Raw genomic sequence first — 144,179 nt, 5'->3', positions numbered from 1 at the left:
CTTCACTGTTTCTGGAACACACACATGTGAAGCCAGGATGTTTGTCCAATTTGCATGGACTTTAAACTTCAGCAGGATCTTTTTTCAGCTTGGAAATGCCTTTTTGGCTAACAATTGCTTTGTGACAACAAATCAATGTGTTTCTGTGTAACAGAATTAACTGAATTTACCCAGATAAAGATTTGTTCTTTGATTATTGTCAATAACTAATCTCTTTGTGGCTGAAATTAAGAACTCTGTCTCATTAGCACATGGTTTACTGAGCATAAATTATCGATAGAGATAATTTAATGCCTCCAAAGGGAGTTAAGACAGTTTAACCAAGAGGGGAGTGTTAAACAAAGAATAATAGTGCTGGAAAAATCTCAAATTGTGTGGACTAGTGTCATTTAGAGGAAAATTGCTGGATGCTTTACTCAAACTTTTTATCCCATACTTTTTAGTCTAGAAAGGACACTTGAAATCTGATGAGGAAAGATTGTTTCTTCTTGGGGCATTGTTGCTATAGAGCCATAGACATATAGGTATAAGCAATTTCAAAAAAGCATGGTCCCAAGAGCAGATTTTCATCTCTGGTGGAACAGGAGAGGAGCAGTGATTTCTGCAGAGCCCTGAGATTTTGGCCAGAGGAGTAGGAGAGGAGGGTTAGTGGTGAAAGACCATTTGAAATGAGTGTTTAGGGGGAATGGACTGGAGAAGAGTGAGGTGATTAGACACACTGGGTCTGTGAGAGTGTTCCAGGAACAGGGAACAGCAGCAGTAATGTGAGTGAGGAAATGAGATGAAAGGAAGTAGGGATGAATAGGGAAAGTGGAGTCTTTTCCCCCAAAACGCAGGCAACGCTGAGCTGCATGCAACTGGCAAATAAAAATCAGCCAGATGTTTGTGTTGCTTTGTGATTTCAGGATGGAGGCAAAGGTTCACTCCCTTCTGACATTATCCTAACCAGTGCATCCAGCCTCAACACGGATTCTCAGCCCCTGATTGTGCAGGATGGCTGCTGCACCCACTGTCCCAGTCATAACCCTGAAGCCACTTTTCTTCTCTATTTGGGGAATTTAAGAAAAATCTAGGGGTCAGTTCTTTAGCTAGTGAAACTCAGCAAAGCTCCATCGAAATCCTTGAACCTACACCAGCCAAGACAAAGCTGGCACTTTGTTTAAAGCATCAGTTTTATTCTGAATGACTCTGCCCAGTGCCTCTCCTTTAGAGTCAAAGCTGTTAGCCCACTCTCTCAGGCAGGTGAGCCTGTTAGTGCATCCACGTTTTGATTTTCATTTCATCGGTGCAGGATTTAAGTCAGACTTGGAATCCCCCAAAGATACCCAGGAGTAACCCTAATTTCCTAGCTCATCTATTCAGGCCACATAACAAGTTGCCATGGAGATCTGCTGAGCGCAGGCACGATTCACTGGTGATGGAGTCTCACAGCCAGCGGCATCTGTTAATCTTATTTTTATCAATTTTTAAAGAGGGGATGAGGGTGAAATTTTTTTCTCTCTCCACCCCACATCTCTTGCAAGAGCTCAGCATTTGTACTTTATTGAGATATCAGGCTTCAGTGGCTTTGAAAATGAACCTTAACAAACATGAAGCACTAGCTTGGGGAACATGTGCTATGAAGGATGGAATTTAGTAGCAGGGAGCTGCTAATATGTTGCTATGTTTGACATATTGTTCTGGCTTTAATGAGTGAAAGATTGACAGTATCAGATACAGGTAAAAGGAAAATGTACCTTAGCCTTCTTGTCAGGTGGTCACACTCAAGTCAGGGCCTGAAGTCAGGACAGACAGAGAAAATCGGGCTTTGATTTATGAAACTTAGACATATGCCATCTTCAAATGGATCTTTTAATTGTATTTTTGCTTTTCTTATCCTTGCGCATGTGCATGTGTTGAGCCTCTCTTCAGTTATAGGCTGGCATTTCAGCAACATGTTTATGAAGTAGAAAATATGTGCTTAACTTTAGGCACTATATGTATAAGTGTTTTAAGGAATAGGGACACACAAATGCTTTGCTGAATTTAGGCCATAGATCTGAATAGACATACCTATTACCTGCCCAGCCACATGGGATCCAATTACCTCTTACACCAGCTACTTAGTAATTGTGGCTCAGGCATCTGGTTCAAGGCCTGTAGAAGGGAGCAGAAAATCAGCACCATGGACAGAGAGTGAGAGTGAAAAGGAGCCTCAGAAAAGGGAATTTGAAAATAGAAGAGAAATAAACCCGGGGTTGGAATTTCCTACCCTCTGTCCTCCACTCCCTGCACACACTGGGTAGGTGTATCTCCCTATCATGCTTAGCCATTTCATCAAGCAACCCAACTCTAACAGAACTCAAACAATCGCTCTTGTGGCTGGGGTCATGCCACTGATTCAGCCACGGACCACAAACCCCACCACACCCCCACAGCTAGCACCAGATGGTTCCATTTTGTGTTAGCAGATTGGTTGATCCTGCACCTCGATGTGGGGGGGCACCCAGTGATCCTTAGGCCACTCAGATCCCATGGCTGCCATGTTCGTGAACCCAATTACTAATGACAATGTGCAGTAGTAGTTATCGTCATTATTTACCTGCTGACACACTCCCTGGCTCAAGGATTCACAGTTGTACCTCTTCTCTGCTTGCCGCTGTTTTGCTTCAGGGAGAGTGCAACTCTGTACTGCCCCAGTGGGAACACTCTGCCCAAATGGCCCACTGGACACATTATTTACTAGCCTTCAGGAAGCGCTGCCGAGTCATTCTCTAGGGTTGTTATTGCAGGTGAGCTGTTACAAAAAGATGGTTCTGACATTTTGTTCCCAGCATTGAGGGGTCTGCAGCCATTCCAGTTCCTCATGGAAGACTATTCCACAGCCAAGGGCCAGCCATCCAGCAAACCCTCTCCCGTGGATCATGCAGGGAGAAGTAGATTCTCCATTTAATGGGACAAATGCCTATCTCACCAGAACATGAGACTTATTTCATTAATATGTGGAAGTGCCTTTAAATGGCAGCTTTCATCCAAGGAGTTCAAAGCAGAGAATTATTATTGGCCTGATACAGAGGCAATTTTTACATAAAGCAAATATGTAACTATTTCTGTTTCAGTAACCTTTCAACCAAACACCATAGAAATCTAAGCAAGTGGCAACTTTTTCTTGTATTTCAAATAAAAAATGCCTCTTTCCTAGAAGTAAATCATCACTAACTCCACAGAGGCTGTTATAAACTACCATAAAAATGATACAGAGCAGCACACAGAGTCAAGGCTAAGCTGGTATTAAGGAAAAATAAAGCAAAACTAGGGCCCTTATGACTCATAACCTGCACTTTCAACAGCCTGCTCAGAAGGAATAGCCACAAGAGACCTGGCTAGCAATCAGGCTCCACTGCAGCGGGTGTGGTATTATTACTCAAGTATTTTTACATCACGGAGCTGCCTGGACCCAAGGTGAGTTTTTTCAACTTTTTGATTCACTGAAAATATTTTTTTTCAATTGTTTTCAGTTGAACTCAAAACTGGAGGGTGGGGTTGAGTGTTTTGGAAGTGTCCGTGAACCAGAAAATGTGTTATCCATCCAGCTCTGCTCCTCAGGAATAGACTTTTAGACAATCCAAATCCTGGATTTTCAAGGCAATCAAAAAAATTGAAGCCAAGATCTGAAATCATTTGTCTCTGACACCCTGAGCCAGTTTTTGCATTAGTCTCATCTTGCATCATGGCTAGGAAGTAAAGCAAGTAGTGGTAGGGACTGGACAGGTGGGAATTGGATAGGCACTTTTTGAAGCTGAGTACCAGCATGGGAGGGGGAGCTGGTCTCTACTAGGGTATCTTCCTAACATAATAATGCTCTTTCCCATGAACCTGTGCTACCATTGTGGTAGCTCCAGGAAAAGTCTAAGTTTCATGGGTACCACTTTGATTTCCTCCCAGGACTTTTCATTCACACACAAACAGGAACCAAAAGAGTCCAGGTTTCCCCTTTGAATCTGTCTGAGGATGCTGCCCACACCAGGGACAGAGCATACTCATAAGAACCAGTGTGGACCTTTGTCCCCCTCTAGGGTCTGCACCATGTAAAGCAAAATTATGAATCTACTGCTGTCTCCAGTTACAGCTCCTGGTGTGAAAATGTGCCCCATAAAATCAGTGGGCCCTTTGCCAGTGACTTAAATGGGGCCAGAATTTAAGCACTGATGTTTTAATGAAGCAGTAGAGCCTTGTACGATTAGATCCAGAGGCTCAACCATTGTAGAGGACAAAACTAGAGATGACGTTACATGAACACAAAAGAATATTTAAATCATTAAGAAATCCATTAATTTCATTAATCATAAATTAATTCATAAATCATTAACAAATTCTGAACCATAGTGAGCTCCTATTTAGCCCGTGTACAACAATGAATAAAGTAACAATGGCATATATCCACTATGACTAAAATATTTTTCTCGGGACTGTGTGTAAATTGTGTAGTAAAATGTGCCTGAAACTGAAAGGTGGATCTATTTTGTAGTGTATAATGTAGAGAGATATATAGTAATTTACCTGAATTTTATCAAATGGCAAGTTGAAGGGATATGGATATTTTTTTTACATAAGGAGTAATCTGCAAAAAAGATGCTCTATACAGATGCTTTCTGAGTTTGTTCTGATTTAATCCTCTTTACTTATTGCACCACTGTACATGTGTATTATTTTCTATTTTTCTTCCTGCCATTCTATCTCAGTGCACCTGCCACTTCTGATCTTATCAGAACTTTTAAGCGAGGACAAATGAAGTACATTTGTGTCATTTCCCACTTTGATGTGAAAGCAGGAGAAAGAAAGAAAGAAAATAGCTGCTGAAGAACAAAATACCCAAATGATCTGTTTTAAAAGTAACTTTAAAGATCTTTTCAGTGCCTCCTGCAAAACATTCCGTTTAGAGATAATATGCAAGAACAGTTTGCTAGAAAATCATGACCCTGGTTTGTGGAGGAGCGCAGTCCTGGTTTGTGGAGGAGCGCAGTCCTGGTTTGTGGAGGAGCGCAGTCCTTTTTTTATAGGAATAATTTAGTCACCAAAAATGCAGCTTTGGGTCAAATTCAGTGAATAGTTTCAGCTGAAAAAAAATGTCAACAAAAATTCCAGTCAATTCAAAACATTTTGCCTTTTTGTTTTTAAAAGTTTCCTTTAGAAATTTAGCTCGATTATTTTTAAATGACCAAACAAACAAAGGGTAAAACAAATTCCCAAATGATACAAAACATTTAGTTCAACCCAAAACAATGTTTTGTTTGGTTTTTATTTCAGCAAGAAAAACCAAAAAACTGTCATTTTGGGTCAACCTGGAAGTACATTTTTTGCAGATTTTGCCACAAAAAGAACCAAATAAAATCAAATATTTGCCTAGCTTGATCTCAAAGGCCACACAAGAGCGCTGTTTGCTGATCGCACCCTAACCCGCACGTCAAACCCTCCATCCCACCCCAAGTGGAGTTTAGAGAGGTGGCCGAGAAATGGGGGTTTCAGAAGCTGAAGCATAGCAGTTCTAAAGAGGCAAAGATCCTGGCCCTATTCTCCTTTCAGTTGCACTGGTGTAAATCAGGAATAAGTCCACCAAAGTCAGTGGGGCTACACTGATAGCAGAGTGTTGTGAGCGGCGGTTATTGCCGCCCATGTGAAGGTCCCTGCTATGGGAATACAGGGGAAAGGAGCCCTCCTTCGTTAGTTCCTGGTATTCAGCTAACGAAGGTGTGCTTTGTCAGGTGTCTGATGGCGTGGTTCCCCTTGTTGTCCCTGGGGGCTTCCAATGGGAGACGCCTGCGTGATACCGAGCTACTCGGGGTTCTCTCTCCTCCACAGGTGCTAGAACGAGGGTGTGGGGTGGTTTGAAGTGGTTTCCATCAGACCCAGGGTGTACAGTGTGGTTCAGTGGCTCTCAGAACTCCCAGGATACACGTGGGTGGTTGGTATAACAGGAGGGGGAAGGCTTAGCCTTCCCAAACAGCCAGGCGGGGCCCCACCTCCTCCAGCTGCATCTGCCAGGCCGCTGGGCGCTGCAGCAGCTCTTCCAGCCCTTCTCGTTCAGCCTCTCACAAAGCGGGTGGGGCCAGGACTCAGGGCGGCGGAGGCCACCCGGCGCTGGGGCCACCTGGCCAGAACTCAGGGCGGCCAGTGCTCCAGGACGGCTGGGCTCACAGCCACCCAGCGCTGGGGTCACGTGTGACCCAGCTGGCGATCCGGGGCCAAGTGCATCCCAGGCCACCCAACGCTGGGGCTGCCCCCATCCAGCTGGGACTCGGGGCAGCCGGGGCCACGCAACACTGGGGCCGCTCACCACCCAGCCGGAACTCGGGGCGGCTGGGGCCACACCCGCCCAGGGCCTGGGGTGCCTGGAGCTGGGGGGCTGGTGGCTCGGGCCGGGTAGAAGTGGCTCCTCCTCCCCACCAGCTGTGATAGGGGGCTCAGCTTGGGCGGGGAGGGGCAGGGCCAGGGGCTAGCCTCTCCTAAGAGGAGGTTCACTGGCCACCCATGACTATGCACATCATTCCAACCCGCCCTGCTCTCCTCTGGACGCTCAAAGTCTGATGTTACAGAGGAAATTGAGCAGCTGCAGCTCCGGGTGCTGAACCTCAGGAGCAGTGGGTGCCCACCAGCCTTAGCGAGGGGTGCCCGTTTCTCCAATGCCATGACACAGGTGGGGGCCAGCCTGGAACTGGAGCACAGCAAGGAACGAGGGCTCAGAGAATGCCATGTCAGTTTGTGAGGCTCTTTACAGTCCTGCTCCAGTACGCCCAAGAGCCTCTAAGAAACCTACAGACTAGTGTGAAAGCGCAGGCATCCCACTACAAAAGGACCCATTCCCGAGACAGGCCCAGGCAGGGCCAAAAGCCTCGATGATGTTCTGTGGTAATTCCTCTCACACACAAGTCAAATCAGGCAGCAACTGGAGTTCTTGCTCCACCTTCGTCTTTTCCTGTCACAACAGAGAGGCAAATCCACTGAGACACTTAGCATCCACCACTAAATTTCCCTTTCACTGAACTCAAGGTGTGGCATCATCTATCTATCAATCGATCGATCGTTCTTCATAAGCATCTCTCTCCCTGATATCTGAACCTTGTGTCTGCTTTAACTCTTGGGTATGGCATCACAATGTCAGAGGTTTCTACACTGGAGATGACTGGTGGTCCAGTTGCAGGATCTCTCTGTAAAGAACTGAACTTCAGTAGTAATTTTTCTGCCTTCAAGATCATTTTGAAAATTGCAAAGTTCCTTTCATCCCTGGTCACCGTAGTTCCAATCCCCATGGCCCCCTGTCCAGATACAAGGATGGTCCTCTCAGCCACAGAAGGAGTTCTGTTCTAAGCAATGCCTGATGTTCTGTAATCAATCTGATCTAATTATCCAATTATCCCACACATGCAGCTCCGAGCCCTGATATATTTGTCTGCCCAGTACAGATAGATCGTTAGGCCATAAAGTCTAAAACTTTTCTTCTTGTTATTGCTGAACTAATCAGCCGCATAGGTAAATTTACAATTTCACATGCAGCCCGACACTTTGGTTATAAATGTTTCATTTTGCTGCTGTTTTGGTCACTCTGATTGATATCAATCCTCATTCAAATCAAAGTTCTTCTCAAACATGCTCCAGTGAAGTGGAATTTTCTGCTAAATAAGGTGTTATTAACCTAGCTCTCCAGTTCCAGGCAAGGAATGAGCTTTACCACTGAAACTATTCTTCACTGATGAACTCTGCTTAAATAGCGATTAGCAGACATTCCAGTAGCAAGAAAAATGCAAAGCCTGTGACCTTTCAAGCTCCCAGCTGCAGACACACATTTAATACATAAATGCATTTTCTATTTCTTGTTCCAGGCGTTCACCAAACAGTGATTTTTATAGCTCTTCTCTTCAACATGTAGCTTCTAATCATTTCCATTTCTGTTTCCTTTGGTTTTACTCCCTCGTCTCCATGAAGCTGTCGCAGATCATTTTTTAAAAGCGGTGTAGCCAGCCCCAACAATCCTACTCTTTAACTTACAGTGTTAGTTGACATTATCATATCATGGAAAATGACTATGTTGTGCAAGTCTGGAGATTTCAATGGTTTGTTACACACCAGCCAGGATTGCACAAACTGTTCAAAACAGGCCCACACTCTTTATTGTGCCAAACCTGTTCTAATGGGTTTGCAAGCCCAGAATTTCGGAGAGAGATGATTTTGAATGAACCTGGGTTTCCACAGGTTGAATCTTCTTGGAAATCCATATGCAGTGCTTGAATATGAGGAGTTTATGCGAGCTCATTTAGGCACACACGGGGTGGGTGCAAATGGAAGTAGCAATAGTGGCCCTAATATGTAGTACCACCTGACTTGCCTCACATGACCTTACCTATTGGACACTGCTTCAGGGGAAAAACAACAATGTCAACATCATTCATTCCAGGGCACTTTGGTAAGCAAAAATGAACACCATCAAAACTAGATGAAAATTGTATTCTTTTTTTTTGGTCAAAAAACTAAAACTTTAATCAAAACCAATATTTCACCATGAAAAATGTTTTTAAATGAGCACAGTTTTTCACTGAGAAAATTTTGACTAGTTCTACAATATTGACAAACAAAGAAAAATACAACCACAGTGCTGCATTGTGCCCACATCAAAGCCGTGATTAGAGCAATAGAAAAGAGGAAGTGTACCACAAGCCAGCTCACCTGGCCGGGTGCACACAGCATCTGCTATAGCCATGTATTCCTCACCTGCCCCCTTGTTCAGCTGTGAAAGCTGAATGCAGAGACGCAAACCTGATGTCAGAAAATCTAACGTCATTTTCCACACATGCAAAAATATACTTTACAGACCATATTGCAAAGGCAAACTGTGCTTTTGTGCTGTGATCACTAAAGTGATATAATGAAAACAGAACATATGCTGTCTTCAAAGGCTTATGGCGAGAGTGGTGGGGGACTGCTAAACCTGTGTTTAGTCAGACAGCACAGTCTTTACATACTGCTGTAAATTTCCTTTGAGAACATCTTTATGTCCGTTTTGCCTTTCCTCTCTCAGACTGCACCAGCTTCAAATGCAAACCCTATGTACCTTCAGCATGTACAGCAAAATCATAGAATTTCTCATGCGGGAGGGTGCGTGGAGTCAAGCAGAAGGCGAGACTTGGAAGAAATGCATAGGACCAGGGTCTAATCCCAGCTCTGCATTTAGATGTATTAATGCTTAAATACCGCAGCAGTGATGAAAGCCACAGAAATGCCTCTGTGAACAATTAAAAGCTTAGACATTATTTATTTATATCCTAAAGTTTCTGGAATGATAACAGTAGCACTTGCCGTTACTCAGGACTTGTTACTGCGATAGTATGTTATCTGCAGCTGGGCAGAAAACAAAATGTTCCATGAAATGGTATTTCTGAGATTTCAAATTTTGTTTTCATCCTGATTCAGAAAAAAAATCTGAAAAGTGTGAAATTTTTTGTGAAGGAAAATAAAAAAAAAAAATCAGATAAATCAAAACATTTCATTTATACAAAATCAAAATGTTTCATTTCCATTTTGACTTTTAAAAATGTTTTGTATTCTATTATAAGACAACTTCAAAATGAAGTCATTTTGAAAAAAATCAAAATATTCCATTCCAAAAAATGTTGAAATAGGATGTTTCAACATTTGTCTCAACATTTTTCCCCGCTGAAATGAAATTTCAGCAATATTGACATGGTTTCATGAAGCATTTTGATGGAACTGCATTTTTCCACAAAAAACTTCTAAGTTTTTCTGAGCAGTTCTACTTTTGTCCATGTAAACACAGACTAATTGAAGCAGTTTTCTGTAACTGTAAGGTTACAAGGTAAGAACATGACAGAAACAAGCCCGGGTAATATGATATGCTCTAGGTGCAGATCACAGGCCACCGAACTTTACAGCTGATCTGAGCTTGTGCTCCTAACTCAGGCAAACTTGCCAATGAGATCAGTGGGAAACTTGTCTGATTGAGCAAAGACAGATCTGCCCATGAATCTCAGGCTGATAAAGTTCCATTTAATTCTATCATGGTCTAGTGGTTAGAGCACCAGACAGTGAGTCAGGCCTGTGTTATTCCTGGGTCTGCCACTGACCTGTATGACTTTGAATGAGTCCCTTCGCCGCCTCCCTCCCCCTTGCCTCCCACTCCTCATCTGTAAAATGGGGATAATGATACTTAGTAGTGAACCATTTTCAGATCAGCGGATAAGCAGTACAATGGCCCTACTTCCCCAGGGGTTGAGCCTAACTTTAAAATTAGGCTTTTGAATAAGTATCACAAGTTACTGGGCTCGTTAGAGGGATAACTGGATGAAATTCAAAGGCCTGTGTTGTTCAAGTCAGACTAAATGATCTAAAAATATGGCCTTAAAATCAATGACTCTGTGAATCTATCTTGCTGAATAGAGGCCTATATAAGAGCTAAGATTATTAATTTTTAAATTTATAAAACTTTAGAATGGCCAAACTGAACTGCAAGTTTCAGCAGAAAATAGGAGTCTTTAATGTAGATGTGCTGCTCCCCATTCTCCATTGTCACAAACATGGACATGATAATTAGATATATATTTTAAAGGACAAAATTATTTTATTTGTTTCCCTGCCAGTTTTCATGAGGCCATCAGTCATTCCTCATGTAGATAACATTTTTTATGTACATTGACAGGATAAATTATATGGTTCTCATTCCAGCAAATCAACATAACTGTGACATTATCTCTTGCAAAATGATGCCTGCGCACATCATAAATTCCAGTCAGGTTTATTACATCTGTCTTTTCTTCACATATTTATTTTATCGAAAGTTGAGGGTTTTTTTTCCCTAATAAGGAATTGGGGGGGGGGGGTGATTTTCTATAAAGCAAAACCACTGAAATGAATGCCTTGGTTGTTCACAGATTTTTCATCAGAGGGAGTTACTCAGTCTGACCATCAAATACAGTGATAAATGCTAGATGAATGCTCACTGAGGGATATTATGACACTGGTGATGAATGGAAGCCACTGAGGTACTTTGTAAGACTTGTAAGAGAAAAGAGGCAATTTAACGTGAGCTTTTAGAGCTGTTTGGGATATGGGTTTTTTCCTGTGAAAAATTTTGATGAAAATGAAACCTTTTCATTTTCATCATTTTCCTGCATTGGTTTCAGGTTTTCATCAAAAAATGAAAATTGAAAAAAATGTCAGTGTTCAGCAACTGAAAATTTAAATTTTCAAAATTTTTTGTTTGTTTTTGCAAGTGACAAATATTTTGGTTTTTGAGTTTGACAAATAATCTAAAATATTTAGTCAAAAACAGACCATTCCATGGAAATTTCAAATTTTGATTAAAAAGCCATTTTCTGGGTTTTTTTTAAAAAAAAAATTCAAATGTTGACCTGCTCTAGTAGTTTTAACTCTTAGCAAACTAGAGTAACCACCTCTATTGATGTCTATAGCAGGGTTTGAACTTGCAACCTTCCATGCTAAACACATGAGATTCAATCACTCAGGCTAAAAGACTCATTCTGTAACTACTGTCAATAGGAGGCTCATGAACCTTGTCTTTAATCCAGCTACTATGAAGGCCCAAAGACCCAAACCTCACATTGGGAGGCAGTGTTGCCTAGTGGATAGCAGAGTATGCTGTCATACCAGGGTTCTAGCCCTAATTCTTCTACTATCCTGCTGCATGATCTTTGGCACTTCTTCTCTCAGTGCATCAGTTTTTGAATCTGTAAAATGGGGGTAATGATACTGACCTCCTTTGTAAAGTGCTTTGAGAACTGTGAAAGAAAAACTTTACATAAAAGCTGGGTTTTATATTCTATTTCTTTTTATTGTGTCCGCTCTTGGGGTTAAGAGGAAAGTGAGTAGAGAGAGATGTCAGATAACCAGTCTCAGCCATTTTATTGATCAAAAATAAAATCAGCATTGTAGAAAAGGGTTAATAAATTATCAATCTGAAAACAGTCTTGCAGCTGTTACATCTTCACTCCATTCCAAATTCTGAGCTTAATTTTGCTCATATTTATATTCCCCTTTACACAACGGATAGACAATTCCATAGATTCCACAGCCCCTTTTGTATCTAGGTTTGCACATAACAGTCCAGGCATTAGTAGACTCTGGAGACATCTGCAATATCTGAACTCACCATTCATATTTGGGCAATCTCAGTCACACACATCTTGCTTTTGACAGACTTTGTATAGACAAGGAGCAAAAGTTACAACAAATCAGCTGCTAGTAAATTTCCACAACGAAGCTTAGCATGAGTTCAAAATATTCTGGATGATTGTAAGTAGCTTAATGCACTGACCACTGGGAGCCACCAGGCTCGATGGTTAGTTCCACTCGCTGTTCTTCTTTTGAGGCTGGGATTGCAGGATTCCCTGTTTCACCACTTTTCCTCCTTTTCTTCTGACTCCAATTATAGTGACCGTCCCTTTAGCCAAGGACAGCCAGACAAGCTCCTCACCACCACGCCAAAGGTTGGCCAGAGGGAGTCATTCACAACTCACAGGACAGTACTTCCTTTCAGCCCAGGATTGCCTACAGCACAAGAGTTGGATTCAGGATTCCAGCTCTGATCCTCCAAACTGCTTTGAGTCCAGGGGCTCATCTGGCTCTACGCCACCTTCCCTTCACCTCTAAAAACTGCCTCGTGCTGCTCCATGGAGATGGGCAGTTGCTGCATGTCACCCCTGAGGCAGTGAATGCGAATCGAGCGTGTAGTTTGTATCAGTTTATTAAGATTTTAAAACACTTTGGGAGCCTCTGGGAAGTGAGGCAATAAATCAAAGCAAGGTACGTCATTACATTTCACAGGTCAACTGCTGGCCAACTCAGTGCATCAGTAGCAGCAGGAGAAAGTATGTGACATTGATAAAGCAGCTGATTTCTCACATTCTGCCTTGTCCTGTGAGGTGCTGAGCACTTGCATGTCCTCTTGATGTCAGTGGCAGATGCAGGTGCTCAGCACATCTCAGGAGCAATTAGCAGCAAAAAGGCACAGAATTATTAATTATTATTATTTTATTTATTGCTTCCCACAATGTGCCAGGCATTTTCTCAGACATTTTGTCTGCAAATCTTCAAAGAAAACCTTTACAGTTGAGAACCTATCAATCTTTGCACCCTGCCTGAGCCCCTTGTTCCATTGGAAAAATATAAATCCCAGAGACGATTAGCTGAAACCAACAAAAGAAACTCATGTAAAATGAAGACATGAAACCTCGGAGGCTTGTCAATGTCACTGCAAGTTAAGAGCCTGCCACTGGGTGAAAGGCCTGAAAATGAGATTTAGAAATGAACTGGGAGCATCTCTGGCATTCAGCAAAGCTGAGTCCAATCTCAGTTCTCAGACAGCAGGAGCCATTTTTAGAAGCCGAGTGACAGTATCGCAGTAGCTCTTGGCCAGGATTCTCCACAGAGAAGGATGAATTTCTTCAGACAGAACCCAGGTTGCCACAATAGATTTGTAAATTAACTAGGGGTGGAATATTTTCATCACACAGTATGAATAGATGCTACCCACAATATCCCTACATTTCTCATCATAACCAGGGGAGCCATTATATCTTATTATGACATCTGTTGTAATGAAAGGAAACAAAGAACATGGCATGTGGCACTAACATACAGGGATCACTGTACTAATTAGCAGCCACATGCCATGGTTGGGGTGCATGGGATGCTAAAGCATTTTTACAGCACTGGCGTATAATATGGCTGACATTATTCAATAGACATTTTCATCAAAGATTCTCCGGTTTGAGGTTGGACAAGTGGGGAGAGTGAATTGTTTTTAAAATGTATTATTTCAGGAGAAAGAAGCAGAAAAAATAGCATTCAGAGCTGGATTTCCTTGTACAATGACAGAGTTGAAAGAAGACCTGCGAAAGTGACCTGAGAGACTTTTAAAGAGTCTGTTTTTCATACGTTCTAAAGGCCAGAAGGAAAAATTATGATGGTCAAGTCTGACCTCCTGCATAGCAAAGGCCATAGAACTTCCCCCAAAAGTTTCCTGTGCTAATTTCACCCACTGAAATTCAGGCCCCTTTAAAATTTCTCAAGTCGGTCATGCAAATACTGAAGCAGTCAGTTTCACCTGTCACTTTTGAAAATCTTGACCTATATAGAAGTGCGGTGTGGGTAACCATATGAATTAAAGATCCCTTCCAGGAAGAAAATTCACCAAGAATCTTGCTGTTCAGAATAGTTTGGAGAGCAAAATGGACAAGTAAGAAGTGTCTATTTTGCCTTCCCTCCCACCCTACTAACATGCCAAGAGTTCTGCAGCCCCTCTAGTTCCCATACTTTTAAAGTAACATTTCAATAAAGAAAGTCCGTGATTAATTCTAATATGATTTTTTCATACCACCCCATACACTGTAGTCTACTAAGAATGAAACCAATACAGTATATAAGATAAATGGAGCTGAGCAGAAAATTTGCAATGTATAGTTCATTCAGCAATTTACAGTTTTCCTCTATGCAAATTCTCCATGGTTTTTTACTCCTTTGTCCGATCTCATTAAACTGATGAATATTTTATGTGAACGCATTTCAGACAATGGGATGCCCACAGCTCTTTCTTTTACTGGATATTTGCAGTCCCAAATTTGGATTCTGGGATTGGCAACCTAAGTCAAATGGTTTTGTTTCTTTTTCCTGATTGGCTGTCCCGACTTTTATAAATGACTCCCCCTTCTTCCAGTCAAATGAATTTCATTTTGCAATTAATTAAACTTTGGTTTTGGGCCCCCAAATTTGCTTCCGGAGAACTTGGGTCACAAAAGAATTTCTCCCACCTGAATGTGCACAAAAGTTAATAGTAAGGCCGGTTGCTGAGATTCATTTAATCACAAAACAAACTTCACTTCTAATGTGGTAGCACCAAAATGTTCACTGATCATTTTTTTTTCTAAGGGTCAGTGATTTCTCATCCCTTCTGACTGAAATTATGGGGCTGTCAGGCTCCTGGCAGGGAATTCTCTTTCATTAAATGAGAAAGGGGTATTTTAAAGATACCAAAATTATAGCAGGTCAGGAAATTTTAAACAGAGCAAGGCAGGTAGAACCATGCTAGATCAATAGTGCTGCAAACTACAAACCATCTTCCGTCTGACAGTGCAGCTTCATGCTGATCTTTTCATTCCTGTCTGGACGTGACACTCCAGCAATATACAGAGCTGGATTAGCCCTGCTGATGCCTGAATACAAAAGTTAGTATCTAAAAGTTGTTTTATTTTTTTTGTTCTTCTGTGATTATATCCTACAGGTTCCAGTTTGTTACAATCTCCCCTCTGTTATGTTATTGGATTCTATTATCTGGCATACAGTAGGAATCTGGGAACCAGGCAGACTCAGATATACTGGAGCTAACCACCTGGAATGAGCTGGTGACACAGCTTTTCTGGGCCAGCTGCTGGGTGGGTATAGATCCGCTTAGTTCCTCTGAAGTCAACAGACTCACTTCAGTTTGCAGCAGCTGAGGATCTGGCTTTATCCTCCAGATTTGTTAGTATATTACAGCCCTCCCTCCAAACTGTGTTCCTGCAGTCCCAGTCAAACAGCCCCAGTGCCACTCAAATGATGCCTTGAAAGAGCTGTAATATGTAATCTTGTTTTGAAAGACTAACGTTCTCAAAGATTTCCCAGATATGGTGCAGTCAAAGACCCAGGGCCATATTATCCATTCGGCACAATAGGCACAGTGCCTCGGGCCTACGAAACTTTCAGGGCCTATGAAAAAAAAAGGTATATATAATTTTTTATTTGTATTTAAAAAACTATTTATTAATAGCTTAAAATCAAATTAGTTATTTCGGTCAGGGGGCCTACGAAGGCAAGTGTGCCCAGGGCCCACGAAGGTCTTAAAACGGCCCTGCAAAGACCAAACTGATTTTCAGAAATGTGAATATACAACTTGGGCTGAATTGTGCCCTTGAGCTAATCGATGATGGTAACCAAGAGGAGCTTTTAGTTTCTTATTGTGGACGTGCCCCTGGCATCGGGGAGCAGCGTCCGGGTCAGGCTCCCTCTCTGGGTCCTCCTCAGAGGGGGACCACCCCTCCCGGCTACCTCTCACCGGGAGCAGTCTTGTGCCTTTCTCAGGGCAATCAGCCTAGCGCCGGGCTCCTAAGCCAGGCGGGCAAAGCAAGCAGTCTACAGCCCGGCCCTCAGGCAGGGCTGGCGAGGCAAGCAAGCCGCTCTCGGGAATGGCACGGCGGGGAAGGCTTCCTCACGGAGGATAGGGAAGGGGGGAGGAGGACGCAGGCCCGCCCGTTTTCACTGCGTCCCAGCCCAGGCAGTGGCAACGGTGTTTGCCACTGGGTCGGCGGGGCTCCGGCCGCAACACACCGCCCGGGTTGCCCCTGACTCAGCCACTAATGTGGCGATCCCTGGGCTTCTTCCTCCCCAAAACCCCCGGTACCTGCCTCCTCTGGGTCGCTGAGGTGTGGTAGACCTGCTAGGCCCTCCTCGTCCACGGGCGGCAGCTCAGGTAGCTCCATGGGCTCATCCTCGGAGGGTAGCTCCTCCAGGTCCTGTGGTCCCCAGGCCTCAGGCAGGGCCGGTAGGTCCTCGGGGTCCCAGGCTCGGCACTGCTCTGGCAGGTTCGCTTCCGGCTCCGGGTGTCTCCGGGGGGTTCTCCTCAGGCTCGTAGTCCTCAGGGAGCCCCAACGGGCCTTCTTCCAGCTCCCAGGCCGTGGGGGTCTCTGGTGGTCCCTCCAACTCCCAGGCCGTAGGGTACCTGGGGGAGGCCTCGGTTGATCCCCAGGCTGGGTTTAAGGCCGGCCACTCCCTCTCTGCACAGCTCCCCGGCCTGGCCTTTGCTAGGAGCTCCAGAGGAGACACATCCTTCCCCTTCAGCCATCTCCCTCCAACTGAGCTCACCAGCCTGGCTTTTAAAGGCCTAGCTCCGCCCCCCTGCTTCCGGTCAGGTGGGGCCACTGGGGCCTTTAAAGGCCTAGACCCGCCCCCTTACTTCCAGTCAGGGGTTTCCCTGGGGCAGGCCTCTGTCAGCCAGGGTGGGTCTGGCTCCCTCTCTGGGTCTTCCTCAGAGGGGGACCACCCCTCCCGGCTACACTTATTAAGTTCCTACTGGAATCTCTTTGCTGCATTAACATCACGGACTGGCTAGAGAAATGCAGTGTAACTGATACCTAGATACCACTATGAGGGAAGTTCTAGGAATGCCTTCATACATATATTCCAAAGAGATTGCTAAAAGCATTTTGCTTTTTGCTAAGATCATCAAATGTCTAGTACATTTACTGAAAAAAGGCTAACGCAGATTTTTTTAAAAGGAGCAACAAATTTGGTTTACTTAGAAGATGCAATGGACCAGATACTCTTCTCCTTTTAGTCCGATGTAACTCCACTGGGCCAGATCCTCAGCTGATGTCATGGATGTAGCTCCACTGAAGTCCACAGTGATTTATGCCAGCGAGGGATCTGACCTGTACATTTTAGCTAAATTTCTCCTGCTTAGCATGAGGAGAATTAGGCCCATTGTTTAGTTTACCTGTACCAGTTCCCTGTATTAGGAATGAGGCAACATGACACAGCATATATATCTTTCAAAGCTGCATAGTTTTGACACCAGTAACCTTTAGCTCTCAAATTGAAGGCTGCACAGCAGATGATTCCACCAGTAGGGCTGGAGACGTGTTCATTTCAGATGCATTTTTTAAGGTACAAAAATATGTCATTGCACCTCTCATTATCCACTTCATCAGTCTCAAACTGTCGGCTAATTACACTCACCCACTCTTCCTCCTCCTCTAAGTTAAATAACAAACAGCTGCTGTCACCCTTTAGGGTACCTGTTCTGCTCAGCTATATAACTTATGGAAATGAACTCAATTAAAGAGGCTTTTAGAGCACAACTTCTGATTACTCCAAACCATAACTTTTATTTTTCAGCAGTTTGGTCTTACCACTGAGTCTGAGAGCACTTAGAGTAGTCTGAGTGTTTAGTGGCTTCCCCACCCGTAGGTCTAGCTCGGAATATCCGGGTGGCCTTGGAAAAAGGGATTGCATTTCTAAGGTGTAGTGCCCAGAAGCTGTTCTGTTTTGCAGTGGCATTGGTAGCCAAGCAGGATTTGGGAGCTTGTGGCACTGCTGGGTTTGTGAGGGAGCTAACCACTCCTGTAGTCACACACGGGGTGAGATTCACCCTCCTGCAGAGAACCAGGAAAAGGGCTGTGCATGGGACTCACTTAAACCCTATTTTGAGGACCAAAGTGATATTTAAACCTTGTTCTGGCCTTTTGCACAGGAATGAATTTCAGCAGTATGAACATAGGGCCATGTTACTTTCAGGCCCAAGTGTGAATCAAAACTCAATAAAGACCTAAATACAAAACCGAAAAGAGGATTTGCACCCTGATACATTTTCTGCCTGGCCTAAATAATGCAATCTGGTGGCTACACTGGCCCAGTTCAGGAAACAGTCAGATTCAGAATGCCCATCCAGACATTACAGCCTAGGGAACCTTTGACCAATGGTGATTTCAGATGCCTAAAGTCCAGTTTGCACATCTGAACACAGCATTAATGGGGCCTGCCTTGGAAAATTGAGACCTGAGTGTGTACACATTTAGAAATCTCTGTGTGTGGGTGTAAACATGCAGAGACCTAGGCAAATATTTATAACATCCACAGTTATATAAGAAGGATTTGTACAAATGCAGGAGTAATAAAATACACATACTCCAGGGCCTAGGAAAACCACTATCTGATAGGTAAAAAATAACATGACCAAGGCACTAGATCAAGAGACCTGGGTTCTAATCCCAGGTCTGCCTCTGAGCTCCTGTGTGACCTAGGGCAACTCCCTTCTATTCTCAGTACCTCTTTTACCTCCCACTCTCGTCTGTCTTGTCCACTTAAACTGTCAACTCTTTGAGGCAGCGACAGCGTCTGCCTACATGCATGTGCAGCACCTAGCACAATGGGCTCCTAATCTTGGAGAAACATGCTCCTCCATAATTATCTACTCCAGAGCTTCTTTCACCTTCCTATGTCATATCTGTAAGTCACCAGTGTCAGAAACAAAAGAGTGGATTAAATAGCTCGCTGGTCTGTGTATGTCACTTCCAACATATAACACACACACTCTACAAGTATAGACACAGATCCTTCATGCTACCCTTGACTGGGAAAGCCACTCTACACAAAAGGGCTTTTTTTAGGAAGGGAAGGATATCTTCTCTGAGTCTACAGTGGAGAATTTCTAGGAAGGCAGATGGTAATCACCCAAGTTAGAATTTGTCCATGACTACTGCTGAAAAGGGTCCTAGAGTCCCTAATGACCATAACGTATCAGGAAGACCTCACTTTTATGCTTCATCTGCACAGAGTTTAAATCCAGCCTGTGCTCCAGCAAAAGACCTCAGTGAAAGGAATGGGCCCTCAGGAGTGTGTCATGAAGGTGGTTGCTTTAAGTACAGAAATAAATCGTTACATATTACATCACTTCCCACACTTTGTCTGCATTGTTATCAGCAGTATGTGGTGCTATATTAATACCACGTATCCCATGACTTGCTGCTTCATTATTTTGCTAGTTTTACATGAATGACAATACAAATACATATATATAAGTAGCCAGTCATTCCATCTCTCAGTACTAACAGTGAAGAATTTATTCAGCATTACTGCAACGTGGCAGAAGAGAGCATTTTCCAGAGCCCTACGAGTGGCCAGTGTTAGCTTTATACCGAATGGGCAAGATCTCCAGCTAGTGCAAATTAGCCTAGCTCTAATGAAGTCTAGGTCTCATCCTCAGCTGGTGTAAACCAGCATAGCTTCGCAGCTGTCAATGTCACTATGGCAATTTGCAGCAGCTGAGACTGTGGCCAGGATTCTGCTCTCCCTTACTCCAGTGTAAAGCAGGAGTAACTCCATTGGAGCCACTTGTTATATCCATGTAAATGAGATGGAAAGCAGGCCCCCTGTTTCTAGTTTGGCACTGCAGTATATGTTTGGAGTCTGATCATCTTAGATTTTCATGTAATATTCTCAGATCCCAACCCTTTCGAATTTCTGACACATCCTTCTCTAAGTGCATCCTCCTTTTTGCCTCTTTTCCAGGGGCAATGTTGCAATTGCTGTAAAAGAGCATGATCCAATTCCCACTGAACTCACTGGGGAGGTTTCAATAGGAACTGGATCGCAGCCACAGCATTTAGTAGGCAGCCCAGGCAATTTAGAACAGTTGGTTTGCTGAAATATTAACACAGCTATAAGATGGACAAGGAAAGTGCTGCCTTATTCCAGATCTCCACCCGCACAATTCTCTGAGCAGACTAGAGACAACAGCTCACAACCAGACGTGAACTTTCCAGCATGATTCTCTCTAGTAATAAGTTTTTTAAAGTTTTGCTGTACATTTTCAATCCTCAAAAATGATTCCATCTGAATTATGGATGAAGGGCCAAATCAGACAGTTCTTATTTTATCTACCTAACCTCAGCCATCCCTAGCCCTTTAACTCTTGGAGGATGCAGAGTGTACAGACAGGCTTTATAAAAGCACAAAGTTATGGCATGATTCAGGACTGATTTACTTGGTCTAGCTAGGGGCTATTAACTAGCAAAATGCCCAGCACTCCAGGATCTCAGCAGCTCACAGACAATGAATTAAGCTTCACAACCCCTTGGTAAGACAGGAAAGTGCTGTTGTCCCCACTTCAGAGATGTGGGGCTGAGGCACTGACAGACTGAGTGATCTGCCCAAGGTCACACAGAGGAAGGAGGAGAATCCAGGTCTCCTGAATCCCATTCAATGGCTTAACCACAAGATTCTCTTTCCTTCCTAAGAAAACATGAGTAGCCATAATCTGTTTTCACTTAACCAAGGGAAAAATTTGCTTTTAGGAATTGTCAGGCCCTAGTCAGAGCATGGATAGATGTTTGTGACCTAGAGGCTGTCAATGGGGAGAGAATGGCTCTCTGCTATTTACAGGTAAAATCTTGTATTTTCTTCCTAATGAAAGTTCAGCTCTTGATTCAGTCCCTAATTCTGTCCCCCATTATCAAGTACTCCTCGCTGCACAAGGGCGCAATCACAGATTTCAAAGGGCTCCAATGAAGTTGATCGAAGATGGATGGGGAATGTTTTTTTCCCCTGACAATAGCCCTTGTTAAGGCTTTTGTGCATGGCTCTTCAGCTTCTGCGAAAAGCGTGTGTAATCTCCATTCTGACATGCAAAGGAAATAGAAAATCCATACAGGCCTTTTGAAACCTATAGATTTCAAAAGCTTACATATTGCTTTATTCACGAGGGGGGTGCTGAGCAAAATGATAGGCACCTATTGAAAGCCAGTCATGCTGCTTCCCCCTTTCACCTGGGGTAGGCAACGAAGAGTGCATTTAATCGGCATTTGCAATGAAGTTGCTCTGTGAATGTGAACATTCGTACTGTGTGGTGGTGTACTGGAGGTATTATTTAGGTGGGATTTCCTTTGCCGGGAAAACCAGTTTGCGCAGGAGGTCAGACTAGATGATCTAATGGCCCCTTTTGGCCTTAAAATCTATTGCTCTTTTTGGATCCTGCAGCTCATTTAGGGCCTGATCCAAACGTTTTTGGAGTTCGTGGAAACGCTCCCTTTGATTTCAGTGGCCTGATTTGATTTCAATCAGGCCCAAAGTTGAGTTCCAGGAGGTGAAAGTACTGCAGATAAAGCTCTTATCCAGGCCTGGGTCAGAAGCTCAATTCCTTCACACCTTCTTCATGGCACTGCATCGCTTTTGAAGATTATCATTTTGGTTATTTACTTTACTTGTCATTTAAAGTTCTCTTCAGGGAAAACCCTACAAATAGAAATTGCTAATAGAGTTAAAGGTGTGGAATGAAGTATACTCCCTGGAGTTGTAGAGGGCATGTGCTTTAGAAATCTGAGATACATCTGACTGATTGACAAGATTGACAATACATTCATCCCATGTATTAATGAAACTCTATTTTCAGGGCTTTCTGAAGATTTAAGTGATGCATAGTCTCTATATTGACCCTCTGCACAAGGGTCTGCCCCCAAAGTGAATATAAGGTGGGTTCCAGCTTAGATCAGGTTAGTTACTGGAGCATTTAGAGCAAGTGATAACATTGACACCGAAAGCTCAGCCATGGAATTACAGACAGCACAATACGATCAAGCTTCTTTCTCTTTCTCGGCTGAGAGTTAATCTTTTTACAAGTAATTAAAATTTGGTTGGCTAAGCCTCTATGTCTGAATAGGAAACCACAGAGGAGGGAGTGAGGGCGGGATGATTGTGATGGTAGCTGTAATGTATGAATCCTGTTTTGAGTTTGATTTGCAATATGTACAGGGGGTGGAGTGGAAAAATGAATGGCTGGAGGTGATGGTCTGAGACCTGCCTCATCCCTTCATGGGAAGTTGCAGTCCCTAGCCAAAGAAGTTACCAACAATGCAACTGGTAGCTTCTTTAGAGGCTCCTGATTTAAGGCAATGTTTTGTGCTCAATGGCAAGCCACCATTGGCTTCAGCAGGAAGCTGTACCGGGACCGGGCACTGGGCTTCAATCCAACAAAGCATTTCAGTGTGTCCTTAACTTTCACCACATGGGCAGTCCCATTGGAGTCAATTGGACTTAAAGTTAAGCACACTTCCGCTGAATCGAGGCACTGGTACCGAGCCTGCAAACTTCCTTGTATCCTGAGCAATGCAAGACTTCCTTCAAGGTTACTTTCTCTCACTTTCTCTCCCATTCAGGTTTGTATTTTGTGGCTTGTATTCATTTATTTGAAGAAATTCATCAGGACTTTTCCTTATTTAAAATTCAGGGCACAATATACAATATTTAGCTTAATCAGATACTACCCCCCAAAATTTTCCCTTTGCCTGAGTGACACACCCGCAGAATGCTAACATTTCAGGGCTTTCTCTGCTCATCAACTATTGTGCTGCTGAATGCAAACAGCAGGCTATGGGCAGAAAGCTCACCCTCTGTACCAAAATCAACCAGGTACTGGAGGGTTGGACTGTGAGAGGGTTTGATTTCTATCAACGCCATCCACAGTCACATGTGTTTTTGGAGACATTTTTAAAAGATGAATTGGTTGTTTTCAGAAAGCTGAAAAATGGTGCAGTTCCATCTCACTGATTAGTAGCCGTAGTAATTGTGTTGTATAAAAATTCAGGTCATCATTTAAAATACATTATTTTTAGCAAAACAAAAGCTAGAGTGAAAGAAAAGCTGTTCAGAAATTCTAGTTGTTACAACAAAAGAGAATTATTTAATAACAATATTACACAATAAAATCAAAAGATTATTTTTATTTTTAAGACCTCTTATTCTTTACGTAATTAATGTCAGAGATTTTCCTTTCTTCTCTGTTTATATTTAGCTCAGCCCTTTGCAACAGATGTAAAATCATTTGAGCTAAATTTAAAATCCCCCTAATTTCCTTATTACTTTACTATCATTTCTAGCTAACTTCACAGGCTTTAACACCAAGACAGTTGACTAGTCTACAGGACAAATTAGAAACAGCGCTTCCTTTGTCTGTCTTAATAAGTAGTTGCCATTACTCTTGAGGTACTCTCAGGTCTGTGATCTTCTAAGTGCCTGTTTTCAGCAGAGAAGATATAATTGTGGTTGTTAATGTTTAAAGATTAATCACATAGCAGCCCCTGTGCAAATCGGCAGCTTCCTTTTCCCCCTTGTTTGTAATTTAATGTTTTAAAATAGTTACGGCATGTAAAACTCTCCCTCACCGCGGGAATCAGGCCACTGACTCAGACGGCAGTGTCTTGGTTCTGTTTGGCTTTGGAGAGCCAGGTGTGTTGTGGGGTGAAGAATCCACCTGTATTTCTTACCTGCCCCGTGGGACATTTCAGACAGCCGCGTTAAACTTCCTGAGGGTGAAACTAACTCCTGCACTGAGTGGCAGCATGAGGCCGAGGCGCCATTTAAGTCCCACTTAAACCTGCTGATGGCCCCTTTACACAGAGGAGGAGCCCCTCCTGTCAGAACAATTATTGCTGCAAGAATTCCCACCCTCCCCTTCCCCTTGCTGCTCAGCTAGTGGGAAGAGATGTCCCGTCCGTGTCTGCACAAAGCTACAACACAACAAAACTGTCTGTCGTAGACAGCAATATGTTTATTGGAGGGGTATCATCAAATGGCTCATGACAGAGCAGAGTCCTGCTATACCCTTTGTCATGGTCCATTGGCAGGCTGCCCCACTGGGACCCTATTCCAGTCCCTTGTGTGTGCCCCTTTCAAATGGCGGCTCTGTACCTCCACTTCTCTTTGGGATGGGATCTTCCAATCCAGCCACTCTTCAGCTGGGTCTCTGGGTTCTGCCCCCTGATTGCCAGACATGTTATTTAACAGGCAAGCGTGTTTGGCACCTGCAAGTTTGCCCCAGGAGCCTGTGACCGTGTATTTTGCAGGGAGGCAGAAACAGCTGCTTCCAAACACAGCATGATGCTTTAGTTATTTTTTGCTCAAAAAGTGCACGGCACTCAGAGAAGTGGATTAAGAACAACGAAAGACACCTACACACGTGTTCCCTTACTAAACTTAAACCTCTCTAGCTGTACCTCAGCTGGGTCTGGCCTGTTCCCCATCTCTGGGAGGGAAGAACCAGCCTACGTGGCTCGTGGCATGCTACCTCTGTCTCTGAGCGTATCCTCCTGCCTGTCCGCTTTTAAACTGATAGATCCTGGCCTCCTCTCTCAGCACACCCAAACACCCTCGATCCTTTTCGCCCAGGGCACCTTTTTAATCCATTGGGGATTTTTGATCCTTAGGAAGAGTAAAACATCCCAGCCTACATGGAATCAGCTGGGTAAATTATCCCCCTAGTTGATGACTCGGCCATTGAGATCTTTGAAGCTGGGTATGTGACGCTGTCTCACCTGTGTCATTGTTTTACTTTTCCTGCTTGGCTCCATGACAACCCCTTTTACATCTTCCTTTGAGTTAGCTCCATGCATTCCGTCAGGGTGCAATAGACACCTGAACAGGGAAACTGAGTCACCCATAGCATTCATAAAATAATGCTACATTTCCCTCAGTTTATCCAACCTTCCCTGTGAGTGAATTCAGGAACATGCCTGCCCGGCCATCATGAGGAAGAGCACACAAGATTCACATGGTGCAAGCCATGCACCTCTCCTCTAGAGGAGGTTAGAACATGCTTTGATTTGTTTGTAAAGAGACTGCTTCGTATGGGCTGGTGGAGGAATAGCAGTGCAGGTGCAGTGCTAAATGCAGCAGTATTTAAGCAGCTCTGATTGAGACCCTCCCTCCCACCCCCACACTCCCTCGCCTAATGAAACAGCCCCATCAAATTGAATAGAGAACAGTAAATTTTCTACTGTTTTTTTATATATTTATATCCATCCTAAAGACCTGAATAGTGAATTCTATCCCTCCTTTAGAAATCTAAAGAGAGGTTCTCACCCTATCAAATTCTATAGGTTTTGGGCATAATTGCTATTGCATTTCTATAGAGCCCTATCAATTTAATCTCTATCAAAGCCCCTAGGACTTTTCTATACATAGCACAGACAAGAAGGTGGCATTTTTGTTCTCCAGATCTCAGGTTTGAGTGGATTCGTTGGCAGTCTTCTTCTTCAAAACACCCTCTTGTTCTCTCTGTATGAACTGAGTTCAATGAAGCCTATGTAACATGGAAAATGCATGTAAGAATGTTTATTTCCAGACGGATCTTTGTGCAATGGGCTATGAAGATAGCAGAGAGCAGTATATTCACAGATAGCAGTGTATATTCACACGCCAATCCCCATAGGCTGGTAGCTGTCAGGGGCTTATTTTTTATGTTGTGATTTCCAAAGCATCTAAGCACACAATCCCCTCGCCTTCCCCCAACGGTCTCTGCTCTGATCCCTGGCACATTTCCTAAATGACACAATCCTCAGCACTTTGGGATCCAGGCTTCTAAGGACTTCATGAGGTAAAGAAACCCCCAATATTACAAAATGTCAACATGGTGTGTATTAATAGAAAGTTTTCAGGTGTAAGATTCAAGACTTCCTTTTTTACAGTAATTTTTTTAAAAAATAATACTCCTTTGCATTTGCCTGCCTTCAAATCACTCATGGATACACACAGATGCCGCTGGTTGATTGATTCTAGCAATTTTGCTATTATAGTTTAACTAGGACATTTGCAATCATTTATTTTTTGCATGTTTAAAGTGTGAAAAAGGCATTTCAGGTTTTTAAAATAATTTCAAGTGTTCTTTTGTGATCAGCTGCTGAGAAATATTTGAAATCACAATAATGCGGGAGCTAAGAGTGCATTTGCTTTCTTACACCTCTGGTAAGAGACAATCAAGACACTCTCCTTACCTCTTTGTCTCCTTTCATTGCATAGTGTAGCATCACCTCACCCATTGTACTTACCGCCAGGCTTATGGATGAATGCAAAATGTAGAGAAAGTTACCAGAAATTCTTCGCTACACTGGAGAGTCAATTAGGAGGAGCAGAATTGAGCTCTGCACGCCGATGTCCTTTTCTGCGGTTGCCCTCTGTCTCTTTCTCCCTCCAGGAACTGCGGTGTGACTCGGCCCTCTGGCCAGGTCACTGTATCATTTCCCCTTCCAGGGATGTGTCCCTGATCACCAGCAGCCTCAGGCAGTCCTGCCATGCATTGCCACTCCCTCGGTGACTGGTAGGGGAACCCGGGCCTGCCTTCTTTTCTGGGTTCTGGCTCAGGGCCCCTCAGAGACAGCCGAGGTGTGGTTCCCTCCTGTCCCTTGATCCCTGTCCTTGAGTCTCTTCCTTATCTCCTGGCCCACCAGCCTCTCAACTCCCCCCTCCCAGGGAGTAACCATGGGCTCCTTGACTCTATAGCCCCTGACACACCTCCTTCCTCCCAGCTTCCCATTTCCTGACTTCACAGAAGTCCTGCCTGTTCCCACACAGGTGAGCTTCTGCTAATTAGGGCTTTCCTCCCACTTTTAATTCTCCTAGGTTCTTGGGCCAACACCCCTTCACGCAGCTGCTACCTCCATAGTTAGCATCTTTCACTTTTCGATGGTGGCCTCGAGTCATACCGCTTATGTCACATCATGTCACCTTGGGCCTTGATTTCAGTGACCTACAGTGGCCCGAGGGTCAGGAAGGGCAGCCAGTCCCTGTACGCTCAGCAGGTTACTACGGGAGTTTTTGGCCACTGGCGCATTTGGGAAGCGAAGGTGCAATTGTAAGGACCTTCCTACCACAATGAGCTGTCAGCAGGAACCAGTCCTGGGACCTTCCGTGCCGGGAACAGAGCATAAGCCCGTCCCCCTTGAGTGAAACAAACAGCTTCACCAGCTGTTAGACGTCGCAGATGTTTATCCTTTCCGTGGACACTTAGTCAGCTGCAGTGGGAGAGGATACAAGCCACCAGGGCAAGACACCTCACGCTCAGCTGGCATCTTACACGAGCTGTGTGCTGTGGGCTTCATCTAAAGTCCACTGAAGTGGATGAAAAGATTCCCATTGACTTACATGGGCTTTGCATCCAGCTTCAGAATGGTGATCACAGGTGTAGCCGTCACTAAAGCCTCATCCACACCACAACAGCCTCTAAGCCAGAGAGTCTGCTTACAGTGTTACTGCCCAGGTGTGTTTGCCACTTGCAACGTAGATGGGGCCTTACCTGTGTCCCATAACGAACACAGCCTTGGAGGAGCCCTCAGTTATTAGCTGTATGACAGCGAATAGCATGTGGGGGGAACCAAATTACACCAGAGCTCTCCCCTGAATAGATCAGGCTTCCTTTAGAAAGGTTACAACACAGTTGGACTCCATCTGCACAGGCCTGACAAGACCACGCTGTAACACAGCTGGGGCAAACAAAGACCAAGGGATTTGGGGTGCTGTAGAAATGGTAACAGGAATTCCCCCACCCACATACACACGTATACATACATTTGTTACTGCAGCATACTTGGGATATGATGAGAAACAAGAAGATTCTGAGTCCATAGACGTCCCAATTGCTTTTGCTCATATATGTATTGCTATGTGTGTTGCTATGTATAATCAATAACATAGCAAAAAGGTTGATAGGTCACTGCAAAGATATATACACAGAACGGGAAGATGAACTCACTTGTTTCACACAGGGAGAAAGGCTTCAAGCTGCAGAAGGGGTGCACAGAAGATGAGCACAGTGCTTTGTGAAACTCAGTCTCTGCTCGTGAAAATAGTAACATTTTTGTCCTGAACTGAATTGAAGAAAATCTATTTCCTCTGGCAAAAAAAGGAGTTTGTTTTTTCCTCCGTCTGGAGTGAGGTGGCAGTTTTCCCACGTTTGCACGAAGTGGAAGTGCTCCCCTTTTGCCTTTCTCCCCCTCCCCCAAGTGTAAATAGTTTTTACTCCAGCAGGAAGCAGCCAGGGACTGGAGCTGGCACCACTGAAAATTCTGCTGCTTGCAGAATGGGGGAAGGAGCAACGTGCCACTTTGCTGGCAGAACCACTTAAAGTTCAGCTAGAATGTCTTCGCTCCAGCCCCCATCGGTGGCAGGTCTGGAATATTCCTAGGGGAAGGTGAGGGTCCCTAGTGTGCTTCCCAGAATGCAGTGTCCCAAGCAGTATGATGAAGAGTGGGCGTCATGACACATTTATTCAATGGAAACCACTACATACAGCACAATGCGCTAAAAATAGGTAACATTTCTCCATCTGCTCTGCTTGTGTTCTAGCACTGAAAGCAAACGAGGCATAAAACCAGGTCTGTCTGCTGCTGCGGGTGAGCGAGGAGGCAGGAGGAAGAGTAGAGATGCAAGGGACAGCACAGGATAGGGAAGGGCAAAACATACACCAAAGGAGGTTAACCTCTTCTGAGCAGGGTCCATGCCTTCTGGGTTTGTGCCCAGCACATTGTGAGAGCTACAGGAAAGTGGGCATGGAAGTGCCAGTAGGCAGAGAGGCAGCAGGCCAGATTTTCCAAAACACTTGGCACCCAGTGGCTCCATCATGGAAAATCTCCCTCCTGTCACTGCGAACAATGGGGGTGCTGAGCCTTCGAAGAAATCCGGCCCAGCTGTGATAATGCACATGGCGATTGAATGGCTACATAGTTTGGGAGTTTGGGGCCTGTGTTCCGCATCACCGAGGGAGGCCACACACGTACATTGTGAGATTGCTTGGCTGAATTCCCCTTTCCTCTGAGAAGAGCAGTAGTGGCTGGGAGAAGGAGAAGGAGAGAGTCTGCAGGTGAGGAAAGGGGGTCATTGAGATGGGCATTGGGGATTGGGCTTCAAATGAAGTGCAGACCAATGAAGCTGTGAGTAAGAGGGCAATGGGGATTAAGGACAACCCCGCTCTGACAGCTGATGGAGGGACGGACCCCCACTCTATCAACAACATCCTCATGCAAAGAAAGCCACCTCTCAGGGGCAACAGGTCCCTTCCTCCCTGGGAGAAGAAACAACCAGGAGCAGCTGAGTCTGAGGCCTGTGTAGAACAGGTATCAGTGTGTGTGGAGAGCAGGGGATGGTCTTGGAAAGAACCTGAAAGTAACCACGAAAGAGCCTGAGAAAAAGGGGGGAGTCAAATTTGTCTGAAGGACAGTTCAGGACACACAGACCTGCATAAAACATCCCATCTAATCGATAATGCCAGCAGCCTGAACTCAAGGTCTTGTGAACTTCAGCAAGGAGCTATTGAGTTGATGGGACAGCTCACGTGGGAGGTTCCTTGCTTTGATTGCTGTTTGCAGTCAGATTTGAACATCTAGCTGCAGGGATGGTGAGGGCAGTTAGTTTTACAAACACCCGGAGTTGGGGGGAGGAGGGTTATAGATGTGATTATTTTCATGAATAATAGGCAGAGGAATCTTGATTTCCATGGGAGAAACTCTATAATTTTCCAATCTCACCCCAAGCCCACCAAATAAATCTAAATTCTGCATAAAACTTAATTTCAACTTCATAGCTCAAACTTATGTGTTTACTTCAGGGAGTAAACGCTATTTGTGGTTTCCAGTACAATGCAGCTCATAATTTTTTCACACCTCTCAGAGCAGGTGACAGCTTGCTTGCAAAGTCTAATTCATTCTCACTCGGTGCACAGAGCTGCGTTTTTAATGTATGCACAAATAACACATCAAGATAAGGTTATAGACAGAAGAATCCCTCCCTAAGCCCAGAATATGCATTTTCCGGAACCAGCCATCCAGAAAGGAAAGCCGTACAAAAGCAGACACCTCAAACCGGTTCAACGCTGAAAGACAAAAAGGGGAAGGCCTCAGTCTATAATTTCCTCTTGGACAGAGCCACTTTGTACGTAATTGCAGGAAGCATTGTTATGCTAATTGTCATTATGCACTGAGTTAATTCAGCAGCACTGAAAGTCTAAATTTAGCTTCCCGTTTCAGAGCGGCTGATCCCTGCTCTGAGCCGCCAGAATGAACGGGATAAAAGGGTATTTTTGCACGAAGCTGGTGGCGGCTTTGCCCCGCTCCTTTGCTGCTGTGCAGTGAGAGAGCAGCCCTGGGAAGCAGGACATCGCACTTTGTGCCGCAGTGAAAATGTAAACTCCAACAGAGTCCATTTTTTTTTTAATTGTGGCAATTCTGTCAATCTTAGGGCTTCCTAAAGGACCTATTGCCATCGGATCTCTTCTGTTCAGGTTCTTACATCATGCCATCACCCTGGTCACTAGGCACAATGTTCGTCATATTCTGTGTGTGTCTAGAGACTCCAGAGACCCTATTTGAGGAGTGGGGGGGGGCATTGGGCCATGTGCTACAGAGACACATGGCAAGAGACAGCCCCTGCCTCAAACCGCTCACAGGACAATGTGAGTATTTTCTCAGCGCTGCATTCCAGCGAAGGTGCAGCTAGCTGAGCAGGCTTCGGCAGCTCTCCAGCTGTGGTGTGAAAGCTGAGGTTGAAGGAAATGTGGAGTTTTCCCTCCCAAATCAAAGACCGTCCCCAGTCCCTACTATTCCACCGAATAAGAGATGAAGCGGGAGAATCAAATTCAGGTGTTGCATGCCACTGCAGAATAATCAGCCTCCTGCATGACGCCCAGCTGCAGCCAAGAGCGGCTCTCGGTCCCCTCCTCTGTTCCTGTTGGCAGCAAGGAGCAAGAGGCTGGGATTTAAGACCATGGAAACGCCTTGAGCACTAATATCCTGTGATGTGCTGTACCTGCATTTAGTTAAGTTTTAGGTGTCTATTAAGAGTATTGATTGCTAATAATAAAGCTGCGGCTGTTAATGCCAATGGATGATTCACTGTCAGTGGGAGCAGAAAGTTCGGGGGCAAAGTATCATTTCTGACATTCAGTAATTACTTTTTTGAAGTGAAATCTGCGTCTCGGGGACTGATTTGCCTGGAGGATGGATTAGAACGCCGGAGTGCACTTTTCGCCTGTCACGTGAGGCACAGGAAAGGGGATTTGCATCAAGGCCGCGTTGTCAGCCTCTTGCACCGCTCAGGCACAAGCTGCTTGTTTCCAAATGGAAGCTGAACTTTGGAGTCAAATTGTCTGAAGCTGGGGAATGTTTAAAGACAAAATACATAGAGAGACGTGGAACTGTGGAGGAAGGTCGGAGTGGGGCACACTGGGTGGGGGCCGCTACATGACATAGGCCATCTTTCTTCTCTAGCTAGAGACCCATCCAGTAATAAATCAGGCTGGAGCCTCCTCTGTCTTCCTCTGACCACACCTCACCATCTTTTGTCAGCTCCTCTGAGGCCAGGCCTGTGCTAGAAAGCCTAGCTATGCCGGTAGAGTGAAGCGGTGCAGATCCCACACGATGGACACTGTTACACTGGTATAAAATCTCTTTATACAGGCCTGGCCACTCCCATACAGGAAGGAGTCGCTACGCCAGTATAACTGCACCCATGCTAGGGCTTGGACGGGTAAAAATTCACAGCCATAACTGACCTAGTTACACCGGGGTGACTGTCAAATATACACAAAGCCCTTGGTCATCTTCCTGCTCACGGCTGGTCGCAGACTCATGCAGTGCACGTGGTCACTTGTCCCCTCCTTCTCTTGTTAGAGGGCTTGACTCAGCTAAGCGCTTGAGCATGTGTTTAAACTCCATTGGCTTTACTGGGACTCCTCACACAGCAAGTACTGCTCCGCCAAGTAAAGGCGACAGAAGCAGACCCCAGTTGAGTTTGCTGGAAAGTTTCGCCTCCCCACCCCCACAATGTAACTGTGATTCTGGCACAGAGCTCTGGGTCACATCCCAGAGCACCCGGCTGGCCAGAGTGGTGCAAAATATTCTCTCCACCAGCCACGCCAGTGCACAATTCTCTGGTCCAGCTCTTTAGCTGGTGCAGTCTCCACTGAGTTCTCCCTCCAAGAAGCCAGCCTTCTATTGCTCGGCTTTGCAAAGTAGCCTGTGATCTTTTTAATCCAGGTTCACATTTCTTACCTACACAGAAGGTGGCAGCTGCAAGCAGACAGTCGTTACTTTGCAACAGGTTCACCGGCAGCAAATTTATGACAATTCCCAGATTGACCCTCATCTTCCTAGTTTCACTCACCTCCTGATGGGGGTGGCATTGGGAACTGGTGCTGGGATACGGCGTCCTTTCACAAAGTGGGTCTAAGCCAGACAGGCCTGGACACGCTTTAAGTTTGTTCTCGTACCATCTGTGGGCATCACACAGCTACACTGACCCACAGCAGGAGCAGATTTGGCCCGTAATCTCTTTTTAGGCTCCTAAATAAAAGTGTTTGTTTGTTGGAGGAGCTGGGAACTTCCCACTCCTGGGGGGTCACCAGGAGGGGAAGGGGGCACAGCACCTCGGAAAACCAGGCACACAGATTTCAAGCCAGCGACTTGTGTAGACAGTTTTGAAGTGCTGGGCATAGCTGCTGTGGAGGGGTAGTGTGGGCTGTGGAGTAGGGCAGCGATTGGCTGAGGAAATCTGGGTTTAAATCCCAGCTCTCCCACTGACCTGACGTATGACCTTGAGCAAATCACTTCCCCTCTCTCTACCTCTGTTTTTTCCATCTTGTCTCTTTAGAGGGTGAGCTTTTTGGGACTGGGACTGTCCTTTTCCATGTGTTTGTTCACTGTCTAGCACAGAAGGATACTGATCTCAGCGGGAGTCACTGGGTGCTATTGTCATACAAGTAATAATAAGAAGAAATTATTATTTCTCTGATTCCACATTTCCCTGTCTCCTTACTAGGTAATCCTCACAGTTAACAAAATAGATGTTTCTGGTCAGGTTTTAACTTGCCGATTATTTTCATGCAATAGAAAGTGTATTAAAACACAGTGTACTTTTTAAAATGAGATTTTTTTTCTTTTTTTTTATGATAAGCTATTCAGCAGCAAATGCATTTCAGTCACACTGAGAAGATGAAAGAGTCTGAGCCACTGTATTACTTTAAGTAATCAGGCTGGAGGCTAAAGGTAGCTTTCTTTTTAGCTGACAAATAGAAGGAATAAATAACCCGGACACTAAAAGTTGCATTAGGCAAATAAACATTTCCACAAGAATTATATGTGACATTCAAGAGAAAGCAAATAAACCCTGACTTATGGAAAGCCATCAAACCTCTTGGAGAATTAAATAACTGAACATCATTATGTAGCATTTGAGGGAAGCTATTAAACACTGTCCTTCCTTTCAGGCACTATTTTAAAGAAAGTATGTTTGTAATAGAGTCTCTAGCATTTTAATCTGATTTCCGATACAGAGCAGAATGAACTATTTTATTTCAAATTCCTTTTAATTATGAGCGAGCGGGCGGGAGAGTCACAAATTCCTTCACTCTCCTTGCAATTCTGTATGCATCTTGGAGTTCTTCCTGTGAGCAACTGCTCACGAGAGTTAGAGAGTGACACAGGGCTCTGCAAGTTTCATCCGCACAGCTTTGCTAACATGCTTCAGTCTTGATGTGTAACACTTCCTGCTATTCTAGTCCACCTGCCCAGACATCTCCGCTAATTCACTCAGTTCTGGCCAGCACCACTCCTGATGTCCAATGCTGGAGCTTCTCCTGCAGAGAGACTTCCACTCCCATTGAATAGTGCTTTAGCCTTTACCTAAAGTTTTGTTTGCAGCATGGTCAAAACTTCAAGGGGAGATGGAGATGGAACCACTAAGCTCATTTTGACTAACAGAAGCAAGATTTAACGCCTGCCCTAGGCGAAAGAAATGGTTCCCTAACCTCACTGTCTAATCGTTACCAAATTTACGTAAAATGTGCTTCACATGCGAAGTTCTGGACCCATGGTTTTATTAACTACACATCAGATTCATAATTCCTCCCATGAAAGATAAGAAAGCACTTCTCTTGTAACTCTGATGGCGTCTTGAAGGAATTAGGTACCAAAGAGATTTTATTCAAGAACTTGACACACAAACACATGAGATAACACTAATAACCAAGATACAACGATGCTTCTGAGAAGAAATAGCTGTGTTCAGAGCTCATCCTTCACTGTTGGTTCAGCTGAGTACAAAGTCAAAGTGTGATGCACAGAGTAAAACAATACCTGTTGGAAAGTAAAAGACAGTTTTGGACACTGGCTTGCATGGTGCTAAAAAATAGAGCTGAGCAGAGTTTTTGGTAGAATAGTAAATTCTCCAAAATTGCAGTTTTGGAACAACCAAAACGATTTGTGAATCTGGGTTGACTTCAGTGAATTTTTTTTGGCCAAATAAAGAATGAGGGGAAATTTTGAAAATGTCAGAACAGTTTCATTTCATTTTGAAAATGTCATTTCCAATCAACATTTCATTTTGAAAATATCATTCCGGAAATGACGTTCACGTTTTTTATCCAAGCCAACAACACTTTGAGGTTCTTTTTGTTTTGGTGAAGAAAAAAAAATCATTTTTGGTTCAAAACAAACAGAATTTTTTTTTCAGATTTTTTTCAGTTCAGCTACAATTATTCATTCAGCTCTGCTAAAACCCCGACAATCAATACAGCATGTCACATAAAGAACATCCAGAGGTGAAGTTAAGCAGCCAACATGGGCCTTGCAGGAATTAGACACTTTCTCAAGTATGCACCATCTTTTTTTTAGTGACTTTTGTGACAGTGAAAGTTGCTAGATCGAGACACTATGCGGGTGTATCACACACAGACACCAGCAGCAGCATCTCTCCCCATGTATTGCCCTGACATCAGGCCTCAAACATGTTTTGGGGGGAATGTCCTTTGGGGCTGAGTAGAGAGTTCAATCTCCATGTTCAGTTAACACTTGTCCTCTTCGCTGACACTCTGCAGGGAGGCGATGTTGATAGTTACTGTGGTGCTGCTGCCATCTGCCTGATGGAAACCTGTCAGCATCTGGCCAGTTCACTTACGTAGCTGAGGACCTTGCCTAACCTTAGATACCGATGTTCCAAAATGCTGGCTCCCGATTTTAGAATTTACAAAACGTTTCTCAAACCTCCTGGTTCATTCATAGCATAAGCTCGTCACCTGCAGGGCCCAGGAAGAATGGGTTTTTTCTCTGCTAGTCAGGTGAGCTGTGGCATTTTTGAGCTTCATTTGAAGCTTCTGAAGTCAGGCAACTGCTCTAGGTGGTCCATGGAACGGTACCAATATGTCAGCGCTTACAGAAGGGAAGACGTCCCACAAGAAGAGCTGTTTTGCTAGCTCTGTTCCAGAGCTATGTGTTTATTTGGTGTCTGTGGACAGAAAGACTAGATCAGCGTCCTTGGAAATGATTCATTTTTTGAGAACTAGTCCCACATCTAAAATCAGGAGGCTGCTTAAACAACTGAAGAAAACAGCGGAAGGCTCAGGCTATCGATCCAGGGCCAAAGTCAGCCCCTGGGCCTACTCATCCCCCTGCCCTTGAGGTCAGCAGAATGGTGTGTGCCCTTCTGAAGAAAGGATCCTGCTCCTAGTTAAGAGTATTAGGGCTGTGATGGGGTGAAGACAAACAGTCTGACCCGCACAAGGGAAAATGCAAGTAAGGTAATTGTGAGAAAGTCAATTAGGCACCAGGATAAAGTGACTGAAGGGGACATTTTCAAAGCATTAACGTCAATGGTAGTTAAGCAGCTAAAGCCCTATGAAAGGCTTAGAAAATGTAAGGGAGCAGTTTGACCTCTATTAGACAGGTTCAGAAGAACCAGCTCCCAGGCAGGTTCCTGACGTGTTTGCTCATTGGAGGGTTGGAGTGAACAAGGGAACTGTGTAGCCTGGTCGGGGATCCTACACAGCGCAATATCTGAGACAGGTGAATGAGGGAGTGTGGGGAGAGGATTTTAGTGCTTCGCTCCCCTATATCTGGGGACCGATAATGGTGCCACCGTATAGCTCTCTCCTTAAGAATCCCTGAGGACTGGCTGACTCATTTTGGATCAAACTTTCCCTGGTTTATTAATGCTGTCAGCATCCAGTTTGCAGTAAGGGGTGAAAAAGAAGAGAAATATAACACGAGGAAAACTGCAAAGCCCAGAAATAAAAAACCAGATGCAGGCTCTCTGCAAACCAGAGGGGGAAGGCTACCTTTGTGTATTAGGTATAACAGCCACCAGCATCAAAACCTGCACACCTGAAAAGGAGAGCAGCAGAGGTAGATTAAAGCAAAATTAACATGGAAATCAGACCCTATATAGGCTGCTGTGTGAAGGAGCCAAGCAGCGGATCGTTTAATTTTCAACAGTGTGTCAGCTGAGAGCATTAGATGAGGGTGTGGGTCTGTGCTCTGTCATAGAATTGTAGAAGTGTAGGACGGGAAGGGACCTCGAGAGGTCATCTAGTCCAGTCCCTGCACTCAAGGCCGGACTGTTATCTAGACCATCCCTGACAGGTGTTTGTCTGACCTGATCATCCTTGCATTTTTATGGTCTATTGTTTAACTTGGGGGCACTGACTTTGTAGCTTTTCTTTTTCCTGTGGCATTACTTTTTGAAAAACTATTCATTTCTTAATTCCAACTGTAAACATTTCATCAAGTTACTTTAATATGATGGCAGCATCCAGCTAAGTAAGCATCCCCAGGAGTGTTATTGCAACTGAGTGCCCTGTTAATATTTAGCTTTAACAGCAAACATTATGGCTTTCAATTTAGCAGATGATATTTCTGGTTAGTTATGTATCATATGTGCCTTACCTTACTCTCGGGGTGGCTTCTCTCAGCAGCAGCAATAGCATTTTGCCGGAGCTATATTAAAAAAAAAAAAAGAAAAAAAAAAGAAAAAATTCTCTGAGAGCACTTTCTATTTACTGATCCAGTGAAGCAGCATTGGGATCAAAAACATGTTCCAAAAAGTAACTGATGTAATCAGCTACACAGTGCTCGGTGTTCCTGATAAAAGATTTCTCCAGCAAGCCTTGGAAATATGTCTCAGCATGACATTAGGAATTCAGCAGAACTTTGCTCAGTAGCAGGAAGGCCAGGTCTGTGTGATGCACAACACCTTATCGCTGTTTCAGTGTGAGGTTCCAACAGCAGCTGAGGTAGACTGATTTAGCTCTAGAACCAGCCCTACCTTTCTATGATTCTGTAATGACGGTGAATTCACAAACAGAAGAGGAGTCGGGGGCAGCTCTGCCTCATACCTCTCTGGAATGGAAACGGGGCAGAAATAACACCATTGGTAACTGCCCTGGAAGTCATTAGAGTATAAAAGCTTAATCCAAGCAATCAGTTGTTTACCTAACCCAAGTTTTGCTAACACATGAAAAAGATAGTCCCAGGTTATGTGGTTAAAGGCCTTTTTGGCATCTAAAAAGGACAGCTATGGTTTCTTTAGAATCGCTTGAAGCAGCAATAATATCAATCAGTTGACACAAATTATCTGAGCCATGTCTATGATGAAGGAAGCCTATCTGATTTGTGTGTATAATTTGTGAAAGAACTTTGTCCAATCACATAGCAAGAGCTTTGTCTAAAATCTCAATGTCACAGTTGATTAAAGAAACTGGCCGGTAGTTACTGCACAGTCCAAGGTCTTTCCCAGGCTTAGGAATAACTGAAATTACAGCTTCTCTTAGAGCAGGCGGAAGAGTTTGTTCATTCTTGGCCTCACTGAACATATTCAATAATCTAGGTTTTAAAGTTTCAGAGAACTTTTTGTGAAATTCAGTTGGGAACCCCATCGGCACTAGCAGTCTTTCCAACCGTCATTTCTGTTATAGCCTGAGTCCGTCCTATGACATCTGAAAGTTCCTTCTGAGAGCCAGAGATTTGGGGTAGAGACAGACCTCTAGAAAAGTTATCTAGGGCATCTTTTCTGATTCCTTCTTTAGCTAAATATAGTTTTGAATAAAACAGCTGAAATTGTTTATTGACAGCTGTGTTGAATATAATCTATTGCTACTATCATGAATAACAGTAGTCTTATTTCTGTTAGCCTTTTGCTTAAGTCTGCATGCCAACAACTTGCCAGCTCTCTCGCCAGTTCCCCAGTAGTTTTGCTTAAAACAGAATGAAACAAACAGCCTTTTGGGACAGAAGTTTCTTGATTTCATATCTTAAAGTGATGAGGGTTCTGAGTTTCTTTGGGGCAGGGACAGAAGCATAGTCTACCATCCAAGGCCTTCATTTCCTTTGCAAGGGTATCAATTCTATATTCTCTCCATTTCTTTTTAAAGGAAGTGGAACAGATGATATGGTCTCTGAAGAAGGCTTTAAAGGCTTCCTAAATTGTGGCAGTTAATGAAGCGGTGGGAGTATTTGTTAAAAAAAAAGTTCCAATTCCTGCTGGATAGCATTAACAAACGATGTCTCAAATAGCAGAGAGGTATTTATCTCCATATTTGACTGGGGGGTGCACACTCTGGGGGCTAATAGACATCTCTATAGGAGCATGGTCAATTAGAACAATAAAACTGATGCCACAATCAGGGACAGCACAGAAGGGTTTCTTGTTAATATTCACTATTATAACACTGGATGCTCTTGTTATCCATTCGCCTGCCTGATCCCTTTTCGAATCCTGCGTGTCCTCAATGAAATCCTTTGGCAATGAGTTCCACAGGCTAGTTGTACTCTTGGCACTACTGTGAAATGAGCTCACACTGGCCACGGTTCTCCCTTTTTGTTTCCTTTCTGATATTTGATGTGTGTTAAAAAGACAAACAGGAAGGATAAGGGGTAACAAGGACTGTACTTTCCTAGTTCCCAAAGCTGTCACTGAGGAGGGACTCAGCTCTGTGATTGGTAACATACAACCTGCAGGGGCAAAATGAAAACAAAACACTGCGCTCGAGTACGTATATACCTAGGGATGGGTCATTATTGCCTGGATAACTTTATGCTGCTTCCCAGGCCATCCCACAGCTGCCTCTGGACTCAATACCAAGACTTGTGCCAGGCTGGATTGTCCTATTTATACATAGCAACCCAAATCATCATTTACTGAGTTGCACCCGGGATGGATCCTTCCATCTGGGATGCTGTGGTAAGATCAGCAGCCCCTCTCCCCTGCTCTCTGCCTTCGTTCCAGCTGAATCCTGGGTAGTAAGAGGATCTTGTAAGTTGTCATTATTAAACCTCCCAACAGGATTTTCATCTTGGAACCTGAGCTCTGCAGAGTCCAAAGCAGTAGCCAGTGTGGCTTGGCCTGCTGCCTGCTATCAGCCAGGCTGTTCCCTCCAGTTTTCCTTTCCTTTCCAAACTCTTTGCCTTTCTTTTCCCTCTTTTTCCATCAGCACCAGGGGGACACAAACTTTGTCCAATCAAAGGCCCTCATTGTCCAACCGCCAGGAGGCTGAGGGCCACACCTAGTTGTATAATTAATGGTTAGGGCAGTTATTTATTTATTAGCATTGCGTGGTGAGTGTTTCTGGTGCTTTGCAGATATGTTCCTACCGGTGCAATAGAGCTAAATGCAGTCATCCTCCTTTTAACCGGGCAGAGCTGGCCTGCGAATAAAGAGGCCACACAAAACAGCATTTTCCATTAGCATCAACTGATGCTGCAGGCAGGCAGAGCGATAGGAAAGAGATTTGTATTGAGCATGCCAAGAGGTGTGCATTTGTCTGGTCACACCATGCCCCCCACTTCCCGGCCTGAGCCCCCCTGGTGTCACACCATACTAGGTCCCAACTGGAATCTAACCCTCTTTCTCTGGTTCTCCTCATCACACCACAAGCACGTGTTCAGATGAAGACGGTGGAGTTCTTGCTGAGGCCTGTAGCCAGTGTGGACTGCCCCACTGTATAGACAGAGAAGGCAGCCATGGGCCAGGCTGCTGGGTTCCACAGGACATGTATAGTCACTGCAGCCAACAGGGGGAACTGCCCAAGGGAAAACTGTCTCCCAAAGGAGTTCCCATAGAGAGAGAAAACAGGCTACTTACACCTCTCTGATTTGGGGGACACGTTGTATCCTTGGCTTAGCATGGCATGAAAGGAAAGTTAAGAAAGCAAATTGCCTGAGAAAGTAGTACAGAGAGAATGACTCACGCTGCAATTATCACAGCGCCCTCTGCTCACTGCCGCACAAAACCCAGCTCCCATCCCTGCAGGGTCTGCCGGTAAATAACCATTACCTCAGGAGGCAAGGCTGATACTACTTGTATTTCAGAAGCACACTCTTCTTTGAAATGCTACGTAAATGCTAGGGAAAGGAGAAGAGCTGCAGAACAGAATGGGGTGGCTAATGATATGAAATTGCTCTGTGGATAATCTGGATACACAGAGTATTCCAGCACTGCTAAAAGTCACTACAACATTTTCTGACTCTCTGTACATTATGATGCCAGTTTCACTCTCCCAGGGCTTGATAATGTAGTTGAGTTGGTACTTCAACTAGCTGTTTATTTTCCCATGTGCAGGGTAAAAATGTGCTGCACTCCGAAGCCCTGCTCTAGAGAGTATTTAAATTAATCAATTAGGATAAATTTGTTTTGTGATGTAAAATGCCCTTGCTCTATGCAAGTCTTTTGAACTATTAGTTCTCTTGAGAAGACTAATTACCAGAGTACAGTGCTAATGCTTTTTTAATGGAATCTGTTATTTAAGCTTGAGGAATTCCAGGTACTGAGTGCATTGGAGTTAGATATTCATTATGTAGGTTCCAAATCAAACAAGAGAGGATGAAACTAACCAGTAAAGGGCTCCTTAGACGGCAAGAGAAGCTGTGATTCCTGCGCTGATCTCATGTAAGGCACAAACTAAGATTCACTTTAATTGTCTCCACTGCCTCTGATTCCCGAAATCGTCTTTTAACCTGGAGTTCAAGGGGTTGTTTACTAAGTGCATGCATTTGCATCTCAAATAACTTTTCCTTGGCCTAATGAAACAGAGCCAGGACTTTGATTGCTAGAGTTTGGGGTGGCTCCTCGTTGTTATTGTATTGCAGGTGGATCACTGGAAAGAATCACCCAGCTGCTATACACCCATGTGCTGCAAATTGAGATTCCACCGTTCCCTTGTTTAATCCTGCAGTTCACAGAATATACCATGCCACTTCTCTAACCAGGCCTGAATTCTCCAATGCAAACCCAAAACCTGCAATGGATTCTTATGCCCCAGCTGCTATACTGGAAATGCTAAAAGAAAAACCCAACACAGATAATGGAATGAATGTTCTATAACTACTACATGTTTGTTGTCCTAATTGACATAAAACACAAGGCTTTCACAAATGGTGAAGCCGTAATGGGGTTAGGTTCGCTGAGATGTTAGTTTCTCCCACACGCTGACAGAAGTTTCCTTTGGTAGGGTTTTGGGAAGGAAATAGGTTTGTCTATAATAGCAGTAGCTCCACATATCCCTGCAGAAAGTTCATTTCCTTTTGCAAGTCATTGATTTTGCCCCTGTACTGAGACATCTACCAGTCAGGATTCTTTTCCTGACTTCTCACCCCATTTCCTGGGGTCTTTCCTATAGTTTTGTCGATTTACTTCTCAGTTGACTACTTTATGCATTATTAATCATGTTTATTATGGCAGTGACTAGGGCCCAACCAAGCCTGGGGCTCCATTGGGCTAGGCACTGTACGAACACAGAGAAGCAAAGAGTCCCTGCCCCAAAGAACTTACAAACTAAAGATCTAAACAGACAAGACATACAAAGGGTAGGAGAATTCATACATTCCTTTCCCTTAGCCTCTTGGTAATTAGTGTGTGACCAAACGTATCAGAACCAAACCCATTAGCCCTGAAGCAGTATGAAAATAGGAAGTTGTAGTCGTCTTGTTATTCCACTGAAGTATCACAGTCCTGACTGACCTGGAGAGGATCTCTGGGACAGAACAATTCCAGTCATTCACCATATAAAGTATGATTCTAGATCTTCCCAGTCACTCTAGATCACTCTAGAAAGGGATCATTTTGGCAGGGAGACAGTGTCATTTGGAACAAAGTATAAGGGAAAGAGTAGCAGTTGCCCTGGGACTCAGGTACAAGGAGAATCTTTATTTGAGCTGGGCCAACCCCTAAAGCAGGTTTGGAGTCTAGCCAAGAGACTGAAAAGGAGAGATTGACTTGAAACAAACCCAAAGGCCAGTTCACCCGGCCCTGTAAATCATGGATCTAACTTCTAGTGCGGCTTTGCCTGCAGAAGCCAAATCTAGTTCCAGTCTTACTCTTTTTCCACTATAGAAACAAAACATTTTCTAAACTGAAGCATGTTCATTAGCACAATATGGAAATGACCCAGTATTTTGGTTTTCCATTTGCCTAATTAGTTTTTTGCAGATTAGCAAGTGGAACAGCTGAAGAATCAATTGGATGTATTAATCAGGCCTATTTTGGAAGCCTTAAATAGAGAATGTGTTTGGTCTCCTTTTCCATTAAGGAAATAATGGTTGATAAATGGACACTTGTAACATAAATTACCCCCTTTAACAAGATGAGAAAAGAAAATAGTGATGTATAAATAAGGAAAGCTTATTGGTGAGGCATTGGGCACAAACCTCTCAAACCAATGAGCAATCTAATTCCAAAGCCAGGAAAAATACCAGCAAGCAGCACATTGAAATACGGCCAGCTGGATATTTTCAAGCATAACCCAGGAGAAATGGTTGTTTTAACTATGGGATCTTCTATCAAGCAGCATTTGTGACTCTCACCATAACCGAGTTCTAAAGGGAATAAATAGATATCTCTAGAACAAATACTGGTAATGCTAGTAATACAATACTAATTATACAAATATTAATCATTGGCAATGCCTCGTAGTCAAGGCTGGTCTCTTTCACAAGTTTTGTTTTAGGTAGGTCCTTTGGTGACTGAGAAGTCCTGTCCATGAGCCGCAGACTCATTGGCAGATGTTGTAGGTGGTGTTGAAAGGCAGGGTTGGGCCACGATTGCTGCATGACAGTTGTCTGTCCTTTCTTTTCTTGCATTTTTCTGAGACCAAGGCGAGGAGATTTTCCTCAAAAGTGGTCGCTCCTTCTCTTACAAGTCTTCACCAGTGAGCCCTGTCTCCTAGTGTGTGATGCCAATGCCACATCTCTTGATGTTTGTCTTGAGCGTGTCTTTAAAGCATTTATTTTGGCCTCCCCATTTCCTTTCTCCTTTGGTGAGTTGGTAGTACAAGAGTTGTTTTGGTAGGCGTGTATCAGGCATGCGCACACAGTGCCTACTCCACCTCGGCTGGTGCTGGATAATAAGGGCCTCAACACTAAAGATGTTGGCCTCCGTGACGACACTGACATTAGTGCGACGATCCTTCCACTTTATGTTGAGGATCTTCCAGAGAAGGTGCTGGTGCTGGTGCTGTACCATTAATACTAGTGCATTGAATGAAAAAACCACTAGTAATCTCAGACACTCATCTCAGATCCTTTGTGGAAACAAATAAGAGTTTTCACAGATAGAAAACAAATTCCACTATGGAAATGGCAAATCTTGAATACTTCTGTGTAGCTGAGGTTCTTATATCACACCTAACAACATGGTATCTGAGTGCTTTCCTGCCTTTGGCTTTCTTGGCAAAATTCTGCTATCAGCCTAATTCTACACTTTGTACCAGGTAAAAAAGTTATGACTGCATGATTTTCACACACACACACACACACACGATCTTGTATTTTTACAGCAGAAACAGAGATCTTTCCCTTGGCAGAAATGTAACTCCTGCAGAAGGAGTGAAAATCACGTAATAATAAATCGTAGTGTTGTATCCTGCCCTAAGATCTCCAGTCAGGGATCTGGGCCACATTGTGCTAGGTGCTGTACAGACAAGTAACCAAGAAGATTGTCCCTGCCTGAGAGAGTTAGTGTGTAAGTGTCAGCCAAGACGCAGCAGGAGGACAAAAGAGGCACACGGGGATGGGGGTTGGAAGGCTGAGATAATAATGTAACGAATAGAGTTTAGCAGAAAAGCAGAAGTCTTAGCATGCCATGTGCCTAACCTAGTTTCTAAAGTCAATCAAGGCGTCTGCACAGGGGTGAATTTCCCCCAGTGAGCATTCACTTCTAGATCTGTTCTCACCCCCTGGGCTAAATCTGGTGACTGAGCATACGCGGCTTGTATTTTTAAACACACAATTCTTAGAAAAACAAGTTTTCTTGCGGACTGTGATCCTGTTTGGTAGTGCAACCCTTCTGCTAGGTGGAGCAGCAGCAGCACGGACCAGGTTCAGTATCTAGGGGTTCCTTTTAACGATACAACACAGAACCATCTGAAACCCACCCCCTGTAATCTGGGAAAATTACACACCACCCCTGAGCACCTGTAAGAGGCAATACTTCCCCTCTCGCAAGCACTGAGTCTGTGCATAGAAACCGCCCCATCATTCACTCTGCCACAGCCATTGGCCACTGCACCACGGCGGATGCGTCGTCATTCGCTTTGCCGCTCCCCCACTCCGCTGCCATTGGCCACTGCACCGCGGCTGCTGCGTCGTCATTCGCTCTGCCGTGCCATTGGCCACTGCACCGCGGCTGCTGCGTCGTCATTCGCTCTGCCGCTCCCCCACTCCGCTGCCATTGGCCACTGCACCGCGGCTGCTGTGTCGTCATTCGCTCTGCTGCTCCCTCACTCCGCTGCCATTGGCCGCTGCACCATCACTGTCGTTGTAGCCACTGGCCTCTCTGCTGCAACCTCTGGGGTGTCTTGAGGTCCCACCGCTTAACACAGCTCTCAGTGAGCTCAGCAGTTAGTGGGGGACCCACTGCTAGTGCCGGCTGGTCAGTCTCTTTCGCTGGACACGCTGTCCCGCAGCAGGTCAAAGGCTTAGCACGTAGACCTAGTTATCAATGATTTCTGCTCTAGTGATCCACAGCCAATCAAAAAACTCTCAGTGGAGTCTAAGCAGCTCTGTCTTTACACAGTGGGAAGGAGCAGAGTCAGATGGTGTCTAGGTCTCCTAGGCAGAACCCACGCCCCAGGTACAAACCCCTGTCCCTTTCTCCTTCCTCTTTCACTGGGATCTGGCACCCCTTCTCCCTGTTAGTGAGTGAAACTCAGTTGAGGGTGACTCCCCTCAACTAGGGCATGCCAAGCACAGCCCTGCCGCTATCCTCCCCCCCACACACACACACACACAACAAGGACAACCACCTTTTGTCACCCCTACACCCACCACCAGAGTGACATGCAATCCAGCCCCAGACAAACGTGATAATTTGGGCAAAGCAGCTCCATCATGTCTGACATGTAGGCAGAGTGGGCATGTCTATGCCAGCCAGGTGGGTTCCTGAAGTCTTTTCCCCCAGCTCACCACCGGATGCCAGGGGAGAGCTCATTCAGACCCCGCTCACATCAGGTGCCAGTCAGGAGAATGCTCAGGATACTGTATTCTGCCTGCTGACCGCGAAGGGGTCAGCTTTAAAAGACAGACGCGACGCTAACTGAAGTCAGAGTTGTGGCTGGCACTCCCAAATCTATGTGTAGGAATAACACATTGAAATAGATGAGCAGATACTGAATACGACCAGATGCATCTGTAAACATCTTGAGAGAGCTCTCAGGCCCAAGTTCCCACACGAGCTCAGGAGGTTCTAGACCTCCTGTAACTGAAATGCTGTTATGAATAAAACTGACCCTGAATGGTGAAACCGACTAGTACCCAGACCTCCGGCAGATGTAGGTCTAAGACGGATGGATAGGTGCAGTTGATCTAATATTCTTATTTGCAAAGGTTCAATAAACAAATATGAGGTTGTTGCAAATTATTTCTACCCTCCCTTCTTGCAATGAAGTTAACGGTTGAATGAGTCCAAATACATCAATTGTATAAATTCATGGGGCATTTTCATGTTTCAATCTCGTCATGTATTTCTAGTTGGCCAAACATGTTCAAATTACCATTAACTGCAACCCTATCACTTGGTTCGCTGAGCAGAAAGGCAATATCTGGGCTTTAACTGTTGAAGAACTGTGGGAGCAAGAGACAGTGGGAGCACGAGAGTGTGTGCAGGAGGAGGATAAGGAGAAAGACAGAGAAGTGACTAATGAGAGAGAGAGAGGGAGCGGGCACACCTCAGCTCTTCTCGCTGACATGTAATGAATGACTGATTATTCATAGATCAGCCCAGGTGAATGACTCCCCCTTTCACTTGGCTTGTTCCAAGGTCCTGCCTTTGATCCCCGTCTGAAATGTCATCTGGGCAGGATGACGTGTTCTCATGGTTTCTGGCCCCCACCTGACCACCCACGGCAACGTTTCACTTCCAGCCTGGGATTTCATTGAAATCCATATTCCTTTCCAGCATGACATGGGAGCTCTGCCATTGGATCCTGTCCTGACTGAGTACAGTTCAAAGGGCCAAATGGATCCCCTAGACCTATGCACAGGGGAGCCTCCATGCAAAAATCTCCCTCCAGTCACCCCGTTGGAGGGGAGAGTGTCACCTCGGCAGTGCTTTCCTCCTGCAACCCTGGACTCTCTGGGGGGACACCCCAGACTCAGAAACCCCCCTGCACAAGGGAGACAGGAGGGAGGCAGGCTGGGGGCCTCTGAACATGCCCCATCTCCCCACTGATCCTCACACAGAGAATCCACAGAAAGGCTAACCCAGTCCTGGTCTTCAGACCCCATTCTGCATTGTGCAGCATCCCCTGCGACAGCCTGGGCAGGCCAAACCCAGGCGCTGCAGGGGGACAGGTGCAAATGCAAAGGCAGAGTCTCCAGCCTCCCTCCAGAATCGTCAGGTTCTGGCACAGAGCCCTCTCTTTGCCTCAGTTTCCCCACATGTAAATGGGGCTAACAATAATAATCACATGCCAGGCTGAGTTTAGTTTACATTTGTAAGGACTTTGCCTTTCTTTAGTGTCTCCACCATGAAATTCATATTTATGAATCAATTAATTTAAAATTATTATTATTATTGTCACCTTTGCCCGCCTGCTGTCACCAACGTGGAGGCTGAGGCTGGAACCTTTGTGTAAAATATAAATCTTCACCCAGGCCTCTCTGTGGGCCCTCGACACCTGCCAACAGGGCCCAGCACTTCTTATGTACAGAGCTCACATTCTGGCAGAGAGTTAAACCCTGGTGGAAGGGCATCCTTGCATTAGCACAGGGTGGGCATTGTGTTTCCCGGATCGGGTGTCATACCCAGCTGAGCTGCTGATGTTCACATTCTGGGCTGTTAATATCTGGCCGGGGGGAGAAGGAGCTTATTTAATGTTTTGTTTAACATGCCCCTGGCTCGCTGGCATTGGTAATGCTGTTTCTTGGTTACAGAGAGCAGCTTCTCCACTGCACTCAGCCAATGGCTTTCCTTCCCTTTATTGGCCTCACAAGTGACTCTGCAGCTCAGCTGCTTGTTCTCGCATGGACGGGAGTGGATTGCATTGCTAAGCACCGAGTGTGAGCTAAGGCAGGCACTTTGGGTTTATAACACTCTGGCTGCTCTCAGGCTTTTTGGCTCTGTCTCTTGAGTACTCGCAATCCCTTTGCCTGCACCCCCAGGAGGCCTGGAGCTCAGAAAGCTGGAGTGGGAACAGAAACTCATATCTATTTTAAGCCCATATAAGCATGTTTCACACTTTGATCCTGAAAATAAACTACCTTCCTTCAACTCAGGTTTTGAGCACTTTTGGGTAGAGATGGTCTTTAATGGTAGGCGTGTATAGTGTCCAGCACAGTCTGCCTTGAGCCGATACGTAATGCAAATATATAATCTGTGGCACAGACAAGCTGTGATTATCCAACAGACTCTGAGGAGTAACTTTTTCCCACCCTCTCCCACCAGAAAATGCCTTGCAATTGTATCAAGCTACCCACAGAATTTCCCAAGCTTTTATGATAATTCCTAGCTGTTCCGGCTCTGTTGAAGTGCTCTGTTTGGACACAGAGACGGGTTAGAAATCAGTCTTTCTAGGAAAGATTAACATACTCAGGAAATATGCCCAGAAAAGCCAATTAAGAGAACAATGTGGAAACACAAGCAAAGATCCATTCAATACAAAAACAACATAATAGACATTGAGAATGAAACTCCCTTAAAATGGTTTTGGGTTTGGATTTAGATAACAAATAGTTGAACAGTCTCCAATTTATAGCTGGCTAACCCCAGGCAGTACAGGCTTTCGGAAGATTCAATAACATGTCCAACCAAAAATAATATGGGGACGAGTCTCAGTGTACTTGTTTTTCTGTTACTGTTACTGTGCTGACTGCTGGCTGACTCTTTGAAGGGACTATAACTGGTTTTATGAAGTGTATCCTTTTCTATCTGAAAAACCTTCTGAGGGGTGCCATCAATGCTCAGGCATTCTGTGAATTATTTAATATGCCAATTAGATTTTTAGAGCTGCAATATCTCACACCAGTGGAGTTTCAAACCAGCCTCTCTTGTGGATAAACATTTGGTATCTCATGTGAAATATCTGCCTATGATTTCTGGAAAGTTGCTTCTTTTGTATACAAATGTGGAAACTTATTTAACACCAACCCACTGACACTCTTCCAACTTTGTATTTTACATTAAACTTACGACTGTTTTAGTAACTCCAAACGTTTTATTTACACTTACACTTGTACCCACACACCAGCAGCAAAAATAAGGATAATACCCTTTGTAGCTATCAATGATCATGAGTAACCCTGACCCCCATGGCAAGCACCCAGTGCCCTGGACTGCTTGAATTAGAGAATGCGTCATGTGCAAAAGGACAGTTCATTATCTCCTCTAACCCTGTGGTAGCAGCAAAACTAAATCCAGCTGCAAAAACACTGATTTCTACTTTTTGAAATTTTCAAGTGTGAAAATCAGTGTTTTCATAGATTCCAATACCAAAAGGGACATTGTGACCATCTAGTCTGACATTCTGTGTAACACAGACCAGAGAACTGCCCTCGAATAGTATATCGTTTAGAAAAAACATCCAATCTTAATTTAACAATTGTCAGTGATGGAGAATCTACCATGACCCTTGATACATTGTTCCATTGCTAATTACTCTCACTATCCAAAATGTGCGCCTGATTTCCAATCTGAATTTATCTAGCTTCAACTTCCAGCCAATGAATCGAGTTATACCTTTGTCTGCCAGACTGAAGAGCCCATTATTAAATATTTGTTCCCCATGTAGATATTCACAGACTGTAATCAAGTCACCTTCAACCTTCTCTTCGTTAAGTTAAACAGACTGAGCTCTTTCAGTCTATCACTATAAGGCAGGTTTTCTAACCCTTTAATCAAGTGCCGCAGGACATGGCAAAGTACAAAGTTCCCAACAGTATGAGCAGCCTTTCACAACAAAACTCTATCTTCTTGCTCATCCCCCATACTCCCCAGAGAAAAAAGGAAAAGAAGGAGGAGAAAAGCTGGGAAATTAACATTTGAAATGTTCCCAAAAAAGTCAAGAAAATTTTTGAAGAAATGAGAAATTGTTCCCATTCAAACCCTGCAAAACAAAAACCATTTCAAAATTGTCTGGGAAATTGGGAGGGGGGCATTTTACATCCTGCTCTGCCCAGGAGTTTCGTAGCTGTGCAGTGAGATCTCACCACTTCTGCTGCACAATTAGGATTCTGTAGTGGATGCACTATAAAGAGAGCAAATTGTGGGAAAACTCTTCACTGCAGTAACTGGGTTTTTTAATCATCATATTATCGGGAGCCAGGGAGAAGAAGGAATATCAAAAACCAGAGCAAGAGAGACACATACACACATAAATCCTGCAACTGAAGAACAAAGTGATAGGAAGGACAGAGCGAGAACGCAAAGTTACTAAGTCTAAAGAGAGCAGCTACTGAGCTGAGCTGAGCTGAACTATCTCGAAGGGTTGTGGCTGATCCCACTGCATAAAGAAAAAGGATCTGGAAAACATATAACTTGCTGGTAAATAAGAGCTGCATCGAAACCAGATAAAAGCCCCCGAACTATTGCACGCATTAATTAAGACCCTCAGAAAGATGAAGTTATAAATAATAAATAACAGAATCATCCCAAAGTGCTTAACACTCTTCAGAATGATCTCCCAACTTTTAACACCCCATCAGCTGGCTATTGCTGAAATATTCCTCTGGTAGAGATGATAAGAAAACACATTTCTGAGGGTGCATTCTGCTGAGACGTCAGCTGGTAACACACAGGCACAGGTTAAATGGTAGTCTGGCACAGATCAGAGGAAATCATTGTGGCCCTTTGTTATTCAGTGGCTGGGGAAGCCCTGACTGGAACATTTAATATCCTTGAGCACCCTGCTTCTCAGAATTTCTTTCTGCTTGTGTTCATTATGTAATTGCGTGTGAGTTCTGTGGCTTTCTGTCTGTCTGCCTGAGTATCTAAACACATACCACTCCATCCAGTGAGGCCCTGCAGAGGCATTTTGAGGAGGGACAATCCTTTCTCTCCTTTCTCCACTGATCTCTCTATTTACATGTTATAACAAAGTGAACAGGAAGCACATTCGTTTCATTAGCCTGGACATCTTTGCCAAAGGGAAAAAAGACCTTTGTTGCCACAGCCATCTGGCAGGAGAGCTAGGGTCCAGGACCCGCAGGTCCGGAGAGAAAGAAGGAGCTCTGTATAATGCTATTTTGGAATTGCCCGGTCTGTTAATACAAGCCCCTGTAGGGAGGGAAATCTTTTGCCAATTTGCAGGTTGTTTGGAGCTGGCTGAGAGAAGGGATCATGGGAAATCTGCATTCCAGGGCACCTGGCACCTCTCAAAAGCTGATGGACCCATCAGAAAACAAGAAGGTGTAAATAGGCTCTTGCTGTTTTATCCCAATATTGACCCTGATGGGCTGTGCCAGAAGCCACAAGGACAACACACAGTTCCTGAGAGCGAGAGAGACAAATCTGGTTCCTGGGGGCACCCCAGTCATCAGTGGCCTCCTTTCCTGTTCACACGGCCTTTTTGAGCCATGTCTGCAGAGGGAGTAGTACGGTCAGGCAAGAAGGAGCCGGCCTGTATGAATGGGGGTGGGAGGGAAGGTACACAAGTGGGTTACTACATTGCTTGTTGTGTTCCCCCTTGGTCATCCCTGATCACACACTGCCCTGCCCACATGGCCCTCAGGTGCCTCAGAGCAGCCCGAAAACCCAGGCCACAGACATAAAAGGCAGCCTTGACTGCCATTTACTGTCCATGGATTCATGCTCACATCAAGGTATTTGTCTGGTGTCTGGTGAGAAGTAGAAATGAGCATATGAACTCTGAACCTAAAGGGAATAAAAGCTAAGAGATTGCATGAGGCAGCCGGCTAGCATTTTACTCTTCTGACACATGCTTCAGGGTGCTAAGAAAATGAGAAATGATTCATCAAGAAACATTTCCACTTGTATAATATCCGCTCATCTCTTTGCCAATAACTGACTAGGAAGCATCATTAGAGTTACTGTGGAAAGTAGTTTTAATATGGGCTTTTCTCTCCTTTAAAGGCAATTGTGTGCTCTCTCCTGAAGGATGCTGCCTTCTACTTCAAGGACTTTTATCAGCTACTTCATGTATTCATAATTCCCTAGGAAGAAGCTATAAATGTAGAGACAATGCAAATGTTTCCTAAAGGTACCAGGAACTTTTTTCACAGAAATTGATTGAATGTTAAAATTAATTAATTTGGAATAATTAATAACAATGTTTTCCCCCCATATATTTCCCTCTAATCCTCCTTCCATTCATCACTTTGTTCTCATGAATGTTGCTTTGCTCTAGCACAATGCAGCACACATACCAGGCTGAGCTACGGAGCTACAAATCTGTAGGTGCCCCGCAAGTAGAGCTGTCAAGAGTTAAACTTTAGTTCTGGGGGACACTCCAACATTCATTCAGAATGAAAAGTCAAAATTAGCCCCCAAAATTTGTTTTGGAAATATCAAAATAACCTTATTTTAGCACTTTGTATGGACTGTATCATTTCAGCTTCTATATTGCATTAGAGTACATAAGTTTATTTTTTTCAATGTGTATATTACATTATATAAAGTTTAAATGAAGCACTTTGACCTTATGGAAATGAAGTGCTAGGATCATTGTTCATCAGCAATGTAGATAAAATGTATGTGTTCCCAAGGAACATTTCAAATCTGTCAAATCAGCATTTTCCAACAGAAAACTGTTTAGTTGGAAAATTTTCAACCAGCTCTACTTCCAACCCAACCGGAGTTGTTTGCTGATCACTCGTGGAGGGATTGTGTTTGTTTCCTGCAGCTCTTGTCAATGGCACTCACCTTCCAAAGCAGCGGGGGGGAGGCTGGTTGATTTTGTTTAAATGAGTGTCTAGTCACTGTTATGAGCTGACATCTTCATTTAATGTTGTTTGCAATATTTGTGTAGTGGGGAATGATAATGTAGTAGAGCAATGATCATTCTTGAAGCCATCACTTATTCGAAATATTACTCCTGCTTAATCAATGCAGTCAAGTGATTTATTGACCTGCATAACCAATCTTGTCCAGCATGTTACTGTAATTAAAACAGCTACCTTTCCAGAGTCCATCTGCATACAATAAATTGGAAAAAACTATGGCAGAGTAGCATTCATGCATATGTTTTGCATGCACAAAAATCAAGTCATTCTGCTCCCAGAGGAGAGGAAGGATGGTCTTGTGGCAAAGGCACTGGACTGGGACACAGGGGACCTACATTCATTTCTTAGGCTCCCAGAGTAATCGACTTGCCCAAGGTCACTCTAGTTGTGCCCCAGTTCATTGGGATCATAATCCTTCCAGCTCAGTCCCTTTGCTTGTCTGGTCTAGTTAGAGTAAGGTCTTTGCTCTAAAAATGGTCTCTTGCTTTGTGTCTGTACAGCGTCTCACACAACGTGGTCCCAATCTCAGTCTGGGCTCTAGGCTCTACCATGATACTAGCAATATCACTGAGAATCAAAGGCTTTTCCCCGCTGCCCCGAAAAGCTCATTTAGGTCTTAGCTTGACTTTTGAGAGGAGAGTTGGGGAGATTTCATTTATCCAAACTGGTTTTCCCAACTCCCACAGAAATGCAGATGAAGGGGGCAGTGTTCAGTACTGCTGACCCCACACACTGGAAAACCATAAAGCAAGCCCCAACATTAGTGAGACTGGCTTAAAAATCACTAGATTTAAAAAAAAAAAAACCCAAAATACTCACTGTTGGGATCTTTTTCTTTGCCCGCTAGTTTCTGAGCATTTGGGGTTGTGATTTTTTAAATGAAAGATGAGATTTTCACATAATCCAGGAGCCAGGGATTTAAGAAAAATACCAGATATCATGAGACTTGTGAGAACATCCTGGGTGGTGGCAACTCTGCCATGTGGAGCTGAGCAGTGAAGGCTTGCAGCACCTGGCGATTTTGATTCCCTGCCTCCAGAACTCACTCCTCCTCAGTTTTCTCATTTTCACTTTGACATGCCCAGCTGCTGTGGGAGTTGCTGAAGTTCCACAAATACAGAAGAATCAGGCTCCCTGACTCAAATACAGCCACAAGAACTCCAGTGAGCGAGCGCCATCCGCGCTTGGGACAGCGGGGTGGGAAGACTGCAAATCGGCATGAGGAACGTTGAGCATTTTTTTAAAAGGTTCTAAGGGACACCATGGAGCAGAGGGAACTGTGGGCTCTTGATCCCAAGCTCCCACAAATCCCTCAGAAGAGCGCTGGCCTCTCGCAATGCACATCCAAACTGTCCCAGAAGACCGTGAACTGCGGGGCCGGAGGGGACACATTGGGATGCCTACCCAAAGTGCAATGCATCTCTGCCATTCACCGAGAGGATGCATGGCACTAGCAAAGGCAGCCAGATACGCACATGCGCTGGTAGCATTACAATGCCAGCAGCTGTCTGCTGATAGACATGCGCCCAGTAAATCTTTCTAGTGCAGACATGGCCCTGAGTGTAAAGCGCTCAGGAAGGACCGGACAGCTTCTTGCTTCTAGTGACTATTTGATTGTCTGCTGCTCCTCGTCCGGGCAGGGTGGGGCAGAGAGGAAACCCCTCTGTGAGGGTCAGGTTACTGAAGAGCAGTAGAACTCTTCAATGTTCACAGGCAAGAGGCAGCTACAATCTGCAGAGAACTGGGAGTGTCGGATGACCGGCATAGGATAAGGTTCGCACTCAGACCAGAGCCTGGGCTTTGGCTGAAAGTCTACACTGCTACTTTATAGCCCCACAGCCTGATCCCGCAGGCCAAAGTCAGCTGACATGGGCCAGCCGCAAGTGTTTTATTGCCGTGTAGACGTACCCACAGTGGGCTCTGGTTTAGTGCAGAGAAACAGCAGTTGGTGGCTTCAGCCCCTCTTCTGGAGACTGTGATTTTCTGCCCTGAACAAGAGGACGATGCAATAAAACAAAAGCTTTGAACTATTATTAGTCAATCCGACTTTCCAAGCGAGGCTGTAAAAGATCTGAAATAAAAGTTAATACTGTGTCCCCTTCTTCTCCTTCCCCATCAGCGAACATTATGGCAGTGCTTCCCACCGCCTGGCTGAGCTGCTACTGCTCACTGCTCCTTTACAGCCCAGCTGGAGCCAAGATGTTACTGTCCTTGCTCTTCTGGGTACCGTAGGGCCAGGCTTTCCGAGTTCCGGCATTCCAGTGTTGTCAGGAATCTGAATGGAGAATGGTTTGCAGAAGTGCTGAGCACTCCCAGCTCCCACTGAAGTCAATCAAAGTTTCGGGTGCTCAGCTTAGCTGGACATCAGGCCCTTAGATGTTTGAAAGCAGACAGCCCTTCACATACAGCCATATCCCTCCTCAGAGCTCACCCACTTCTTGTTTTCATGGGGCGAGCGCTCTGAGGTCAGAGAGGGAGCCAGAAATCCATTTCTAAAAAAAAACCCACACTTGGCTGTACTTTTCTGCAATCTTTGTGCAGATGCAGTGAAGGGTCCTTGCAACAATTCCAAGTACAGCAAGCGCTGACTGAAGAGCAGAGTGTAGCAATCAACAAGGGCAGGGACTCCAGCCTGAAGAGGATCACTGGTAAAACAGAATATCTCTTTCTGTTTCTTTTGTCCCTTCTGCACTGCAGAAGCACTTCTCCCCTGTCCCAAGTGAGCCAGGAACTTTTCCGTCCCATCCTAGCTTCTCCTCCTGGATTGTATCTTCCAGACCTCTGCCAGAGGGCTGCAGAGTGCTGCTGGGAGGTGGGAAAGCACTTAAGGATTCCCAAGGGGATGTATCCAGGCGACCCAAAAGCATTAAACAATCATGAGTCAGGCCCCCTGCAGAATTATGAGATTATTTACAACTCATGAGATTTTTAAAAATATAAATTCTGGGTTCTTTGATTTACCTTCTGGGTTTTGAGCTGTTAGGGTTTGCTTTCAAGTTGTTCTCCACAACAACCAGGAGCATTAGAAACCTTCTTTAGAAAAATGAAAGCTGAGATTCTGATCTATACACATGGCCTCAGGAGCGAGGACTTCTGGGAAATCACCAAGTATCATGAGATTTCAGATAAAATCACAAGAGTTGAGATCAAAGCATGGACCAGTGTCCCATTGGTAATTTCACTTTAGTTATTAGAACGGTTTGCAGAATGGGCTGTTTCCCAAGGACAATTTTGATGAAAAAAAATGTGTTCAATCAGCCAAATTTTCAGAATTTAAAATGTTCATCCACTGAAAACTAAAAATTTGTAAACCACCAAAAAACAAAATGAAATTAAAAAATTTTTTCAGAAAGCCAAAAGCACCAAAACAGAAAAAGTTTGGCACTTTTGGGTTTCTGACCTTTACTTTTGTTTAAAAAAAAAAAAAAAAGACATTTTCCACATTTTTGGGGTCAAAAACCCAATTTTCCATCAAAAATAAGTTTGGACAGAAAATATTGACCAGCCCTATTTGTTATATCTATTCTGAAGATTTAAATACTTAATCCATATTCCTGGCTTTGGGACATTCCCACCAGCTATGGAGAAAAGTCCCCACATGGTCACCTGTCAGATAACAGAGGTGAGCCCTTTATGTGGGCTGCCAGCTGCCCTCAGTCCTGACTTTAGCAACCAAACCTCAGAATAAGAAGACTAGTAAGAGAAGCCCATTTATGGACAGGCAGAAATGTCACCAGCTGCTCTGCAGTCTGTTTCCACTCCTTGTTCCCTTCTTCTGTGGGTGAGGGATTTCCCCCTAATCCAGGCACTGGGATGGATTTTGGTGCAGTGAAGATATATTGAGCCCAGCGCCTGCTCAGCACCTTCAGGGATTTGAACATAACACCACAAACTACACGCTCATATGCACTCCTAGGTCCCCTGCTCACAAATCCGGATCCTTCCCCTTTCAACACACTGCAAACAGAGTCAGATCTTCCACTCGTGTAGCACCATTGACTTAAATAGAGGGATGGTGATCTATGCCAATGAAGGCTCTGACTCATTGTCTCCCTTGGCAGCAGCACACTATATGCATAATAAGAAAGGATAGTAATAGGCATCCTTCGATCTCAAGAAACCATGGGGTATGCACACCGAGGTGTTACAAAATTTGCTAAGAAAGGATATTATATCATTATTGTGCTTGTTACCAGGTTCTGTTTTTTGGTTTTTATTAATATTATATTGGTTTCTCCTGATGCTATTTGACTAGCAGTTGCTGAATTCAAATGCAGTGGAAAAATAAATATTTGGGTATTTTTTGGTCTGAATCATTGTTAGTTTAGCAAAGCTAATGCAAAGCAGCTGTATAAAACCCACATGAATAGCTTAGCATAAAATTAGATAGAAAATAACCAATATCAACAAGTCAATGTAATATAAAGCCATGAGCTTCAATATTCCACGAAGTGTTCAGCTTTGATCTTGATGACATTCCAGGTGAAACCCCTTTCCCAGTGTATGGTTGCACTAGTAGGACGCCACTGTTTCTATCTAGATAGCACCTTTCCTCTGCTTAAAGCTGACATCAAAAGTCACCTTCTGTGGCCTTACCACAGTAGAAAGCCTCCCCCAGTTGACATCTGTCTGTCTCTCTGTCTGTCTGTCTGAGGATGGTCGGCCGTTGCCTGTGAGCATGCTATCTGAGTATCTGCATGTTCATCAGATCGGCAAGGTAAGATTCTCAGCCAGACAGACCTGTCAGCTGGAGATCCCTTTCCAAATCCAAGCAGCCAATTCCACAGACAGTATTGAAGAATCCGGAGACTCTTCTCCCATCCCATCCGCCATCGGAATTCTCTCTGCTCCTTTCCCCAGTCCCATTCCTCTCTGCTTTGGAAAACTGCTCCCGCGAAGGGATGTATATTTTAAATGAACAAACGAGTGGGAAAAGCTCCCCAGCTGCTTGGCCTGCGTCTGAGCAGCTAGAGGAGCCGGAGCTGAGAGGGCATGGGGGGCAGAGGTGGGCAGAGGCTGCACTGCACAAGCCGGTTGGGCAGAGCAGGGCAGAGCTGGAGGCGGGTGGAGTGCAGCTGAGTGGCATGGGGGTCACAGCGGAGCTGCTCCAGGGCAGGGACAATCAGAGATTGGAGGACACTCCACTCTTGCCTTGTCTGCACACCACTGGGTTGTGGTGCTATTCAAATGTTGGGAAAGGGCATGACCCTCTCCAGCACCACTGCCATTCCGCCCTGGGTTTGTCCATTGGGAGCGGTTTGTGGCAATATGCTGTATAATAAGGTCCTCTCATCCCCCCTACACCAGACCCCATACACTCTGCACACTGGGCTACTTGTAATCCAGACGGCTACTCTAATGAGCGGAAGGCCCCATCTGGGGTCAGCGCAGGAGTCAGAATCAACAGTGCACAATGTCCAGTGTGGGCAGTGACATCTGTGCTGTGACTCAGGGCTGGGCAGTGTGAGAGCTCCCAGTGCTGGGAGAGCATGCAGAGTTCTCTGTTGTGGGAGCGCATGCACCTCACCCTGAGGTTCTGCAGTGCGTCCGGGACGGTGTGAGTCTCACTCTAGTGCAGCCAGAGCTACCGTCACCTAGTGCTGCACTGAACAGAGCAGCAGAATCTGTGGCTCCACAGGGTTATTCTCAGCCAGCCAACTCCTGCCCTGCACCGAGTTCACTGACTCCCCAGGAGTCATCGCTGAGGTGTAGCGAGCCAGCTGTTCGCTGCTACCAGAGCCCAGCCAGGACCTACCTTCCCCACTCCAGCTTTGCTGAGCTGCATTAGTCCCAAACGGTGGCTGCTAGTGCAAAGAGGCACCTTCCAAAATACCCGACCACGTCACAGAGGCAGGCAGCACTTAGACCTGAGCTGGAATTGGTTTTCTGAAGGACCAGATGAAAGCAGAGTAAGACAGAGGGAAGGAAGAAATATCTCAACCCCTAGCAAAGGGACTTGGTTGCATCCGATGAGCTGAGTGCCCTTCACAGGGAGGGACCTTCAGCTGATAAAACTACTATTGTGTCGTTAGCACAAAAGGCCCCTTAGCAGTGGTGAGGGTTGCCAGCGATCCGGCTTCATTGGTTGTCTGCCTGTTTGCCAGTAAATTAAAAGGTCAGCCCTGTGCATGGGGTTTGTTTTGTCAGAACCTCCCCAGAATTACAGGGAGGTTCGGGTTTCTCTTGCTAATATCAGCTCACTGTGTGCAGATATCAACACCCTCTGGGTAGCCTCGCTTTCTCTACATTTCTGTTTCTTCTTTTTATTACAGTTGATCATTTTGCCTCTGTTTCTCACTTTGGTGCTGGAGGTTTTCCCCAGGTGCTTTCTCAATCCAATATTTTCTTTAGCAGCTTGCTCCAGCGCTGGCAGATGCTAGGGTTTTCTTTTTCCTTTAGGTTCAATTTTAGTTGTCCCCCTTCAAGAGAAAGAGGTGGGAGAAAAAGTCCTGGGGTATCTGTGATTTGATTGGCAAGGCTGGAATCTCTGTCTGGCACTCATGCTCATTAGTGACTTTCATCTCCCAGAGCATGAGTTAGCACAGACTGTTCTAAAGGCCTATGGGTCAGGTTTCTAAAGGTATTTGGATGTCTTACTCACTCTGGTTTCAGTGGAATGTAGGTGATTAAATATCTTTAAAAACCTGGCCCTAAGCCCCTTAGCTAACCGTGGTAGCAAATTCACATCACTTAAAGATGTTGATAAACTGAAGAGGGTTTTCAGAGAAGAGCCATAAGAATGACTAAAAGGATTGGAAAACCTCAGCAATAGACCAAGGAGCTCAATCTGTTTAGATGAGCAAAGAGAAGATTAAGGGGTGACTTGATTGGTCTGTAAGTATCTACATGGAGAACAAATATTTGATGAGGGTTCTTCTATCTAGCAAAGAAAGGTCTAACAGCATCCAATGTCTGGGAATTGAAGCTAGACACATTCAGACTGGAAATAAGGCATGCATTTTTCACAGTCAGGGTGATTACCCACTGGAACAATTGACCAAGGATCACGGTGGATTCTCCCCACTGGCAATTTTAAAATCAAGACTGGAAGTTTGTCTAGGTGATCTGCTCTCGCAGTTATGGAGGGGAAGTTCTCTGGCCTGTGTTCTACAGGAAATCAGACTAGATGATCACAGTGCTTCCCTCTGAGCTTGGATCTACGAACAAAGACTCGTGTGAACTCCAGAAGTCTGCAGAACATTAGTTTAATTGCACAGCCGTGCACCTGTGAAAGCCTTAGTTCATACCCTGTCTGAAGTATGCCTACCTGTGGGCGTCAGGGTCTCTCAGCTCCATCCCAGACAGGGTTTCATGGCTGTAAGCGAGGGCAGTATTCGGTGCTGCATGTTTACTACCCCTATTAGTGACACCACGGAGTTGTGTGTGCACAAACATTCCTCTAGAATCCAAACTGTGACCTTGCTCAGGATACCCCACGGCCCACAGCCCAGCAGCCACCCTCTCTCCAAGTGCCCAGCAGTTGCCTGTGAAGAGCAGCTGGCACCATCACTTAGGCCCAGAATGGCAGCAGGCCTGGGACTCAAAGACAAATCCAGGCCTGATGTCAGTGGAGATGTACTTGGCTTGCAGCAGGTCTGAATTCGGCCCTTATCACAAAGGATGAAATTCTCTAGCATGCAGATAGTCAGCACAAGATCCAAGAACCCACTTACTTCATAGTGTCAATCTCACCTTAAAGGTTAGCCCAACACAACCACAACCTGGACAACAGGATCCTTTGGTTCTTGCTTAGAAACATGTGACAGGGTTGCTATTGTAGCAGTGGTCTCTTGCATTGGTGCTATTCACACAGGTCTGGTCAATGGCATTAGTAACGTCATTCCTTCAAATGTCCTTCGCAAGGAATTTATAATGAGGACTGGGGGACTCAGTTCAGATAAATAAGGCTCTGTCTGAGTGAATCTTCACCTCAAAAGCCAAACCAATGAACCCAAACTCCTTTTTGCTGAGGTTTGAAAACATTGCTGTCAACTTTAAAAAAAAAATTGGTTTCAATTTCTCTGCCACCACCACCACCGCCTTCCTGGTCTTGGCAGGAAGTGAACTATTGGAGAGGAGAGGAAAGGATGCATTTGTGGTTGTAGTGCACTGGACGGAGAGTTAGGAGATCTCTGTTTAATTCCCAGCTCTGCCCCAGACTGGCTGTGTGACCTTGGACAAGCAGCTTAATCGTTCTGTGCCTCACTTCCCAATCTGGAAAATAGGGATAATACGCCTCCCTTTCTAAGTGGATTGTAAATTCTTTCATGCAGGGAGTGCCTCTCAGGCTATGCCTACACCACAGCCCATGTCGGCGAATGTTTCACCCCCCCGAGTGACAGAAGTTACCGACATAAGCTCTCGTGTGCACAGCGCTGTGTTGAAGGGAGAGCTTCTCCTGCCGACATAGCTTCTGCCACTCGCAGAGGTGGGTTTTCTATGCCAACAGGAGAGCTCTCTCCTATCAGCATAGAGTGTCTTCACTCTGTATTGGTACAGCTGGGCCACTGCAGCATTGTACGTATAGACACACCCTTGCTGTGTGTTTTTACAGCACGCAGTGCAACCTGGCCTATTATCAACTGGGGCCTCAAAGCACAGCTCTGATATGAATAATAAATACCGAAACACTGCAAGCAAGGCTGTCGTCATGGTGTTTCCATCAAGTGGGAGCAAACGATACTGGAAAACGTCCTGGAGCCTGTCCTCATCAGCTTTCACACACCCAGTCTGTAGCTGAGCCCAGCAGAGAAGTTCTGAAGAAGCATAAGAACTTTGAATCTGGTGTCTGTCAGCACAATGGGCTGTAAACAGACTTGCTCTGTGGCATTGGTGGCTCTTTACTGTGACTCAGTTTGGCAGGCCGCATTCCCCGGTGATTTGATGACAACCATACACCTGTGTAGAGGTGTCATTTGTAGTGACATCCTGCTCGAGAGCCAAGATAAAAGGAATCTCTCAGAGTGAACGTGAGTGACTTATTTAGGGAAGTTGACACAATTTGACTAGGCTGTTTTCTGTTCACTCAGCTTGTAGCTGTCTCTTGTCCCAGTCAATGTGATCTGTGCCTGGAGAAGCCCCACAGAATTTCCCTCACAAGAATAATCCTGCTCTACGCTCCTCAGTGTCCGTCCCAGCGTCATTCAGCTTCCTTAATACCTCATGCACTAACCAGGTCTTCCTTGTTCCTGGTCCTTACAGGACTGGGAACAGATGGGACAGATGGGAAATTACAACCCAGATTCAACCAAGATTCAACACTCGATTGACCTGTGGCAAGTCTGTAGAAACTCTATCAAGGTCTGTGGAGTCACCCCAGATTTACTCCAGCGTAACAGAGCAGGATCTGTCCGATAGGCATTGAGGGTTGAACATGTGACTATTAGAGACAAGGTGGGTGAGGTAATGTCTTTTATTGGACTGACTGCTGTTGGCGAGAGAGACTTGCAAGTTTACACACAACTCTCCTTCAGGTCTGGGCAACCTACTCACAGAGTCACAGCTAGATACAAGATGAAACCGATTGTTCAGCATAAATAGTTAACATATATTTTGAGGGACCATTCAAGGAGAAGCGGCTCATTGACACCTCCTCCAGTCATAGTGGGGTAGGAGGAGGAAAACGGGATGCGGAAGAGTTAGTGAGTTACTGCTTGTTGTAATAAACCATAAATCCAGTGTTTTTCATCAGTCCATTATTTTTAGTGTCTGGCGAACATGAATTTGAGCTTCCAGGCTTGTCCTGTGAAGGTTTCCTTTGAGGATGGGGACTGAGAGGTCAGATATAGAGTGATCACTTTGTGAAAAATGTTCACCCACAGGTATTATGGTATTTTTATCTCTTATCATTGTTCTATGAGAGTTCATTTGAGAGCATAGTGAGTGTCTGGTTTCACCTACATAATTGTTATTGGGGCATTTAGCGCACGTTGGTTGTGATAGGCACGTGTAAGACCCATGGATCTTGAAAGATTTCTTGGTGTGTTTGGAGTAGTCATTGGATCTGTGAAGGTAGGTGTGGTGATCCGTGGGTTTCTTGTATTTAAGTATCTGTGGGGTTCCATTGTTGAAGCTGATTGTGGTGACCAGGAAGTTGATGTTAGTGCAGGAGCATTCTAGAACAAAAGATGATATTCTCACATAATCAAATGAAACCAGTAGCTGGGGCATTAAAAAAGCAAACAAAACACCACCTCTTCCCCCCCAGATATTGGGAGTATTTCAATAAAATTGCAAAAGTTGGCTAAACTGCTAGATCGATCTGACCACTCTATCTTACTTCATGTCTGCAAAATTGAACAGAAAATCCTTGTTTCACAGGAAGACCACCAAGGTTATGGGGATATCTGTGTAATAAATTGCAGGTTTTTATTCTACGTTACCAAATACAGTTAACTTTTTAAAAAAGCTTGTTTTGTAAACTAACAATTTTTATATCCTGTTAGAATTTATTTAAACTTTTCATGCAAACACAGTGACTGGGACTGATTGATCCAAGTTTGAAAAATAATAAGATATAGGTAGCACTTTTATAAAATACTGGTATTTGGTAGTTTTCCCTTCAAGTTGTAAACAGATTGCATAGAACGATCAGTCTGAACAGCAATCCCTGAACACTTAAAAGCAACTTTTAAAGTATTTAACAACTGCATAATATTCTCCAAATCCTATTAAAGGATTGTGACATTTCAGAAGCTTTCAAACATGTCTTCCAGGGAAGATTATTCAGCAGTATTTAGTAAATTGAAAGTGAAGGTGAGATTCAGATATGGAGATTTAGACTGTTGTTCTGTAGACCTAGTCTGAATATGGAGAAGCAGTTTTCCTTAGGCACTAACAGCTGCTTGAATATTTACCTGTCTTATCTAGTTAAAGCAGACTGGTGATCAGATAAGATTACAGTATTAGGAGTAGTACACAATTGTGTTTCTATAGTTTTGTTGTCATCGTTGAGATTTGCTTCTTTTCTTCAGAAAATTAGTTTTAAAGGTTTGATGTCAAAGGAAAAATTCTACTTTACAGTTTAATGGTTTCCTTGCTTTTCAATGGGCTATTTTTGCAGTTTGTAATTAATATTTATTTTTCCTGTGACCAGTATTCTAATAACAGAGTTCAGTCATGACATTGACTGCCCCTATGTTTTAAAAGAAGTGTTTTTGCTTATAAAGTATGACCTACCCAAACATTTCCCTTCTGAAACAGCTGTTAGTGGATCTGGATATCCTTGGAAAAGGAAGTTGCTTTGACATACAATTTTATCCTACACTTTTAATAATTTATCTCTGCTTAATCAGAACATAACACAAGAACATAAGAACGGCCACACTGGGTCAGACCAATGGTCCATCTATCCCTGTGTCCTGTCTTCCCACAGTGGCCAGTGCCAGGTGCTTCAGAGGGAATGAATAGAACAGGTGTTCATCAAGTGATCCATCCCGTCGGCCAGTCCCAGCCTCTGGCAAACAGCCATCCCTGCACATCCTGGCTAACAGCCATTGATGGACCTATCCTCCATCCTCCTCTAGTTCTTTTTTGAACCCAGTTAGTCTCGGCCTTCAGAACAAGGAGTTCCACAGGTTGACTGTGCATTGTGTGAACAAATACTTCCTTTTGTTTGTTTTAAACCTGTTGCCTATTAATTTTATTTTTAGGTTTTTAGGTTATGAGGAGTAAATAACACTTTCATATTTACTTTCTCCACACCAGTCAAGATTTTATGGACCTCTATCATGTGTCTCGTGTTCCCCCCCCCCCCCCACCTTAGTCATCTCTTTACGAAGCTGAAAAGTTCCAGTCTTATTAATATCTCTTCATATGGAATCTTTTTCATACCCCTATGTTCACACGTTTCAACTCGGCACAGAATTAGACCTATCCTAACACATCATGTATTTATATAAAGGAAAACCTAACAGCTTATCAAGCAACATTCTTGAATATCCTATTGGTGTGTAAAGACTAGAATGAAGGAGCTAATACTTAATTTTTTAAATGTATGATTCTGTCTGTGTGCAGTTTTAACACACAGAGTAGCACCTTGCATTTCTGTAGCATCTTCCATCCTGAGGACTATCAAAGCACTTCAAAATTTTGCTCCAGATTGTGTTCTTGGAGCTGCACTTGTGGACTCTTGTGTTGAGCTCTGTTGTCTCCATGAGTGCTCCATGCAGGTGCAGGCATTTGTCTGCATCGATCCATTCCAGTTGGCCAATTGGGACAATAGGCTGGTTCACAGACTAGGCGTAGGGCACTACATTAGCCACTGAATGTAGTCACCTCTCTGAAGAGGACAACTATTCAATGGCACATGAGAACACTATGAAACAGATTAAGTTGGGAAACTGAAAGAAGCTGAATCTGTCATTTAGTTGGGACACTTTGATTAGCACCTTGGTACATAATGGTGTGATTAAAATCCTTTAACTTGGCACTTATGAAATAAATTGTGGAACTGCTATGGTATTGGCAAAATAGCATATTCTTGCCGATGGCTGTAGTGTTTGTTCTTGTCTTGTTTGCCTAGACCATGACAAGATGTTTGAGATGAGTGAGAAGATCTTCCTGCTGTGTGTAGGGGAGGCTGGAGACACTGTGCAGTTTGCAGAGTACATCCAAAAAAACGTTCAGTTCTCAAAATGAGAAATGGTGAATACAAAACCAGAACTCAAAACAGCTCCTTACTGGGTTTGTTTAAAAATGTAACGAGAACAAGATGTCATATTTTATAATTGTATGAATATGAGCAAATATGCCTGCATATTGTTGGAGGCTCAGTATCCTTGGTACTGAGAGTTTAAAGGACAGTCAGCTTGAAATGCAGTGTATGTTTTTTTAAATGAAATATATTTGTGGGTATTATATTGCCATGCCAGTTTTTGTGAGTTTACACTCACAATTTCCTGTTAACTTTTTTAAAAAGATCTTTGCCGTTGCTGTGTGAAGAACTGGCACAGACAGGAGAAACAAAACCAGATACAATTCAAGGGAAGGAGTAAAACTTAGTATGCAAAGAGCGCTGTGAAACGTAGTTTTGGTAATTTTAGGAGTTACTTCTAAAAAAAGTAGTTCAAAAATATTCAGACTTAAGGAGTGATTCTTTTTAAAGTTGATGTCCCTTTAAAGATAAATGTTAGATTATTTCAAGTTTGCATTTCAGGGAGGTGCTCATGTGACATTGATGGCTAGATTTAAAAAGAATCATTTGACTTGTCAATTACTGAACACATTTCCTTTGGAAATAAGAGAGAATAAATATTGAACCCCACAGTGTCCTTTGTTTAAAGAGCAACCATTCTGGTGTTTAACCATACGCTAATCATGCGGGCCAGCTGAATAGAGCATCCATTGGATGAATTTTAGACTGAAATCCACAGATTATGACTGTGTTGATATAAACCCTCATCCTGGATCAGGACTGCTGGCTTCTGATGAGAATAAAATAAAAGAGGGTTAGAGACAATTTGTTTAATGTATTCTGTACCCCGACCGATTCAGAAGCATTCCAGAATATATGAGGCACAGACCAGTGGAAAATATCTGATTCAGGTCATAAAAAAACAAATGAAGTCTCTGCTAAACTGGAAATTATTTTCTTTACAGGGGAAAAAAGGTTATGTGACTGTCTCTCTACCACTCCAGAGTAGTTACGTTACCATCAGTCCAATACTTAGGACACTCAGTGTACTGAACAATTTGGTATAATTAGTGTTTAATCTTTCATTATATGGTGTAATAGGAACGAAAATCTACATGCCAGATTTAATTTTTTGCAAAATATTGTGCTGCGGTTAGAGAAGACAATTCACTCAGAGCTTCTCAGCTGCAGGAAGATATGATCATTTAGGCACCGTTCCTGCAATGAGCTCTTTGTGGATGCATCACTGCTCCTTTATGGAATCTCACTAGACAGTCTTGGACATGTGAGGCCTGGGCAGCCCAGCCAGCCCTATTCCCCACTGCGATTGTGAGTCAGCACTACAGCCTACTGTTAAGTATTTTCTTTGCCTTCAGATACCTAAGTCTTATTTTTAATCTGCTTTTTGCTAGCTGCTCCTGCTGCTGCCCTTTGCAGTGTATTTCACAGATGACTTAGCTCTGTGTAAAGCAAATCTGCCTAATTTCTTGCAGCCTTTGACCTTTTCTTAGCAGGAGGTCATGCCTCTGTGTTCTGAAACGTATCAATGGCCCTAGCCTCCTCCTTTCCTCCAGGATTTATATTCTGCAACCAGGACCCGCCCTAATCTTCTCTTTTCAAGCCCGGTTTTGTTTGCTAAGAAGAACTAAGCTCCTTGAGTCTCCTTGTTCCATCTCCATTACGGGCAGAGTTCTTCACCGATTTACACCCTGTGTGATCCCAGTGGCATTCAGGGGATTGCAGCGTTTGCACAGCAATGTGTTCCTGAGCAGCCTGTTTCCTCCACTGACGGCACAGGACACTGAGCCTCATAGAAAGCCTGAAACCCAAAACCAGGAGTTCTACTTGTGCCAAATACATCTTGTTCCTTGTACATCGAGCTGTGGCCTATTCATTCCCGAGAACGGACGCACTGCGATTGGTTCCTTTTATGGTCATGAATCGTTCATGAACTCACCACGATTGTTATGGTTGTATTTGGCATTTGTAGTGGTTGGAGGGATTTTTTTACAGTCATGCTTAGGCCTCTGGGTTTTCATCTCCTGCCCAGAGTGAGTGTTTGAGTGTTTGCTATTCAGCATTCAGACTGTGAGTAGTCACCTAAGTCATGCAGTGTGGTTTCTGTTCTCTGGTTGGGTGACCTACCCTTCAGAAACAGGAGTGGTGTTTCAAGAAAGCATTTGGGTGTCGCAACTCCCAGGGAGAGAATGGCGAGTGTTATGGAAAAACACACAGGCGATTAATAGGCCTAGATTATTGTGAATCCTCTCCTGTCCCCCTTGTGCAGGAGAAAGAGCACTCTGGTTATGTACCTGGACCACGGGAGCCATGTGCCTGACAAAAGGGGAGGGAGAACAAAATAAGCCTGTTTCCTAGGCACACAGCAGAAAGTCACTGTCTGTCTTCCTCTGCCGTTCTCAGCCCATGCCCCCAAATAGACCGTCACTATGTGCTGGGGAGGTGAGCACCTTCCATTGCAGCTATGATCACTTACATGCTAATATGCTTATTTGCTCATCCAGAGCAATAGTGGCACCAATAAAAGCTCCACCATGACCGCTCATGTGAGCAAACCCCCACCACCCTAATGTGTGCAAAAAGCAGCCCCAACTGGGTGCACAGGTTGCTAGATTGAATTTCAAGTCAGATTTAGCTGATGCATTTGAACACGTTTCACTGTTCACCCTGCTGTAGCAGCAAAGCCCTTTGGGACACTGAGCTGGAAAGTCAAAGCATGAAATGGCTTCAGTTTTATTGCAATGAGGAAGGCTGGATCCTCAGGAATCCTGGAGAACGGTTTGGAGAAGCTTCCAAAAGTCCAAATGCTAGCAGGAATCTTATCGGAACCCTTGGGGCTCCTCAAATCCTCTCGGAATCTCACCTAAAGGCGCTTCCCACTTCTAGGTGGGGCAGACAGACACACCAAGAGCCCAGCCTGTCGGGTAGTTTTTTGACATTTCCTCTTCTAGTCCTGGCTGGAGTTTGTCAAATTTCTGGAAAAATGAAACTGTATCGAGGATCATTTTTCTCAGGTCTTAGGAAAGGTCTGGGCAAGGCCTGGGTCTGTTCCTTTCATCTCTGTGCCAGCTCCCCCACCCCTAATTTAAATTGTAATGAGAAACAACAACTCCAACCTGCTCCCCATTGCGCTTAATTACTGCTGAGCAAACGTGGGGGGGCAGTGGGGGGAGCACAGGCCCACAGGTGTGCCACCAGTGACCTTTATTTAGTCCAGCTGTAGATTATTTCACCCTCTTCCTTTGGTCCCCTTACTTCTGTATAAATTGGAGCCAGCTATGAGCAATGTGCACTGCCTTCCCTTGAAGGTGGGTTGAAGACTGTGGAGTAAAATGCTCTTCTTAGAACAACTGTCTCTACTCTTCTAGTTAATGAAACCTCTCCGGTTTTAAATGGCTTGCTTTTAAAAAAGAAAACAAAACTTTTGCAGACTTCCCAACACAGCTGAGGCTATGTAGTTGCCTCTCTGTTTGTGTACACTCAGGGTCGCATCATACCTCTCTCCTGTGACGTGCCTTGTCATTCCAAGGATAGGTTGGCTGGGGAGATTGCAGAAGTATTGGGTTTTGGGGTGGTATTCCCTGACTCTGGCAGGCCTTTTTCCCTCCCAGTGTGGGTGTGAAGCTCTTACGAAGAGCTGTGAGAGTTACACCTGTGCACATCCGTTGCCTGTAGAAGGCTCCCCTGACACCGGTGAGCACAAGGGCGCCCCTCAGGCTCTCCCATGAACAGGAATCAGAAGATCATCAGAGCTGAGCGCTGTATTCCACAGGTAGCCTCCGGAGCGCCTTAGAGCCAGGCCTTGCAATTTCTGCTGCTTCAGTCTCCATTGAATTGCTAACAGCTCACTCAGCTAGAGCCATGCTGCCTTCTCTGATTGCTAATTTAGATTTTCCTGACATCCCACACAGTGGAAACAGGGGAAATAAAATTACAGAGTTATTCACTCTTTTTGTACAACTGATGTGCTGATTACCTGTCAATCAAGGAATCGCATTAACATCTGACAGTGTGTGCATAACAATTACCCCCATCAAATTAAGGAAACCTTTCACACTCCCAGAGAGTGAGAGAGAGAGAAAGGAAATTCAATCAGCATAATTAGTTCAATCAGAAAAAGAACTTCTTTTCATCAGGAAGGGAAAAAAACACAGCAGAGGGGAAGGGGGAGGGAGAGTCTATCTAGTTGCCTAAATGTCACATCATACAGAAATATCACAGCGGCGCCTGGCCATGCAGTGCCAGCTGCTTGCAGAGCAGTCACCAGAAATGACAATTAATCCAGCCAATGCATTTTTTCCCTCCCGCTCCTGGAAATCATTCTCTAGGTGTTCTGGGGAACTTTCCCTAGAAGCAGTGCCGCCTCAGCTTCCGTTTCACGTTGGCTCAAATTACTTCTTTCTACAAAGTCCCTGGTACCTTGGTGTGCAGAGACTGCTCTCCACCCTCTGTCCTAGGCCCCCTGTAATTCTTCTTCCATTGGGGAAAAAAGGAACAGCAATAAAACAAATAAAGGCGCCTTTCTGAGGTCAGAAATTTATGATGCTCATGGTAACCACATAGGGTAGAATTAATCCCTGGTCAGAGGGGCCAATAGAATCACAGAAAAGTAGAACTGGCAGGGACCTCAGTAGGTCTTTTAGTCCAGTGCCCTGCAGTCAAAGTATTATTGACGATCACAATGGTCCCTTCTGGCCTTAGAGTCTGCAAGTCTGAATCTATAACCACCAGACCCCTTTCCACAGCACTCCTTCCTAGGCCGCCATTTCCTACTTTGTACCTGTGCAACTGATTGTTCCTTCCCAAGAGGAGCACTTTGCATTTGTCCTTATTGAATTTCATCCTGTTCACTTCAGACCATTTCTCCAATTTGTCCAGATCATTTTGAATGTTAATCCTGTCCTCCAAAACACTTGCGACCCCTCCCAGCTTGGTATCATCCACGAACTTTATAAGAGCACTAGCTGTGCCACCATCGAAATCATCAATGGAGAGATTGAACAAAACCAGACCCAGGACCGATCCCACTCGATATGCCCTTCCAGCTTGACTGTGAACCACTGATAACTACATCCTGGGACCAGTTTTCCAGCCAGTTATGGGCTGAAGTGGGACGTAAGTGATACATCAGCCTTGTAGAGGGAAGGAAGAAGGATCTGAGTAATGCACGGGCCTTACTGTGGCTTTCTGCGTGGCAGGAAATTTCCCCTTCATTCTGTGGGGTGTGTTGGGAGGGGCGTGTTCCGGCTAATAATAGGAAAGGTAACAAAAGGAAAGAAAACAAGCTCATCAAGTGGGAAATTCTCAGCCCAACAGCCGCAGTCAGACAAGGAGGGGCACGGTGAGAAGTTAGAAATAAATTGTGAACAGCTGTCAGGCAGAAAAATAATAAGTGTAGGGCAGACCCACTAGGATAAGTGGGTGAAGCAAAAAGGCACTGGGCTTACTCCAGACCCAGCTGCCATCCTGGAAGGGAAGGCGAGCGAAGGAGGAACAAGCCTGCCTGGGCTGGTTGGAGTCAATAGAGAGACAGCTGTGATGTATGTTCTCCTCCCACAGGTACGCTCGCTCGCTGTAAGGCAGGCCTGTGCTCTGCTCTAGTTGCACAGCAACCTCACATTAGGATGCGTAAGTCAAAAGTCTTTATTCTGATGCTTTTAATCAGGTAGTTGGAACTCCGGAATAGTGGTGAATATTGCAGGGGAGGGAGATTTAGAAGGCAGTTTGCTTCCCTTTCTGTACCGGCACCTTAGGCTGCAGGACAGTCTCTGCAGGGCAGAGGGTGTAAACACAACGTTGAAATTCCCCCTATGCTGGTGAAATCAGCAGCCTGAATCTTCCTCTCAACTCTCTCCCCAAACCCTAATGACAGGGGTGCACTGTTGTCTGTGAACAGCCGTAAGGAAGTCTGAGCCTCTGTCTACCCTTGCCACCAGTCGACGGGAGATACGCAAGCTGCAACATCATGTAGCGTGTGTAGCTCCCGTCCTAACTCCTACTTACCACAGTGTCTTCAGTTCACTGAGCCGACGGGAAACGCACTCCCGGCGATGCAGAGTTACTCCACCTGGTGGAGGTGGATTAATAGCATCAATTGCCGGGTCCCCACTTCCGCTCAGTCGATCCGGATACACCGATCTGACAACAGCGAATTTGCTGCCATACATCTAGATATAGCCTCAGACTGTTGACTGTCCGCAGAGCGAGAGCGGGTCTGTTCTTGTTCGGTTCTGCGTAGGAACTTAGAATACTTTGAGCAAGGGGCGAGATCTGGGTCCCTCCCTCACTCATCTGACAGGCAGCATGGACACCTGCTGTAAAGGACAAGTCCTGTGAGGTAGCCATGGTTCTGTCGGTGGGATTACACACTGTCACCTGGACCAAAGGACCAAAGGAGTGACACTGTGGCTAAAAAACAAAGTAAAAGAAGCAGTTAGAGGCAAAAAGGCATCCTTTAAAAAGTGGAAGTTAAATCCTATTGAGGAAAATAGAAAGGAGTGTAAACTCTGGCAAGGGAAGTGTGTGTATGTATATATATATATATATATATATATAATTAGGAAGGCCAAAAAAGAATTTCAAGAAGTTAGCCAGACTCAAAAAGTAACAGCAAAAAAAATGTTAAGCATATCAGAAGCAGAAAGCTTATTGAACAACCAGTAGGACCACTGGATGATCAAAATGCTAAAGGAGCAATCAAGGAAGACAAGGCTATTGTGGAGAAATTAAATTAATTCTTTGCATTGGTCTTCACAGCTGAGGATATGAGGGAGATCCCCAAACCTGAGCCATTCTTTTTAGGTGATAAATCTGAGGAACTGTCCTAGACTGAGGTGTCATTAGAAGAGGTTTTGGATCAAACTGATAAATTAAACAGTAATAAGTCACCAGGACCAGATGGTCTCCACCCAAGAGTTCTGAAGGAACTCAAATGTGATCTTGCAAAACTACTAACTGTGGCATGTAACCTATCAGCTTCTGTACCAGATGACTGGAGAATAGCTAATGTGATGCCAATTTTTAAAAAGTCTCCAGAGGCGATCCCGACAATTACAGCCAATAAGCCTAACTTCAGTACCAGGCAAATCGGTTGAAACTAGAGTAATTTGTGGATAATTCTCTGAAAACATCCACTCAATGTGCAGCGGCAGTCAAAAAAGCTAACAGAATGTTGGGAATCATTAGGAAAGAGATAGATACGATAGAAAATATTGTATTGCCTCTTTATAAATCCACGGTATGCCCACCTTTTGAATACTGCATGCGGATCTGGAAACCCCAACTCAAAAAAGATATATTGGAATTGGAAAAGGTACAGAAAAGGGCAACAAAAATGATTAAGGATACGGAAAAGCTTCCGTATGAGGAAAGTTTAATAAAACTGGGACTTTTCAGCTTGGAAAAGAGACAACTAAGGGGGGATATGATAGAGGTCTATAAAATCATGACTGGTAAGTAAATAAGGAAGTGTTATTTACTCCTTCTCATAACACAAGATCTAGGGGTGACCAAATGAAATTAATAGGCAGCAAATTTAAAATGAACAGAAGGAAATATTTCTTCACACAATGCACAGTCAAGCTGGGAAGTCCTCGCCAGAGGATGCTGTGAAGGCCAAGACTATAACCGGGTTCAAAAAAGGAACTAGATCAGTTCATGGTATGTAGGTCCAACAATGGCTATTAGCCAGGCTGTGCAGTTTGCCAGAGGCTGGGAATGGCCGATGGGATGGATCAATTGATGAACACCTGCTCTATTCATTCCCTCTGAAGCACCTGGCATTGGCCACTGTGGGAAGACAGGATGCTGGGCTAGATGGACCATTGGTCTGATCCAGTGTGGCAGTTCTTATGTATTCCTCACAGTAGCCTTTAGCAGCAAGTAAAAGGAGCAGCAGTTTGGCACGCTGCACGATGTGCAAATTGTGCAATACCTTGGCCATGCCCATCTTGCTTCATGGGACCCAGGCCAGGAGGGGTGGAAATCTCTTCCCTCTCAGATCCCAGGAGGGGCAGAGACTGATTCTCCTTTCCAACAACTTGCCTCCTGCAGATCACAAGGCCTCTGAGCAAACATGTTCCTGTCCCACAATTGTGTGCTATATCCTGGCAGCAAGTCTGATGCTGGGTGATAGACTGTCCCTGCCCTTTGAGATTGCAGTCTGAGAAATGGACCCAGCCAAGGCAGGATACACTGGGAAGCCCAGTGGAGGAAAAACTTGGTGTTTGAGTTTTTACATGTTATCTACACACATTGTGATGAAGATAAGTCCTTAGCAGAGGTTTGACTGAGCATGGAGCTGAGAGAAATGGGGACTGGAGAGCTATCCCAGGCAATGCTGTTAGCAGGTGTCATTCTTGCTGGTAACAAGTTTGTGGTTTTGATTGATTTATTGAGGCAGGAAGCTTGTTATCCTACCTGATGTATAAGGGAAGTCAGAGGGCCTCTCTGGGAAACAGAGGATCTAGGGTGTAGGCTGAGCATTTCTGAGGGAGGAACCCTAGCAGCTGCCCAGCCTGGGAAGTAAGCCTGAGTTCTGTGTTTGTATTATTGTGAATAAAACCAACCCCCAGGACAGGGGTGAACAGGGAGTCTGCAGAGCAAGTGTCCAGTGTTTGGAAGTGGACTGGAAATAGCACATGCTCGCAAGGGCCTGGGAGAAGTCATGAAGAAAGGGATGAGAGGAGAGGGGACCACATGATCTGTCACATCGCAGCCCTCCAGTTTGTCTAGAACCCATAAATTGTCCTTGAGTAACTTTGCAATATAACAGATAGAATGAAGTTACCAGGAGACACGTGCCACAAGTGTAAAACTACTAGCATATTCCTACCAAAGAAACGTTCTCTGAGCTGAGTGGCAGTCCCATGGTCCTTCCGAGCTAGCTACAGTCCCTGAGGTGGTGTTGTTACACCCTGCCTGCTCAGATGGACCACGCTAACTGCACAGCAGGCGCAGTTTGCAGCAGGGTGCTCACCAATATGTTGCAGAGGAGAAAAGAGAGAAAAAAGGCTTTCAAAATACCCCAAAGGGAAGTTTCTTTATTTACTCATAAAAGTAAAGATCAAAACACATTTTTGCCATTAGCACATTTTTAAATAGCTTCTAATGAGTGAGTCAGAGAGGAGATGCCAGAGGGAGGGAGCTGAACATGTCATTTAGTGCATAGAAGGATGAAAAAACTCTTTGTCTCACTTACAAATTAAAGTATAAAGATTAAAGATTAGTACAGGGCCGCAGCTAACAATGGAGTAGATAAAAACCTGGAGCAGCGGTAGGATGTGCTCTTATCTGTTTTCCTCAGGGCCTGAAACAATAAAGATTTTGCTTTTCAAGTCTCTTAATTAAGATGCACGGAACAGAATTGCATTCAATGCATTTCCAGTGGATTTCACGTTACACTGTAGCAGGAGCAGCGTGCGTGCTCTGAAGAACAGATCAACGTACGTTGGGCATAATGGTTTGGAAGGCAGGCCAACGAGGATAGTATTTCACCCACAATAGAGGACCGAGCTCTGCCTGTGACGATAAGGTTACTGTCTCCCCACTAGTCGCCTGCTGGCTTATTCATGAGATGGGCTTGGTGGGCCCATTCCAGTTCCTATTAGGCCAGGATCCACTTTGCAAAAGCACCACCACACTTAACCCTGTGCAGATCCCACGCTCACAGTCTCCAGACCCAGGCAACAGTTGGAGTGTGCATGAAAGATGACCTGCTCTCTCCCCGCTGCAGGGTTTCTCTCCAGGGCCCAGCAGAAAGGGAAAGCTTAGCCCTGATTCCACCTCTGCTACCCTTGTTCTGGGGACCTAACTCCATTTTACTGGCCCTACGGTTGTTTAAGACGGGGAGGGGGGGGAGATAAAATCAACCCCCATCTCAAAATGGGATTACACTTTTTAAAAAGAAAAAGACTTCACATAAATAGACAAAAAAAATCCAACCCCTGCTCCGCTCTCTGAAAATTATTAATCACTTCCTGAATACCTCTCTCTCTCTGCTCCATCGCCACCACCAAAAATAACCACCGGGTGCTGTTTGGGGGGATTTTCTGAAAAAGGTATAAAAGGGCAACATCTTCATAAATGGCTCCCTAAACTGGCCCCAGAAACTCTGTTAATTCAGTAACATGAACTTTTGGATGCTCAGATGGTTCATGCTTGCACGCTAACAAATTGCATCTGTAACTTCGTGTGTGCGTGTAAGTGCCTGATTTTGAAAACTTGGCACTCAGAGATAAAGAAACACTCCCAAGAAGATTGATATCAACAAAGTCAAAGAGAAAACGATCCAGCCTGTGCAGTCCTCCAGAAGCTGTCACCGGAGGGTAAATATCATCAAACCTTAATCACTCCCTCCAGACTTCATCTTATTATTGTGCAGGCTTGTAAGTGAACAAGATAATGTTTTTGTCAGTAATTTTAAAACACTTAGAGCTCTATAAATATAATAGATAGCTGCCCTGACGCTGGCTCAATTTCTTCTGTAGGGAAAAAAAAGGAAAGAAAAAGTCTCACCTCATTGTTGAAAGTGTCAGCATCCCAGAGCGCAGGATGAACGTAGACATGAGTGGAAGTGACTAGGGGTGCTAAACTCTCACAGAAGAGGGAGGATTGAGTTGGACTAACTTTTAGAGAGAGCCAGTTAAAAGGCTAATCTGCCTAAGAACAGCTGGTGTCGCTTCTGATTAGGACAAGCAGTTCTTTTCTAGTGCGTTCTGCTCTGGTTTTTGCTTCACAGCCTGGACTGTTGTAAATCTTTCTCCAGTTTCTCCCCCTCACCCCGTCCTTTCTTTTAAGTGGAATGGAGAGCTGCTGCAAGAGCTGGACTGGCGGCCCCGGGGGCAGGAGTGCTCGCCTTCTCCTCAGAGCGCAAGGGTAGGGCCGTATTGTTGTACATGGCCTGTTGCTTCAACTAATGTGCCTCAGCACGGCCGTTTGGTGGCAACTCGGCTAGCACCTGTCATTCGCGTAACACCCCTAGGTAGCCAGACCTGCCTGGGAATCTGAGTTATGCATGGGGTGGCTTGCACAGGACAAATACCTCGCTGGGGGTTTTTTTATTGCAGAGGTGGGGGGAGGACACAGGTTGTATGCATGTAGATTTCATCTCTGTCTTTTTCTTTGTACATTGCCATATTGAAAAGGCCATAAAATATAGCAAAACAGAAAGTAAACTGTCACTGAGGAAACTTCAGTGGGATTAGCGACGTCGTCTGGGCATGGTGATATTTCAGAATAATAGCCTGGTACTCAGTGTTAAAGCCTGATGCCAGCAAGGATTAAGCACCATCCGTTTTATTAATTTGGCTGTTTAAAGACAAAATGGAGAAAAAAGATCCGAATTGCAGTTACAATATTTAATAACAATGCAGGGAGAGATGTGAATTCCTAGCCAGGCTCAGGACTCACATATGCCAATGAGAATCCACTGAAGGCAGTGGAATTACTCCAGATTTGTACTAGCGTCGATGAGATAATTTCCTGTGTTTTTAATGAGAAGACAAATTGTGCTGCAGGAACCATATGGTCAAAGCAAAGAATGTAGTATTGCAGGTATTTTCCATCAGGAAATAGTGTTTTTTGTTACGTGTGTCACATGGCTATTCAAATGGGCCACTAATGATAACAAAGATTAAAAGTGAATATGAAGTGCATTGCTTCCATAAGTAACCTACAGTCTGTAACACATGCTTCACCCCAGACGAATCCCAGAACATCCTTTTAAGATGGGCACAGTGTATGGCTATCTCACAGAACAAAGGGGACAGGTGAAATAAGAACTACCCTGAACTTTGGTGCATCCACTCAGAACCAAACGAGCAACTTCTCCAGTTCTTCACCAAGCACCTGAACGTTGAGGGCAAGAAAGGATCCTCCCCACAGAATCCTCCCCCCATTTTTGCATTGTTAACTGAGAGGAAATGGAAAGCGGTAGATGGAATAAGCCAGTCCTGTGCGGCTCATGTAAGAGCCAATCAGCTAAGCATGTAGCACAACTAACAGTCCTGACTTCAACAATCGAACAACAGGTTTATTTGTTGTATGGTAACATATCAGGAAAATGTGACCCAGAAATGCTCCCTGACAGTGACTATTCCATTTTAGTAAGAAAATTGCCTACAGGAGCCTAGAAAGAGCCATGCCCCTTGCCAGAAAGGTTAAGGTTTTGGTATTCAGCTGCAGTTTGTTCACTTGAGCAGAGCAGCAACTGCTAATAAAGATCTCAGTGACATCCTGCCAGGCCTATAGGAAAACTGTGATGGGCTAACATAGATTTGTTGGCTTCAGGAATATCTATGCCTCTGATCTGAAGGTTCGAATTCAAATAAACACCACAGCAGCCAAGTGGTTTGGGCTAGCTGGATCAGAGTGCATATGGCTGTGTGCAAAGCCCACTTCTCAATGATTGCCCTTAAAATAGCAGATTTTATCAGGATGTAATAAAACTCCAGCTCTGCACATTTGCTGTGCGAAGCTTTGAGAAAGAGCCTCAGCTCTGCCATGTCTCCAGTCTCCTCCTACACCAGGCTATTCGAAACTAGGAAAGCCCAGTAGAAGATCAGACGCTGCAGTTTCGTGACTCTGTTGGTAAATCTCTCCGGCTACTACGTCATTGTTAATCCTCTTCTCTGAACTCTCTCGTTTGTCAGTGCATGGAACTGAATGCAGTAGCCCAAGAGTGCTGGCCCTGGAGAAAACAGCTATTACCTCCCTGCTCTGTGACATGACGCAGCGCCGAAACTCTGGCTGAAACTCTGCATTTAAACAAAACCCTTCTGCTTACATGGAGGTCAATGGCAAAACTCCCATTGACTATAGTGAAAGTGAAGTGGAGCACGATGGCTCTGAGCTTTGCTGCTGACTTCAGTGGGATCGGGATCAGGCCCTGTATCAGTTCCATGAATTAACATAAATTCTGAAGGGGGGAAGTGATTTATAATAAAAACTCAAATTTCATTCTTTGGAATGATACAGATCTTTGCATCCACACACAGCTCCATGGATTTCAGCAAGACTCTGCACTTGTCCTCTGGCATGGAACTCACATGACGATCACACTCTGAAATTGCAAGATTCAAAGTGACATCACTAGAATTCTTTTTAAATGTTTTGCTATGAACATTTTCTTAAATGCTAGCAATCACCCATGAGTATTCGGTTGCAGAGACCCCAGGCCTTATCCACTGGACATATCACAGGCCTTGTTACTTTTACAAGGGTGACTTAGCCTCAGACGAGATACCCAAGGAGTGAACCATGGCAGCAGCCTGACTTTCCTTTCACATAATCATTCTTTTATTTTTAAATAAAATGTTTTGCTTGAAAAGTATTTCCTAGAGGAGTGATATCCACTATGATGTCTGAAAAAGCGTGTTTCTTTTTAGTTATCTTGAAGAAAAAATCAAGCTTCCTCTGTGAATCATTCCTACTTGAGCATGAAGTGGTTATTAATATATACATATATACCTCAACATACATCTCTATTCCAAATCTGAAAGCAATCAATTTCTGAGATTTGTTTAATGCTGCATTGCACAACTCTGACAAGTGTGTTGGTTACCTGCAAGACTGACAGCACCCTAGTGAAAAAGACTTAGAAGCAAAAATAAAAAAATATCTTTAAAAAAATTAAAATGATAGCAACAAATTCAAACTCCTGATGTACATTTCCTAACATTTTAAAATTAGCCTCAACTCTTATAAACAGCAAATTAGCTGAAATTGAGATGAACCATATTTTCCCCCACATTTATAAACAAACATAAAAAATATTTCTCATTATTTTGTATACAGTATTTCTTCAGTTAGACAAAGAACAAACCTCGTCAGTATTTACACACATGCACTGAAGTCAATGGGAGCATTCACATGCGCAATGCTAAGAACAGACATAAGATTTTCAGGAACAAAGCCTTAATTTGGTAATTAGCCTCCAGAAAGAATGGTGTCTGGAGATGTCAAGGGTATCGTGGAATCGTCGCTATTTTGCACAATCAGAAGCTTTTGAACTCTGACTCTCATTTTCAGATATAATCAGTTCCATGGGGAAAGTTATGAAAAGAATCCTGGCATGTTTCCCAGAAGCATTTGGGTAATTCAAAGTTCAGAGCAACTCCTGGGACAAGGGGGCTGAATGTGTCATTACCATTAAGGGAACCTGACAGCCCAGGTCACCCCTTGTGCTCCAAACATATGTAAAAGTGATGGGAAGTAGTCCAGGCTCTATTGCATGTGTGTGCCAAGTCTGAGTTGCCAAAGTTCATGACTCTGTTGAATCAAAAACCAGCTTTCACCACAATACACAAAGGCACTTCTCAGCCTTGGCTACTTCCAAGCCAAATTTCAGCTGTCTCTTCTAACCCATTTGGAACTTCAGCCATTTGAAAAAAGGTAGTTTTCTTTAAAAAAAAAAAAAAAAAAAGAAGAAGAAGAAGAAGAAGAAGAACTGAGAAGGTGAATTGCTTTTCATTCCCTTCATTGTCAATCAAATAAGCACTTTCACACCCCTTGCCACCCCCACATGTCACCGTTGCTCAGAGACCATGCTTGGAAAATGTCAGCCCAAACGGTAAATGAGTCTCTGAAGCTCTGAGTAGCTGAAAGCAGGGGATTACAATAGAAATGTGTGTTATACCTTAAAACTATACTGACTACATAATAGCTAGCAAACGACTTGTCATGTATAGGGAAAGGATAGCATCCCTTTAAATAGTTTGTGAGCCTTCCAGTGTGTTCTGTGTGTTAGAAGACACTATTTACAAAGTGGGCTATAAGCAGTGTATAGGCCTTGTCTGGGTCTTTGCGCAGTGGTGACCTGCACCCATAGAGCTCAGGGCATATCCAAGAAGACAAGGAGACCCTTCTTGAAACAAAGACATTTTTACGATACTTCATGTTTTTGAAATGTAAGTTGCAAAACAAGTTGAAATGACAATTTTGCATTATGAATTTCAGACAGTACATGAGCCTCCCATCAAACTTGGTATGGTTAAGCTATAAACATGCCTGGTTTTGCCCCAAGTGAAAGAGAGATTTTCTTTACAGGAAGCTAAAATGACTCCATGGGACACGGTAGGTTTAATAGAGGCCAGTCATCTGTCTCTCACTGGGGACCCATGGGTATTTATTACACTTCCTGGAATATTTTTAAAAAATTAATGAAATAAAGACATTTCAGTAATGATGAGGTATGGGCCACATTAGCTTCTCAAGATGCATTACAGAAAAATATTCCACTGGACTGGATCATACGTCAGACAAAGCATAAACCCAACGTATAAAGATGAATGTTCAATATTTATTTCTATTGCTTATTTTTAAGCATAGCAAATATTCTCCTTTATCATCATTTCCACCATTCAACCAAATAACACAAGAATTTATATGACTTCCTTAAACGTAAACAAAAACCCTGTAACTCCCATTAAGGTTTGCAGCTGCTGCACTTTTCACTGATAGATTCATTTCTTAATTTTGTATTTTAATTTCTGGAAACACTTTAAGAGTTAAGATCCTGGAGCTTTGGGATTTTTCTGCTTTTGGGCATCTTATTTCTCCATTTCTTGTAGCTCATCATCAGTCATGTTTTCAGCAAATCTAGGTCACCATCCCTGTCAGATGTGAGCTATTCACACCCATCAATGAATGCATCTTCGCAACCCCATTGTGAGGCAGAGAAGGGTTATTCCCATTTTATGCTGGGAAACTGAGGCACAGAGAGACCATATGACTTGCCCACGGTCATACAAGGAGCCTGTGGCAGAGACAAAAATTGAACACCAGTCTCCAAAGCCCTAGTTCAGGGCCCTAACCGCAAGGCCGTCCTCTCCATACTAAAGTGACATTTGCAATGTAACAATTTCGGGGCACAGTTGGGTAACAACGCTGATTTAAATGGAGTTGCCCCCAGTGTACACCAATGGGAATATCAGCAGTATCAGTCCCTTCATTACACATTGCACTTTTTACTTCTGACTGTGTCAAGGTCATAATTTGCCTCCAGCTTTAAAATGCATTAAGGGAAAATGTATTTCAAATATGCATGGTTAGAACACAGCCTCCTTTACTGGACTCTCACCAAAGTTCATGTCTCAGCTCTGACAATGTGCAGAGCACACACTGCAAGTGCGGGCAGATGAGAAGCTCTATTAATTGTGTACGTCTAGTGCCCAGCTGACCAGCAAAACAATGAATGACTATTACACATCCCGCCCAGGCCACCCTCTGACATCGGCTGTCCCTTCTCTGCCTCCAAGGTGCAATGCACCTTTTGAAGGTAAACACTCACTGAAAACTAACTCATAACTCTGGTGGTTTTCCTTTAGCCAGGCAAGTTCATGTGATATTGTTTGACATGAATGATGTATCCTGACATGAGGCATCAAAGTAAGATGCAGCCACTGGTGAAAGCCAAATGCTTCCTCAAACTGTAGCTGAGGGCGATTAAGGGCTAGAGAAAAATGCATCTCTTGGAAGGAGGGTGTTAATAAACAAGCAGCATTAACGGCAGGAGCTGGGGCTCTGTGAGGTTACTAGATACATTTGCTGGGGCTGGCACAGTGGTATCTGTCTCCACCTATCAGATATGACTGCATCCATCAGAGTTGGGTACCGCACCCCCTTTGTACTCCCCCTCCTTTCTGTTTGTGGCTTCTGCAGCCTAGCTTGTCCGTATGGCCTTTAACCACATGACACACAAATGCAGCCTGGTTCCAATGTATCTTCTTGATCCAAGGGCTGCCCCTTGCACTCTGCAAGCTGCAGTGGAAGATCTGGGAGACCCAGAATCCTGGAATCTCTGAGCAGAATCCTAATCCCTGATGACGATAAACACAGGTCATGCTGGGCATTTTTATTTAGCGTCTCTTAAAAAATATCTGCAGCTGCTAAAAACAAAGAGGAGTGAAAAAAATAGTCTGGCCAAAACAATTCTGTAGCATGACTAGGTTCAGATACTACAAATGGAGATAAGAACCAGTAATAAATGGCTTGTGTCCAAGATGGGCAAAAGCAAGGATGATCCAATAAGTGGAATTGAATTAGCATGGTACATTTTACAACAAAGTCCTTGGCAGCAGTGTTTTAGGGATTGAGGATATTTATAGCAGAGGGGGCGGGAGGGGGAAATAGACTTGGGCCCGTGTCAAGAGGAGTGTGCCTTCATACTCAGCTGCTCTGATCATAGCTCTCCAGTGCATGGCGCATTGTTCCACTAAGTGCTATGGCTGGTAATAGATTAATTAAAGTTACCTCTCCAAGCAGAACTTGGAGTGGCAGAGTCACTTCCATCTGCCAACCGCAAGGTCATCATTCTGTGAATTTGTGATTGGAATCCTCAACCGTTTTAGAAAGTGCAGGCGGAGACCTATCAGAACATAGGTAATTTGATTAGAAACTAATTGGCCAACAGCAGAGCCTTTAAAAATCTAACAGATTTGCTGCTGATAAAAATTAAAATTAGAAACTAAATTGATTAGCTTGTGCCAGCAAAAGAACCAAAATGTCAGACGCCAGCTGCACATTTGCATTTGGTACTTAACAAAGTTCTTACCCAAAGAGAGAAATATATGTTTGACATTTCCATGATTTCTACCATTCTAATATATATTTTATTGATATTAATTAAAACATGCAAAGAAATAATGGAGTGAAAAATGACAGAAGGAAGTTAGCTAGTTTGATGCAGACCTTGGCTGACTATGGAGGGATATGGGTAGTGCAGATCTCAGGTTCTCCTGGCAGCAAAACGAATAACAGGAAACAGTTAGCACTGCACTTTTCCTTCTCTAGAATTCTTTTGGATGCGCTAACGGGGGAAGAAATGATGTGGATTTGGGGGCAGTTACCATGCTAAGCATAGCAGAAGCAGGTTCTGTGCAAGTGTCCCTGAAGCACCTAAATTCGGAGCTACAGCTGCCATTCCACTCCTGGATTCACCCACATCTCCTCACACATGCAGCTCTGCCAATGTACTTCAGCGTCGTTGTCCAGCAAGCCCTGCTGTGCCAGTCCCGTGTCCCAACACAGCTCTGCCAAACGCACCCGAGTCCTGGCCCCTGAAATATGCCTGCTTGGGTGATGGTGCAGTGCCGTGGGCAGCAAGTGCTTCGTGCTCCTCTTGTGTTTAATGCTGGACGCGTTGTTACTCTATAAAGCAGTAACTATGATCCCACCTAAGATGCGAGCCTGGGGGATATTTTAATTGTATTTTTATGAAGAGACATTGAGAAATATTGTGATGAAATAATTATAAAAATTCCACATAAAGCAGCAGGAAATTCTAATTCATAAATCTTCATCAAAGGGCTCAGAATTATACTAAGGAGCAAAGGCAGCCAGGGCCCATATGACTGTCTGTTGCAACCCTACAACACCGAGTGCTGCTACACCCCCAGGGCAGGTCATCACATGCTGGGCCAGTTACTCAGCCGGTATAAATCATCACAGCCCAATTGTCTGCGGGTAAGCTACACGGATTTACCCACGCTGAGGATCTAGCCTATTGTCACCAGTAGAGGTACTCTGGATTTACACCTAAGTGACAGCAGAATTTGGCCCAATGGGAGTTTAGCTCCTAACGGTACTGGGACTAGGACTGGGCCGTTGATGGGCAGACAGGTGTCTGGTTAGCTACTAACCACCTTTCTCAGCATACCTTCATCCAGCAGCTGCACCTTCTGGCTGAGTCCTATTCCCTTCCGGGCTCTGGCATGTAAACTGCTAGGATAGTTGCAAGTTATTTCCAGTGCTCTCCATCAAGCCATGCCCTGCAATCATGCAGTGATGCTAGATTAGAGCAGCGAAGATTTACTGAGACCCCCCGCCAGCACCTATCCGTGCCAGCAGAGGTCTGGCGTGTACTGCTTGCAGCTACATGACTAACTCCTGGATTACAATGTATTGATTCAGTTACTTCAAAGCCCATCTGTGGGAATAATGTCATATGGCCATCGTTTTCCAGAGCTCCTCTGCATTCAAGTCTCTTTGATTAGAGTGCTTAATACTCCCCAGATGATGAAGAAATACAGTCTCCCAGGCTACTATTGAAAAAGCTGAGCAAAAAATGTTTTCACTTTCCTGCTTCTCTGCAGCGTGTGGTGATGAGGGGAATCAAGCCAGCTTAGCACATCCACAGCTATTTGCAGGAGGCAACAACAAGCCAGAAGTTGTTTTTCCTCTTTATAACCCTATCATAATTGAACAGCACAGACCCCCTCCCATCTGGCTTGTGTTCCTAGCCCAGGAAGTTCAGAGCAGTGTTTCTCCTCACCTCACTGACTTCCGCGGGAAAGAGGAGTGGAAGGGTTCCAAAGGATACGGAGAAAGGAAGGCTCAGGGGACTGGGAACAGGAAGACTTTTGGTTGCAAACCTGAGTTGAAAAGACCATTCCCTGCCACCCCATGTCCACATTCCCAGTCCCACCGCACAGCCAGCACACACTGGTCCCTGTGTTCCCAGAGGTGAAGGACCGAATGAGCCTGGCTGACTGCATTCACACGCCCCTCTTGCCTGAGCGGTCGGCTCCCCGGTCGGGAATTAGGCCCAGGGGGAGGGAAGTTTGTGCAGCGATTCCCTCATTGCTTCCATGGCTGCTGGAGGAAAGCTGCCCAGCGCCCACCAGCACCGTCTCTGCAAACAGACCCTCCTTCCCGTGAGAGAAAAATAAAGCAGTAAGGCTCTTTCTCAGCTCAGCTGTCCCCAGGGAGTCACCCTTAGCACCCCCTTAGGGCCCATTTACAGGCCTTTTTGCAAGCTCAGGTCCACGTTTCCACTCTTCTGCAGCTGTTCCTGGCTCCTCTTGCTCAAGCCATGGTGATCAGGGCCTGCTCTCCGAGGTGCAGTGCAACTCCTCCGAGGAGGACATCTGCCGTTCCCTAGCAGTGCTTAGCTTGTCTCCGAGCAGTTAACAGATGGTGCCCTGGGTGCCAGCCCCACGTCTGCAGCAAGACGTAGCATGATTGATTTGTGTGTGGGGCAAGTGGCAGCATCCATCTGGATGACATTCAGTTAAGCACATTCAGGAGATTCAAAATCAAACTCTCCTGAGCAAAGGAAGCGTCCTGCCAGAGCGCAGCCAAGCTGCAGTGCCGTAAGCATGGCAGCGTGGAAGAGTGCGCCTACGCGAAAGCAGCAGTATACATGGTGAGCAACGATGAAACACAGCTGAAAGGGAACGGAGATGCCGCGCCAGCTGCCCAAGTGAGCCAACGTCTTGCAGGCATGCCTCATCCTGAGCACTGCACCTGTGTCTCACCGTCATTCTGCCTCTGTCAAAGCCACGCTGCGAGAGAGGACCTCCATCACCTACTGAGGAATGCCATGGGGGAACAACGGCCCAGCGCAGAGAGGTGAGGTGAGTTGCCCTGCACCTGCTGAAGATTGCACCAAATCCCATCTAGCGACACTGCTAGCGCCTCAGAGGGCAGGTTGGGACATCAGGGCGACCTCCCTCCCCATCTCCTCCCCAGCATCCCTATAAAATGCTGACGCTGTAAGTGAAACACCACGTGCTGTGTTTGACAGAGGAGATGTCCTGACCCCCTGTGACTGGCAAGAGCGGAGAGAGACTGCTGAGACTCCAAGATGTGGGACTACTTTCCATAGACTCCCACCCAGAGACGCTCTAGCAAGGACACCCGGGATCTGTCTACACAGCTCTGGGGCTGTTTCATGGCTGTGTAGATGTTTGGGCTTGCGCCAGCTCCTGGGTTCTAGGGCCCTGCAAGGAGGGAGGGTCCCGGAGCTCAGGCTGCAGCCTGGGCCCGGACAGCTACAGAGCACTGAAACAAGCCCTCAGCCTGGGCCCCAGCTGGCGTCAGCCACCCATGGGTTTTTCTTCGCTGTGTAGCCAGGCCCTGACAAGAATGACAACGTGTCGTGGGCTGATGGGTGATGTGGAGGGCAGGTCCCCAATACTTCGCAGATTCTGAGCCAGTAGCTGCATGTTTTTACTAATTAGGCCTTTGAGCGGGTGTTCCATTCACCAACTGACTCCTCTGCGCAGAAGCAGCAGCAGCCAGGAAGGTGAAATGCTCATGGAGCGTTTGACCTCGGTAGCAGGGACACTGCAGATTTTGAAACCAGCAGGGCCCTGACAAACAAACATTCTCGGAAATTCACCTGACCATCCCCCCTCCCCCGCCTTCCAAGAGGAGAAACTGCAGAGGGGGGATTAAAAATGAAATCAAATAAAAAGCCACAACCACTGCTCCTTTGAAATGCAGCGTTTGCACTAAAACAGCAAAGTCACAGACTTCTGCGTAACTCACTGGCAACCAAAGAGTGTCAAAATGAGACGGTCTCAGCCTTGCCTTCTCATCAGATGTCTGAGTTCCAGGAACAGACAGAAAATAACTTGTCTCTCCAGGGAACCGTGTCTCTTCCACACCGTAGATTCTGGGATAGGGTTTGGTTGGGTTTTTTTTTTTTTTTCCCCTCCTTAGCTTTCTGAATTCTCTGGCTGTAGTTCTGTTTCATATGTATCCCTACAGGCAAAAATTATAAATACGTCAGATGAAAAAGCTTCATTCTCTCAGAATGAAGGTGAAGGACAGCCTATAAATTTTGCAGCCTGTGTCTGAAAATACAGAGGACAACTTAAAATTCCCTTTTAAAGAAAAACCTGCTGCTTGATAAATATTAATCGGGAGTATGTGCTAACGAGAGAGACTGGAAGCCTTTGGCTCTCATCTGTGATTGTTTGACTAACACTGGAGACCATTTAAACAAGATAGTTATTGCTTGATATGACACTAAATTAGAAGGTTCACACTTCATATTAAACATTGGTTTAGCAAGACTGGGAGAGGCTTGATTCTGCAGGTCAAAAGTTTTTCGGCCAGGCTCATTTACAACAGGCCTGTTGATTAATTACATGGCGTTTTAGTCAATTAAAACTCTGCCTGGCTTCTGATCTGTAATGATATCTCTGACCTTTGCAGTTTGCTATAGATCTGAAGGAGCAAACTGGGGCAGGAACAATAAGAATCCATCCCCACCAGAATCTTTGATCTTTCTAGAAACTCAACGCTGTAAAAGGCTAAAATGTTTGAATGCTGTTTCTTCTCTTCTGTTTGCTGGTTTTTGCCTAAACAAACCTTTTTTTCTGAAAGCGTCTGCTTTCCTCAAAACGGTTTTTAGTTTTTGTTGGAAAGCCCAAATATGAAAACTGAAAATGAAATTTTTGGGGATTTCAGATGAAAATTTTCAGTTGTCAGCTTTTCAAGGACAAGTTGAAATTCTCTACTGAAAATGTCAACAAAAATGGAACAATCCCTTGTCCTGGGGTGATCCCAGCAGAGGCCGAGGAGCAGATGGACCATAGAAATTAAACTTCCAGCCAGCTAGTGGCATGATGCATTGGAAAGGGTAGAATAGAATCTTGTACCTGCATAAGGAAATATTCCCCCTTTGGCCCAGACTGCACTGCCACTCCCTCCTGCCTTGTCCCTGCTGCCTGCACAATCTGTCACTACCCTTGCCAGAAATCACAGGCTTAAAAAGGGGCTCCCGCCTATTTTACCAACAGTAACTACACAGCTAATTGTTTTTGGTTTCCAAACTGACGGTCGATTGGCAATTTACACAAGAGCCAGGGCTTGCTTCTCATGCTGCAGGAGCAAGAAGCTCCAAAATCAATAGCCATTTTTGTGAGTGAGGCTGAGCTGGATTTCATCCTGCAGTACGTTAATTGGCTATTGCTTTTGCACAGTTGTGTTACATGCTTTGGGAAATATGAGGCATTATTTCTTTTTAATGTTAATAAGTGGCTCGGCTCCTTGTTGCACGGCAGGTTTGGATTACAAGGGAGTGGGCATTTCCTTGCCAGGATTATTTGATTAGCATTGGCCAGGAATTTTTTGCCAACTCTTTCTTGACAAGAAATGCTGATTTGTCAAAACCAAAACTGTTTATGGGGGAATGGCCCATGTCAGTGACCATCCCGTGTTGGGGGGAAAAGGCTGGAAAGTCACAGCTGCCAAAAAAGTCTCCCTAGTCTGGTTAGAGCACAAGCAAACCCATCTGGTGCCAAAAGGCGGGGCGTCACCATTGATGAATAGACAACTGAGAACAAATGGATTTAAAAACACCCAGCTGAGATGCAAGAAATGAAATGTCAGGCGGCACGGTTTAACCTGCTGTGCATTAGACACAGGGTGAGTCCATGTCCGGGAAATTCCAGGAAGCTCGCTCACCAAACCAAGGCAGACACATAAGAAGGGCCACACCGGCTCAGACCAGTGGTCCATCTAGGCCCATGTCCTGTCTTCCGACATTGGTCGGTACCCAGTGCTTCAGAGCAAATTAATAGAACAGGCCAGTTTTGAGTGATCCATCCTGTCATCTGGTCCCAGCTTCTGACAGTCAAAGGTTTAGGGACACCCAGAGCATGGGATTCTGTCCCTGACCATCTTGGCTAATAGCCATTGATGGACCTATCCTCCAGGAAGTTAAGTCTTTTTTGAATCCATTTATACTTTTGGTCTTCACCACATCCCATGGCAACGAGTTCCACAGTGCACTGTGTGTAGAAGAACTTCCTTATGTTTGGTTTAAATCCACTGCCTATTAATTTCATTGGATGACCCCAGGCTCGTATTATGTGAAGGGGTAAATAACACTTCCCTATTCACTTCTCCATACCATTCATGATTTTACAGAGCGCTATGATATCCCCCCTTGGTCATCAATATTCTAAGATGAACAGTTCCAGTCTTTTTAATCTCTCCTCGTATGGAAGCTGTTCCATACCCCTAATCATTTTTATTGCCCTTCTCTGTACCTTTTCCAATTGTAATATATCTTTTTTGAGATGATGTGACCAGAACTGCATTATGGAGGTGTACGATGGATTTATATGGATGCATTATGACATTTTCTGTCTTATTATCTTTCCCTTTTCTAATGGTTCCTAACGTTCTGTTAGATTTTTTCACTGCCACTGCACACTGAGCAGATGTGAGAACCGTCCACGATGTGTCCAAGATCTCTTTCTTGAGTGCTAACAGCTAATTTAGATCTTATCATTTTGTAGGTGTGGTTGGGCTTATGTTTTGCAATGTGCATTACTTTGCATTTATCGGCATTGAATTTCATCTGCCATTTTGTTGCCCAGTCACCCCGTCTGCTGAGATCCCTTTGCAACTCTTCACAGTCAGCTTTGGACATAACTATCTTGAGTAGTTTTGTATCGTCTGTAAACTTTGCCACCTCACTGTTTACCCCTTTTTCCGGATCATTTAAGAATAGGTTGGACAGCGCTGGGTCCAGGACAGATCCTAGGGGGATCCCACTATTTAGCTCTCTCCATTCTGAAAACTGACCATTTGTTCCCTATCTTTTGACTAGTTACTGATCCATGAGAGGAAACCTTACATAGCAATGTTCCTTCTCATCTCAGGCCTGGGATGATGGGTTAGTCTTGGCTATGTGGCATTGATCTCTGCAGCATGTCCTCCATTAGTGAAGATTTTTCGGGTGACATTTCCTCTGTTCTCAGGGTGCAGGGTCAGGTCTATGCACCACTTGGGTCCTCAGGGTTGATGTGGGAATTGGGTGGCATTTGGTTTTGTGCTGTTCCTCTGAACCAGGGAAATATCACTCGCCGTTTCAGTCGGTCTTTCCCTTCTTTCTCCTGTATTTGCATTTTACGGACAACGTGAAGCCTTCCACGGCTTCTCTCGGCTTTGGTGCTCAGCCTCGTGATCCAAGCACGGCCGGGAAGAGGGTTTGATGTGTGTCGTGCTAAGACAGGCAAAGCAGAGGAGGGATTTCCTCCAGCCTCAGAAGCTGCTTGCCTCCAAATGAAAGGCATAGCAGAAAGCGGCTGGTCTGCTGCCTCGCAGCATGTGGAGAGCAAGCTCCAAATAGACTCTTTTAGAATAAAGTTCAACACCACCACCACCAACAAAATATGGCCCTTGAAATGACTTCCCCTCATTGGCAAGTGCAGCCAGGGCCACTTGTAATGATCTGGAAACAGGCTGCCGTCCCTGAGGTTTGCAATTGACATGAGAAAAGAGAAAAATCCTTTCCTTTCCACTCTTTTCTTTTCTTCTTTGCTTGCTTCAAGTGTATCTTTAAGAGGCTCTGACATAATAAATTCTTAATCATGCTGGGGAAGGGTAGCCCGAAAGACTCTTCGATGGATCAGAATTCCTTCAAGCTGCTGAGAAAGAAGCAAAGGAATTATTTAAAAAAAAAAAAAAAAAAAAAACCTAAATTTGTTATTGAGAATAGAGTCACTTACCTGAAATTTTAACCTACTCGGCACCAGGAGAGATGATATACAATTTATTCATAGCTTAAACTGCATCAGCCCAGTGCTCAGAACCAAGCACACAAGGATTCTGCCTTTGTTTCTGTCCAGCCTGCAATTACAAGCACCAACCAAAATGAGCCCATGTTGGAGTGTGAGTGGTGTATATTAGAGCGTTTCTAAAATGACCAAATCTCACCAGACTAAGAGAATGGCCTTTATCAGAAGCTACTTTTATTACCATGGAAACGGAAAGATAGCACAGAAAAGTCCAGTCATTTCCATGCTCTGAAGAAGAAGAAAGGATGCATCTTTATGTATTAGGCTGTGGATTATCATTGCTGGTGATGGGCAAAACTGCAAAAGGTTGGAGGGTGTGGCTGGGATGCTGCTAAAAGATTGTTTTCACTCTTTGATCTGGAAACCTCACAAGAACAAGATTTCCTGTGAAATCTTCAGCACTTTCTAGTGTTGGCCAAATACTAAATTTTCACTTCCCTATCAGGCATCTAGATGCATGACTGAACTATTCAAATAATAGAGAAGAAAAGATAATGCAGAAAAAAAAGCAACTAAACTAAACTAAGGATAAAGAAACATTTTGAGTTGAACTGGGAAGAGACTGGGGGAATCCAGGCTCTGACTCCCCTATGGAAGAGGGTTCCACCAAATGAATTGAGCAAGATGCCACGAAGATGGGCCAGTTATCGTTTTATACGGAGCAGCCGCCTACAGAAACGGAGTAAGAGGCTCACAAGCCGAGACAGCTGCAAAGCTGATAGTCAGTTCCCTGATCCAGCCTGCATTCAGGTCAAGGAGAAAGAGGAGGGGAGAGAATAAATCTGCAGGCTGGAGAGCAGAGGCAAGGTTATGCCTCAAATAATATTGTTGTCCACAGAAAATGTGGGCATAGGGGTTTGCACTCCTAGTCCAGGCAGATGCAAGCAATGGGCATTTAAATATCCAGGGAGATTCATTTTCTTGTGCATGTACTCTGTAATTCTTGCACTCTGACTAATGCCTTTATTCCAGCCTGTTGTACCTTCCTTCTCAGTATTAAATCTTCATCTCATCAGCACTTGACTGAATTTGTGGAAACAAAATGGAAGGGGGGAACTCAGGCATGAACTAGCAGTTTAAGCTCCGGATAAGATTCGTATAAATCTCTGATCTGCCATCCATCATAATGTAGTAATGTGAAAATATCAACCTGACCCATTGCTTAGTGACTGTCAGAGCCATCCGTACCACGGTGGCCTTTTCTGCGTCAAGCACAGCGTCTCATTGCACTTGCAGGCTTGCAGATTCCATTGATTCCAGCTGCGGAATCCTTGCACTCTGAGCGCTGTCAGCAAGTGGAGAGCAAAGCAAACGATACTTTCTTCTGACTCCTGGAGTTTGCGGTTTGGGAATTGAATATTTTTCTTTCTTTCTTCAGCTGGTGGGAGTGAATTTGTTGCTCGTGAACTAACGGTCCTTGGACCTACGAAGGAGCAGTGGGTATGTGCTGAACAATCATCCCCATCAAGTGCAGTCACAGCACATCTGCAGCGTCCCGGCTGCTCTCCCGCACCCAGAACTGTATAAAAGGATTTATCTGATGAATTTCCCCTCCTTCTTTGCTAATGAGCAGATTGCAATTTCCTGGGATTTAGTCAGTATTTGAAATAGTCCATCCAATATGGCGCAAGCATCTTAACGCTGGGATTGTGAATGGTTCTTTGGGCATTTGAATTTTGATATTTGATATTCAAGCGGTGTTGGTTAGCTGTGATTAGCCAGATGTGTCACATGGTATTGCTTCTGTTCCCTGACTGGATGAGTCAGGCAAACACTTCGGCAAGGAGTATGTGGGCACATATGAAACCCAGTTTCTGCAAATGTTTGCGAACGTGAAACCTGATCACAGGAATGTTCATGGAAAGTGAATACACAATATCAACAATGTTTAGCCCTTTTCTAGGCCTTTTTACTCACTGGTCTCAAAGTGCTTTACGAAGGAGGGTAACATCGTTATCCCCATTTTACAGATGGGGAAACTGAGGCATGGAAAGGGACTTGCCCAACAGGGCATGATCTTGGCTGAAATGAAAAACTGCTGAACATGGGTGGATTTTCTTCTGTTATTTCCCCAGCTCTGCCTTTAACCCCACCTCCACCTCAGTCAATGTACCACTGCATCCCGCATCAGGAAACAAGAATAGTTTTGTGTCTAAACCACATTCCATCCCCTCCCCGACCACACATCTCAGTCCATACCAGTAGCACCCCCTGTTACTCTCTGCGTCTGAGCTCAGGATTGCAGCCTGCAGCACAGCAGGGATTGCACAATGCCTGTATCCGCTCTGTGCATTGGATGGGCAGCGACTCCTCATTTCATACATCATTTACACTTTTGCTGCAGTGCCTCCACGCAGGCAGCCACCAGCAGGAGCACACAGTTAAACATTTCTCTTTAATCTGTTCCTTAACGTCATTGCTGAAGTTTGGCAATTGGGCAAGGATTTTATTCCATCCAGTAAAATGAAACAAGCTACCTGAACTCTTGTGGCTCTGCGTACACAACCCATGCAAAGAAATCTTCACCACAGGCTGCAGCCCTCCCCGCTGGGGTTCTCAGCTTACCTCCACGACGTCTCAGCCATGTGCTGGAGGCGGCTGGGCTGCCACTAAAACCCATTTCAAAGATGTCCAACAGAGCTGCTAGCTCTAACTCAGTCCTGGTTTTATGGGCCAAACTCTCTCCCGGTGCAAACAGCCCTGATTTCAGTGCAGAGAATCTGGGGCCTGCTTCTTCTTTTGGTTCCTTATCCAAATCCAGGTGTGAAGATCCCCACCATCTCCCCTGCCACTGGCGAGCTCAGAGCCACAGGGTTAATGTTCAGAAACAGACAGGGCCAAGCGTGCCGGCTCCCAGCCTTCATAGAACCCCCACACTCAATAGCACCAAACCTCCCTTCCGCCGCTGAGTGAAATGCAGTCCTGGCATAGGACCTGCTCTCACCAGCTCCTTGGTGCTTGGAGCCACCATCCTGCATTGCTTGTGTGGTCCATTTCGGAGCCCAAGTTGGCTAGGTAATCAGTGTATTGTAGAAACCATTTTTATCAATCGGGATCTGAAAAGCACAGGACTGGGACAGGCCGAACGTGAGAAGCCACAAATCGACATGGCCCCAAAGTGCTGAGAATCGCCTGTAAGGTGCTGCATGGCCTCCCCTCGCACTGATCAGATCCTGACAGAATCAGGCTCCATTCTCTTAATAATGCATCTTCAAAAGCCCTAGAACCACCAGTCTCCCTTCTTCTAGCTGCAAAAATCAGTGCAGTAATGCATCTAGCTATGTGGGTTGCACCCACGATGCAATTGCAGGTGCAAAGCGCTGGTGCCACTTGCACCTGCCCCACTCTTCAACGTTTGGCTCTTGAGGTACACCAGGAAATTGCTCTTGAGCTTTGGGGTTCCAAAAATTCAGTGAGAGAATGAAGAGACTCTGTAGCTGTCCTGCCTGCACTATCCCTAGAGCGAGAGTCTGGTTTCGGAGTCACACAGCTAAGCAAGCATTCCAGAGACCAGTTCTGAATGTCTGTAACAGGCAGGAAAGGGGATTTGGAGAGAAACTGGGGATTTCAACTATTTGCATTAATAAAAGTGGGGGAGTTTTGGTATGAAAACTCGGTAGCATTAACCGTCTGCCTTTGGAAAGGAGAGCTTCACCAGTGCGTGAGGTATGGACAAGACCCTTCATTTTCAGTTTCTATTTTGTTTAAACTTTCCTGAGACTTTAGCAATGTTTGTTACAAAAAAATTAAAAACGGTTGGAAATCAGTGCAAAACAGTAACTTTCCAGTTTTCTGCGTAAATATTGGAGGACAGGGAAAAGCAACAGAAAAATAAGAGTATTGCAAGTAAACACTGTCAGGCATGGTCTAGGTTGACTTTGTCCTGCATCAGTGCAAGAGGCCGGACTTGATGACATCTGAAGGTCTCTTCCTGCCCTGCATTTCTGTGATTCTATAAAAGCAGTTTAATGCTATGGCTTATTCCATGAACTGTACACTAAGTGTGTGCGTGTGCCTTCCACTACATTGACTTATTTTAACAGCCAGCCTCACATTTATTTACTATTAACATAAACACGGCTACCTAATGTAATGTATTCAATTTTCTTAACCTAATCCATATTTTCATGTACAGGAGCGATCCAAAATTGAAGTGAAAATTAATTTAAAAAGGATAATGGCTTTTGTAAAACCCAGGAAATTTTTGGCCAAACCTGAGAATGAAGGGTCTTGGACGTGGAGAGCAGTCCAGGCTGCGTCTCCCGGCTGAGGAGCTGCACAGATGGCCAGCAGTGTGATATTACGCAATGAATTGGGTTTCAGAAAGCACAGATCTTTCGCCTCCTTTAGTATGCAGGTCAGGTATGATGTGAGGCACAGAATCTCTGTTGTAGTCACCTGGATCATGGATCATAATATGATTCATTTACAATGTGTCACACATGGAGACACTGGAGCACTGGGATGCCTATAGTTGCCACATCGCTGCCAGGTGAACGCATCAACCTTTAAAAGTTTTTGTCCTTTAAAAGCTCTGGAGTGAAGTCCCTGCTACCAGCCTCACTTGATGATTTTCTTTCAGGCAGGTTGGCTGGATTTGTGCCACAAACTGGGTTTGAGCCCAAGTCCTGGGAGAGTCAGGGCTAATGAGACCAGGAGAGAACCACAGATGCAGGGGGACAGTGGCACTCACAAGAGTGCTTTGCTTTCCGGTTTAGGAAAGAGCAGAAGTCAGTGTGCAGTTCTCCTCACCCAGACAGCTGGGCACTATGGTGCCATAATTTGAAGCCAAAAGAGAACACACCTGTATTTTTCTGATCTCAGGCCGGTAACGTGTGTCTTGGTAGCGTGGTGATGGGGAGCTGAGGAAGATATGGGCTCCCGCTAGAGACAGTTTTAAAATTATATAGACATAGGAGAGGTTCCCAGCTCCTCCACCGCATATGCCAAAAACATATTGTTTCTCATCAGAATTCTAATTTAGTGAACGTGTTATCCTAGTGAATTTATAGCGTAACCGGAGGTGTCTTGTGTGAACTGAAATCGGAATAAATAAAACTTTGCTTATCCACTGCTGTTTCATTAATACTGCTGTTGCATTTCAATAAAAATGATGTTTGCAAAAGCAACTTGTGTGGGGGAAGCAGCACTCCCCCCACTAGATTCCCATGTTAATAGACAGGAAGGGTCTCATAATTAAGGCACTGGATTGGGATGCAGGAGTTCTTGGTTCCAGTTCTTCCTTTCTGACCTTGGACCTAATCCAAAACCATTAAATCAACAGAAAGACCCCCACTGAGTTCAGTGGCTTTGGATCAGGCCGGTCATCTCTCCATGTAAAACGGGGATGATAATTCTTCCTTTCTCCTACCCTTTGTCGGTCTGGTCTATTTAGACTGCAAATTCTTCAGGGCAGGGACTGTCTCCCACTAACATCTGTACAATGCTCAGGCACGATCTTGGATGGCATCTCTGTTTGGTACGTCTCACCTGCCCATTTTTCAGGCTTTAGTGGCTTTTCCCATAAGTTTAAAAGGCTTTTTTAAAGATGTATTTTACGTCAATCCATATTTAAGTCTGATCCGGAAGAAGTGCACCCAGCTGCAGGTTTGTGTTACTGCATCTGAGTGATCCTGGCCTTAAAATATCTGTCAAGCTTGCTGAGTGCCGAAATAGGCACTATAAATATGAGACAGCCTAAAAAAGAAAGGGGAAAAAAACCAAGGAAGGAAGCAGAAGTGAAGTAATATGCCAATGATAGATTTGTGCCCCTCAGAATTTACATGCTTTTATAGCTTAGAATTATATCTATGCAGTCTGGAGCATACTGGTAATACTAAGTGTTATATGGCTGAGAAATCATTGGAAGCACTCGTTACTCATGTTCGAGGTATTTTATCTCTGAATTTATGTCTGCAAATACATTAACTATTCAAATCTATACCATCACTTTATTACTAGTGGGGAACTTTTAAACTCAGTTCTCTTTAGTGACCTTTATAAATTACTGGTTACATTTTGTTTTCTAGCGGGACTGGGAGACAAACAAGTGCACGGCTTGCCACCTACTGAGAGAGACAGACCTATGCTAGATGACTTACCCAAAGTCACTTTTGCCTCAGTTCAGTAAAGAACATAAGAACGGCTGCATGGATCAGAACAATGGTCCATCTAGCTCCATATCCTGTCTGCTTCAGAGGGAATGACCAGAACAAAAGCAGTTTTGACTCTTCCCCAACGTGTCATGTTTATCTATGTGTCTGATGATTCTGTTCTTTACTGGAACTGTTTCTGAAGTTTATTTGTTATAGTTAATAAGGTTAGAGGGCAACTCTGTGGAGTTAATCAGGATTTATACTGGTCTAATAGTGCAAAATTTGGCTCATACTTTCAGGCTGATTATTTTATGAAAACAAATTGTATGTCCATGTCAAACTGACCATTTGATCAGAGGCTGTTGAAAGACAATATCATTGAAATATTGGGGAAAATGAAGTAACCGTGTTCAGAGCATATTAATGGGATATAGGATAGATCTATCTATCAATATGATATTTTTATTAATTTTAAGAAATTGAGGGAAAGTCTAAAATTTAGGTTTGTTTCCCTTACTAAATAGTGACCCTGACTTCAGTGTTGCCTGGGTTAGAACAGAAAAACAAGCACATTTCTGACAGTGAATGCAAAACTCAGTGTAGTCGGTCTGATTCAGAGGCATTAAGAGCTCTGAAAATCAGGCCACTTGTATTTCTGAAGAATGTCTACGTCTCGGAGGATTGAACCACAGAGTTATGAGGCGGGTGAAGACAGGAAAACATCAATGTCTGCAGACCTCAGAGAGATTCACTATTGTAGGAGCTGTATTATAAAGCCATCCAGTCTTATATGGGCCCTTTTTTTCCAGCAAAAAAGGCAGACTGGGACCTGTAGAGGGAACTAGGATCGCTGGAGATTAACATCCTCAAGTATCCCTGGCATTCCCTTTCGAAACTGAGTAAGTTATACTGACCAAGTGAAATTAAAGGAAGAAGGTTTCCTAATGCAACTAGAGCCACAACTCCCCTGTAGGATGCAGAGACCAAACCAGAACAATGTCTGATTCCAAAGCCCTTTCTTGCAGCATTCAGCATTGGATAGAAGAGAGCAGTAGAGCCCAAGTGTAACAACTGAGAAAGGCAGAACGAAGAGCATGCTGCACGCCCTAATTTATACATTTATCTACAGCTGCAGGAAATAAAGAGAACGGGTCCCCACTAATTCCTGTGTGGACAAAATGTCAGGCAGCAACTTAACAAACAGCCCGTGAAAATTTTGTTACAGCAGTTCAAACACTGAAAACTGCCACCCTTAGATTGCAGAAATCATGGTGCATAATTACTGTATGATCCATTTCATTTCATTGCCAGGCAGCTAGGAAGTAAATGCACTTCACTAATTTCCTGAGGCTGGGTCTTACTGCACTGATTGTGTTGAAAACTGAAACGAAACCGATGGGATTTTATTTAGATTTGCCGGGTATGTGGGTTGTGCCATCCTGGAAAGAGATGGCAGTTAGTATATTAGCCAGTTCCCACAGCACGTCCTGTTATTACTGAGAGCACTGGCTGGTCGGGATGTAATTTCAGCCATACTCTTGTGACATAACTGAACTGTTCTCTATCTGTGTGCATGTCTGCATTGTCCCGTAGCCCAGCTCTGTTCTCAGGAGCCAGCAATGGCACAACCAATAGGAACAATTGAGATACACTAAGAAATTTAAATAACAGGAAAAAAAACTGTTTAGACCCAGGAAGGGAGCAGAGACAGCGACTTCATGAAGTCCACTGAGGCCTTAGCTCTTGTCTATCTATTTTACATGGGCGATACGATGGTGCTGGGCAGCTGCACAAAAAAATCCAGAGCCAGACAGATTCTGATCTTACCCCTGCTAGTTGCAGTGGAACTCCATTGACCTGAGCAGCACTGCTCCAGATTTATGCCAGTCTCACGCCAATCAGAATCTAGCCCTTTAAGATCTCAGAAGGGGTGCTGGGGGCGCTGTCACACCCCCGGGCTGGCAGAGGTTTCCATCCTATCCCGGTGTACCGTGTGGCTCTCCGCAGCCCCACTATGCACATCGCTCCAGTGCTCAGGGTGAGCGGTTGCACAGCCCAAGCCAGAAGGAATTTCCAAGTCCCAGCTGGAGGAAGTGCTGGAGATATTAGCCTGTCCCTGAATAGCCACCAGCTGGAGCAGGTGACTCCTCTTCCTGCCCTAAGGACCCCTGCAAGCAAAACGTGGAAGAGCTTGATCTCATTAGTGTTTACCTGGCCTTGTGCTGACTGACAGGGTCCATTGGGACAGCTTGTCTGACCCCAGCACCGGGCAGGGCACTTGTCTACATTAGCGGGCCCTGACCCAGCACCGCTTGAGGTCCGGGCTGCAGGATCCGGCCCGGGGAGGGTTATACAGTCTTTTCTTTTGCGATGGCACCTTGGGCGTCCGTTCCAATGTCTACATCAGCCTGGATCAGCCCCTTTCAGGGAGGAGCCTGCAGGAAGGGGCGTGAAGGGAGCAGAACGGAGTGAGGTTTGTCCCAGAGGTTGGGGTTGGGCGGGGACCCCACGGCCCCTATAAGGATAGCTCCAGCGAGGCTGCCGTACCAGGGCTTTCGCTGCTAACCCAAGTTTTCTCACTGGCCTGGCTTACACTCTGTGGTTTGCAGTTGTGCTTTAAACTTGTGGGAGGAAGAATTACAAAACAACCCCGGAAAGGGGAGTGCTGTTGAGTGGGGAGATCTGAAGAACGTGAAAGCGGTGGAGGTTGCTATTCAAATGATCCAGATGCAAGAAGCCACACAAGGATGACAGCATCCTTCCGAGTCCCCCTTTTGTGCAAATGAAAAAGGTTCCTACTGAAATTTTAATCAGAACCTTTCAGTGAGGCAGGCGGAGCTGTAAATAAGGGCCTTGATATCCCACTACACCTCCATCTCTGTCCTCTTCTCATCTCAGGAGCTCTATTGTGCCAGCCCCGATGCAGAGCCTTTCCTGCTTCAAGTTTCCCTGGTATTTCAAGGCTGCCCAATTCACACTCCTGTTAAGCAGGAGATCTGCGCTGTCTCTGATTGATATTTTTTAATCAGGGCACAAAAGTGTGAGGGAACTCAGGGGAAAGATGGCTCCCTTGTTAAAACATACTTATTGCGTTCATAAACATAGGAGGAGGGTAGGGATGGACAAGGGAGTTTCCCCTGGTTAAATATTGACTAATCAAGCCCTGCTCTTAATGAAACTGAAGACTCGTTTAATGGAACAGAAGCTTGTTTCTTGGCAAAGCGGTGGAGGCTAGTGCCATAAATGCTGGGAGATGAAAATGACACAGAAAAGCATCCCTGGATGCAAATGACAGCAGTGAGCAGCGATCATGAATTCCTTGCCTACCTAACTGCAGCAAACCCTCTGGTGTGCCCCTAATCTCAAGCCATTTCTGCTGCGAGCTCTCTGGAACCCTGGGGTTTGCTCTATTCTTACAACTGGCTTTAAGCAGGCCAGGTGCAAGTCTCCCTCAAAAACCCAGATCCAGATCTCTCGGGAGCTACAGGGATAAAGCAAATGGGCCAAGAAGAGGGTATTTCACAGGCCCTCAGAAATAAGGCCACTCGGAGACCTGCTGGTGTATTTCAAAGGAAAATATTTCAAAGATAATAAAAAACATAGAAGGCGGCAGGCGCCCGCTTGCACTTTATGCCTTGTCAGAGGACATACGCTGCAGTCAGCCTCTGCGTCAATATGCCCCACCAATTCGCCACCTTAATGCATCCCATCAGCACCCAAATGAATGCATTTTGATTGGCCAATTGTTCTCTTAGCCTGTTACCAGCATATTCATTAGTCACTGGTGAGCTAGTGCAGAGATGTTATGGGGAGTTTTAAGTCATGCTGAGCAGTGAGTGCTGGATCCTGCTTTAACTCAGGTGTGGGAGTTTATCCTGATTGCCCTGAGCATAGCTGTGCCCAGAGCCCATGTAATCACTCTTGTGGCTAAAAGCAGGGTGTGACACGCTGTATCCCACGTACACCCTTATGGTGTGACTTGTGTATCAGTCATGTTCACCCTTACAGTGTAACTGTGGCTGGTCTGATGCAAAGTATGTCACGACCTAGTGAACATGATTGTTGTGGTAGCCTGTTCCCTGCAGTGTCATACGTGTGTACAGGTATGAAACCCTGCTATAGCATATCAACAAACGTGTCTCCCCTGGCTTGAATAGATGCAGACAAGCACAAGGCTGTGTTCCATGCCCAGCAGAGGCATGCGGACAGGAACAATGCACTGGACTAAGCACCTTTGAGCATTTTGGCCAAGGAGGGAAAAATCACTCGGGGGGGCCTGGTTGCAAGACACATCGCAACCAGCCTGTGCGGTAAGTTAACGTCCTAGATTGAAAGAGATTGGAATGTTAATCTTCGTTTAGGATATGACTTATCTTTTAGTTAATTGTGATTAGCTCCTTGATTTATTAATAATCTGACTTAGAGTCATTTAACATCTTCTTGTAATCAATACACTTATTTGTCTTATCTAAACCGGTGCATGTGGACTGAGTGTGTGCAGAGACCTCAGTCAGAGGGACAGCGCTGGTGCATATCAATGTCTTTGATAAATTGATGGACAAATGTAAATGAGCATGCACGGAGCAGTGCACAGCACTGAACCCTGCAAGACGGCAGTTCCCGGGGTATCGTCTGGGACTGGGGCTGTTTGCTGGGGGGTCTATCCCATGAGTGGCTGGCCAGAAGTGCTCCTTCACTAGGCTAGGGACCGATCACTCGCAGGAGGCTGGGCATGGGCTGACCCAGGTCAGTACCTGGGTGGTTCACCCAGCAAAGCAGGGTAAGTCGGGACCCAGGAGTGAGGAATTGGGGTGACAGTGCTACACACCAGTCCAGATTGCAGGGGGGGAACGTCACACAGGGTCCAACATATGCTGCTCATCAGGAGCTAGTAGAGGGCTGCTGGGACTGGCCAAAATAACAGGACTCTTTGAAAGCTGGGTCTTGCCCTGTGCTGTGCCTAGTCGGATGATGACCTCCAGGGAGCTGTGTCAGCCTAGCTTTTCAGGTAGGGGCAGAACTGATACTTTCCAAAACACTGTAAAGACATGTCCCTAGTGGTCTCTGACCAAGGTGATTGATTAGTAGTAATGACACAGCGCTTAGCTGTCCAACGCGTCTCACAGTCATTACCTCATTAATTAACTCTAATGCAAAGTGCAACCAGGAATTCTAACCGACCACAGCGCACAGCAAAGATCCTTAGGGAGGTGGTGCACTCTCTGTCTGCTTGTCTGTCTATTCTGAGGTTGTAGCTGAGACACAGTCACCCTGTCCCCTTGGGAAATGTTGCACTGATCCAGCAGAGACGTTCTAATGCTTCCTGCTGTTGAATTAACCTGAAATCAGTGGAACTAGCGATTCAGCAGGCACTCAGCAAAGGAACCAGAGGAGCAAGACCTGGTCTGCCTTCTGCATCAGTGCAGGAATTTTGACCTCACATCTTGAGAGCAATAGGATAGAGGGGCTCTATAAATGTACCCAGCTAATTATTTGTATTGCAATACAGCATAGATACCTGCACGGGGATTAGGGCTGTCATGTTAGGCGCTGCACATACACAAAGGAAGAGATAGTCCCTGCCCTGAAAAGTTTATAGTCTAAATAGACAACACCACCTTGTTAGCATTCCTCACACGTGGCTTCTCATCCCTCCCACCAGTGAGCAGGGCTGTCTAGACTCGCCATCACAAGCTAAGGATGCCAGCAGGGGGTGCAGGAAATTGATCATCTATATTCCAAAGAGCCCATGTGGCCAGCAGTCAGTTAAAGCTAATGGTCAGCATGGAGACCAACCAACTGATCTCCAGGGTAGCTCCAATCGCCTGTTGACAGTTCTTGCTCCTTCATTCATACCAACCTAGCCATGTCTAGGTGACTCAGAGCCATGTTCTCCACGACCCCCCAAACTTTGCACTGACCAAACTTTCCCTTGTGTCCTGAGAGCGCTGTACAAACAAACAAACAGCACTGGGGTGTGCAGAGATGGGTCAGAAAACCTTGGCAATGTTCTAAGGCTGCTGTTCTGTAAATCGGTCAGAATGCCTGGGGTGGGACACTGGACTCATTTCCCATCAACCCATCTCCAAAAGGACAGAGCGAAAATAAAAAGAAGGTTCAGAGAAGTGCAATGCAAATGATTGGAGGGGCTTTCGATGAAGAGGGGTTAAAAAGACTGGAACTGTTTAATTTAGAGAAGAGAAGAATAAGGGGATTTGGACAGAGATTTACAAAATAATGCAGGGTCACCTACTAACCTTGGCTTGTAACACAAGCACAAGGGAACATTCAGTGATGTTGAAAAGCAATGCATTTAAAGAAACACTGTATTACACAACTGCATTGTTAGCCAGTGGGCCTCATTGGCACAAGAGTTTATAATAGGATTGAAAACAGGATTAGATCTTTGTACAGATAATGAGACCATCCACAGTGTCATTAGGTAGCAGAAACAATAAATTTAGTAGGGAACTAAAACTTCTGAAGAGACACAGGAATTTTCCCCTAGGGCCAGCCAGGCTCTTCCAGACTTGCTCACTGTCAGGTTTCTGGCACCTTCCTCTGAAGCAGCTGGTGGTGGCCACTGTTGAAGAGAGGGTGCTGGCCTGGACAAACCCCACGTCTGAGCCAGTCTGGCAGTTCCTCTATATGCACGCACCAGTACAAAGAACAGATTCTCCTGAGTAGGAAGGAATCCCCAGAATCAGCAGCTACCTGGAGAAACTGTTTCATGCTCTGTTGCTAAGCTGGTCTGGGTCCCTGGAAATTGCACTGGGGTGCATGAACAGCCAAGAGAGAGATTCTGATAAAGCTACGTTTAGATTTCTCACTGATATTTAGATTGGGCCTAAACTCTGCTTCCCAGCAGCTCCCCATGGTGAGAGTGAATAGCTTTCTGCTTAGCAGAGTTTTGAGGTGGGACTGGCCATTCAATTATTCATTATGTGCTTTCTCCAGTGCTTTAAATTTGTAGCAATGTGACGATTTAGATCCTGATTCAGAAAAGTAGATTTTTATACAGCTAATGAATAACCTGTACGGGAGAGAGGGGAGGAGAATCATTATAAAGCAGGAGAAGCTGGTATTTTGAAAGGGCTGCCTAGCATTATTTCAGACACACAAGAGCATTAATTTAGGAGCTAGAACTGATAAAGCAGTCCCCACAATTCATCACCTGGCTAGCAGCATCACATAAAGAAAAACATTTGAGAAAGCAAAACTGCTTTATAAAAATAATAATAATGTATGAAGATAAATTGTAAGCCCGAGCGTGAAAGTAATACATGCATTTCTCTAATCCTGTTGGGTTTGCTGTAATTTAATTTGAAAATAACTTTAAAACTGCATTTATTTAGTATTTTCTATTATTGGCTAAAACGATATTCCCCCTTTGTACACACACACGCACACTTGTTTTCTCCGAATGCGGTGATACATCAAAAGATCCAGGATGTGATACCAGTCTAAGCTCCCCAGACCCTTTTTGTTTGTTTCTTTCCTGCTGTCGCTGGTTCTCTGTTATGCACCTGCACCTAGTCCTCAGAAGAGTCACTTTTCATTGTAGGCTTTTTTATCATGAACCCCATGCAGAACCTGTTGACAACAGAATAGACTGTTTTGCATTGGCTTGGGAAGGGGAACTAAGTTTGGTTTTTCATCTATTGTTTCCTTGCAGTTTTACTGATTAATAAGTGCATATAAAATGTACTAAATAAAATGCTCATTAGAGTAATGTTACATTTGTGTTCAGGTACATATGGATATGGATACCTCTCTAGTTGACCGCTGTGGTTCTCTAAATCAAGAATTCCCCAGTTTTGGGGTGTTGTAATGGCTTGAAGACAGGTGTATTTTTCTTAATTCCCCTCTCCTTCAGGAATGCACATAAATGAGCTTGTCACTGCCAAAATAAGCCTTTTAAAAATCTTGTTAATCAAAGGAGATCCTTGTGCGACTTTCTGCCCTGACTTACGCCTGTACAAACTCCAGCCTCACTCTGCCATTTGAGCAGGTACATTAATATGGATTGACGCGAGTCTGGAGCTTGGTTCTTGTTTTGAAAGCTGTAGCTCAGCTCCTCCCCTACCTGACAACCATTTTAGCCATTTTTTCAATACTTTTCTACATAGTTATTTTTTTACAGATTATTTGATCACTGCAAACCCTTCCACACCTGGTACGCTGTGTTTTGGTTACTAAACTACATTTAAAGTGCCTTCTTGTATGCTTACACAGTACATTTCTCTTACGTTAGAAACTCAGCTGTACCGGGCATTAAAAGGTTGGGTTGCTATTTAAAATATACATTTCCATTTCAATAGCAAAAAACGATGCAATCGGAGAGTAAAGAAAAAACCGCCCCCCTTCGCTAAGAGAACCGCTAGGCCTGTCTCATTCCAGAAGAACTCATTGTTTTGCAAAGTAGCGTATCATCTCCATGTACAGGAGAAACAAACTGAGAGGAAGCAGCTTCCCAGAGGCAGTAACAACTCTGATGCCTCCTAGGGGAAATGCGAGTAACCCCTCCAGCTCCAGTAGCCGAGTTCCATCCACTCCACGGCTTTACCACCGCTTAGTTCAATGGGTTGGTTAATAGATTCCAAGGCCAGACAGCAGCACTGCGATCGCCTCTCTAACACAGGCCAGAGAACATCCCCAAAATACTACTTCCCCGTAGCGCCCATGGGGTATAGCCTCGACCCAGCACAAAGCCCAAGGGAAGGAGATACGTCTAGGCAGGTTGCCCTGAAGTGTGGGGAAGGAACCTGCCCCCAGCCCAGGAACAGGTCATGGGGAGGCTATGCTGCCATTCTGCAGCTAAGAACTTAAGGCTGATGTCCTGGCCATGCACCTTCTGTGCTGATGTCACAGCCAGGACGACATCGTGCTTCAAGGACCCCGCAGCCACACACTTCTCTGGGTCCTGGCCTCCTGGCTCCATCGCTGCTGTTTCACTCCCCATCCCTGCACTGCAGTGCAGATCAATGCTCGCTGAGACCTACTTCTGTTTCTCTCTGTCTACGTTCTTGTATGGCCCCCGTTGCTGTAGGATCTGAGCACATGCTTGCCCCATGTAGTAAAACTACAGCAACTGCACCACATTTCAGGTCTAGAGCTGCCCACACCAGTGCCTGTAGATTTGCCGCTCTATGCATTAAATAAATATCATCATCAACTTTGTAGGTGTGGGGAAACTGAGGCACAGGGAGGGGCAGTTATACAATGTGTCAATGTTTTGGACAGGGTGTCTTGACTCTAAGCCCCATGTCTAATCCTTAATTATTTGCTTCCATAATGTCCTGCATCAGTTTGCCCCACGGGTTAACTTTATGCTTGTGTTTTCCGACATGAGCAATGTTACCCCTAGTTTTCACCAGCTAGGGATGTGACCTACTGCTGGCTAATAACATGGAGTTTAGATTGCTCTCGAGCTCACATCTGCCATCATGGATTCTCTCGCACACACAGAGGTAACCCTGCGCTTTGCGGCACTTCTGTCACCATTTCACTTGTAGGCATTTTATGAGGATGGCTTATGGTATTGAAGGGCTGTGCTGCTCACAATGCTGTTCCAGATGTGCCCCCCACACACTGCGCTATTTGAACAGCTGCCTGTGGATTTACCCTCCTCCCTTCTACAGCTGTCTGTGTCTGCGACTTTAAATCTCAGGCCGGATGTTCTTTTACTAAGTGCAGTAGGAAGCAAGTGATTGGATGGCTTCCCAGTCGAGCCTGAAGTCAGGGAGCATCTTCTGAGATCACTTTCTTTGCTGCCATTTTCCTCTTTCCTGTGATTTATCACTCCCTGTGTTTCCTCTGTTGCAGTAAGAACTGAAACATTACCACAGCCGTGGGGAATTAAAAATGACAATTTATTTTCCTTTGTGTTTTTAATGGAAGGAACTCTAAAATAAAATATAAAACATGATGTGGATCCATCTGCAGTATACAGAGCGCCATTGACACAATGTACTTTTCAGAAGCAATAAGTATTAACAGAATACACTGATTTCCTTTCTGAATTGTAGGTATAAATTAATGGGCTCAGTGCACAAAGACCTTGGTTCCTGAAGCTCGAACTTGATTTCAATTTTATTCATAGCAAAATTCCCCTTCTCCCTTTCCCTCTCTCCCCCACACACGCACTCACGTTACAGAGTTTGTTTTAGAGTAGTTTCTTGAATCTTTAATTGAAGTGCAATTTACCTTCAGAGCCTGTAAATTGCGTTTGCTAATTCCAACAACCCTGGAATTCCTGAACTCAGCGGCACCCAATCTCCCGTTCTGCCATGCTCTATTTGCATTTCGGGTGATCCAGCACATTGTTGTTTCAGTTTTAATATCAAAGTTTGTTTTAGAATGTCAATCAGAAAAGGGACTGGGTCAGAAATCAGCACAGAGAGCCTCCTGCTTTGTGCCAGCTGCTGACATGAATAGCTCTAAATTTGGCAGATGGGGTAAGTGGGTTACCTGACTTCTGGGAGCCAACCGCACCGGCGCTCTGGATTCTTAGCAATGGGTGCTGCATGCTGAGTCTGATGAGAACCGTACTGCCTGCAGGACCCAAGAATGATTTGCTGTTTGAGGACAGCAGGCAACCCTGGAGCCGGGAGAGCTCCCCCCCCCCACTTCACATACAGGACCACCCCATACAGACACAACTCTGCCACTGCGCTCAGATCCTGTGGTGATGGGGGACACAAACGCACCTCTCACAGATGTCAGTGGGTGGTTTGTGTGTGGCTCAAGAAGTACCCAGCACACACTGCCATTGTTCAGAGGTGCCCCAAGGTTATGAACACCTCCTGCTTTTCTCTGCCTTGTTATGGTGTGGTCTTCTATAAGCAATTACGGGAGAGGGCCATGAAAACCCCGCCACGTCTCCCTCAGTGACCTGAAATACAATCCTTGCTGATCACCAGCAGTCACTCCCCTTCCTGCTGTTACTCAAGGGGGGATTATCTTGGCGTTATGGAGTTTTGTGTTGGGGAGAGTTCCTTTGTATTGTTGCCTGAGGCTTTTCTTTTCCCATCATTCCTTTACTTGTCATTCCTAAAGGTGAGGCCTTAGCGGGGGAGAGAGAGATTTTCTCACTCTTAGCTCTTGCTGCTGATTTCTAAAGGTGTCTGTGTTTCATCTACTTTTGATCTAGGTAATGACTCTGAACTCCCATTAGAACTCATTTCATGTTTATGTCTTTCATGCTTTCTTGTCATCTTGTTTATTCTGCTGCACACTTTGAAGTAGCCAAACTGTGTGTGTTGCACATCAAGGCCCTGGGAGCTGTTATTTTATGTTGCTAAGGAAAGATCCCTCTGAATATTGAGAGAAAAAAATTCAATTAAATGCGCTGATAATATGATTAGCTAATTCAATTCAGACAGCATAAAGGGCAGATTCACACTCAGGAAAGCCCCATGGAAAAGCCACTGTTTGGCCTCTTGACTTTTTAATAATAAAAACAAACCAAAGCTGCCCTAGAAAAACATGTTAAGAAATATGGCAGATAATGAAGCAGAATCAGTGAATTAAAACACCTGTCCATTATTCCTACAGCTTTTTGTATTAGTGTTTACAGGCCCATACCCTGCCAGGATGCAGAAGGATGGAGAAGAGCTCCTTCCAGTCCTAACAGCTCTAACTCCAATGAACTGTTTCACCCCATAACCAAGAAAACCAGACCCAAAGGCAAGCTCTCCTTGGTCAGCCCCTAACCTCAACACGACACAGACAAGCACCCATGGCTTTTGCAAAAGAGAACAAAACCTGCCTCTCACCTCAGCAGAATGTGTAATCTGCTTCAGGTTTTAAACAAGTTGTTCCCTTGAGTGAAACTGGGTTTTTTTGTCTTATAAAAATGTCAGTCTCCATTATTTGTACTTATTATTTGTAGGACAGCGGTGCTAGTGACTCCAGCTCAACTGAGATTGTGCTAGGTGCTGCACACATAGCATGAGACAGTCCTTGCCCCAAAGCGCTTACAGTCTAAATAAAACAGGCACAGCGAGAAGAGGTCGCCCGGCAGAGCTGGGAATGGAAGCCAGATCTCCTGACTCCCAGTCTGGTGTCCTACCCTGCACACGGCTCTTTCAGCACCTCTGTTGTCCTGCTGGCTCCTGAGCCCTTTTTTGTCCTGGAGTCGCCTGCATTTGACACAGAGCATACAGCCAAACTGCTCCCACCGCACTTCACAAAATGAGCATGAAAACTAGATAAGCGGTCACTTTATTCCCCCCCCCCCCCCCCAGTGAAATGCAACCACCGCTAGGGTGAAGCGCCACAGCTGTATAACATAGCACCACAGTTTAAAAGAGGACTGTATCTAGCTGATGCCGCAAGGGGCATATACAGAGAATGCCATGGCCTCTGTTGGGTTTTGGCCAGAACACCAGGGTTAATGTTCTCAATACCAGAGAAAAGCACCATTGGATCTTGAAGGACCCTAGTGCCTGAGGCCTTGGTTCTCCGTGTACTCTGAAGCACAGCACAGCATGGTACCACATGGGGCTCTGATTCCATATTGACTCGGAGGCAAGACGGCCTCCTACTGAATCAACACCAAGGCCTCTTGCAGCGCCCGGTTTTCCTTCTGCCAGGTCTCTCAGACAAGCACTGATCCAGCCTCACTTGAATCATCTGACAAGGCCACAGCTTGGGATTGCTGGCTGTTCCCAGCGTGCTGCTGTTAAACCGTACGCTCCCCTGTTCAAGCATGAAGGAGAAATTCTCGGGAATGTTTTGCTTTTTTTTTGCATCTGTGAAATAGAAGCAGCTGTCCGGCAATGTGCCAGGCACCCATCCCTTGGCATGGTGAGCGAGAATGCAACCAGGCCAGGCTTTCACTCATGCTAAAATGTCCCCGTGATTCACCAGATCGTGTTGGTCAATCCTTGCAATGCAAAAATCTGCCACTCCCTATTCCCACTATCACCATCTCTGCAAACTATCTCAGGCCACCGAGGTAACAATCCCACTTGTTGGATGGACTCTTTGATTATTCTCTGAGGGACCATAATTCGTGTGCAAAAATGGCAGATAAAAACATAACGCCCAATTCCTTCTGAGTACATCTAACAATGAAGCAAATGAATTTAGAAAGAATCCTCTTGCCAGGCAAGTTTAGTATAAGAGATATGAATTCATCTTCTATACTTCATTACAGGTCAAGTTGGGCATCCCATTCAAACTTCACATGCTCAGGATTTTTTCTTAAAAGTGCTGTAAGCTATTCTGTCTAATTCTGCAAAAGAGACATATTAATAACGCCCCTGCTGCGCTTTGTTGTGTGCTGAAAGACTGACAATCTGCTTTCAGAAATTACAGAGAAAATGTTGGGGAACCCAAATGAACTGGTACAGGTAGCAGTCATCACAGACAATGTGATCTGTAAGCAGCAACTGCACTGTTCAGCCAGCCACAGAACAATAACCGCACGCAATAAAAACCAACCAGGGACGAGATCAGAACCATTCCTTCACCTAACCGTGAATTTAAATGACGCTGGAAATCCATAAAGGATGCCAAGTGTGAATGCAACAAATCTGATTCAATCAGCATTTGGGCTGGAAGACGATTTATTATTACAGATGAGACAAATAATTCTAATAACATAGAATATCCTTTCACACAAGAGCAAAATCTTCTGGTGAAAGAGAAATCGCAGAATAATTCAAACACGAAGCAATTTCCCCGGGGCCTAGCCTGCGTGGTCTGAATGTGCAGAGCACATGAGATGCCCTGGAGCCGCGGTGACCTTGGCAGCAGTCAGGGATGCTGTGACCTGATCCAAAGCCCGCTGAACAGAGTGGATTGGCACGAGTGGGTTTACGATCGGGCCCCCTGTGCACAGGGATGAGGAGTTCTCAATGCACATCACGGATTGTGAGGTCTGCCCTCAACAAGAGGCATGCAGCTATTTTTGTTTCCCTCTCTGCGTTTCCTTCTTTCACTGTTTCTGTCTCATTTCAGAGGCTATGAAACATTCATTTGCATGTATTTTATCTTCCCCTACTGCCCTTCGGCACCAAGAGACAGGCTGGCTGCGTGGTTATGGCCCTGGTTTAAGACTCAGCAGATTCTGCCACAGACTCTTTGTGTGACATCTGGCAATTCATGTGATCTCTCTGTGCCTCAGTCCCCATTCGGAAAATAGTGATGATAAATCTCCCTTCTCCCCACCCTTCTCTGCAAGCTTGCTGGGGCAGACACTCTCTGTTCTTATGTGTATGTGCAGCACCTAGCACAATGAGGCCCGAATTTCAGTTGGGGCCTCTCAATGCTCCAATCAGACAAACAAATCATAACGGCTGACATTCACGTGACTCCTGGGCTTGGGGGGGGAGGTGCAGCTTGCCAACAGATACACAGAAGCATCTTTTTCTAGAGCCAGTTTCCTACCAGGCTGCTGGTGTCCAGAGTCTGATGGACCCTGGCAGGAGGATCCGAGCGCCCAGCCCAGGACAGAATGGACTTTTCGTTTTACCACCAGCATTCAGGGGGATTTTTAATTTAATTTTAAAGCTTCAGAACTTACTAGCCTTTGTCCCAGCCACAGCTCTGGTCACTGTGACCCACACTCTGGGCTAGAACACCATTGTCATGAGCACCACCGTCTTGGGGGTAACACTTGGCAAGTTCCTGGGTGCTGCTGTAAGTAGATAATAATAGCCACAGTGGGTCACGGAGCATTCAGACCTGTGCTGGACATGCTGCAAAGTCCACGTCTGCACACTGGCCACCTGCCCCAACTCCAGCCAGTCTTTGAATCACTTTTCTTCTCCTCTTCCGTCTATTTCTGCTAACGCCCTTTCAGGATTGCAGTTGTCTGTAAAAATAATTAGAAGTTAAGTGCAAATCTACAGTGTGCATTTCACGGCATTAAAGTGAGTGACATTACTTCTCCCCTCGCTTGGCTTTTCATACAGCACTTTTATTAAATTATCACAGCTCTTCATTATGGTAATGGGCATTATTTCTGATTGACTACTGAGGTGATGCAGTCGCTCATCTGAGATTATCCTCCAAGATGGATCATTTTACACCTGTTGAAAACACAGTATTTTTGTTAATTTAGCCTCCTCTGACAGCAGCAAAGCATCTATTCGTATTGTAATCTAATACAAATGAATGAATGGATGGAATTATTACTGGACTGATGTGCAGAGAAGGCAGCTGACAGTGAGTTTTATATTCTATCACCATTGTTAGCTAGGAAGCCCATAGATCAGATGCCTCCATTGGTCAATGCAATGTATTCTTGGGATCAGTCACTGGATATCGCTGTCATTCCACAGAGAAGTGGCTGGGAGAGCATTCGATAACTCTGACCCCCACTGACTTTCATGTGCTCTGAGTCAGGCCCTTGCTCCCAGTCGCAGCCTCCTTTATATCCGTACTGGTCCAACAGCCTCCCCCACCGGAGCAGGACTAGAGGATCAGAATGGTCCTTTCTGGCCTTAAAATCTATGAGTCGATAAACACAGGCCATGCCATTCTGGAACGCTGGTCCATCTAATCCAGTATCCTTCCTCCAGCAGTGGCCCTCACCAGGGAGGTACGAGTCCCCCTGCAGTAGCGATTATGGGATAAGCTGCCCCCTGGGAAACTTCCTCCTAACCCACAATAGTTAGAGGTTGGTTTATGCTCAGTAACATGAGTGTTTATATCTCATTTAACACTTGTGTTTTGTTGTTTTTTAATCCTTGCTGTTGTAGGATATTATCATTATCCATGGAACTGTTTAAACCTTTTTTGAATCCTTCTAAGTTCTTGGCCTCACAGATACCATGTGTCAAAGAATTCCACAGGCAAATTCTTAATGATAAATATCTGTGCAGGACCCTAGTGTGTTAGACGCTATTTGGTCAGGGTGGCCTAACGTAACAAGGAGTTACGACGTCCTTGTATTCATGAAGGTGCAGTTTGGGGAAACCCTAACTAGCAAGGGAGTCAGAAGAGGCACGATCAGTTCAGGTTTATAGAACTGGGTCTTAGGACTGGGAAGAGAAAAAAAGTGTCACTTGCATAAAAAAGATCAGATCGACCTTCTCACCCACCCTCTCAGAATTTCATTTGGCTTCAGTGTATTCCAGGGTTCTGCAGAGAGGCGTTCCCTTTTTCCTCAGACGTATATTTATTTTAACTACAGCGAGTGTTGCATGATCACTATACGTCCAGTAAATCTTAGTTACATGCAAAGCTTAATCATTTGGGATTGACACAACTGGACAACTGCTCACTCACTTCTGCAAATGTGTTGTGTGTGGTGTCACAATCCTTTTCCCGTATGCGTTTGCATATAGTTTTTTGTGCTGCTTTATGCAGTTTAATGAATTCAGGCCTTTGGGGGAAAATAAAAATGTATTAACGCTGCATCTGAAAAATTAAAAGAATAGTCAAGCAAATTTTCTTTTTATTGACCGTTAGTGAGCCATTTAATCCAAACATCTCATTATCTGCAATATAAATATGCTATATAATGGGTTTTGCAATAAGAACAATTAGCTTTGCAATTAGCATGAGAATGAGCTCTCCATGACTGCATGCAAAAGGTAATGGGTGTATTAGAAATGTGTCCTGGAGTGGAGAAAAAATAGCATTCAGTTGGGTGGGTTGATATAGTTTGACTTTAAGCACCAATAATATTTCTTCTATTGATCAAGCTTCCCACACGATGTAAGGAGGGGGCTTAGCGTTCCCTGAGGAGCGTGTTTGTCTTTCATTGGCATGGCATTGATGAACTGGATTTGTCATGTAAGTCATGGAGTCCTGCAGCAATTAGCCCATTCCAGCAGTGCTCCCCATGATTGATTTCCCAGTTAGTGTGAAAGCTGGAGCTCAATATGGACTGCATCTGAGCAGGCAGCTCAGGTCCAGCGCCTAGCAGAGGCCAGTTTGGAGCCAGCCTGAGCGGCCTTGCTGCATTCTGACTCCTGCCCACCAAGCCTGGCCATCTGGAAGCAAAAGGTGTCCTGGGAAGCTGCAGGTCTGAGGCCACGGTACTGGTTAGCAGCGGCAACTCTTCCCTGCCCTCGCCCCAGGAGAAGCTTGCGTAACCCACACCACTCCATGCAGTGCTCTGTCTGGCTCTAATGGTGCCTGGGCCGTTGAGAGAGGCTGAGGAGCCAGCTACTGCCTTAGCTAGCCATGCTGGGTCCTTTCGCTCAGGCGGCAGAGGCTCGCACCGATAGATCCGGCATTACCCTTGCAGCTCCTCAGGCAGAGGAAATCCACAGTGTTAAAAACAATGAAAAATGCAGCATCTCACTTCGCTTCCAGGCACGCCTCTTGGGCTGGAAAGGAGCTTGCTGTGCCGCTCTCTTCATGCTCCGTCTTCAGCCCCCGTCTGCTATACCCAGTAGAGCCAACTGCCATGGAAATCTACCTCTGGGGAAGTCATTCCCTTCTCCCAGGGACACTTTGTGGTCAGTGTGAGACTCTAGGCCAGACTCACAAAAGCATTTAGGCAGCTAAAGATGCAGAGAGATGTTTTTGTAAATTGCTCTGGGCAGCCGTGTGTGCCAGGCACCTAACACCCATTGATTGTCCCACATTTATAAAAGCATCTGAGCAGGCGAGGTGCCTGAGTGGTGCCTTCGCCTTATGCTGGCCTGTCTGCGCAGGGTGGATTTCCCCCAGCGGGGAGAACAGTATCACAGTGGAACCGGAAAATAGCCAATTTGTATGGAAAAATGCTAGAGTTCCACCACTAATAAGAAGTGGAGCGTATAAATTAAACATGTTCAGCAATAGACTTGACTTTGTTCCTTGCATATTTTAGAGAGTTTACAGAGCGAATGGCTGAATATTTTGTATCATTTTCCTGCTTCAAGCTGCAGAATGAAGTCACGGTCCCCGTGTCTGACGTCTGAGCAAGGAAAGGACTGGGACTGCGATGAGATCACTAACAGCCAAGGGCCAGCACAAACCTTCTGCAACTGGAAACCTGTCTCAAAACTAAAAGCATCTCTCTGAAAACTCTTGGCCCTGTTTCTCGGTGAATATTGATCAGGGTAGTCTGCTGAGATACCCAACGAAATTATTTTCCATCACCAGTTGATTGATCATCTGTCTCCACTTGGACGTTTTGTAGCTTCGGAAACTGAAGACAGGGCCAGGGTTGCCATTGCATGCTATTGAATAAATAATAACCATCAAAACCTGTCAGCATTTAGTTGTATTTAAATCTCCTAGTCCACACCACTAACTTCAGTTTTATGATGCACCGTTACAGTCTCCCAGTGCATCCGGCCTGCCAAACAATATGTTCCATGAAAACGGAAATAATCTGCTTGTTATCTACGACATGGCCTAGTAGAAACTCTTCATTGATTTTCTGCACAACCACAATAAAAATCTTCCTCCACATCTCCTCTTACCTTGTTATGATTCTGAAGAGTTGCTTTCCACTCATCTGTCATTTCTCGCCCACTTGCATCATTCTTGGTTATTTTGTAACATTAAAAAAAAACCCCAACTATTGATTTGTACCACCACATTAACGAGTGAAACGCTGGAGGACAGAACCATCATCAGTTATTTGAATGGAGGAGTTAGTAGCTGCTTTCCACGGAGCAGAGGAGCCAAAGTTACAAAGAACTCCACTAGAAATGCAAGGGAAGCTCTTCAGGTCCAAAAGTGCAGGATCTTCATTTTTGATTTTACGGAAATTTTTCACCCAACTGGCCAATATTTTTCACTTTACAGCAACTGAAAAGTGAAAGGATTTCCTGCAACATTTCAGTTTATATTTAACTAACTTCCTCATTTTCGTGTAGTTCCCTTTCTGAAATTAAATGCTATCATGTTGGGCTGCTTTCCCTCGCCCCTCCCCCCAACAGGGATGTTAAATTGTATTATGTGCTGATCACTATTACCAAGTGGTTCAGCTATATTCACCTCTTGGACCAGATCCTGTGCACCACTTAGGACTAAATGAAGAATTGCCTCGCCTCTTGTGGGTTCTAGGACTAGCTGCTCCAAGAAGCAGTCATTTAAGGTGTCAAGAAACTTTATCTCCGCATCCCGTCAGAGGTGACATGTACCCAGTCTATATATTTGATGCCTATTATACCAATATCCTCATTTAATCCAAGACACTCAAGTTCACCCATCTTACTATTTAGACTTCTAGCATCTGTATATAAGCACGTAAAGAAATTATCCCTTTTTAGCTGTCTGCCATTTTGTGATGTAATTGAATGGGACTCTTTTTCATTGCACTGTTCCTCATCAGACCCTACCCATATTTTATCCTCTTCCTTCCTCTTCTCTTTAGTAGGATATAGAGAATCTCCATTAATAGATCCTCCCCTGAGGGATGTCTGTTTCTGAACCATGTGCTCCTCCGCACTGTCGAATACTTGACCAGTCTACACTGCAATGAAACACCCACAGCTGGCCCGTGTCAGCTCACTCGGGCTTGTGGGGCTCAGACGGCATGGCTGTACAATTGTGGGGTAGACAGTCAGGCTCAGGCCGGAGCCCACGCTCTGGGACCCTGTGATGGGGGAAGGGCCTGGAGCTCGGGTTCAGAACAACTACCCTACAATTTTACATCCCCACAGCCTGTTCCCCGTGAGCCCGCGTGAGCTGACATGGCCCAGCCTCAGGCATTTAATTGTGGTGTAGACAGCCTCCGCCCTAAATCCCCTTCCTCCTGTCCAAATAGCTCTGAAAACTCATCTGTCCCTGCAGTGACTCTCCAGTAAATATGCTTATTACACACTCCTTTAGAGAGAAGGAGACGCTTTTAACCATCCCACACGTCGCCAAGTGGCTGGGCTTCCTCTCCAAGGGAAACAGTTAGTGGTAGGAGGCTGGGCACAGACACCTGAAAGGTGAAGACTTGTTAGGTCACATTTCGTCCATCTCCTTTGGCCCATGCATAATGGCTCCCTGTTCTGTAGTGTGCACAGTGTTCATAGATCATGTGTCCAACATCTTGCCACCACCTTCCCTCCATGTGATGAAGCATTAAGAAGAGTACGATGAGACGTCAGGGTTGCCCATTTCTCAGGACAGGGGCATCATTCCTGTCTTGCACTCTGTGAACATGGTAGCTTTGTGCATGAGATGATTTGGCGACTGTTGTTGCCTGCCCAAGATTTGCCCATGAATGTGGTCCTATCACTTGAGTAGGTTTCCCACATGCCATTCCACCCTCTGACCTCTTTTTCCCAGACCCCCTGCTCAAGTATTCGAGTGCCAGCACCAATGGGTGCCACTGTGACTGAGGAAACGTGTGCATTGCTGTTATGGAGAAACAGAGAGGGCATTTGTAACAGGACACTCCTCTGGCTCAGTCTGTGATGGGGCCCTGATCAAGCTGGCATCTTGGGAGAGACCCCTGGGCCATGTTACTGCACAGGCTGGCATATGAGCACATGAATTTACGGGGGCATAATATACGGTAGGTGCACCATGGGCTTGTGAAGGGCAGAGTCCCTGGACTGCACTGTCATTCCAAGAGGCCACCCCAATCCTCCACACTTTTGGGCAAGGCATGTGCCAAAAGCACCTCGCTTTAGAGATAGTAACATGAGCCAGTCATCTGCGTCATCATTAGCTAAGATCCAGGGTCCAGAGAATTCCACGTCAGTTTCCATTACTGAACGCACTGCTGAGAGGCGCTTGGGTCCATCAGGACGATGAGGACGATATGAGAACCAGAGTAGAAGAGTAGATAATAGAATAGAGGCAGTAAAATAAACTCCTTTCTCCTTGCAAGGCCCTTAACTAAGTGTCTGCAGCAGAAGGACTAAGGCCACAGAACAATCCTGCTACTACACAGAACGTTCCCCAGAGCTTCAGAAATGCATCAGCCACAACATGTGAGACTAGAAAAGCTGAGTCAGAGGAGAAGCCAAACAAAGGGGCGCGGCTGACAAAGGGGCCGGCATCGTCACCTCTTTTCTTTACATGCCAACGGTTTAGTTTTCCTTTGCTGGTGTCTCCATGGCAATCATTCAGTACCTGCTTTCTACGTCTCGCTGCAGACAGAGGGCTTTCTGTGGTGGATGAGGAGAGGACTGGGTTTATATTTTTCTCTACTTGCTGACTTTCTCCGATTTACTAGAGATCTCCAGTTCCCGTTCAGACAAAGGGGTGTTTTCCACCATTGGGAAGTTAATTCTGCGATTAACTTGCCAGAAGGAGTCAGTGGGCTCTTCTGTTTAACTGGGTCTGTCAGCCCAAGGAGGGACTGGCTCAGGGAGGACTCGTCCCTGAGGTTGGTTTGCTTGCCCTTCCCTCCAGCCCCTAGCTATACATTTGGTGTCTCGGAGTAGAGTCTTATTGTCAGTGGTTGTATCTACAGCTCTCGTGGCAAATGCTCCCTGCCAATTAGCAGCATGAATTCCTCAGCTGTGCAACCCGCCTGTGACGCTCCCAGTCCCTGAACAGTGAAGGAGTGTGCTAACAGGAAGGGGCTGCTTGCTCGTTGCTGAACCTTGCGATAATTAGCTAACAAACAGACACTCAGGATTTATCAGTTCTAATCTGCAGAGGCAATTTTTTGTGTTTATTTTTTTTTACAATAATTGGTGGTTTTACTTCAATTAAGCGGCTTGTCTAATATTGTGGCAACACAAATGTGCACGGTGTAAACCAAACTGTCAGGCATATTGCAATTAGCTGCTTCTCCTCTGTCTCCTCTCTCTTAGGGGCACTGGCAGCGTTCATTCCATTGCAGAGCATTAAACGTTATAGAACTAAGAGCAATGGGGAGCTAACAGAACATGAAGGAGGAATTAGCTTTTTGCTGAGGCAGACCTATGTATTGACGGCTGGGTTTGTGTCGTCTCTGAAATGTCACGTCATAGCGAGACAGTCTGGGCACAGTTTTCTCAGGGCTGTCAGTCTGGAAGACAAGGAAAGAACTGCATTCTTTCTTTTTTTTTTAATTTAAATTCTTCTTTAAAGTGAATTTCAGTGCTGTCATCTACCCCCAGAACAGGTGCTGCACAGGAAGACTGGGGTGGCCTCTTGTAATGACAATGCAGGCCGGGAATTCTGCCCTTCACAAGCCCATGGTGCACCTACCAGATATTATGCCCCTGTAAATTCATGTGCTCATATGCCAGCCTGTGCAGTAACATGGCCCAGGGGTCTCTCCCACGATGCCAGCTTTATCAGGGCCCCATCACAGACTGAGCCAGAGGAGTGTCCTGTTACAAATGCCCTCTCTGTTTCTCCATAACATTTCTAACCCACTGACATAATAGGAAAGAGCCACGTCCTCTTATCGCTAACCCCCTGAGCCAGGCGGGCAGCTTAGTAATTGCATTTCCTATGTGAGATTCAGGTGAAGAGTGGTGAGTGTTTTGTACCCCAGGGTCGGATTCCCAGCTGATGCAAATACACACAGCTCCACTGAAGCCTGCATGAATGCCAGTTTACACCAGCCGAGAATCTGGTCCCCAATGGATAGCCGAAGTAGAGGCTATATGAGGAGGCAGAGGTAGTGATACCAAGAAACACTGGAGTGGGATGTCATATATATTACAAACTGCCTGTGATTAAACCATTATTTATATTAATGGATTCCTCCAGAGTGGGTAAGTGCCAGCCCAGATTACACATGCATTTTGCTATGTGAGCCCGAGTGACAGACTGACTCCACTCTGGTATGCTCTGGCCTTTATGACAAGCTAAATCTCTGACAATATTCTAAAGTTAATTTGCTATAACAATTGAGTACGTTTCCCTCTGATAAATGCCTGTTTGCCTTTAATCTGTTACAAGATGATGAAACTTAAAGGAAACGTTCAGCTGTCGGAAAAGCTCTCGTCAGACTTCTCCATCTTTGAATTCTTGTAGCACTTGCGGAATCATTTTCCAAGCATTCTGCTTCAGCTCCCAGTGCTTTTGGTTTTTCTCTCTTTTCCATTTTGTAACATAGGAAGGTGACTATTTTACATTCAGGAATTATACTTGTGCTTTGGATTTTGTCACATGCCACTTCTTATTATTATTATTTATAACCACGCTGAGTGCATAAAGGGAGGCCTTCACTCTGAGAGCCAGATCTTTGCACATCACAAAGGAAAGTGCTAAAAGTCCCTGCCTGCCCACCGCTTGGCAGAAAGGCCATGATCCAAGGAATCAGTTTAAGCACCTGAGTAATTCCATCCTGATTCAGCAAAGCACATGCTTAACTTTAAGCATATGGCTGGGTCCCATTGAAATCAAGTAAAGTTAAGACCATCCTTAAGCTCTTTGGTGAATCAGGAGTGGATGACTTGGGAGATGAAAGTGAAGTCATACGGAAGTGCTTCGCTGCACCCGGGCCGGAAAACATCATCAATCACATTTCTTCCAGCCATGGGATTATGAATTAGAGTTAATGCCATGATCAGACTCTGCCTTCCTCCTTGTTGGAGGCTTGGGGTTTTTGGAGGGTTTCCTGAATTTGTTTATGTAAAGGGGCCAGAGTCTGACTCCTAGAGTGCAGTCTGCTCCCTTACCCAGCAGCTTTTCACTCCCACAGAACGTACGGCCCACTTTGACCCCCCTGTGCACATCACACGGCAGAAGCACTTACCCCCTCCATAAATGGGGACTGAGACACAAGCCTGCCTGTGACACCGGAAATGGACTTTACACTATGAAACACCTGTTCAGCCAATGTCCTGAACAATCCCATCCCAGGGGTATCTCTGCCATCCGTTCCGCGTCACCTGGATCACCAGCCTGGCCCTGGACATCTAACACAGCTGGTTTTAAGCCATACCAGGGACGAAGTCTTCTCTCACACCGCAGGGGAGCTTTCAGGCGGCTGCTGCACTCGGGCAACCCCCAGCTGTTGGAATTGCCCCGTGGGGGCTGCTGCAGTTGTGTGCCATTAGAACAGCCCTGAGGCTGCTCTGCGTTGCAACAGGGCTCAAACCAGCCCTGGATCAGCCTCAGGTCCTGTGCTGAGTAGAACCTGGCCTGTCCCGAGGACAGGGCCTGTGGCAGAAACCCTAAATGCCTGCACTTGTCATTATCAGGGATTGAGAGAGAATGGATGCTCTTGCACTTTGAAAAGATTAATCAGTTCCCCCACTTCCCAAAGGTCAACAAAATCACAGAGATTGAGAGATCTTGGCTGAGAGACCCTCTCCAGGACCCAGCTGGACTGGATCGTGAGAGATCCAGCGTATCACCCAAAACTTGCTTCATCCTACCCCACAGCCTGCAGCTCCCCTTACTACAGCTCTATCGGCTAATCCAGCCTTGTCGGCGCGGGGAGGGGAGTCCATTCCCAAGTTTGGGGACAGGAAGGAGGAAAGCTGCTCGGCTGTGCTACAGGCCCCAGGGACTGTTTGAGATTCAGCGGCCTGGCTTATTTCTGTCCCACCTTTCCAAAGGGGAAGGGCTCAGCCAAGGCCATGCCCTCCGACATGTCTCCCGATGAGCCTGGCAACATGCCCGTCTCTGGCTGTACCCATTCTCCTCTGCCATCCCCTGGCAGGTGTCAGGGCTGGGGGGGTTGATTAACAGCAGCTCAGAGACATTAATACACGTTTAAGGCCCTCCTAATACTGTGCGTTGGCAAATCCATTCAGCTCCCAGATTGCTCCTTCATGGCTGATGGGCCCCATCAAAGAGAATTCAATCTTCATAACCCGAAAGAGAGTGTTTCCCTTTGAAGTATCATTTATTTGCAGATCTGATTTATTGTTTTCACTCCTGCAGCCGCCGGGAGTCTCACTGGTTTGTTATAAGGCAGGGCCAGGCGGATGGCAGCCTGGAGACACGACGCTTTGAAATGCTGAGCTGGGCTGGAATCTTCCTGGGCGTTCTTTTCTTTCCATATCAGAACAGCTTCCCGCCCTGTCTGATCTTGGCAGCATCAAGATTCTGTGTCACACAAAAACGTGCAAGAAGAGAAGGCGGGGAGGAGAAGGGGCCCTCTTGCCAAATGACGTTCACGAGGCAGTGACCAAGAGCTGGGGGATTCCCTTGTAGCTGAGGAGAAGAAACCCCTCGCCAATGGCCGCAGACGCGAATCACAGCTGTGAGCCGCCTCCTGGCGACGGATGGGAATGCCGAGAGCAGCTCCTTGGAGCCCCCGCCCCATTGGGAGCAGCTGTTCTACTAGGCAACCTTGGTATTTTTATTCACATTACAGCCGCACTGCTGGGCCCCAGCTGATGAGCTCTGCTGTGCCAGGCGCTGCACAGTGGCAAATAGACCAGCCAGCCAGACAATGGGAGGGAGAGAGGAAGGCTTATCATTGCCATTGTTCAGAGGGGAAACTGAGGCAAGCAGAGACGGTGGGATTTGGCCCCGGTCACGCAGGGATTCTGTGGCAGAGCTGAGAACTCAGTTCTGATCAGTGCAACCTCAAGACCATCCTTGTTCTGAAAGCCCTGGCTTCCTGGAGCAGAGGGAGGAGTCTGGGTGTCCTCTGCCCAGTCGCAGCTGGAGGGCGGCTCCATGGGCTATGGTCCTCAGTGGAAAATGGGCTTCTTTGGCCCCCATCCCAGGCAGGAAGTTGGGTCCATGAGACCAGGCCCCAAGAAGGCAGGATCTCTGGTTGCTGAGCCCAGGAAGGATCCTTTGGAAGAAGGCAAATTCTGTGGGCCCAAAGCAGACAGGAGCCAGGCCCTGTGAGCTCCCCAGCTCAGGTCAGGGCTCTGTGTTCCCCCAGGAAGAGCTGATAACATCTTAGGCACTTACACCAGTGCAGAGCCTGGAGAAGCCAGTGTGCAGGGAACTGGGCCTGAGGAAATGTGCATGCTTTTCCCAGTTACGGCCCCGCTTTGCTCAGCAAGTGCCCCCTCTGGGCCTCACTTTCCCTGAGTGTCGGAGGGGGATAATAATACCCTGGCCTAAAGCCAGCAAGAGCCACAGATGGAAAGTGCTGCTGCAGAAGAAGCTACTTTGTCAGTAATTGCCATGCCACGTGCTGCTGCCATGGGACCAAAGGAACATGCTCTCGGGTCCCGGAAGCAGGGATGCTCCCTGTGGCTTCCCCTCCGTTGTGCTGGGGCGCTATCGATCATGACGCATTACTTCGCACCGACCCTTTAATAAGCGGCTGATGCTAAAGACCAGGGGATTGTAGGTCTGGAGATGACCAGTTTAAAGTCAATTCATTACCTTAAATTAGCATCAAACTAGGCGGGTTGGTAAGCTGAGTTTGCACAGGTGAAAAAAACCACGATCAGTTGTTCAGGTCTAAAAGTAGTTTATCTCGTGTGTCTCCAACGAGATCTGAGCTCGGGGCTTAGATCACAGTCAGGAGGCTTTCTGCTCTGCTGCAAACAATGATCATCATGTTATTAAATAAGGGGGGGAAATCGCTGCGGTGACTCGGTCCTGATGGGAAGATAGGCTGCACTCCGTCGGCTGAGTGCTCCACTCCCTGGTGCAATCACTTTACACACATGCAAAGTGGTGTGAAGCTACGCCCGTTGTGTAGTGATGTAACTGACGAGATGCGGTGCCAGGCAATGCAGAATCAGGCCTGTGGCCACCAGTGCCGCAGCATTATTGAGCAGCATGGCTTTTCACTGCTTACCAAGTTATCTGCCAATGCCGGGCCGTCCGGCAGGAGGGACATGTTTCTGTGACGTCATCAGTGACGTTCTGAGCAGCGACAGGGGCCCCCACCTCTCGTGACTGGCATATGTCTTTCCCACATCTCCAGCCATAACACAAGCCCGTCTAGCTGGTGATGAGCTCCGAACACGGAACATGAACCTCCAGCACCTGCTCAACGAAGCAAGAATTCTCAAGGAGATTTTCAAAGGCCAGTTGGGCGCCCAACTCCCAGTGAAAGATCGGGCTCCCAATTCCTCTTCTTGCCCTTGAAAATCTTCTCCCGGGCCTCACCTAGGCCCTGAAGGAGAAGGGCTAAAGGACAGATTTTGGTATTTCATAGGCAGAAACCAGCTCTCCAGTGTCAAATGAACCATTCACACACACACACACCCCTCTCACCCCTCCCTGAATGTGTCACAAGCCAGGCGAGGAGGGAGCCAGGCTTTTAAAAGCGTTAATGGTGCATTTATTCTATTTCACCCACAGGGAGTAGAGAAGAGGCTGGGCAGGTTCTTGATGGGTCCAAACAAAAACAAACAAACAATCTGTTGCAACCCTAGAGGAATGAGTTGTTGACGAGGATGGTGGCTCGTTCACCCAATGCTCCTGAGGAAAAGTGTATGCATAAATTATTTTGCCCACAGAGTACAGTGGAAATGTCAGAAATAATTTCTGAAGCTGACGACTGTGAAATTTCAATTATATCACTGAAGGGTGTTGGAAGGAATCAGGCCACTAAGATACACAAAGCTGCACTGCCACATTTACTGCGAGAGGGGCTGCAAAGGGACATGTGTGTGAGTGCAGGTAGAAAGAGAGGCCTATAAATTACAGTGCTAGTAATTATGGGGGCGTAACATAGGAGCACATGGCCTGAATCAACACTCTGTATCCAAATAGCCATGGGGCACGATGGGCTCCATATGTCCAGGGTCTCTTTCTGTTAGCAATGTGTGTGAATCCCAAAGGGTGAAGGGAAGCAGCCGAAAGATTAGAGACCTCTCTGGTCTAGGAAGGGAGCTGGGCCTGGTACAGACAAGGGCCATGATCCCTGGCATATTTCACACTGCCTCTTCTAACCCTGCTCCAAGCCAGGCATGGTTAGGAGAATCAGAAGCACCCAGGGCATGTGGCAGAATGGCTCTGATCTCCCTAGCGACGCCCCTGCCCCCCACCCCGACCCCTGTGCCTGAGCTGTCCTAAAATGCGTTGCATGCCCATTTCATCTCCACTGGCTACCGGGGCGGGGCAGCACCCAGGTGCACAGGGGTGAGTTTTGCTTGTTCAATCCCTTTACTTGTCTGAGTTACACACGAGTCAGAAGTTAATGAATGGCTCATTTTCCAAAAGCCGTTTGTTAAACCCCGGCTCTTTGAAAGCTGCCCCCACCCCGCCCTGCTGCTTTCTGTGGATGATGCTTTATAGCCGACAATCCCCTGTGAGACGAGGTGCTGCCAGTAATTTGTGCGACACGGTGGCGGCGTTTCAAGAAAGTTAATATTCAAATGTATTAATCTGCCTCTTAGTCGGGGCTCTTTCATTCACTTAATGCAGAGGAGCCCCCAGGTTTTAAATCAGGCCTGGACAATCCCCAGTGATTAATTAGGGTTTGAACAGAGAGGAGATCATTTTTTCACATGGGGCCAGGTTTCCAAAGGCGTTCAGCGCCCATGCGGCAGTGAGGGACTGGCTCGTGGAGGCTGCTGCGCGCACGTGCCGTGCAGTACGTATTTCCGCTGGAGGCAGCGTAACCACACACACACATTTAAATGTAACCCGAAACAAGAGCAAGATTTTCAAAAGCGCTCAGTGCCCGCTGTGCCTCTATGCAAACGGGGTTCAGGGCCCCGCCCTTCCGAGTGCAGCGTCCTCCGTAGCCAGCATTCGGATTTCTGGGGGAGGACACAGCATTCAACCCAAAATCATTTTTTAAAAATTGTCAATCACCAAAAGATTTTTTAAATGTTTTCAGTAGGACTTGAAATGAATTCCCCCCCGATTTTTCAGAATTGCCAATGAACCAAAATATCCATTCTTCACCCTGCTCTGTTCTTTAGGCTATTTTGAGAAAAATATTAATTGTGGGAATAAATGGTTTCCCTGCAGAAATGACCTTATGCAGTCTCTGGTACCATGGGGCCATGGCCTATGATAATATAATAATAAATAAGAATAATCCTAACTTCAAAACTCATCCCAGCTGGACAAAAAGGAGCAGAGGAACCGACAATTTCATTCACACAGATCCAGTCCCAGCAGCAATTTTCCAGTTGGAACAAAGGGAGCAAAGGACAAAAGGAAGGGGGAAAAGATAGCTCCCCATCCCCCAAAATCACAATGTACATTTTTTCAATGTAAAACAAGCCCAAAACCTGAGGACACATTTGTTTTGATGTTCTTTCCTCCCTTACCCTGCCCCCAAAAGTGTAATATTTTTGTAAAAACGTTTTTCAGCTGAATAATCTATTTTTTTAATTATCTAAAAGATTTTTAACGTGGTCCCTGCTGGGGCATCTCAGGGACAGGTGTGCAGCAGAGACTGCGCTGTGGGACAGTTTGTGGGATCTCCAGAACCCTGCAGCTGTTCTGAGAGAGCACCTCCCCTCCTGCAGCGGGGAGAGAGGTCAGGGATACAACGCGGGGAATTCCTTCCTCCTCTTTTCTATTGTACAGGCCTGTCTGTGGAGGCAGCCCATCGCTCAGCAGCAGCATTCGGCTGTATTTATATTTGCACAAAAGAGGGAAATGACTTTGCTGCCGGGATCGGTCCTTCAGCGTAACGTTTGTCACACCCGTGTAAATATACTTCATGACCCTCTCACACGGTTTTAGGTTTTGCACTTGAAGGAACAAGTGATGGAGGGCCGTGACAGCAAATGTCCAGACTGCATTCAAACCAGACGTTACCCAGATAACGCTGAGTTAACTCAAGTGTTTTTCTTTTCTTTCGGAGGGACAACATACGTACAGCGTGGCTCTTCACTGCAAAAAGGGCATGGTTCTGCACTGAGACAGATAACTTCCCGGTGCGTACCGCAGTGTAAAACGCCAGTGGAAATAAGGCCCTGTCGTTTTTGCCTTGCTGTAGCGCATCAGAGTCAGGCCCAGCGAGGGGTAAGAGCTACGTGTGTCTGGCCTGCCCTAGGGTTTCTATAAAGAGAGCTATCTCGATGGTAAAAACACCGTCCTCTGCAGGCAAGACAAGCTCTCAAATGACTCGCTGCCTGTGGGAATGGGCCAGTCTAGCTAGTCCATTGAAAACTGCTTGGCCTAGAGGAGCCCATCCGTATTGGGGGCGCAATCTCAGGGTAGCCCTGTTTAGAAATGGCCTGGGCCAGCCCATCTGCCTGGCACTTCAAGGCACCCTCTCCAGGCAGCTCTGATCCACCGTGGCACTGAGCATGCCATGTCCAAGCGCATTCGAGATTGAACTGGAATTACAGCTGGGAAGTGGCAGACGGCATTAGTGGGGTGTGGCGACGCTGCCCCGCACGCCGGCTAGATGGCTGGCATTCTGCACAGCAGGGACCGTCACCCCCAGGCTGGGAGGGGAGCCACAGCAGCAGCTGCATAAGCATTGCTGTAACCACCAGTGTGAGCTCCTGGTGCCCAGGTGAAAGGACAGAGTCTGCTGCTCACAGCCGCCTGCTGCCCCACTGTCTCGTCAGCCCCGGCAGCTGACCTGGGCCACAAGAGAGTTTGCTGTAGCTCCCCACAAGTCATTGGACAGACTTGGGGTGCAAACACTGGGGCCCTTTCTGGCCTCTGCCCCACCCCACCAAGAGCTCCCAGGGCAGCAGCACTCAATCTGCCCTCTGCATTTCAACAATTGCTTAAAGGTGCCATGAAATCAGTGCGGAGTCAGAGAGGAGCAATGAGAATGATTGAGCCTAGCGCGACTTCCATAGTGGGGCTGTTTAGATGTAAGAGAGGACATTAAGGGGGGTTGATAAAGGCTTCCAGCTCAGTGAGTACACGGGGTAAATCCAGTGCTCCTATCTCCCCTTGTTCATAACACAAGAGCCAGAGAGCATCGCACACCAGTGAAGAGCAACCCATTAAAAACTAATAGAAGGAATTTTTTGTGCACAGTGTGTAATTAACCTATGGAACTCATTGCCACAAGATAGTGAAGCTGAGCCCTTAGTAGGATTCAGACAAAGAGTTGACATGGACATGGATAATGTGAGCAGCCACCATTCCTTTAAAAGAGGTTAAAATACAAGAGAGCTAAGCCCTCCTGCCTTGGAGCGTCAGCCAGCCTCTAATGGACTGGCCAGGGAAGGAAGTTCCCCTGTGGACAGTTTCTTGCAGCACTGTCTACTGCTGCATTTCTTGCACCTTTCCCTGAAGCAGCTGATTCTGGAGCCAGGAGGCCAGGCTTGATGGGAGGGTTGGCACCTGCCTGGTTTTACCTGGACAGTCCATTATTTGGCTTCTGTATCCAGGTGCCAATGAGGGTTGCCAGGTGCCCAGTTTTCGGGGACCTGGCAACTCTAAATGGCAGCCCAACCAAAAGTCCGGTTACCGCGCGGCAGGTGAAGGCTCCAGGACATTAACATGTGCCAGCCCCTGCTCAGCCAGGGCCGCCTCCTACCCACAGACAGGCTCTTGAGATGATGCAGCCAGTGAGATGATGCAGGTGGAGCCTCAGGGAGAAGAGGTGAAGCAGGGGCAGGGCCTCAGAGGTCCAGTTACCAGCAGGTAGAAAGGTGGTCGCCCTACGTGGAGCCCCAGTCTGACAGCTCCATCTGCTCTCGTCCATTACAATGTGCTCCTGAAAAACTGGCTGGGGCTGGTGTGGGAAGGAGGAATCTCCATGTCAGCCCCCGGGCTGGGCCTGCACTCTGGAGAAACAGGACTTTGGACCGCTGGACGCTGACGCCGGCACAGAGGCGTTTGCACCATCCAGTCCTGACAGGTAACGAGCTCAGCGAGGCGAACCGCACAGCTCCAGCCAGCCGGCTGCCACCCGCATCCCCCACGCACTCCTCCCCACAGCACGGCTACGATTACGGCCCATTAATTATGGCATTTAATGAGGTAAAGAATATTCATATTTCATTAATAACTCCGCCGCTCGTTCCGTATTTAGCTCCTCGTGCTGTAATTACGCAGCTTTCTAAAATGGCACAGAGCTCGCTCGTTTGCTTCCTGCTAATGAACAGCCACTTAGAATTTTAAAAAGTGGAGGATATCTTTCCGAGTTAATTACCTTGAAATTAGCTTAATCACAGCTAATTTAACCTTATCTAAACAATGGTGCGAGGAACTCCAGGAACATTTGGGCTCGACCTTGTTCTGGTCTTTGCGTTCGCTGGCAGAGCGACCGTGGGGCTGGCGGCCTTTGGTTTGGGTAGAGGGACTCAGGGAGCCGTGTGCGACAGCCAGACGTTTGTCTGTCCCTTGTCTTACTGGGGACTGGCACATGTTTAAAACCAAAGTGGGGTCTGCTCTTGCCTTTCTGAGATTGGGTCAGTCAAACCTGGGTTCGTTTCCTTTCAAGGAACGGGAGGCAGCATGGCCTAGTGGACACAGCCCGAGGCTGGATTTTGGCCCCAGCTTCACCACGGGCCTGCTGGGTGACCTTCGACAAGCCAAGTCACCACCCCGTGCCTCAGTTTCCGTAGCTGTGAAATGGGGATCATGATGTTTGCCTCCTTTGTAAAGTGCTTTCAGATCAAGAGATAAGAGCAAGCGTTTGAGCTGGGCTCTGACAAGGACCTGACTGCAGCACTTTCCAGTCTCCTCCACTCGGGTCTTCTGCAGCCTAGGGCCCATCCGGGCCATCGCCTCCACCCCAGCACCCGAGACTCTCAGTCTCTCATAACCATAAGCCATCAAACAATGTAGACTGTCCACGCAGCTCCAAGGAAGCTGCCATTCCTCACCCTGAGAGCAGGCACAAGGACCTGTAATATCCCTCAAGGCCATGCTGGCCTGACCTGTGCTGCTCTTTGCAGGAGGCCCAAGCAATATACGAAGGGGGCTCCATGTGCGAAACGAACCGCCCTGACCCATTTGTCAGGTGATCGCCTCCATTTTTAGCTGACAGTGGCACATTGCACTTTGGAAAAGCTTCCCGCCATGCCATGCCTCCTTAATGCTGCATAATTCATCACAGGGCATCCGGGCTCAGTCCCCTCCATGCGGGATCATCGCTGTATCACAGCTCAGTAGTACACTCCCAGCTCGTTACTCCTCAACTTCTGCATGGGTTTATTTCTGGTCTGCTGTATATTTCAACACTTGGTGCAGGGCGAGACGTGTGAATTACTATTACTGGGCTATTGCAGAGGTCAGAACTGAAGCACAGAGAGAGCTGATCTGTCAGACTCACACCGTGAAACAGCCAGCGGTGGCTGCGTAGTTTCAAGCCAGGAGACCAGAAGGGCCCGTCTCCAGCCCAGCCCGAAGGAAGGATCCCTGGGAATGTCACAAGAAAGCCTGTATGTGGGAATGTCCAGCACAGCTTTGCAGGCTCCACAGCCTCGGGTTACTCAGAAAACCTTTGACTAGACATTGAGCCCTTTGGACTCTTGTCCAAACTGAACCGCTCGCGCCCACACACGCCATGCAAACTGCACTGCTGCTTGTGAATGTATTTCTCAGGTCACCCTGTAAGTGCTCTGCCACCCTTTCCCCACCAGAGCCTAAAGGACACGACAATTTGCAAATGCATCTAGGAAGCTGTGGACCAACTCTCAATGGCTAAGACATTCCGAGTGCAGTGGTGACGCCTGGCGAGCGACGACATGACACCTGCTGGAGTGGACACACTGACGGGGGGGGCCAAGCATTTCCAAAGTACTCAGCATCCAAAAGCTGCTGTTGAGATGACTGGAGGGTAGGGGGGAGAAATGGGATCCTCCGCTGGCTCCAGGTAGGAGAGGCTGGGCAGGGGATTCTCCAAGGGAAGCTGCTGGCAGCTGACCATTTTGGACATTTTAGATACTTCATTTGGGTGCCTAAGCGGAAGCTGAGCCCGTCTGAGAATCAGGCCAATGACCCCTTTGCTGAGCAACCCAAACACCTGCTCATTTAACAATCTGCCGCTCCACCGCACGTGCTTTCCCAAGGAATTAAGAAGAAATGTGGAGAAGAAACTATCCCTTACTGAATGTCTTGTGCCTTCTTCTGAAGTGGCTAGCTCTGACCTCTGCCAGGAGGAGGAGAGTGGCTGATCCAGACTGGCAACGCCTGTGTTCTCATTTCAGATGTGTCTCTCTGAAGCACAAATGATGTTGCATGTCCTGAGATGCTGAGGTGTCCACAACAGGATGCTCTGTTCCCTTGACCAGTAGCCAACGTGAGGCACCTTACAGCGCTCTGGACTCCGGGGTGGTCAGGTCTTGCTCTGCAGAACATTACATTTACAATGCTCTTGGTATAAAGGCAGCTATGGCTGAAGGTTGGGTTAAGTGGCTGTTTTCCTCCACACTGCCCCGTAACAAGGCTGCCTATCAAGCTGCCCAGGAGAGACTCCAGATTGCTGTTCTAGCTGAAAGATCGTTGGCAATGACCTCAGAATCAGTTTTCTTTCTTTCATGTTTCTCGCTCCAGCCTGGATTCTTCTGTTCCTAGTTTCTCCACCTCGTTGCTTTTTGGCTGGACTCTCAAATCACTGCACTGCCAGATGGCGTCTCATCCTGCATTCCACAGTCCTCCAGACCCTCCCTGCAGTACTCCTGTTGTACTGAGTGTGCATCTGGCTGTACCGAGGGATAGAAAGCCGTACTATTTACTCACGTTATTCCATGCCATGAACTCTGCCCACAGAGCAGCTGCTTGGCAATTTGTCTACGCATGCCCCTCGCAATCTATTGCGGCCTACTCCGCTTTGTGCGCACTGGCTATGCGTTTCCCTGACTGCTATGTCTGGCCCAGGGATATCAGCACTATTTCTCCTCAGCCCCAGTTAAAACCTGGAATAAAATCGGTGCTTTGCCAGCATGCCTTCCTGTATTAGCACTTGACGTTAGCAGCCATGCTTCTTCTGTGTTCTGTTGTGCAGCACCATCAGGCTCCACGAGACGTATGGAAAGCGGCAGACACGACATATGAGCATCGGTTGTATTGTGCTATGTGGGTTGTTGGGAGGCAGGTTGGTGCACAAAATACTAGTGCATTCGAACAAACCACAAAAGGTCTTTGTTAGAATGAAGTTAGCATCGGCGTGAACTGGGGAAAGAAAATACAGCTGGGTAAGAATGAGTCAGATCCTTTCCAGGTGCCGTGACTGTGTCATGCGCCCCGAATCAGCCACACGAGACCCTCCAGGCCTGCAGCTGGCTACGGGGTGGGGGTAGGAGCCTCCCTTGCACCTCTCCAGGGGCTGCTCAGATCTCGGGTCCTGGCACATAGGACAGGAGTGCGCAGAGCTGGTCACCCTCTTACCCCTGCCCCAGAGCAGGTGCTGGGGAATGGCAGTGACTTGGCTTCTCCCGGATGTTCATGGCCAGAGTGGGGAGTAGGAATCTGTGGCTGGTACAGGACAGCCCTGCAATCAATCACTAGCCCCCAGGAAGGAGGAGGAGCATGGGGCAGGATTGAGACGCAGAGAGGTGTCTCTGGGCAACATTCCCTTCTGGATCGGTGCCACTCCTGGCCTGCCCCTTGCTCCGGGCTGTGTCTAATGCCAGAATCTAGCCTCTACATGCCGGCAGATAGAAACCTGAGCCAGTGCTGGAGTCTCTCCCTGCTGGGTGGGGGGCCCAGATGCTGCTTCAGTCCCACTTAGACGCTTTGGACCCTGTGATTTATATTCACGCTTTGTTCATTCTGCAAAAGGGCCTCAAGAGTGTCCAAAGCTCGTTCCATTCCCGGGCCATCTCTTCCCTGCTCTTTGTGCTGCCAGGAAGATCCGAGTTGTTCTGAAATAAATGGCCTAAACCATTTCCACCTAGGAATAATGGGAAGTGGGGGTGCTTGTTTTAAAAATCTCTCTTGCATCTGCAGCATGGGGGGCCCTGATTGTGAAGGAGCCCTGGAGCCGAATCAGGCCGAGCGAGGAGTTTGGCGACATGCATTTCCTGCGGACGAAATAAACACTTCATTCATTTCTCCAGCTGGAACGAGATCCTTTCGTCTCGGGATTAAATTACTCTAGGAACTTTGACGGCTCCTTAACATTGGCGATTGAGCCAGTTTCACCTAAGTGCGTCACTACTGGACACCCAAGGTGGCGTGAGCCTGCCAGGCTGCGGCGCGTCCCAGGTCTGACCTGGCTGACATCGCCGGCCTCACCACAGAACATGGACTGTGCAGCCAGGCAGAACTGAGCTCTCAGGGTCCGAACATTGACTTTTGTGGGATGAAAGCAACCCAACAGGTAGCCAGGACCACTGGAGCTTGATTCAGTGCACATGAGGAGGCACTTCACACGCCTGCCAGCATGTGGGATCTGGTCCTGAACCCCACAAAGTCGGTAGGGAAAGTGCTATTGCCTTCCAGGGCAGAGCCAAGCTCATGACATACAGACCCATGTGTTCAAAGCAGACTCCTAACTTACCCTTGCAGAATCTGCACATGCATGGTACAAAGGGGCTAATGTGCGGACAAGCATCCCTTGCTGGCCCATCCCGATGGGTGATATTTGGGAGGCTCTTTGGGAAGCCTGGCTCATGCTGAACGTTGCTCAGTTTGGAGTCATGCAGGGAGGTTTGAAATCTGAGGGGTTTGTGCGGTTCTTTCCAAACCTTTTTGAAGGTGCCGCTGAGAATAACGTGAGCTCAGCAACGGGGAGCGATAGAAAAGAAAGTAAATCCAGCCTTTGACGGTGCATGTGTAATTGGACTGGCAACCTTCCCCCCACTGAAGGGGCAGCGTTTGACTCTCACACTGCCTGTGTTGCCAAAGAACATTCTATTTTCAGTGGCAGCTGAACGCCAGATAGGACACAGCCTGCAAGGGCGGCAAGCAAAGAGTTAATTCGGGAAGGGGCAGGGCTGTTTCTACACTTTCTGTGAGGATCAGACTAAGAACACACTGGCCAGCAAGCCTGAAGCCCCAGGAATTTGCAAGTGGAACAGGTGAACATGTTACTGGTGATAATTGAGGGATAATTAGCTTCAAATGGCAATTAGGCACCAGGTGCCCTGAGTCACATAAAAGCAGAGGCTGGGAAAAAGCAGTTGCTCTTTTCTTTAAAAAAGAGAGAAAAAAACCTCTCAAAGCAGCTCCCATTCACAGTCTGCTGCAGTGTGTCCCTGCCTCACTCTCACTCGACCCTGTCACCTACTTACAGAGCACGCTTCTCCCCCTGTGCGGGGTGGCCAGCGCCAGCTCTGCGCCCCCTAAGCCCCACAAGGTCTATGTAGCACTGAAGTCCTGCTTCCGTCCCATAATACAAATCAATAATAACAAGCCAGATTCACCAACACGCTCTGGCTACGCTGCGTCCCCCAAATAGCACAATACCATCCATGGATACCAGGGAACGTGGGCTCCTTACCTAACGCTCCTACGCAAGGCGAGGGCCAACACCTGCTTTACTGTGTGAGAGTCCAGACCCTACATGGAGTACAGCAGACAGGCGATCAATAGCAGGCCCCCCCGGTGCAGAATGAGACGATACAGTGCACGTTCCGTATCCGTAATGACTTCACGAACCGACCGAACAACACCACCCTAGCTGCAGTCCGGTCCAGGAGAGTGTCTCGCACGTCCCCTGCTCACACCATCCCCTGGCGACCCCCAGGTGTAAGTTGTCATCCTCACTGTTGCCCCCACTAACATCCCATCACCAGCGGTTGGCATCCCAAGGCACGCAGGCCTGGATGTAGCTTTTGCAATGTGTTACGCTGACACCCACTGGGGTTCATACCTATTGATGAAGGTTTTAACCCCTTTTCCTTGTTTGAACTCCCAAGCCCCGCTACTTTGGGGGTGCCCCGTTTTCGATAGGCTTCACTTGTTAGTTCCCCTTCGCTGCATTAATATTTACATCACCTGATCACCCAGCAGCAGGCAGTTACCTGAAGAAAGTTTCTAACATTTCACCCTGGAAACCAAGAGTCATCTCCTGCTGGCTATTGATCTCTCCTAGACATCATCAGCCAAACTCAGCAGTTATGTTCCAAACATCAGCGTCCCACAAACATAGACACAAGCATCGCCAGTTTCTTAGTAATGCTGGGGAATATGAGGGCAGCCTGAGCGCAGGGAGCCAGCTGAGAAGGGGGCAGGTTGATGGCGACTCTCCAGGATGACTAGGCAGAAGGGGCCTGCTGATGGACTAGTCTCAGTGGAGGGGTCTGCAGGGGGAGAAGCCCCACCTCGGAGGGCTACAAAGGATTGTGACCCGGGAGGGAGGTTCCCTTAGGAATCAGAAGCCCTGGGAAAGGCTTTGGAGCATGCAAGGAGGGTGACGTGGCAGCTGCAGCCTGCCTGTTATAAGCTGAAAGGACCAAGACTCCAGCACCAGGAGCTGGGAGCCAGCTAAGAAGGTTTTGGGGTGGGGGGAGATTTGTGTTGCTTTGAATTTGTTAATAAACCAGACTCCCAGAAGGGGAGAAAACACCCACAGTAAAGAGTTTGACTCATGCAGAAGGGGAAATCGAGGCAATCGCAAGGCCTAAAGCTGGACTGGGTGGGGCCCTGCTACAGCTGAGGGTCTTCCTCTGGAGCGTCAGGGCTCGGAGCAGGACACCAAGTGAGATGAGCCCAGGTTGGCCGAGACCCTCTCCGTTTGCGATAAGGAGGAAGAAGCTATTCCAGTCCCTCCAGGGAATGATGGTCTCTGATGGAGAGAGACTGGAGAGCTCCCAGGGGCGGAGGTTTGGGGTAGAGCTCTCTGCCAGAAGTCTCCAAAAGCCATTCGTTTGTGCGCTGTGTGAAATGAGCTGGTGGACACGTCTCCATGTGCTCACAACTGGCACGGAGGCCCTTGTTGGCGAGCTGAGCAGAGAGGGCGAGGATTGGATGGGCCATTGGATGGAGCTCCTCTCGAGCGTGCTGGGGTGATGACTTCCGTGCAGATTCCAGCATGTGGAGATGGTCAGCTGGGGGGGGAAAGGAGAGCTTAGCAAAACACAGAACTCTTCAGAGTTAGCAAGGCGGAGAGTGAAACTAACTGGCCGGGTAACACTCGTGCTGTACAAATATCCCAGTTTCCGAGCGTGAAATCCCCACTTCCTTGCAAATGTCAAGGCCGTTCTCTGGCTTGGTATGCATGACTAAATCACCAATGATGCAGATGTGCGTAGGAGCCCTCCGACCACCTGGGCCCCTTTCAGACACACCTCAGGATGCCTTCAGTGCCATGAAACTGGTCCTTAGCAAAAGCGTCTCCATTGGATCCACCCCACTGGGAAAAAATGCCAAGTGATGGGGCGAAAAAACCCATGGCTCTGAGTGCAATTAGGAGCCATTACTTTTTGTTTGCTATCAAAAGAATGGGGGGAGGAAGGAGCTCGACGTTCTCTTTGCGTGAAGAGAAGAATGAATGAAGGTGCTGCAGCAGCTCATGAATAAAATAGCTTCCATTTCTGTGCATTCATTATTGGCAGCTGTGTCGCCAAAAGATTTGTGTCACAAACAGCCATGCAAATGTAGTTACCCAGGGGAATGTAAATCGGATAATTCTTCCCTTTTCTAAGAGGGAGAGCAAGAGAGAGATTGTTTAAATGTCTCTGCTCTGTTCTAGCCTCAAAGGAAATTGTTGTTATGACAGAACATAATGCTGCTTTTGTGTAGCACTTCTGCCTTTCTCATTTGTCTCCCTCTTGGCTCCTTGGATGCTTTCTGCTTCCTGCAGCATCAGGAGAGGTTTGTGGGAGCCAGCCTCATTCTCATTGGGAAAGGGCAGGTTTCAAGGTGACCCCGGTGTTCTCAAAGCAGGCAGAAAGGCTCAGTAAAGTGAGATGTTGCCACCCGTGTGCCATGGCATATCATCTGGAAACGGAAAGGGAACGAGGAACCGGTGGATGAGGGGAGGGGAAGAGGTTACTGGAGAAGGTGAATGAAGTGGAGACCAGCGACAACACCTAGATTTGTATCTTCAGGAGGGGAGCGAGGGCTCTGGAATTGAGAAAAGCTGCACGTTAGGCACGGCTTCCCTGTCTCTGACTCTGGGTAGGACACTAGACAGCGCCTTAGAAACAGCCAGACTGGTCTGATTGTCTAACTTGGTAAATAAAATCAGACTGGGGGGGGAGGGAGGGGCTTTTACGCCGAGTTTCAGCTCTGAAAACAGGTTTTGTGGCTTATTGCGCTTGTAAGTGACTGAACATGCAGCCTGGTAGCAGGAAATCCTGATAGACCCTTAGCTGTGGAGGTACCAGGGGAACCTGCTATTATAAATAAGAGAAGAGACTGGAGAAAGGTGAAGGTAGAAACCCACAGAGATCTCATTAGCAGGAAGCATCTTCAACTGATGCCTTCTGGTCTTCAAACCCCGCTCTGCTCAAGCATTCAACCAGGGGGAAAGAGAAACATGAATTCTGCTCACAAAGGAGGTGAGTGAAGCCAAAAGCATCATGGACAGACTGGGCCAGAGAGATGCAATTACCTCACACAACAGAAGCTTGGGTTTTACTTTTTTTACATGTGCATATGCTGAGCTCTGTTTGTCTGTGTCCTCACTGCTGGACTAGCACACCAGCTCTTGGTAGCCACTGAATTAAATGGAACTGAACAGGACTGTTTAGATGCAAACACTTTTTCTTCCTTTGTTCCCTTCTCCCTTTCCCCCAGTTGCCCCCTTGCCCAGGGCCCAATGAATGCCGGCAGACGGGTCGTTGATGATTGGGGTACAGGATGCACTGTGTATAGTCACAAAGCCCAACGCATGTATGGATCACTTGCCCCCCTCAGTGAGGATGTCAGTTACTTAGCTCTTGGCCCCTTTCATGTACATGGCATTAAAGTGTGGTGATGGGGGAGCATTTGGAAGGCAGGTTGCATACCTACATTTAGATCAACACCTCGTGGTTCCAGAGATCTCACAGCAAGAAGAGGCAGAATTCTTTGCTTTGGCCATGTCTGAGATTCCAAAGAGCTTGTAAAATCGTAGAATCGTAGGTTTTCTTTACGATATTCTGGTATTTCCACTTGCAAAAGTGGGTGCAGCCCAAGGGCTGACACCACCAATAGAACCAGAGGTCTGCACATCATGGATTCCTGCGCCATGGTGATTTGTCCCCCAGAGCAGAAATATCCAGACACAAGCAATATAGAGTTTTTCACGGCACAATTATGGAGACCTATACACCACTGAAATCTGTGCCCTGCTCCTGAGGGCTGCCATGACAGAACCTTGCATCCTGAGAACTCATGTAAACAGACAGCTAGAAACTCATGACAGCGATCCAAAGAATCAGCTACCGCCAGCACAGGCAATTGTAAGCTATGTTGGGCAAAAAGACGTGCCAGGCCATGGAGAAAGCACAGAAGCTGAACATATGTTTTTATTATTATTATCTGGCTGGAAAACCGCACTCCGAGAGTAGTTGACAATGGTTCACAGTGAAGCAGGAAGGGTATATCAAGTGGGGGCCTGCAGGGATCTGTCCTGGTCCAGTTCTATTCAGTATGTTCATCAGTGATTTGGATAATGGCACAGAGAGTACACTTATGAAGTTTGTGGGTGATACCAAGCTGGGAGGGGTTGCGAGTACTTTGGAGGACAGGATTAGAATTCAAAATGATCTCGACAAACTGGAGAAATGGTGTGAAATAAATAGAATGGCATTCACTCAGGACAAATGCAAAATACTACACCTAGGAAGAAAAATGACAGATGACTGAACAAGATAGGTTTCTAACTGCCCATTTGCTAGATGAACAAATTATTTCCACCAGGCCGGCATGTAGCAGAAGCAGCTCCCACCAGGTTCACTCTTATCTGCTCCATTATGAAATATTTAAGTACTATTATAGGGCCATGTATGTGCATCTCTCATTAGCAATAAGGAGTAGAAGTGAGCCACATGGTTTTAAATCAGACACAAGCTTCGAAACATTTCAGTGCTCTTTCAAAAAGAGGAATAAATATCTCCCTAACCAAAGCAGTGATACCTCCAATCCCACTGGTTTAGTCATTCAGTCCGCACTCAGCAGCAATGTGAGTTTTTAATTATGGACCAGATTTTTCAGTCCTGCTGCTCGTTATTTGTGAGTGTGCTTTTTCCTAAAACAATGCAAGCCATATGGTGCTTCCAGCACTGGGATTTCAGCCATTGGGGTAACAGATGCAAAACAGCCCAAGACAATAGACTGAAAAGTTTGTTTCTTCTCTCTTTTGAGCAGTTGAAAACAAACAAACATAACACAAAATATGCGAATGTGCCTGACAAATTAAAGTCAGGATGCAGTGCGCAAGGCCAAGTCTGCCAAGAAACTGTTTCTTTTGGGTTCCCCTTAGAAGAAGCTCAGAATGTGTGGCCCTGGAGAGCCAGACCCCATTAGTCCAGTGAGGGGGATGAAGGATGGGAAATGATACAATCTCTTTCCTTGAAGTAAACAGTCCAAATGAGATATAAAAATGGTTTATTTGTGTTTTCCATCCAAATGACTGTCACAAACTCAGAGCTGCATCATGTTACGATGACAGTAATGGATTCAGTTGTCATGTAATGCTCTAATTCAATAAGTGTGTCCTATTATTTTTCCTAAGGGCTCATTTGCAGACCTGACATAGTCTAACCTTGGCATTGCTGGAGTGGGGATCCTGCACATCTTCCATTCATTACAATACAGCCTGGGCTTTAATTCTTCATCTGCTTATGGGTCTCCCTGCTGCATGATAATAATCTTCGTTGATATAGACATTTGCACTTGAAAAAGTAACATCTATCTCCCATCACCTTCACCCTTGTGCAGTCACATCTGTCACTAAACAGGGCAGCTGGTTAACAGCACAGTAACCAAGGGAAGAATGCTGTGCTCAGTTGAGACTGCAGGGGGAATTGAGAGAGGCAGAGACTAATTTCGCCAGAACACCAATCTAATGCCCCTCGCCTTGTGAAAAACGGCAAGGCACCTTCTATGAACACAACTGGTCAAGGCCCGTTTTGCGCTCCTCCAAAAGACAATTACTTCCCAGAGCACAGTGCCACCTGCCGGTGTGCTGTGTTGTCGGTTCAATACGACACACAGTGAAGAGCCCAACAATGCGTCTTGCAACTCAGCACGTGTCTCCTTCTGGACCTACACAGCAATTTGATGGATTCAGGGCCCTTATCCTGGGCACAAGTTATCCCATAACTGCCTTCTGCAGGGTTTCTTGCCCCTTCCTCTAAAGCAGCTGACACTGGCTATTCTTGGAGACAGACTACATGGATCCCTGTGTAACCCCATTTGGCAGTCCCTAGGGTTCTTACATTTCCAAACTCACTGGTTAAAAAAAAAAGAAACTAAAAGCAAGAAAGACATTTGGATAATTCTTTGGTCGCCTATGCAAGGATTCCCACCTGAAGCTGCCTACCAGGATGAGCATGCAGACCCTGGATCTAGCAAAGAAATCAACAAACAGAGTTTTGAAAACATTTGGGTAACGTTTTTACTTCTAAGACCCAGCTGAGGTTCAGCTGAAGCTTCACTTCAAGGCCTGGGTCAGTGTGTCTCTTCCTTATTGGTTTGTTTATCCCAAATGGAAATGGGGAATTGGAAAAGAGGATCTCCTCTGTGGCCAAGACCAGTCCTGCATTGCAAGGGAAGAGTTTGAGGTGCCGTTCTCTCTAGTCTGATTGCTTTCATTGCTCGGTGTGATTTGTACACGGCTGATATTGCTAATTAGGAAAGACATAAAAAACGGGACTTACAAATGATTCTGCAAGTCTATGAATGTAATTTGCATTGAACTGTTATTAGTTTATTGATGATATTAAGCAAGCAGATAATCACTCTGAAAAGAAACAATGCTTTCATCATAAAGTAAATGAATGTCAAATGTCCTTGGCTCATTAGCACATATATTGCACTTTGTTCCCATTTCCAGGACTTCCAGACAAACCTTTTAATGATATGCATTTTCAGCCAAACTAATCAGCTACACTCAGTGGCAGAGATTATGTAACTGCTCAGAGCCGCAGTGGGGTTTCAGCCTAGCCTCTGCTCTTGAATGTGATCCTCATAGAACTTGCATCTGCAAAACCAGGTTGGGCAGGTCTCCTGAGCCCCAGTGCTAGGAAAGAGGCTGCCCAGAGTGCTCTGCCCTTTCTTCACCCCAGAGACCAGCAAAGCCACCCCCATGCAAGCAAACCAACCCAACTCCACTTTCTGGGCAGGAATGAAGAGGGCTGATCAACAGACATCTGCTGATCTTAGACATTTGCAAATTAGCTCGAACCTGAAAACTTTTCTCTGAAAAACAACTTCCTGCTGATCTCTGTGAAGGAAGCAGCATGGCTCAGTGAACAGGCAGCCTGCGGGTAGCAAGAGCCGAGTTCTAATCCCTGCTCTGCCTCTGGCCTGCTGTGTGACCGAGGGCATGGCCGTTCCCCTCCACGCGCCCCTGCTTCCTTCTCTGTGAAAGAGCGATGCTGTTAGTTACCTTCCTCGTGCAGCGCTTTGCGATTTATGGATGGAAAGTCTTTAGACGAGGCAAATGCTCTGAAATGTGCAGCCGAATCCTCAGCATGTTGATTTCTGCAAATGGAGGGGGAGTCCATGCTCTAGCCAAGATGACACAATGAAGTGATGAATTTCAGGCACTCAGCCACAACCTCCAGGCGACTGGTGAACAGCCGATGAACCCAGAAAATCCATCTTTCGATTGCCAGAGGACAATGAGCAGCAGGTTTTTCAAGTCTCGTGATTTATTTTACCACGTTCTCTATGAGGCGTATACTTAGTCAGCACCGAGCTCCATCCCCATGGAGCTGCAACACTGCATTTGCTCTGATGAGAACAGAGACAATGGTCAGCTTGAAAATAATTTCCACTCGCTTGGTGAAGAAAAATGCCTACCCCTCTTCTCTCTTCCTTCTCTTTGGTTCTGCAGCTCCAGTTCCTCCCAGCAAAGCCCAGAAAGGTGACAGCCCATGGGCTGAACATTTTAACTTGTAGTAATACAAGTAATGGTTCCTCTGGTGATCCGCTTGCCCTCCTAGATGGCAGAAGGCAGGCCATGTGTGAGGCTGTGCTTTCTTGTCCAAAAGTCTCTGCTGCCCTAAACATCAGCCATTCCCTGAAGTATCCAAAGAGCAGAGCTCTTCCCATAGCCAGTATGTCTGGATTTCATTCATTTCTCCACAAACACTGTAGCCCTGGGAGCCTTTAATTCCCCAATACTTCATTCTCAGAGGTTAGTGCGACAGCTTCCAAAACAGCTGGATTGGTTCCTAATCCTCAGATGGAATACAGAACGATGGGCTTTCAAAGCACTTTACAAACTGGGACTAATTAATCCTCCGAACACCCTGTCAGACCGGTTGCATTACCGTCTCTATTTACAAGGTAGACATGGAGGCACAAAGAGGGAAATTCCATTCACATGCCATTAACCAGGTATATCAGCACTGATGGGACAGAGGATCTAGCCAGAGTCCTCGACACTTCGGTGGAGTTTTTATAAGCCACAAGCCCTTGTAACTTCTGCCTTGGACATGGCAGGCTCCTTAAACTCACAAAGGCGAGGTAATCCCTTCTGTAACTGGCTCCATTGTGCTCAGTTTCTGCTGTGTGCATGCTGGTGTGGGCCACTCAGGGTGTACCGCAGCAGCAATGCCGGGGTTGAGGTCAGGACGGGATGAGAGATTTTTAACTCTGAAGTTCCTGCCCTTTGCTGGCGTAGGTGTAAATGTGCATGTGTGTGTGTGTGTGTGTGTGTGTGTGAGAGAGAGATGTAATACTCCTGTGCAGGCAGCGCAATACCTGCTCCTTCTCATCTCTGCTATGCAGGAGGCAGTGCTGATTCCACTGTCCTCTTGCTACTGAACTCTGCCGTGCCAAGGATGTGCAATGCCCATGTATGTTTCTGGAAGTGCAGTTTCCTGTCCTTGCGATAGATAAAACTTCACCTGGTGAGAAAGGCACTGATCTCACCAGCACTTCCAGGATGTTCCCAGGGGTGTAGTAGATCAACAGAAGAAGTCCCTAGGCTGCCTCTTGGATGTTCTCTGCTGTTGCATTTTTTCAGGTGGCAGGAGTCTGAAGAGGCACCGGTGCGAGATGAGACATTCTATTTCTTTTAGCAAGCAACTTGGGCAGATTTTACTGACCACTCAAAAATGCAGGCTCCAAAGCACAGCCGTCCCTCTGCTTTGCAAACTGATTGCTCATCACTCATTGCTGCTTCTGCATGTGTACAAAGGGATTCTTTTACAGGGCTCGTGCAGCCTCACACATTAATAACACTGCATGAAACAGGGTTTAAAATAACATCATGCCACAGAAGAAACCATGGGATAAATAGTTCTGTTGCTGTTTGTTCACCCCTGGAGTGTACAAGCACCTGTGGCTGAGGAGAGGTTTTGAAAATAACGTTGCACTTTGCAACTCCAAGATCTCAGAGTACAAGCCTGTGTTTTGCAAGGCCAGTGAAGAGGGGGAAATACATGGTTGGGTTTTTGTCCATAGTCAGAGCGGCAGGATTAGACCATCCCCTTCCCTTTGAATTTCAAAGCTCTGGCTGCAACCAGCAACCGCAGAACTGCCTCTTCATCCTGGCAGACGACAGTGGATGTGTGGATTACCAGCTTGCAGATGTGCCAAGACTGAAGCAATGCACCTGCTACCTGTCAGCCCACAAGCATTACCCAGTCAATAGCACCAGGCACTGCGCTGTGTCATACAGAGTCCCTCTCATACACGCTCTGTCCCTAAACACTGTGCAGAGTTACCTGGAAGAGAGGTGCAGAAAGGCTGCTCCTGAGAGCCGGAGGTGCAGCTGCAGGGCAGAAAGCTCTTGCTCCAACAGCGAGGAATTTCTGTCGAGGGACAGAGAGTATGAAAGTGGAGATTGAGACGGACAGCTCAGGTTCTCTGGGCTGCACTCTAAGGGCCTGGTCCAAAGCCCACTGAAATCAGTAAAACGATTCCCTTTGAGTTCAATGGGCTTTGAATTGGTGCAATCCCCTGATCCTGGCTTCCCATGGCCTAAAGGGGCTGTTCCAGCATCACGGTATCCCTGGGGCATCCCGTGCCCTGGCCACATCCCCTGGACCAGCTGAGGGGGTGGCAAAGCAGTCGCAGTGAGGCTGAAAATCCAGCCTCTGGTCCATGAGATCAGCTGGCTGCGGTCTGTCAAGGGTCCGGAGACCGCTGGGGCGGAGGGTGAGGTGTGCGCCCCATCAGACCCTGCACATGCTGGAGTTTACACAGCTGCTGACAAGAGCAGAACATTCTGAAAAGGCTCACTGCAAACGGCTGGCCAGAAAGGCAAATCCCACTTTTGTTCCAAGTGGCCCTGCTAAAGCCACCAGAGCAAGAGCAGACGTCAGCCCGCCCGGCATCGCTCGTGACGCTCCCGCATCTTGAGGGGACTGAGGAGCCTTTCCCAGTCAGGCCTCCACTCGCAACAAACACTGTTCATCCCTCCAGCTGCTGCACAGCTAGTGGCTTGGGCTCCATCCTTTCTAAACCGCACTGTGGCTCCAAGCGCTCTACTGTGACTAACAATGGCTGATGGCCAGCGATGGCAGAGCGTGCAAAGCAGGGACTATTCTTGATATCCCCATGATGAGATCTGACTCCAGCCCTAGTCTCCCTCCAGGGGCTGGGTTCATTTTCCTGGTGGGGGCTCAGTCTTAGAGCTGACAGCTCCCTAGGTCCTTTCACACTGTTCTGTGCGGCTCCCATGCCAGGAGCTGCCTTCCTGCATCACCTGATAGTGCTAACTAAGGGCCCCAGATGAGTGCGCGCCCAACCAATGCAACGTCTTTCAATGATCCCCACCTCAGGAGACTATCCCGAGCCAGGGGAAGCAAGTGACGGGTGCACGAGGTGTAGTGAAATAAACACACCCCTGGCCCTGAGCCTTTGTCCCAGTCTCAGACACACTCAGGGCAGCTGGAGGAAGTTGTGAAAACGTTCATTTAATTTTACCGCATTTGGTTTTAGTCTGATGTGCCTC

The sequence above is a fragment of the Emydura macquarii genome, unplaced genomic scaffold, assembly GCF_026122565.2.
Source record: "Emydura macquarii macquarii isolate MOO-44397 ecotype Brisbane River unplaced genomic scaffold, CSIRO-AGI_Emac_v2 contig_3348, whole genome shotgun sequence".
NCBI classification, from domain to species: domain Eukaryota; kingdom Metazoa; phylum Chordata; order Testudines; family Chelidae; genus Emydura; species Emydura macquarii.
The sequence above is the reverse complement of the archived record's forward strand: the minus strand, read 5'-3'. Positions refer to the sequence as shown.